This window comes from Onychostoma macrolepis, chromosome 22, assembly GCF_012432095.1.
Source record: "Onychostoma macrolepis isolate SWU-2019 chromosome 22, ASM1243209v1, whole genome shotgun sequence".
NCBI classification, from domain to species: domain Eukaryota; kingdom Metazoa; phylum Chordata; class Actinopteri; order Cypriniformes; family Cyprinidae; genus Onychostoma; species Onychostoma macrolepis.
The window spans coordinates 31051913-31196091 of record NC_081176.1 but is presented as its reverse complement, the minus strand read 5'-3'; the positions used below and the strand labels follow the sequence as shown (position 1 = coordinate 31196091).

The 144179-nt window shown below is 34.7% G+C and overlaps 1 protein-coding gene across 1 annotated transcript; it reads left to right on the top strand.

Annotated features, from left to right (window-relative positions):
- The first annotated feature begins 47508 nt into the window (after positions 1–47508).
- LOC131531060 (uncharacterized) lies at positions 47509–129928 on the top strand. Its single transcript, XM_058761611.1, has 3 exons — positions 47509–48131; positions 48246–48388; positions 129777–129928. Exons 1-3 carry the CDS (start codon positions 47788–47790, stop codon positions 129926–129928), a joined length of 639 nt encoding a protein of 212 aa, XP_058617594.1. The 5' UTR covers positions 47509–47787.
- Positions 129929–144179: the final 14251 nt, after the last annotated feature.

Here is a 144179-nt window from a genome sequence, read left to right as displayed (position 1 = left end):
AAGTTCCCCTTTCTCCAGCATCCATGGAAAAGACAGCTTTTGCTACCCCAGATGGGCTATTCCATTATGTTTGTCTACCGTTTGGCCTGCACGGGGCACCAGTGACTTTTCAGAGGTTGATGGACCGCATCCTCCGACCTCACCAAAGGTATGCTGCGGCATATTTAGATGATGTGGTGGTGTATAGCCAGGATTGGGAGACCCACTTAATGCAAGTTCAGAAAGTGTTGGATTCACTAAGGGAAGCTGGCCTTACTGCTAACCCTAAAAAGTGCAAACTAGCCTTTAGTGAAACAAACTACCTGGGATACACCATAGGACGAGGTCTGGTTAAACCACAAGAGGCCAAAATTAATGCCATACAAGATTGGCCTAAGCCATCTACAAAGACCCAAGTTAGGTCTTTCCTGGGTCTTGCCAATTATTATAGAAAGTCTGTCCCTAACTTTGCTAGTCTGGTTGCTCCCCTTACAGAAATGACCACAAAACAACATTCCAGGATGGTAAAGTGGTCTGAAATGTCAGAGGAATCATTTATACAACTAAAGAGGGCCCTGACTTCTCATCCTGTCCTGGTAGCACCCGATTTTAAGAAGTATTTTATAGTATACACGGATGCATCAGAGGTGGGTCTAGGGGCAGTATTATCACAAACGCAAAAGGGGGAAGAACATCCAGTTCTGTATATAAGCAGGAAGTTAGCGAAGCATGAGAAAAATTACTCCACATTAGAAAAGGAATGTTTAGGAGTGAAATGGGCATTGGAGACCCTTTGTTATTATCTTCTAGGACGGAAGTTTGTCCTAGTAATGGATCATGCCCCATGGCAAGCAATAAAGAGACCAATAGGAGGGTAACTCGATGGTTCCTAAGCCTCCAAGCATTTAATTTCTCTGTCATTCACAGACCCGGATCTTGCCATGGCAACGCTGATGCCCTCTCACGACGAGATGCCCTTTACACCTTCTTTCCACAACCACGAGCCACAGAGCAAGGGGGATGTGTGGCATCGTGAGAGGTTGTGTCATAGAGGGAAGGTATGTGCCATCTAGATGGCTGCAGCAATGGGAACTACAAACCAAGATGGCCACCTGGTCCCGAACTACAGTTACCATGTTCCTCAGCGGGGGAGGCACAGCTGTTGGGAATGAAGGTAAAGCTGATGATGAGCTGGGAAAAAAAGGGACTTGGATTCTTCTTGTGGGTGAATGTGGAGAGAGGCTGGACAATGTTTTTCTCTGTTGTAACTTTTGGCTTAAAAAGAAGAAACAACTTGTAACTTGACCTCAGCCTGGACTCAATTTGTGTAGCAACCCACACTTTGATGATACCCTACCTCTCACAATGCCACAGCAGCTATCCATCCAGTGAGAGGTAATCCTTAGTCGTATTTCGTCCATCTTATTGACGAGTGACCGAGAGTTTGTAAGAAAGAGACTCGGCAGTGTTGTTCTGTGTGGATTAGCCTGTAGCCTAGCTCGAACGCCAGCTCTCTTGCCCTGCTTCTGCTTCCTTTCTCTATACCGTCTCTGAGGCCTCACAGGCAGGGTGATGATTTTACCGCTACCGCTGAGCTTTTTAGGTTGCAGGATCTCCAGAGGGATAGAGTTTAGGTTTCCGATGGTATAATCCTGACATTGATTTCTGATTTTAAGCAGTTCGACTCGCCTGTAACGTAGACGATGACTGAGTGCTTGAGAAAGTAAACTTAACACAATTAAAAAAACAAAAACGCAGCTGTATGTCCGAGAGCTCCGAGCCACTGCGTCCGCAAGCGCCACCATTTTGCCAATTTGTATTATATATATACTGTAAACAAAACAAACAAACAAAAAGTTACTGGCTCTGTGTAGCACCAATAGCTCTGCAGATCCTTCTGAACAATGTTAACAATTACTATATAAATGACTATCTACTACAACCTGAATTCTGGAAATGTTGGATAACATTCAGTAAAACATTTCAAATCACATACGCCAATATTTTATCCACAATAGAACATAGATAACATAACAAATGTATAAACTGAGAAATTTTACAATTTTATGCACAAAATGAGCTAATTTCAAATTTGATGCCTGCTACAGGTCTCAAAATAGTTGGGACGGGGACATGTTTATCATGGTGTAGCATCTCCTCTTCCTTTCAAAACAGTTTGAAGACGTCTGGGCATCGATGTTATGTGTTTCTGGAGTTTTGGTGTTGGAATTTGGTCCCATTCTTGCCTGATATAGGTTTCCAGCTGCTGAAGAGTTTTGTGGTCATCTTTGATGTATTTTTCGTTTAATGATGCGCCAAATGTTCTCTATAGGTGAAAGATCTGGACTGCAGGCAGGCCAATTCAGCACCCGGACTCTTCTACTATGAAGACATGCTGTTGTAATAGCTGCAGCATGTGGTTTTGCATTGTCCTGCTGAAATATACGTCGTCTGGAGGGGAGCATATGTTGCTCTAAAACCTTTATATACCTTTCAGCATTCATAGTGCCTTCCAAAACATGCAAGCTGCCCATACCATCAGAGATGCTGGCTTTTGAACCGAACGCTGATAACACTCTGGAAGGTCTCCCTCCTCTTTAGCCCGGAAGACACGGCGTCTGTGATTTCCAACAAGAATGTCAAATTTGGACTTGTCTGACCATAGAACACTTTTCCACTTTGAAACAGTCCATTTTAAATTAGCCTTGGCCCACAGGACACGACGGTGCTTCTGGACCATGTTCACATATGGCTTCCTTTTTGCATGATAGAGATTTAGTTGGCATCTGCAGATGGCACGGCGGATTGTGTTTACAGACTGTGGTTTCTGGAAGTATTCCTGGGCCCATTTTGTAAAGTCAATGACAAAATCATGCCGATGACTGATGCAGTGTCGTCTGAGGGCCCAAATACCACGGGCATCCAACAAAGGTCTTCGGTCTTGTCCCTTACGCACAGAGATTTCTCCAGTTTCTCTGAATCTTTTGATGATGCTATGCACTGTAGATGATGAGATTTGCGAAGCCTTTGCAATTTGACGTTGAGGAACGTTGTTTTTAAGGTATTCCACAATCTTTTTATGCACTCTTTCACTGATTGGAGAGCCTCTGCCCATCTTTACTTCTGAGAGACTCTGCCTCTCTAAGACATCCCTTTTATAGCTAATCATGTTACAGACCTGATGTCAATTAACTTAATTAGTTGCTAGATGTTCTCCCAGCTGAATCTTTTTCAGCCCTTTGTTGCCCCCGTGCCAACTTTTTTTTTAGATCAGTAGCAGGCATCACATTTTAAATGAGCTAATTTAGCGGATACAAGTGTAACATTTATCTGTTTAAACATCTGTTATGTTCTATATGTTCTATTGTGAATAAAATATTGGCTCATGTGATTTGAAAGTATTTTAGTTTTAATTTTATTCAAATTCAAAAAATGTCCCAACATTTCCGTAATTCGGGTTGTAACTAACTAACTAGTTAATTAATTTTGTAAAAAGTATAAAGTAAAAAAAAAAAAGACCAGAAAGAAAGAAAAAAAAGGGTCTATTTATTTAATAAAGTATAATAATGAGCTTCTGAAATTTATTTTAACACAATCCAAATAGAACAAACAAATAAACATGAATGAATGAATGCATGCATACATATTATTATTATTATTATTATTATTATTATTATTATTATTGAAAACCATTTGTTAAAATTTGGTTTCATTATAAAAGAGGTATGGAGGCAAACACGATGCTGTTTACTGATTAAGTGCCAAAAAAGGATGACTGCTAATTGAATAACCTGTAATATGACAGAAAACATCCCACAGACATCAGTGTGAGTGAATCTCCAATTGGACCCAAACAAAGATGACTTACTGAAGCTGCTGCATGGAATAAAATACGATTAAAGATTTCAATTACAGCAGATCTGCTTACAGTGACTGAGGCTGCGGCGGTGGCTACGTAGCAGAATTCATCGACTTCCAAGGACTTTTATAACAGCAGTGATTCAGTGCTGCTGAGCTGATTGTACAGACGGAGAGAAAGTGCAGATCACTGTCTGCATCTTTCTGCTTTTTGTGCTATCTTTGCAGCCCATGGACCCCCCCCCCCCCACACACACACACACACAGAGGACTCTTGCCTCTGCAGTCCTAAGGCATTCTCTGTCTTCTGAATTTTCTGGGCTCAAAGGAGCTGCAGAGATGCAATAGTTGGGTTATATGTGGGCCTAGACTGGGAAAAAAGAATCTAGCAGACTTTTTACAGGCGTATTTGCTGATTGCATAGTATTCCTGCAACCCATTTAATGTACAGTACAAAATTTACTGAAGAGTTTGTATTTAAATGAAAGTGGCCACAAAATATGTGATAATATCGAAAAAAAGAGCACACATTTAAAAATCGATGAATTATTTTTTTTTTTCCTTTTTTGTAAGCATTATTTTCAGGACTATTAAACTTTTTTTTTTTTCGACCATGATTAAATTAAAATTCCTTAACTATTCCAGAATAAAATAAAATAAAAATATTTAAATTAAAATTCAAGCATTACATAAAGAGTTTTTATTTTTATTTTTTTTTATACAATATAAAATATAACTTTATTCCTAGAATAAAATGCACAAATCTGAAAAATAAGATAAAATAATAATTATTATTATTAAGATTTATATTTCAGAGAAAACTACTGTAATGATTTTTAATAAACTTTTAATAAAATTAGCTTAAAGGCAGTACAAAAAATACTATCACAATTTTTATGTACGTTACAATATTTAAATAATGTTTCATATTTTTATGAAATGTTTCATAATTTACAAGTAAATGTGTTTTTAGTAAACACAATTGGAAAGAAAAAAAAAAACATAACAAATCTAAGGAACAAAATCGGAAAACTAAATGTATTACATTTTAGGCCAGTAAACATAACAAAAAACGGCATTACTGCTGAGTATATTAAGACCAACAACAATAATAATAATACTGTGACAATTACTGTAATATTTTTTACACAATATTTACATATATTACAACTTAAATAATATTTCATAATACTGTATGTTTTGCATTGAAATATATGAAAATTGGCCTGAAATTTGCGTAATTGTCATGAAAATAATGTCACAAAGAAAATTGGCTTTGTTTTCTTTAAGCAAAACATACTTTAAACATTGTTTTGTATTTTAAGATGAAGTATGAGCCGCGCATGTCATTTCGAGATTTCATAAGATTGTGTTTTCCACATAGAAAATCGAACTGCTACTCCCTACATAAATTGTCTTTAGTTGCCAATAACGTACTTTCTTGGTGCCTCACTCTTTTGGGTCTGTTTGTATCCCTGTTCTTTCCAGCTAACTGCTTTCATATGTTCTGTCTGTTCTCAAACAGTGTGTGTTTCTCATTTGTGTTATTGAATGACTGCCTTTGTTACTCCGTGTGCTTTTAAGCAAAGGCTTTTTATTGTGTTACCTGCCAACTCCTCATCTGAGCACTTGTAGGATGACTAAGCATATTTGTATTGCTGAAGCACAAACCCAAAAGCAGGTTTGAAAAGATGCTATTGAACTTTAAAGTTCCTGACTGCAAAATAAATACTCGGCGGGTAACAGTAGTTTGCTTTGCTTTGATGGTTAGTCACTAAAACTAGCTAGATATCAGCCCTAGTAATAGTCGACTCGCCGACGCAACGCCTTCATGCTATCATTCAGCGGGGTTTTAAATGTGAACAATCATTACGGCTGAAAAGCAGGTGTCTCGTCTTCTGTCTTACTTCAAAGTCCGTAACCAGCCTTTGATGTGACGCCGCTTATGCTGCATGTTCAATTGTATATGATGTTTGTTCAAAACGAGAAAAAGCAAAAAAGAGCAGGTGCAAAATGGGGTAAGGTGGATTCTTTCGTTGTTTATAATCTTTCAAGCTAGCAGACTAAACAAAACCATTTGATCTGGAGTTGTTTTGTTTGCAGTGTTGTAAAATAGCTAATTACCTGATTATAGCTATAGGACTATTAACTAACAAAGCTCAAGTCAAGTCACTGACATATTTTGCCTTGTTTTTGTGCAGAAAGCCAATACATAAATAAATAAATAAATAAATAAATAAATAAATAATACTTAAGAAACAGTGATGTTATAATTAATAATAATTAACATTACTCAAATATATTAATTATGTGTATATAACACGACCAAATTATCTGCCAGTTTAAATGTAATTACCCTATTTTTTTCTGGATTAGAGCTTTATGTTTTTGTTTTTCATCATAACATTATTTCTGGACAAATCAAGCACATTTTCCCACCAAATGTGACATACATACATACACACACACACACACACACAGACATACACACATACACACACACACATACATACATACATACATACATACATACATGGATGGATAAATGAATGAATGAATATGTAAACACATAAACAAACACAAATAAATACTAATCCAATAATTTAGTTTGAACAATTCTAAGTGTTATTTTCTTTTAAATTGAATTGTCTTGTTAATATACAATTAATTATATTGGAGTGCGTGTGTGTGTGTGTGTGTGTGTGCGCGTGCATTTTTGTGACAAATGAGGACATAGATTTGTATAATGACAAGGGTATGACAGGTATCACAAGGAGAAGGGGACTTTTCAGGACATTACCCCATGTCCCCACTTTTCAAAACACTTATAAATCACACAGAATGGAGTGTATTGAAAATCTGAAATAGCACAAAGTCTCCTGTAAGGGGTATGTTTAGGTGTAGGGTTGGTGTAGGACAATAGCACATACAGTAAGTACACTATAAAAACCATTACGCCTATGGGATGTCCCCACTTTTCACAAAAACAAATGTGTGTGTGTGTGCCTAAAATCAGGTTAGGATTAGGGGTGGACTTTTTTTTTTTCTTAAATTTGCAAAAACATAAAATGGTTTACGTTTTTCTTGTGAGATCGAGTTGGCACTACTTTCAAAAAGACAGCTTGATTATTAAAATACAAAACTACTAATTAAGAAAATACATATTTTTTGCAGTATAGGATGCATAAAAAAAAAAAAAAAAAACAGAAAATGAAAAGCTGACGTTTCAAATTCCTGGCGGTATCTGTTTCTACTCTCGTCCAAGATCCACTGTCACTATTTTCCCACAAGCACTCAGCGGCTGTCAGAAGACAGAGTCGTCTGCTAAGCATCTGCTTTGAGCCGCAGCTCACGGTGTCCAAATCCAGCACAGCTCGCTCTCGGAGGAACGCTGAAGCAGATCATTGGGCTGCCGGCTTCACATACCGTCTTTGTTCCTCGTTTTGTTTCCCGAATCAAAGTTCCCCCACATTTATTGCATCTGAAATGACACATTGGCATTTCTGCTTATGAGAGCGACTGGATCAGACACAAGAAGAGACTGAGGCCTTTGTTTTCATCAAAATGTGGCAAACCAGTGTTGGGAAAACTACTTCAAAAGTTTACGTAGAAAATACAAGCTGCTTATAATGTAGTTAAATGAGACAAAACAAACTTGTGCAAGACAAAAAAAAAAAAAAAAAAAAAAAAAGCGTTATTATTGTCAATTTAAATGTATTAATCTAATAAAAAATATAATAATTTATTATTTTTAAACAATTTACCAGCAAGTAGTGGTAAGTAGTAGTAGTAGTAATAATAATAATAATAATAATAATAATAACAATGTATAAATGAGTAAAAAATGTAATTTATTTTATAAATAAATTATATAACTGATTAATTTATTTTGTAATTTACACAAAAGTTGATAAGCAATACATATTTGATATTATTATTATTATTATTAACTATTCATTCATTCATTCATTCACATATGTACAATGTTTATATTTTTAAACATTTTAAAAATTGTAGATTTATTATTATTAGTAGTAGTAGTAGTAGTAGTCGTAGTATATGGATATTTAAATTAATATAGACCAAAACAAAAGAAAAATTATTCAGAAAATACAGTGCAGTGTGAAACTGCATTAGTTTGCATAATCATCAATTAGCTGGGGCATGAACTCTCAATAACTGAATAGATAAAGCAAAAGAACTGAAACCTAGTGAAGCGTTTTCTTTCCACCAATCAGCAGTCAAAGTGAAAGAAGGATAAAGCATTTTCCTTTCAGGCCTGGATCCTTCTCCCTTTAGCCGGGAAAAACAAAAGAGCGGGAGGGAAAGGGGTGGAAAAGGCCATTCAGGGTTCGAAGAGTGTTGCTAAACAGGATTAAGAATTTACAGAATGAAATCAACAGCGTGTGTGTGAATGGTGAGCGGACGAGTGACGGAGACAAAGGCCAGATTAACCATCTGTGGGGTTCGGTGTGCTGTTGCGATTAACAGGCTTAGGATTCATCGGCGACTGTTTGCACAGAATCAGGCCACAGGGGAAGAATGGAGCGAGGCTGTGCTGGAGAAACTGACCCGACCAAAACACGACCCATCCAGCTCATTCCAACAGATGCACAAAACACACGCAAACATTCATATATAGACACACAGCTCACATATACATGACTTTGAAGCCATTCTTACTAAAAGAAAGAAAAGAAAAGAAAAGAAAAGAAAAGAAAAGAAAAGAAGAAAAGAACACTTTATTTCGGTAGTCCACTTTAGACATTCTACTAACATTAAGTAACTTTGCAACTACATGTCAACTAGCAGTCATTAGAGTATTAGTAGACTAATAATCTGTTTAATATCTTCTAACACTTTATTTTGATGGGTCCACAACATACAACATACTGACTATGAGAAACTTTGTAAGTATATGTCAACTTATTCTACTAACCCTAAACCTACCCTACTGAGAGTTAGTAGACATGTAGTTACAAATTAATGAGAATTGACATGTAGTTACAAAGTTACTTATAGTTAGTAGAATGTCTAAAGTGGACTATCAAAATAAAGTGGAAAAGAAAAGAAAAGAAAAGCTGCATTTCTTGAATCAAAAATATAGTAAAAATAGCAAAATTTTGAATTATTGTTCAAATGTTAAATAAATGCACACTCCATCCATCCATTCATTCATTTTAAAATCTCTTCTGCTCTCTGAGGATGCGTTTATTTGAGCACAAATACAGTAACAATATAAATATTGTTAAATATTATTACAATGATTTCTGAAGAATCAAGGGGCACTAAAGCCTGGAGTAATAATTGTTAAAAATGCAGAGTTGCATCACAGAAATAAATATACTAAAATATTGTATAAACTTATTAATATAGAAAACAGTTTTTAATTGTAATAATATTATTTCTGTATTTTTGATCAAATAAATGCATTACAACTTAATTATTTCAAAACGTACTTTAAACAAACAAACAAACAGATAAACAGATTAAATAAATTATTAATGTTGAAAATAGTTTTTGCGGAATGTGTAATGTGGTGTTTATTTATTTGTTTGTTTGTTTGTAAAATGTTTATGTTTTTAAACATCACACAATTGTAGATATTGTTTTGTATTATGATTATATTATATTATGATTATTTTATGGATATTTCAATTAATATAGACCAACACAGAAGATTTAAGCAGAAGGAAAAAAAAGAAGAAAAACAAACAAATAAAAAAAACACATTTATTAGGAAACAGATATGTTTTGCTTCACTGTCACTTTCAATCAATGTAATGCATCATTGCTGAATAAAAGTATTACTTTTATTTTATTAATATTAAAATCAACTCTTTAATACTAATAATACTTTCAATTAATAATTTTAATATTAATTATTAATTTTATTTAAAAGAAGACCAGACAATTACTGATTCCTTATTGATAATAGTTTTTAAAAATCTATCTATATATAAAAATGCTAAATAAATCAAAGAAAATGCAACACAGAATGCAGTCCTTTTAAATCCAAGCTCTGTACATATATACACAAAACGTCCTGCTAGTGGGTTGAAGGAAGAGCTGCCTAATACAGACTCTGACTGTAGCTAATCTAAAAATAATTCCTCCATCTGAAAGCATTTCCTGACACCCACGTATTGTGCTGAATGTCAGGTCCTATACTCCAACCATTCAATACACATTCCAGCAGAATCTGCCTCGTTAACTTAAACGAGTCACATAATGACTGAGCTAATTTCGGCATTTTGCAGTCAATTAACATTGTGCGGAAACAAAGTTTAGACCTAAGCGCCGGTCTCAAGGCTGTGTTCACTCAATATCACAAGTATAATTGTGATGGATGAAATCATGGCAAAACCATTTTCTTCTTCAGTGGATGTTAGAGGAGGAAAAACAGGTCACATCCTTGCCCTGCTTTTATTCAAAACGGATCACAATTCATCTGAAAATATGTGCTTGCTGTCTCACTTGTCACAATTCACTGACTGAATCGATTATAGTTTGGCAGATTTAACTTTGCTTTTTTTAATGTCCATTTCATGAAATTCAGTACTAAACTAGTTATTTTTGGCACTGCGCCTTTAAGACTTATATATGCAAATTAGCTCTGTTATGATCGGCTAATCTTGCTGCATGTAGTAGTGGCAGTGTAATGTGTGGGATTCTTCATTTAGTTGCTGATAATATCAGATTACTTTAACTTTCATGACAAGGCCAGATTAGTTTAGGCTGTTAGATGTCATGCGGTGCGACTCCCAACCCTATCTCATGACTAATTCGTACGAATTTTACGGGGGGCTAATTTGTACGAATTTGTATGACCTCACTCATACGATTTTGTGCATTTTCTGTGGGGGGTAGGTTTAAGGGCGGTCATTCGTACAAATTCCTAGGAATTTGCCACCTCGTAACATATGTACGATTTTTCACAAAACCTACGAATGCGTACAAGTAAGGTCGTATGAATTTGCTTCCTCGCAAAACATATACGAATCGTCATGAGATCAGGTTCTGACTCCCCAAAAACCCAATGATTTTTTTTTTTTCAATTAAAAATAAATAAATTTATAAATCAAATAAACAACAACAACAATAATAATAATGTGCATTTTAATGTCCATTTTTAATAAATAAATACAATTTATTTTGAAGATATTTGTGACATTATTATTATTATTTTTTTTTCATATTCCATCAATTAAGCACATTTCCTCCTAATTGCATTTACTTACTTTACTACAAGAATGTTTAATTTTCTTTACAATAAAAAGAGAAATGAAATAAAATCCAAAACATTCATATAACTTGGTCTTATTTAAGGTGTTGTTAACTAAAACTATGAAAAATTGATTGTTGAAAATAATAAATAAAAATAAAAATAAAAATAAAAATAAAAATAAAAATAAAAATAAAAATAAAAATAAAAATAAAAATAAAAATAAAAATAAAAATAAAAATAAAAATAAAAATAAAAATAAAAATAAAATAATAAAAATCTTGTGAAAACCTTAAAGTTAAAATCATAAATTAACATTAGAACTAGCTTAAGTGTGAGCTAAGTACTAAAGTTAAAACTGAAATAAAAATAAAATCATAGACAAATATACAGAGAAAAAAAAATTAAAAATCACATTAAAAAAAAAAAAAATGTATTTATTTATTTAGCTATTTATCCATCCTAAAAGTTAATGTCTATGAATTATCAGTCTTGAGGTAGAGCTATGTTTTGATGTTTTATATGATGTTTTGATGTTGCATATAATCTGATATTTACCGAATTTTACTGTATTACACGCTCATCACACTGAAATTTGGACAATACTTTGCAAAAACAATGTAGGCAAGTGATTCTACAACACTAGTCTCATATTACCACATATAATGTTCAAGTTTGTAGTTACATTTCATAAAACAAAAACTTAAGATACGTGTAAATAATTTAATCAGACAGGATTGAATATTTCAGACTGAGACAAACCAACACCTCAAGACACCCCAGAATCCACCAAATCATCCTCAGAAAGCATTTCTGTTCCTGAAGAGAGCTGAAGAAACACGTAGATGCAGCAATGACCCGTGAACTCGGCTGTTGTTTTCCAACACAATCTCGTTCCGTCTGCACTAATCCTCTCAGCCTGATCTTCGTCAAGCGGCGTTTGTGCGCGGGACTCAAATGAGGCCTTTGGCAACTTCTAGACTTCTTCTCATTAGTTTGCTGGGTTTGTAAATTTGCCAGCAGACTAAGTGTGGTTTGCTCAGGCTGATTAGTCTGCTGCTGCTGTGAGGAGGATCAGCGCTGGAGAAGATCCTCCCGACTGGCCATTAGTGGATGGCGTCTCATTTAATTAATCAGCCACGCAGCAAACACACGCTTTAACTCGGCTGTGAACACATTAAAGATTATTTTCAGAGTGCGATGTTAAATTGGCCCGCCACGAGCTTCTCAGATAGAGAGTCTCTGCCTGAGGTAAATATTTTACAATTGATTGCAGATGAAACTGCAAACTCTGCAATTCCTGTCCTGCAGTCTGCAGTGCTTCTATGCTGCTGTATATCACAGAAACAGCAGCACGTGCTCAGAACAAACATAACGCTGTCTGCTCAGTTATTAACAGCCGACATCATAGTGCGAGAAACAGTGCAGCCGAACAAGCGCTTGATTCGCTCACTTTCAATATTTATTTCCCATCGTTGCATATTCATGCATATGCTGTATGATGGTAAGTGTTACACAGCCTTAAGCGTGTTTTCCTCCCAATTCCAAGTACTGTAATACACACACAAAACAACAACAACAACTATTATTATTATTATTATTATTAACTAATTAAATTAATACATTTAAAAATATGTATATATCATACTACTGTATTGTAGCAGCGTTGTTAAAACTAAAATGATAAAGTGTTTTCGGAATGAATGAATGAATGAATGAATGAATGAATGAAAGTGGAAAATGTAAAGCTTAAACATTTTAAGAAATCTTGCCTTAGCAAACGACTGAAATAAATAAAAAGTTTATGTAAAATTAAAACTGAAATGTAATGTAAAATTATTATTATTATTATTATTATTATTTTTAATTTGTTTATTTAATTGAGGTCAGGTTTATTTTTTCATAGACTTTTTCCCCAAATTATTAATATTATAAATGTCTAATTATTATAGAATATAACACTATAATACTAATACTAATAATATAGTATATAATAATAAAATAAGCATACTAAATCAGACAATAGAGTAGTTGAAATAAAGCTGGAATTAAGTAAAAATACAAATATTAGATGAAAAACATCACCTTTAAAGGATATATATATATATATATATTAGTCAATTAATGTACTGTATTTATTTACCAATTACATAAATAAAATGAAAAAAAAAAAAAAATCTAACAGTAATTTTGAGAATTACCACTAAGAACAATTAATAATGTCGGTGCCGATAGCCTTGCAGCCGACATGCAGTGCTGTTGCGCTACATGCGTCCCGAGTTAGAATCCTGACTTGAGGACCTTTCCCGATCCTGGCCCCCTCTCTCTCCCACTTCACTTCCTGTCAACTCTAAACTCTAAACTCTCTCTCTCTCTCTCTCTCTCTATATATATATATATAGAGAGAGAGAAAGAAACAAAAAAATAATTAATTAATTAAAAATAATTAGAATGCTAAATCACCATGTAAATAATTATGAAAAATCCTTAAAGCGGGCTTGCCTGTAGAAGAGATCTCAGTAATGGTTGCCCCACATATTTATTCATACACAGCAATGAAATAAAATGAGAGCAAACGGAAACTGGGTTCTCAGATCTATTTATTTATTTATTGATTGATGTATGTATGTATGTATGTATGTATGTATTTATTTATTTTCTCTAGAGTTTCACAAGAACCGCCAACAACAATATTACAGGATTAACAGGAAAAAAAACAAAAAACATCTAGGGCATAATTAAAACGTTAGTAATGTACAAAGTAACTGGTGACCAATTAACATTCAGGACCAGAAATATCCATTTTATGAGTGTTTCTGTTAGTTTCAGCCAAGGGTTTTTGGTCGCAGCTTTCTCTCAAGCCATAATGAGGACCTTCTTTGAAGCCACGTTGTGATATTCGTCTCTCTTTATTGTAGTGCCCTGCAGTCGAGCAGCAACAGGCTCCTTGGGCTGTTTGTTTACTCTGTGTTTTGGACTCCACAGGTGGCTAATGTGGCCTTAACAGCAGCCTTTCGGCTCCCAGAGAGACAGACTTATCTCTCAAACACCAGGGGCCTATCGCAGATTCCCACACAATTACTTCCCCCACTCCTCGCACTCTTGAAAAGCCTCTCTAGCACGCACACACACTCAATGTCCTGTGTAACTTATAGAGCGTGTCGCACTTAAATGTCAGGGGAAGAACTCGACGCAAATCATCCCCTGTCGGGAATCTTTAGAGCAGGAACAAAACTCAGAATTTTCCTTTTATAAAACTAGCTAAGTAGCAAAAACAACAAACGTTATAAAATTTGCATACAGGTGCATCTCAATAAATTAGAATGTCGTGGAAAAGTTGATTTATTTCAGTAATTCAACTCAAATTGTGAAACTTGTGTATTAAATAAATTCAATGCACACAGACTAAAGTAGTTTAAGTCTTTGGTTCTTTTAATTGTGATGATTTTGGCTCACATTTAACAAAAGCCCTCAACAAATTAGAATATGGTGACATGTCAATCATCTAATCAACTTAAAACACCTGCAAAGGTTTCCTGAGCCTTCAAAATGGTCTCTCAGTTTGGTTCACTAGGCTACACAATCATGGGGAAGACTGCTGATCTGACAGTTGTCCAGAAGACAATCATTAACACCCTTCACAAGGAGGGTAAGCCACAAACATTCATTGCCAAAGAAGCTTGCTGTTCACAGAGTGCTGTATCCAAGCATGTTAACAGAAAGTTGAGTGGAAGGAAAAAGTGTGGAAGAAAAAGATGCACAACCAACCGAGAGAAACGCAGCCTTATGAGGATTGTCAAGCAAAATCGATTCAAGAATTTGGGTGAACTTCACAAGGAATGGACTGAGGCTGGGGTCAAGGCATCAAGAGCCACCACACACAGACGTGTCAAGGAATTTGGCTACAGTTGTCGTATTCCTCTTGTTAACCACAGACAACGTCAGAGGCGTCTTACCTGGGCTAAGGAGAAGAATAACTGCATTGTTGCCCAGTGGTCCAAAGTCCTCTTTTCAGATGAGAGCAAGTTTTGTATTTCATTTGGAAACCAAGGTCCTAGAGTCTGGAGGAAGGGTGGAGAAGCCCAAGTTGCTTGAAGTCCAGTGTTAAGTTTCCACAATCTGTGATGATTTGGGGTGCAATATCATCTGCTGGTGTTGGTCCATTGTGTTTTTTGAAAACCAAAGTCACTGCACCTGTTTACCAATAAATTTTGGAACACTTCATGCTTCCTTCTGCTGACCAGCTTTTTAAAGATGCTGATTTCGTTTTCCAGCAGGATTTGGCACCTGCCCACACTGCCAAAAGCACCAAAAGTTGGTTAAATGGCCATGGTGTTGGTGTGCTTGACTGGCCAGCAAACTCACCAGACCTGAACCCCATAGAGAATCTATGGGGTATTGTCAAAAGGAAAATGAGAAACAAGAGACCAAAAAATGCAGATGAGCTGAAGGCCACTGTCAAAGAAACCTGGGCTTCCATACCACCTCAGCAGTGCCACAAGTTGATCACCTCCATTCCACGCCGAATTGAGGCAGTAATTAAAGCAAAAGGAGCCCCTACCAAGTATTGAGTACATATACAGTAAATGAACATACTTTCCAGAAGGCCAACAATTCACTAAAAATGTTTTTTTTTTTTTTATTGGTCTTATGAAGTATTCTAATTTGTTGAGATAGTGAATTGGTGGGTTTTTGTTAAATGTGAGCCAAAATCATCACAGTTAAAAGAACCAAAGCCTTAAACTATGTCAGTCTGTGTGCATTGAATTTATTTAATACTCACGTTTCACAATTTGAGTTAAATTAATGAAATAAATTAACTTTTCCATGACATTCTAATTTATTGAGATGCACCTGTATACGTAATGCAATAGTATTAGATAATTATGATTCAGTTTTTAAGCACCTTCACAAATTGAATTAAGAATAAGCATTGGCTGTGTCTTTGCTTTTATTCGCATATCACTATGTTTTTATTCAATTTAATAAATCTAGTTTTAAAATGTTATAAAATGTTTAAAACGTTTTGAGAAATGCTCTTGTTGTGTTTATATCGGAGCATATGGATTTATCAATAAAATAAAAAATAAAATATAATATTTAATACATATATTATAATAAAATAAAATATAAAATAAATGTAGAAAGCATTTTTGCTGCCCTGCTTTGTAAGTTGTAATGGTGTGTTCAAGTCACAATCGTCAAGATCGTAATTATGAGTTTACATAAATAGCACCACAAAGAGTTGTTTACACAATGTTTTTAACTAAAAACTGAAAACTATTTATGTGTTTTGGCCGTTAATTGAAAATTGCGTTTTGGGGGCCTGAAAACAAACTTTTGAAAACGAGTTGAAGATGAGACCATTATTGTCTGAGTTTGTGTCTCAGCAAAATTGTGAAAACGCATTTATAATATGCATGCGTATTACATGTTCAATCTATAGGTATTTGTGTGCAGATGTGTAGTCTTTCTTTACAAAGTGACATCGCCAACTACTGGCATGTAAAATACAGTGTTTTAGTTGTTTTTGGTGATCCAAGTGAACAGGGGTCATTTTGACAACGTCTGTCGTGTAAATTTTCAAAAATGCAGCTTTTAAATTTTTAGTACATAGTTGTCATGTAAAAGTTGTTATTAGATCACATGCCTTAAGTCCTCCTGACAAGTTCTTGCGTTTTAAGTTGTAATTAATGGTGAGTTGAAGCCATGTAAGAAAGAACGGATTTATGAATGCACATGAATGGAACAACAAAGTCCGAATTACAAGGAAATTACTCTGGATTTCTGATGAGTTACTGAGTTGAAGACGTTTCAGTATGTGAATAGGGTGGGTGCAATGGATACAGCATCTATATTGGCGGAAATAAAGTTTTATAGTTAAACGCACATGAAGGCCACCCCAAAGTTTTAATAAGTGGAAAACTCTAGATTTTCTTTTAGCCATGAGTTTCCAAGTTGGGGGCATGTTATTCAAAATATGGTGGAAACAATGAATACAACATCTGTGATGATGGCAAATTTGTAAATAAATAAATAAATATTTTATTTATTTACTTATTTATTTTTCAGAAAAATCCTTTGGAATTCTTATGGAATTTATATTCAAGTTAGCATGAATTGCATACATTTTATTTAATTTTTAAATAAAGACTTGTTAATAATTACATTGTCAGGTCTAGTACACAATAAAGTGTATAGTCAAAAATCATGGTATTAAATATTAATTATGGTCAATACCAGTTTAATTTTCATTAAAGTATTTTTTTTTTTTAAATTGACAAGCCTTCAAAGAAAATTAGGGCTCACAGAAAATCCGTCTGCAAACACAATGTGTGCTCATCTCGTAAACATGATCATTGTGACTGCAACTGAAGATTCCTTTAGTGAACTCCTGATAAGATAAAACTAAAGTAAATATTCTCCTTTAAAACAATGATTGACAGATCGTTCGGATATTGCTTGGGGATGTCTGTGGAAAAGTGATTTCACATGGATCTACATTGTTTTGCAACATCAATCTCTCATAACTAATTTCGTTATCAGTGTTTATTTCAAGTGCCAGGACTTGTAATTCACTAAACAGAATGACAGCGGTCTGTCTGACCATATCTCTGCCAAAAAAACAAAGCAAATTTAATAAAAAGCTAAATTTATAGCAAAAGTGATGAAAAGCTCTGTTTGGAATGAAAGAAAATGGAAATGCGCACAATGGGACGGATGCAGCGGTGGAATTCAGCACAGCTGTTTTTTGTTAACACCACTCTGGCTGTGTGAAGATATATTATATTTTGTTCTTCTGTTTCATACATCAAGCTGAAGGAGCCAATTAATTCAGAAAATGCTCAAAGACACTTTGGGATTTGGCCGTAATGACACTCTTAACAATAACCAACGTATTAAGCGTGCATTCATTCCCAAGAGTAATGCCATTTATCGAGGCGCGTAAACACATGAATGTAGACTGTCTTTCATGTTTAATTTTAAACCAACAATAAACACAACTACTACTGTTTAGAAATTCAAGCAGATCAAGTGAAAAGCATGATTCTTTTGTTCAGTGTCATTGGTGCTATAATTATTGTGAGATGTAAAAAAATAAAATAAATAAATCAGGCTATTTATGTTCTTAATTATGTTCATTATTATTTACGTTCTTAATTATTAGTTATAATTATGCAATTTTCAAGAAAGTTTTAAGTTTAACTGGTGGACAAATGTGTTAGTAACACTTTACAATAATGTCCCATCTGTTAACATTAGTTAACAGCATTAGTAAACATGACCTAACATAATCATGGAGTAAAGATAAATAAATATAAATATAAATATTTATTCATCTTAGTCAGTGTTGTTTTAGTATAATTGTGGTACTACTACAGTTCTTTGTTTGTATTTGGAATTAGATTTTCTATTTTGTTTTTTGTTTTTTTCAGCTTTCATGAAACATTTTATTCAAGTTTTAGTTTTAGTTATATTAGTACATCAAGGTATACTAAACACAAATGAGAAACGTTGCCTTGGATGTTGGCTGAAATAAAATAAACATATTTAAAATTAAATTAAATTAAATTCAAGTACAGCATTTTTTAAAAAAAATGGTATTAGCTTTAGTTAATTATAAGAACCCTGATCTTAGTTAATTTTAACATTTACTAATCCATTGTTAAAACCAAAAGTTGTATCTGTTAATACTGTATTATTTAATGAACCTGAGCTAACATAAACTAACAATAAACAGTTTTATTTTTATATTATAGAAAGTAATATTATGTATTATGGACTTTGTTTTAGCCAGAAGTGACACTTCGAAGTTATAAACACCTTAATTATGGATTTGTTTCTTACAAACACAGTTTATCACCGGAGTGGTGTGGATTACTTGTGGATTATTGTGATGTTTTTATCATCTGTTTGGACTCTTATTATGATGGCACCCATTCACTGCAGAGCATCCATTGGTGAGCAAGTGATGCAATGCTACATATCTCCAAATCTGATGAAGAAACAAACTCATCCTAATCTTGAATGACCTAAAGGTCAGCAAGTTTTCAGCAAATTGTATTTTTTTGCGTGAACCATGCCTTTAATTCTTGACTTAAGATTTTGAAAGTTCTATTTCCCAAATGAAACCGGTTACTAAACAGAATTTCGGTAATTAAAATGACTAATACTTTCATGAGTTACTACAAAAATTCTTGGAGAAATACTTTTTCCCCTTCCTCAAGCAGAGCAGCTTCTCATCTACCCACACACACACACACACACACACACACAGAGAAAGCAGCATATCTGCCAGACGATCAGTGAGAACTGTCGAGTGTGTGCTTCTCTACGCCTGCACACCTGCCAGAACTCAAGGAGAAGTGCAAAGCTCTCCAGGAACAAACGTGCAGTTCACCATCCTCCTGGATAGCTTGCAGTACCGCTGTGAAGCCAATATCAAACGTGTGCAGATCTTTTTATAGAGATATTTGTTTTGCGACCAACAGGGTTTCCTGGCAGAGGCTAGCAGTCAGCAGTCCCAGCGCTGCTACAGTCTGCTCTCGGCCAGGAACCCGCTACAACACACAACAGATGCAAGCATCCCAGCTTTATTGGTTAAACAGCATTGTGTTGTCTTGGAGTTTTTCCCCCATGTTCCTGGTGCTAAAAATAGTTTTGCAAAGCAGAATTTTGCAGAAGCATCCCTGGACAGATGTATGAGTGGATATTATTTAGTTGTCTCACACCGATTGAAGTGCTGAGGAATGGTTAGATCAAAGAGGGTTTTGTTAATGCCATGAAATGATAATCATAACTGCTGGAGAGATCATTATTAAAGAAGCATGACTGGAATTGTAGCAATCCACCGAGTGACCCCTTGTGAAAAAGAAATGCACTTAACTCTACTGAACGTGCACTTAAACTGCACTTCAAATCCTAAAAGCATGTTAAAAAAAACAAAAAAAAACAAAAAAAAACAATACTATACTATACTTGAAGATATTATTTTATTAATGCAATAAAATGTCGTTAATTTCATTACTGTTTTTTAACACTTAAAAATTGCACAATGTAATAATATCAGATTAAAAGTCTCATTGTTTTAATAGTATTTTGCCTTGCTTTAAAGAAGTAGACTTATTCTGATGTGCAAATTGCAACTTCATTATAAATGTGTAATTACGAATATATTTAAATGACATATATACGTTTCAATAGAAACAACATTAACGTATATTTTAGCTTACCATAAATGTTTGTCAGTAGTTGTCAGCAGTGCTTTTTAGCAAACCAATAGAATTAACTTACTTAACGTACTTAATTTAGGATTATTATAGTTAACTAAAACTAAAACCATTAAAAAGTTACTTGAAATAAAATGTCAATAAATATTTTTTAAAATGACATATTTTTTTCAGCTAGTTTCCAAGGCAATATTTCTTATTTTCATTAAGCATAGCTTAATGTACTAAAATAACTAAAACTGAAATAAAACTTAATAAAATATCATAACTAATGAAAACAACAAAACACAAAAAAATTACAAAAACTTTACCTAAAAATCAACATGAAAGTAGAAAATAAAGAAAATTTAAAATCTGATTCAAAATATGAACAAAAACTACAATAGTATCTCGGTGATGCTTAAATCTTGCTTAGTTACACTAAAATTCAGATACAATTCAAATTCAGATACATTTATTTATCACATTTATTGCCATTCATGTATGACTTCTGAGAAACACAAAAAGTGATCTTTCCATGCAATGAAGACTAAAGTGGTCAAGCTCCAAAAACAACAAAAAATAGAATTAATTAATAATAAATGAAATGAAAGGAAATATTCTAAACTATTTTCCAAGTCAATCATATGATGAGTAAATCAAAATGATTGTCTTTATTCACTTTCAAATCAAATCAAATCAAAGCATTGATCAACCCCGAATATGGCGATGTGAACCTTAAAAAAAAAAATAAAATAAAAATAAAAAAAAAAATTAAAAAAAAAGCAACGTCAAACTTTTTGGTTCTCCCACAGCATGTGACCAAACGTCTTGACCAATGATATTTGACTCTGGAATATAAAGTACCAGTCAAATCGCATGAATTATTTACACTCTTTTGGAGTTTTGGACCCCATTGACTCCAACAGCTTATATTTCGCGAGTGAAATGTTCAAGAGTTCACACGTTTTCTATCTGTTTTTGCTCAATGTCTAGTTGTCGTTGGGTGATCCATCAATCTGTCGCCCCAAAAGCCTTTGTTTCACCTTCCTCTTCAACCCTAACTTCCTTTCATCCTTCTTTAAGTGATTCTCTTTTATCTTCTTTGCCTCTCTCTCTCTTTTTGTCACCTTTCATACCCTAACGTCATCCGAGCTTGCTTCTTGGCCGTCAGATGTCCCGTGAATACATCCGGCCAATTTCGTTACATTTTCCCAGCTAGAAACGAACTTGAAAAGTTCAGAGCACTTGATGTCGATGTTTATTTGCCTCAAGAAACTTCTTCCTCAGCCAAATTCCAACGAGTCCATACATCATTCATTAGAGATCAAAAAGGGGTGTCTTGGCACCCTCAGCACCCTTCAGCTTGTTCACTGTCCCTCAACATTACTGCTTGGCTTGCACTTTTAACACTTCCACAACTCGGAACTGTTTGTTAATGCACTGCAAATGAACACGAGCCCCGTGTGACTGAAGCGCTGTGATGCTCGTATCGACTGTTAAACACTGGTCATCAGAAGCTTGCTCAAGTAAGATGAATACTAATGAACACTCCAAAGTACAAGACCACTCTGTGTTGTAATGATGGGAATAAGCTCTAAAATGAACACTTTCCAGGGCCAAACCCAAGTAAAAACAGGCTTTTGTGAGGAAATGAAATGGAATGACCTTAATTTGTCAAAAAAGTCAGGGTGGTACAACTGTCCTTTTATATATATTATAATGAAGAAAAAAACTCAAAAGGATAAAATTATTTAAAAGAAGACTTATGTATAATCTCTTGATATTATTTTTTAGTTGATTAAGCTTTTTGTCTGCCAGGTCATGTGGTGCAACCAATGGTCAAATAAGAAAATAAGCCATAAGAAACCCTTGAGGAAAAACGGAAAGGCATTTATTTTCCAAAAAAAAAAAAAATGAAGGAAATAATCGAAAAGTTGAAAATAAAGTATAGGGTAGTGTTAGGGTATAGGTGTAAAGTGGCATCCATTTAATAATTAGAATTAAAATTATTATTATTATCATTTACACTCAATACGTTATTATTGCATACTCTTTTATAATGTACTACAATAGCCTACCGAGGTGGAGATAATTGCCACTCTTTGCATTAAGTAGTATAAATAACAGAAAATCCTGCTATTTTAACAGTGTAAATAAAATACATTGTCATTTGCACTTAGTGTAGTGTAGTGTACTTATATATTGCATACACACATACACCATATATATATATATATATATATATATATATATATATATATATATATATATAAACTGTACTTGCACAGAACATTAATGAAGTGAAAGGCCACTTAAGTACACATTCATACCATTTCTTAACATATGACATATAACTTTTAAAAAGTGCACTTTGTAATTTGTAACTTTAATTGTTTCAATTATCTTTTTTTTTTTTTTCACATTTTAAATATACATGTATTTTGTTGTGTTGACTAACACACTAGAGCAAAAGTAAAATACTTTATAATTGTACCTGTGGTGTGTTAATATATTTTAAATGTACTAAAATACAACTTCATTGTTGTAAATGTGTAATTACAAATGTATTTGCATACACAACAAGTTTCAAATGACATAGCATGTTTTTAGTTTATTATAAATGATTGTCAGTACATTCAATAGTAAACTTCAACCATATTTAAGAGAACAGAAGTAATTATGAAAAGATGTACTTAAGTCCTACTTAAGTGGGTCAAAAAAGCACTCTAAATTCCAGCTAAATGCATTTGATATAACTTTAAACTATAATACATTTTCATTTAATTGCAATTAACATGCAATTAAGTGTTCAAAAGCATTGCATTCAGTTCATACTTAAGTATATTGTTTTATTATTGTATAATAAGCACTCTTTTTAAAAGTATGCTGCTAATTTTACAAAATCAAAATGTGTTGGTTTACACAACAACTTGCACGGTTTGCTGCAACTACAGTATGCGCTAATATGAAACATTTGTCATCTCAAGTCGACAAGCTAATGGACGCATGACAAGTAAAGTGGTTTTATGTTTTAGGTCCAAAATTGGTATGAAGAAATATTGCATTTTGAAATCAGTGTAGTTTTGCACATCGGTGTTAAATAAGGAATATGGTAGTTAATGTAGCTAAGAGTCCTAGACTCTTACTGGTAGCTGAAAGAATAATCAATTGAACTAGATTGTTTAATAAAAGAACACGCAAGGGGAAGGAATGTGTGGAACGTGATTTGTGGATGACAGGGGTTGTAATTCAGCAGAAATCCACAGGGCTTTTCTGTAGACTTCTGCAGTTTCACTTGGATCTGTTAATGAATGGACACATCATGTCGCAGTGCCACCACATCACTTTCCATTCTGGAATAATGAGTTTGTCTTCAGTGGAGTCCCTCTGCTGGAAAACCCAGATAAGTAGCTAGTCAAAGCTGGATTAGGAAGTTAACCAGTCAGGCATCCAGCTGAGACAGTGGTCGATACATTAGACTATCTTGGTCAGCTTGGTTTGAATTGACCACCGTGTGTCAATCTGGTTTAGATGGCTAATGTATCTTAGCTGGTTGACCTGTTTGTATAACCTGAATTATTCAGCAGGATTTAGGTGTTTCTTCGATTTAGACACTGTATATATACATTTGTTTTGGTGAAATTTTCACATGAAAGGTTTACATTTGAATATCATGGTTATTATCTGGTTTAAATTGCTTGAACTGTAACAATTTATTATACTAAGTTATCCATTTCAGAAATTGCTAACTATGTATTTCATTAGAATCTGTATAGATTTACTGAATGTTGCACTGATTAACCATTAAGATCAGTTGGATTAAATCATAGACAAACTTGTTAAACTGAATGAGAAGAGAGGTAAATGAAAAGTTGATAGATAGTAAAACTATTATTAAAGGAAGTTACTAATGCAACGTTTACATAGAAGAAATGCTTAATTTGTATTGTGAAAGGGATGCTTTGTGATTTTGTACTAATGCAGTTGAAAAAAAAAAATAAATCACTGAAATATTTAAAAAGGTGATCTGATGTTTTTGATGATCTGCTGTGAGATGTTTTATACTTATATAAAATAAGACTTTTAATTTTAAGCTAGATACATCCACTGTAAAATATAAATTATATATGTTATATACATATATGTGTATAAATAAAGAAAAAAATAATCAAATATCAAAATATCAAATAATCAAAATGCATAAAGTATTTTTTTCATTTATTGCATATTTTTAAAGTAATTTTGTAAAGTTAAGCAAAGAGTGTGATATTATGTTATATTATATGTGTGTATAGTTTTCATGCTATGATTGTCAGGGTGTCGTTTAGGCCAGGGAAACGCGGAGACGTGTAACAACAGACTTTATTAATGATAACTATCATACACAAAATGACAACCTAGACAATTCAAGACGGAACACTGAGGTGAGGGAACACAGGACTTAAGAATACTAGGAGAATAGGAAATTAACTACACAGGGCTGGGGACTAATTAACCAAAACAAGGACAGGAACACCAAATATGGTCACAAGGGGGAGGGGAAAAACACAAGACGCGAAGACACAGACTGACAATGATACTTTTGAATCAAACATTTATTGCATATTATTTTTAAAGTAATTTTGTAAAATTAAGCAAAGAGAGTGATATATTATATTATATTACATGTGTTTATAGTCTCATGCTACTTTTGAATCAATACACTTATTACATATTTTATTTGCATTTATTGCAGATTTTTAAGAAGTAATTATGTAAAATTAAACTAACAATGTCCAATGTCCATTAACACTCTTTGTGGACAAATAAAACTAGGGCGAGTGTGAAAAATGTGTTTCAAAAAGGTAAAAAAAGTCCACAGATATGGCCAAATGTCTCCATAGTTGAAGCAATGCTGGGAAAGATTTTGTTCATCTGGAATTCCTTGAATCCCTCAAGTCCCAAACTACAGGAGCGAGGGCTGATGAAATGCTCCATTAACACATGGGATGGTAAACTTTCCGATTGTTCCCCAGTTGTGTTCAGCTCATTAGTGAATCTGAGGCATAGATGAGGTCGCGGTGTCATGCGCCGTGGCTGTTTGATCACATGACAGTTCCTCAACATTATCTTCATGGTCTTGGCAACAAACCAGGCAGGGAACGACAGTAGGCAGCCTTCCCATTCTCTTTTATCATCTCTCTTTCAGCCAGCCTCTGTAAAATTATGAGCAGGAAATAATGAAGCCAGAATGCACACACAACAGTCAAGTTCAGCGAATCTGAAAGGTGCTGGAGTTTCCCTTCACTTCCTCTTCCTTCATTTCCCAGTTTGCTGCATTGCCTTCATCTCCAGCTTTGATCACTGCCCCTTTTCTAGGAGACATCCTCTGTCTTTCGCTCTATCTCTCCTTCCCTTCCTCATCTTTGATCAGTATCAGGCAGTCTTTCTCATCTCTGGCCTCATTCACTGGCTCCCATCTCAGAGGCTTTTACAGTGAGAATCTCTGCTGCTTATGTTTACGTAATGCTCAATATGTGTCTTTTTGGCAGGTGCTTGCTCATCCAAACTGAAAAAGTTAATGTTTTTATAGATTATTTCAATCATTTATTCGGCTGAAGATGTCTGCTAAATTTATTTTGAAGAAGAGAAATCTGAGAAATCATGTTGGATGATAAAAAAAATAAATAGTACAAAAGTAAAACGACTATATATATATATATATATATATATATATATATATATATATATATATATATATATATATATAGCATTTTAAAAGTTCAGACACCGGCAGGTAAACTTATAGCAGGAGTCCGCATCTCTCTTGCCTCCCCTGAGCCCATTGAGTTTTAAAAGACCTCCTAAAGGTCTGAGACGAGGCAATGCCTCCATCGTGATATGATTGGACATGACTGGTTTTGGTTGACTGTGATTGGTTCATGCAATAAATCCCACCTCCCAAGTTCTGAATGGATAATACAAAGGCGTTAATGTGAAGACTAATAAAAAATTACGTAAACAACTCACACTACGATCTAACCACTTTGTTATGTCAAAATAAGACTTGAAATGACATGAAAACATTATATTTGAAATGCTTAAATGCACTTAAATTGTACTTTTTCTTCAGTGTTTCTTAACACAATTAAATAGATTTTGCATCAAAAATTGCACTTTGTAATAATTTGTAATAATGTTTTAAAAATATTTTGTTGTGCTTTAAAGATGTATGTTTATTTTAATGTGTTGGATAACACACTAAATCAATGTAATTTTGACGCCAGTGTGTTATTTAATATTATGTTAAGGTAATACATTTTCAATTTTACTAAGTGGCAACTTCATCATTATTGCAAATGTATAATTACAAGTACTCTTCAATACATTAGTGTACAAATTTTGATAATACTTTATTTTAAGGTATCCTTGATACACGTTACATATGTACTTACTATTATAATAACAATAAATTATAAATAATTACATGCAAGTAACCCTAGACCAAAACCTAATCCTAACCCTAACCATATAGTAAATACATGCACTTAATTAATATTACTCAGTACTTAAATGTATAATTACACTGTAACAAGGACACCTTAAAATAATGTGTGACCCAAATTTCAATATAATTATATATTTATATTAATGTAAATGCACATTTTGAAATTGCATATACAAGTGGGTAAGTACATCGAAAGTAAAGTGGGCAAAAAAAACCCAAACAAACAAACAAAAAACCTCTTAAGTTAAACTAATTGCATTTAATATAATCTTAAATGATTGTATACTTTTATTTAATTGCAAACAAACATGCAATCAAATGTCTGAAAGCATTAGATACATACTTAAGTAGCCTATATTCTTTTAAAGTATATTATTTCTGTAATAAATTCTAAAGTAGTGTCCTTTTTCACAAGGGTTTACATATTAACGCCAAAATGAATCTGTACAATCTGAGTAATCAACAGACAAAACCAGAATACAACAAGAGTTGCTATGCAAAAAAATATTATAAATAAACATTCAATAGTGTGACATTCAATAGTTAATCAACTTGCTAGTATGTCTGTCATTAATGTTCAAATATTCTTGCATTATTAAGACATTAACAGTCAATTCTAGGAATTATTAAACAAACACATTACAAAATAACTACATTTTACAGCTGAAGCTGCTGCCATTTTATGTGTTTCAACATGACATTGCAATGGTCAGGTAGTACAAGTACTCTGAACATTTTAATTATGAGCTCTGCAAGGAGAGTTTTTTAAAAGTCAGAATATATAAATTATGACCTGGCATAGACTCACATTTATACTATTATTAGGTTGCGATACTGATTTAAAATATATGATTAAACTCAAAGCTTAGCTACCATTCATAATATACATGTCGAGTCCTTAAATGCCAGGAAAATGTTAATTTCTAAATGGTAACCGCTATGCTGACAATCTATTACAGCTGAAATTATAACTTTATTCCTCTTAGCAGCAGCAAATGCACTTTTGTTTACAAGTTTACACAGCAAATATTTGAAAATAGATGGCTTGAGGAATTACTAAGTGGGTGCTGAGTAAAATTGCCTTCTTAAAGGAACAAAAGATCACTCTAAGGATGATATTTAGCATTAATTTAATTGCATTAGCATGCTAAATACTATATATCTTATATTGCTGTGACCACACTGTCCATTTGTGGTGATTGTAAAGCAAAGGATAAAGTTTTTTTTTTTTTTGCAAATATGTGAACACGCTTGCAAACAGGCGCTAATGTGAAGGTACCTCAGCTCCGAGAAGGCGGTAGTCATAGAAACGGCAAGAAAAGAAGAGAGAAGGTAGGTAGACATTGAACAACGGTGGCAGGTCATTTCTTTGCAGGGCTAACCCTTAGTAAATGACAGCTCCATTCTGTTGAGTAAAGACATTGCTACTGTGGAGAGAGGGACATTTTCAGGAGCTAACTCTATGAAGGAGCCATTTCTGGTAATGTGCAATGTCGTGAGGGCTTTTATTGGTTAAATTTGCTTGAAGCACGTCTCTCTTGTTTCTTTTTATCCATATCTCTAACTGCGTAGGGACTTAAATCTCAAAAATTGCTTTCATTGGGACTTAGTAACTGTAACATCGCAAACAACAAGCTACTCAACATTTGAAGTAGCTAAACTAGCTTATCTAACTACATAGTGAAAAATAAGCTAAGAGATCAACAATGAATTGCAAGATGTTATCTCAAAATTCTGAGATGAAAAGTCTGAATTGTGAGATAAAAAGTCATAGTTACCTTTATTTATTATATTTTTGTATTATTCCGTGGTGTAAATGAGATGTAAACTCTCAGTCTGAATTGCAAATAAAAAGTCGCAATTACATTTTTTTATTCACGGAAGCAGTTTTCCTGCTTAACTGTCGAGGGACTTAACTGATGAGTTGCCATCACTTTTACCATTGCTTGGTAAAATTTCTAGTGTGAAATCTGGTCATTCCAACATATATCGGTACAAAGGGGAGTTTTGCATGGTGGCGAAAGATTTCTCCACACAGACTTCACTCATTTGCATGTCACATGAATTTCCTGCATTGACCATCAGAAATCCGGTTTGAAATTGACTTCCTTGTGAGTACTACACTATTGACTACGGCAGCAACAAATGATTATTTTGATAATCGACTAATCTATTGATCATTACAATGATTAATCGACTAATAATCAAATATGTCACCAATTAATCAGTAGGCTTTGTTCTATTATTCAGCTTTTACAATAAGTTAAAATATTGAGTTACACAAATTCTAACTAATAAAAAAAAACAAGGTAATCACTTCAGCTTTGAAGTGGATGTCAAATGTCAAACAATTATATTACAATTGCACAATTACAATTATTTTACAATACAAATAAATATATTTGGCACACTAAATGAGATTACAGACAAAGAGATCTCCAAGCATCTGACTGACTGATGCATCATTCTGCCTAACATCTCCTTTTTAAAGGTCCCATGGCATGAAAATTTCACTTTATGAGGTTTTTTAACATTAATATGAGTTCCCCTAGCCTGCCTATGGTCCCCCAGTGGCTAGAAATGGCGATAGGTGTAAACCGAGTCCTGGGTATCCTGCTTCGCCTTTGAGAAAATGAAAGCTCAGATGCCCCAACCTGGAATCTTCCCTTTATGTCGTCATATGGGGAAAGGTTACCTCCCCTTTCTCTGCTTTGCCCGCCCATGAGAAAATGAGCTACTACCGTGCGAGGCGAGCACAATATTTTTTTCCCTCGAGAGACATCATGGCTTGCAAACGAGCGAAGCATGGCAGTTGCTCAGTGTTTGGATGTACAAATGAACACCAAAGTATTTTTTTAGTTCCTTCATCCGAACCTATGGCTAGCATTAGCTACATGATAATAACTGAAACAGCATACATAAACAAACCAACTAAAGTACCGTATCCAGACACAATATTTTAAACGAACCATTCGGAGACGTCCTGCTGTAGCTGCTGAGTTGCAATTTCTTCATCCCGTGCTTCTCCATCCGGATCAGATTCTGGGTCAAACTGAAAAGCTTGAACAACTGCGTGTCTACGAGCCAATGCGATACATCCACTGTCAACATTACAGCATGATAGCGCAAGCTGGTTAAGGCCACACACCCACCCTCCACGTTGCCCTGCCTCTCTCCTCCTCATTAGCATTTAAAGATACAGACACAGAAATGGCACGTCCTAAGGAAAGCTCATTGTGGGACTGGCTCATAGTGGCTGAAATTCTGCACCAAGGCTGAATTCCGGGAAACAGACTTCAGATACAGTATTAGGGACCACTTAGGCCTATATAAAAGCATCCAAAGAGCAGCATGTCGTGGGACCTTTAAGTCACGGATATGGAACAAAATAAACTAATAAGACATTTTAGTTTTGGATAAATTATTTTATTTACAACATTAGCTCACTTAGTTAATTCTAACTGAAAGCATTTTTTTTCTATTGTAAAAATCACTATATAAATAAACACGACATGACTGGAGTGCAAAGCTGATGCAAACTTATCCACATGGCTACGATCAGATGCTTTCTGAACTGCTGTTTTCTCACCGCTGTCATTCTTGCTGTTAATTTATTTTTGTTATTGAGAGGAAAACATGCAACATATTTACATATTCATCTAAACGCTGCTCTCAGCAGCATCTCTCATAAGCACCGTGCATCATTTTCTCTTGAATTGCACCCGGTAGAGCTGAATTACCGTCTTGTCCTTTGACACTGGTCAAAACGTGTTATTGCATGCCCTAAAATTAGGTAATGTGAGATCAAATGGCTACTCGACAACAAAAATATATTCTATTGGGGGATGGGGGCTATTACACATCTTCTGAAAGAGTGCAGAATCTCCGGATCCAAATACAAGTGAAGAAACAGAACAAGCATCTCTTACACACATAAGCTAAAGCGATTATCAAATATCCAACAGCATTTAAATCAAAACAGTTACCGAATGAAATGTTGAACCCACAAAAAGGTAAATTACTATGTTTTGATCATCATTCTCCATCCAAAATAGACATAGTCTTTGACAAAAATGCAATTTTCTCATCTTTTGACTCAAAATGTTGCTTGTGTTTATGTTGGTGATGGCTGGCAACTTAATAAATAAATAAATAAAAATGCTGGTGGGGAAAGAGTTAAGTTAGCATCACTGTTACTAACTTTTTTTTTTTTCCCTCCATACTTTGAAATGGCATTGCTTTTTAGGAAAAATCTGAATTGTCTCCTTACCTACCTAAATGGCTTCAAACATACTTATTATAAGTGATACATTTAATTATTTTATAATATCTCTCAAATTATATAATATTTTACACTGTGATGTGAATTGTTTAAGTGTCTAAAGACAAATGACATGAAAGCACATCAAACATCTCGGTATGACAGAGAAAATTTGGCCACTCAACCAGTTCTCAGATCTTTTACTAATTAGTAATTATCGACTCTGCTTTTAACAACTTGTAATTAGCTGTGCAAGATGTAATTAAGAGTTTAACTACAGGAGGCAGCCCTGTGGAAAGATCTGAAGAGAAAAGGATTACATTCTAATCTCAGCAGAATTCGCAAACTTGAACTCTAAATTGCACGACTAATTCTAAAACTTCAAACTTCATCTAGCCTAGCATGTGACTAAAAGAGGGAAAAGTCGTTTTTCTGTTTACTTCAATAACAAAGGAGCAAAGTTCAATAGAAAAGCAGAGAATAGAAAAGTTGTAGTTTACGGAAGAGGAAACTTCCCAACAGAGGAACACAGTAAGCCATAAATGAGCTCTGAGTGTTGCAGGGCAGCTAACTAGCTGTCAGCTGAGAGCTGCTTTGTGGTTTGCTGTCCAAATCCAGGCTGAAGCTGGAGAGGGTGGAAAAGCTTAGCGCATGGCCTTCATTATTTTCGGGTTTACCTGAGCACCAGGGATTTAAAGTAAACAGCAGAATACTCACTTTGTTGACACCAATTAGTCGAAAATCTTTCAAAAGCCTGAAGTGAAAACTCTTTTGCTAAATAATGATCATCAGCACACCTGAATTCACATTTCAGTGTAATTGTAATCTTATGGAGTAAATATTCACTACATAATGTTACATAAAAAGAAGGATGCATGCTGGTTTCTTACGTTTCTTTAGAACAAATTGCTGAGGGGAAAAAAAGAGAGAAAGAACAAGGAAAAAGTAAGCTTCTGGGGATGTACATGTCAAGAAAAAGAAAACTATCTCTAAGAATGTTTGAGGAAAGGCTAAGGTTAACAATTTGAGTTATTTTAATTTATAAAAATGTGTTACTTAGAAAGACTTAGAACATTTTTTTAATAATAAAATTGTCGATAATTTAAGCTAAAGACTTTTTTCTTTAAAATTTTATCTTAACAATAATGCCTTCATAAGGTGTTTCTTTTTTATGCACAGTAAAAACAATATATATATATTTAATTATTAAAAAATATATTTTATAAAAATTATATATATTCCAAATGTGTATATAAAACTAAGGTTATTGGACTATATTTGTAAGTCAAATCTTAAGTCATAATTAAATGCGTTGCTTGCCATTTCTTTGTGATTATTTGTGAAATTTACTAGCAATTTTTAATTGAAAAACATATTCAAGATACGTTTAGTGTAAATATCATTACAAATAAATAAATATATAGATGTTTACCAACAAAAAAAATTAAATTTTCATTTTGAAATTAAAACCAGCACAGTGCTTGCTTATTTATTTATTTGTTTGTTTGTTTGTTTACTCATTAATTATTATTATTTTAAAAATGATTTGGGACCAAACGAGTTATTTGATTGAAGAACAGCTGGCACAGAACCTGTTGTTATACATCGGCATCTATTTTTCTAGACTCTTGTTGTGAGTCTGAAATTGATGGCTCTTGACAGATTGCATATCTGCGTTTGCGTGCCTTACCTGTATGCTTTGGCTCGAGTCTCAGTGGCTACGCCTACCTAGAGCTGCCAGTCGTGCTCGATCTGTCAGAAGCGCTATCATAAACTGCCATTATTCACTCATCTGCCTCAGGTTATGACAGCATGGCTAATCACCAGATACACAACATTAAACATCAAGCGGGTTTCGGATCTGTTAATACATGACTATGACCGGTTGTGAACAGTCAGCCATAACAGGAAATGAACTCTCTGAGCTCATCGGCTCTGTTAGCATTCGGTTTAACATCCATCTCATGAGAATGAGATCCGAACATAAACGCTTACCTGGAATTACCAAGCAAATGGAGAGTTTCAAACAGTTTCGTTAGTGTTTTAATTGAGTACCTGTCTTAAATTTGAATGAATACTGGATATTATATTATCAGATGTTGGATTTCATTATCATTATTATTATTAAATAATAACAAGCTATATTGGATATAAATGGGTCAATATTTGATTTTTTTATTTTGATTTTTACATTTAGATTAGTGTTTTGTTATATAACTATGGATGCCCATTTCCGCCACTGCATAAAAAAAGATAATTGCAACATTTTATCTCACAATTATGACTTTTTTCTCACAATTTTGAGAAAAAAAAAGTCAGAATTGGCTTTCATTGTGAGTAATAAAGTCAGAATTGCGAGATATAAACTCGCAATTCTGAAAACATATCGGTCTTTTTTTTCTCCTTAGAAATGGACTTTACAAACTTGCAATTGCGAGAAAAAAAGTCAGAATAGTGAGTTTATATCCCACATTTCTGACTTTATTTCTCGAAATTGTGAGATATATCCCGCAATTCTGACTATATATCTCGCAATGCTGACTTTATATCACGCAATTCTAACTTTATAACTAAAAATTCTGACTTTATAACTCGCAATTGTGAAAATTGAGAAAAAGTCAGAATTGCGAGTTTATATGACACAATTCTGAAATGAAAACTTGCAATTGTGAGAAAAATGTCAGAATTGTGAGATAAAAAAGTCGCAACTACCTTTTTTATTTTTTATTCAGTGGCGGAAACGGGCTTCCATACTGTATATACAGTGGTGTGAAAAAGTGTTGGCCCCCTTCCTGATTATTTATTTTTTTGCATGTTTGTCACACTTTAATGTTTCAGATCATCAAACTAATTTAAATATTAATCAAATATAACACAAGTAAACACAACATACAGTTTTTAAATGAAGTTTTTTATTATGAAGGGAAAACAAAATCCAAACCCACATGGCCCTGTGTGAAAAAGTGCTTGCCCCCTAAATCTAATAACTGGTTGTGCCACCCTTTGCAGCAACAACTGCAATCAAGCATTTGCGATAACTGGCAATGAGTCTGTCGCATCGCTGTGGAGGAATTTTGGCCCACTCTTCTTTGCAGAATGGTTTTAATTCAGCCACATTGGAGGGTTTTCGAGCATGAATGGACTATTTAAGGTCATGCCACAACATTTCAATTGGATTTAAGTCCAGACTTTGATTTGTCCACTCCAAAACCTTAATTTTGTTTTTCTTGAGACATTCAGAGGTGGACTTGCTGCTGTGTTTGGAATCATTGTTCTGCTGCATAACCCAAGTGCACTTGAGCTTGAGGTCACAAACTGATGGCCGGACATTCTCCTTCAGGATTTTATGACAGAGTGCAGAATTCATGTTCCATCAGTTATGGCAAGTCAGTTATGCCATGCAGCCTCAGACCATCACACTACCACCACCATGTTTGACTGTTGGTATGATGTTCTTTTTATGAAATGCTGTGTTGGTTTTACGTCAGATGTAACGGGACACACACCTTCCAAAAAGTTAAACTTCTGTCGCATCAGTCCACAGAATATTTGCCCAAAAGTCTTGGGGATAATCAAAATATTTTTTGGCAAATGTGAGACGAGCCTTCTGTTCTTTTTGGTCAGCAGTGGCTTTTGCCTTGGAACTCTACCATGGATGCTGTTTTTGCCCAGTCTCTTTCTTATTGTTGAATCATGAACACTGACCTTAATTGAGGCAAGTGAGGCCTGCAGTTCTTTAGATGTTGTTCTGGGTTATTTTATGACCTCCTGGATGAGTCGTCTTTGTGCTCTTGGAGTAATTTTGGTAGGCCGGCCACTCCTGGGAAGGTTCACCACTGTTCCAAGTTTTCTCCATTTGTGGATAATGGCTCTGACCATGGTTTGCTGGAGTCCCAAAGCCTTAGAAATGGCTTTATAAATGGCTTTCCAGACTGATACATGTAAACTATTTTGTTTCTCATATATTTATGCATTTCTTAAGATCGCAGAATGATGTGTTGCTCTTTAAGCATTCTTCACTTTGTCAGACAGGTTCTATTTAAGTGATTTCTTGATTCAGCAGGTCTGGCAGTAATCAGGCCTGGGTTCGGCTAGTGAAATTTAACTCAGCTTTCTAAAATAATGTGGCTAATCACAATTCTTTTATGATTTAATAGGAGGGGGCAATTAATTTTTCACGTAGGGCCAGGTAGGTTTGGACAGCTTTTTTCCCTTAATAAATTCAATCATCATTTAAAAACTGCATTTTGCATTCACTTGCATTATTACTTTGTGTAATATTAAAATTAGTTTGATGATCTGAATCTTTTAAGTGTGACAAATATGCAAAAAATTAAAAAACCAGGAAGGGGGCAACACTTTCTCACACCACTGTAACACTCAATTAAAGTTAATATAAAAAAAAAAAAATAAAAAAAAAAATATATATATATATATATATATATACACACACACACATTTTAATATAGTGTGTACACATTTCCATTATTTTTCTGTGTAAAACTTGCTTTCACTGTTATGCACAAATTTTACTTGTACTTGTACATTTACTTGTGCATTTCATAACCAAACAATATCTCAAAACTAGTGGGATGATTTACATCAAATATCTTGATGTAGCCTTGTCATTTTTTGAGCTCAACATAATTTGTAAAATTCTGCTGTATGAAAAAAAGAGCAGTGTGAACATTCAGCAAAATGTCTCCTTTTGTGTTCCACATAAGAAAGTTAGTCATACGGGTTTGGAATAATTTGAGGGTGAATAATTAACAACAGAACTTTAATTTCTAATTCAAAACGTTTAACATCAGTTTGAAGTCCACAAGCTGTTTGACTCATCACACACTGTCACATTCACCGCCAATCTCACATTCCCAGAGGTCTTCACTGAAGTGCCATACAATTAAGTGACAAACTAGCATACATTGCGAATGTAGTCACAAGCATCCAGACGTAGTTTATCGGTTAAAAGGTTTCTGTTCATAAAGTCATTGAGGTAAGAGGTGAATCACCATTGAGCTATTCAGCTGCAGACAAACAAAAGCCTGAATCAATGATTCATTCTACATTGTATTGTTAGAGAAATGCCGAGTAAATGACCCCAGAAGTCACTGGACAGGCCGGTATTTCAAAGAACTTACAATTTGTATATGATATCAAATTTATGATTCCCCGTAAATCTTTCTACAAGTAACAATACAGTACACGGCCGCTTTTTTTCCCCTAGAAAGTCTAGACCTTTCCGGTATGTGATTACTTTTCAACTACTTCTCCCAACCTCTTTTTCCTCATCGTTTCTGTTGTCAGTCTAGCAGGAGAGACGGGTCTCGGGGGAGATGTATGGCTTTAGGCTGTACAACAGCAAATTTACTCATTCTTCCCGTTTCTCTCTCTCTCTCTCTCTCTCAGGCCGTTCCTGTCTTTCTTTACCAGTTCCTTTCATCTCGTCACCTGTCTGTTTGACTGACACACTTTCAAGTTTATTTCTGGCCTGTAGTGTGCAGTCACGCACAGAAAGTCCCAGAGTTAATATTTGATCAATTCGCTCACCCACATGCCTGTAATTCTTCACTTATTACTTTGTCTGTCTCTGTTATTATGCAAACAGCCTTTGTCATCATAACAGTAAGTGTATGAGTTTGGCGGCTATGACAGTAACATGTTTAGCGATGACACTAATGTACTAAAAATAGAACTGCGTTACTTCAGTTGGAAGACCTTTTCATGAATATTATGATCTTAGAGATTCACTTCAAAACAGCCGGATGGCAGCCATATTCTTTTCCTTTTAAAGTCCTGTCAACATTTACTCACTCTCATGTTGTTTTCAAAAGGGTATATGCAATAAAAAAAGAATTTAAGCAGAATATCCAGTGTTTTTTTTTTTTTTTCATACAATCAAATTGAATGCAGACAGAGCTGTCAAGTTAATAATAATAATAAAAAACGAGTTGTACACTTAATCCAAAGTTTTCTAAAGTCTTGTGATAGTATTGTTTGAGGAACAATAATTACTAAAACTCTTCACCGTTGCTCTCAAATCTCATTCCAGCTTGAATATATTCAAATTTAGTTCATATTTCAGTAACTTGTCAGAAAATTAATGAATAACAACTTACATTTTGCTTGAGTCATGAAGGTGAGTAAATGATGACCAGCACTTTTCTTTAATACACTTTCAAAAAGATAAAATATTTAGTTTACTACTCAAATGTTTTACATAATACACGGCCCACTTTATATTAGGTGGCCTTAACTACTATGTATTTAAATTGTATTTAATAATTTGATACAATGCACTTATTGTGTACATACATGTTTTTACATTGTACTTATATATTTAAAAATGCATATATGTAATTACATCTGTAATTCATTTCTGTAATTCAATTTATAATTACACTGTTGACTCATCCCTTACACCTTAACCCACCCTTAAATCTACCCAAACCACCAAACCTGTCCCTAACCTTACCCGTATCCCAGCTCAATAGCAGCAAAAGTCTTTTGCAATACAATATGAACACAATAAATACATTGTACTTATTTTTGATGTAATTACATAGTAGTTAAGGCCATCTAATATAAAGTGTGACCTAATACACTTTATAAATGCACAAATCTGATGTTTTCACAGATACATGTCACATACGCATATTTGTGAATATATGCAACATGTTTGAAAATAGCAAAAAAAAAAAAAAGATTTACTGTAATAAACAATATTATAATTTCAAATATGGACACATGTGTGGCTATTTATTCACATATAGGCCTAATAAATGCAATATTTGTGACTTTGTGTTCAATAAAATATACAATATATGTCATTTTCAATAAAAACTGTTAAAGCTGAAAATTGACTGTTAAAGCTTTACATCACAGGAATAAATTACATTTTACAAGATATTCAAATAGAGAGGAAAAAAAAGTTTTTTAAAATGATATTTTGTATCAACCATACATATTCTAAATATTTATGTATGGAGTTTCTTAAAGGGGTCATATGATGCAATTTCAAGTTGTGCTTTGTCTTTGGAGTGTTACAAGCTGTTCTTGTATATATAAGGTTTGTAAAGTTGCAAAGGCTAAAGTGTCAAACCCAAATAGATATTCTTTCTAAAAGTTATGACTCATCCACGCCTTCCTGAAACGCCTCATTCAAACATGCCCCCACAAATCTACATCACTGTGTTGGGAGATTTGCATAACACCGCCCCAAATGTTTACGAAACTTTTATTCTCGCTGTAGTATTGTTGCCGCCGCCATGACGTGGAGACACTGTGGGTTTCCAAATATGGTAAGGGGTGTAACATTTCCGTCACACAATTGAGGTATTTGGCCAATCACAACGCACTGGAAAGCTGGCCAATCAGAGCACACCGCACTTTTCAGAATGATGTTATTTTAGCATTGTCATATGACGCCTTTAACAACTTCAAGAAAATTTAAACAGGAAAGAAAATTATTCAGTTCATTTCATGGGGTCTTTAATAAAATATTATTTAAGTTACTGTAAAATATTATCAAAATGTCATTAAACAATGTTGCTGTCATTTTCTTTTAGTTGAAGTAGTGTGTAGAGTGCACAGTAGAAGTACACTGTAAAAAAAAAAAAAAAGTTGAGCGAACTTAATTTTCTTTTTTTTTTTTTTTACCAGCTTCAGCAGATTTTTGAGTTTGCTCAACTTATTTTTGTAGGAGATTCTCAATTTTTTTGTTGTATAAACTTAAAATGAGAAGTTGAGAAGCTTGTTGCCTTAAAATTTTAAGTTGGCTCTTTTTTTTACAGTGTATAAAACATTACAACACACATTAAATAAACATTTAAAGTATTTTTTATTTTCTTCTCATTGAACTTTTTTTTTTTTAGCTTAGGTGAAGAACAAAAAAATGATAGAAGAAAAAACACTTCTTCAAAACAACCTGCAGCAGCAGGTGGAAATTAGACCTCATGCCTGCATAACAGATAAAACATTACACTGCATGTGACATTTACTGGCCATATAGAAAGAAACAGAGAGAAATTTGTGGGCTGATATGAATCTGAAACAGACGTAATGCAGGCATGTTTCATATCAGCTCGAATCAAACAAACAAGTCTGAGTTGTAGAGAAGACGTTCTGATGAAAGCAACTACGGGTGGCATTTCGACATCTTGCAACAGCCAGTTTACCACCATAATCTACAGCCATTCATCTAAAATGAAAACATCTCAGCGCTGGACAACACTCATTTCCAACTATCTCAGATGGTGATAAACACTGCTTTGGCTTCTTTGTTGTTCTGTAGTGATTATTGTATTTGGACAAAGTTTGAGTTAAGATAAAACTTCGAACTATCATAAAATACAAAGATGTAGTACTGAACGTTTTCAAAACATGTATCCAAACACTTCCCAAGCAGAGACAATAATCTCAAAATTTCTCAAAGCTTTAAAATCACATTGAAATTTACTATTTGTTTCCAAAAATAAATAAATAATTGGCTTTCATTTTATTAATGCAATAAGGCCAAAGCAAATTATTACAATATTATCTGAAGCATTTTCCCCCTGTACCATAAAAAAATGTTTGGTCTTGATTTCTCATGGTCAATAACAAGGGATGTCAATAGAATAAAATAACTTATGAATCTCATGACTCCCAACCAGTTTTTAGAAAGCAAATAAAAAAAAAAATAAAAAAAAAAAAAATTGAATAAAACTCTACTGGTGGAGGTGTAAAACTGCAAGTTATTGTTTTGGCAACGACGTGCGTTGGGATTCGGATTAGATCTTTAGCGCGGATTAATATAATCGTTTTGAGGCATACTATCCCCTAACAACGCTACATATCCGTAAATAATGTCTTTCAAGCAGGTAAGTGTCTTCCACTAAAGTTTTGACTCATTAAAACAGTCGTGTTGAAATAAATAACGCTACAATAGAAATAACGCTGACATTCGACATAAATATTGGCAGATTTTCTTACCTGTCAAACAAGAAAACGGCCATCTCTGGGTCGGTCTCAAATCCTTTGAAGTGTCCACGTCGGAGTTGTCGCCATATTTGCCCCTTTGCTTGCAAGTTCTTCTCTGAATGAGATTTCGGATTATTCCTCAGATGGTCGCGTTTTTGAACAACTCATTGTGTTAGTTATATAAACTATAAGAACTAACACCACACCGCACATGCGCGGTAATAACAGGACTGTATTTTCGTTGCTTAGAACGTGACATAAGGACGCAAAGACGAATTACCTGAAATTGACACTGCGCGCGAAAACCGACCAGGCAGCTCAATGTAAAAATCATTATTAGAAGCTTCCATTGTGAATCAGATTATTAACAAGATTATTAGAGTATGCTTTACAAGAAAATTTCAAGTTTAATTAAAGGTTACTTGCCATTTCTTTCTTTATTTATGAAAATTACAAATTGCCAACCGTTTCTGAGTGAAATAGTTTAATACTAATTTAATTTGGTTTAATTTTAACAAACAAACAAAACTCAGTTTTTAAGCTTTAATTATACATTGATATGAACAAAAATCATTTTCCCTCCAAAAATCCTGTTCCATATCCTCAAACTTTTGCAAAAGCGTTGGAGAGATTATGGTTGTGTTAAATTTAATGGTTTTCTTGAAGCTCTGCGCTTAAAGTCAACATGAAATCATCACCTCCAACCACTTTTCACCATCCGAAGGATACGATTAAATTAGATTACTGAAGCAAAATGGGTTGCAAACAACATTTCACGCTGAGTTTTAAGTCCCAGTAAATGATAATGATCTAAACAGCCAGAAAATAAAAAGTTTTTGTGCAACTCAAAAGAGCTGTTTGGTTCAGATCACAACCTTTTTATATGTTCAAACATGTGGAACCTGCCATATTATTATTGGTGCCGTGAATGAATAATGCACTTGGTATTCCAATGACAGAAGCCTCGTCCAAACACAACACGTAAATTGTTCCGGCTCTAACTTTTGGAGTACTAGATAGCTATCTGTCACCGCGTGAAAGGACACAGTCATTCTCATGGCTCTAGAGCTATACCTCTTTACAAGGTAACCTTTCTCTGAGTAGGAAAATGTGCAGACATGATGGGCATAGTTTAGCTTTTGCGGTATAAATTGCTTTTCATCCTTGTTTAGGTGGAAAAGCGGACTTAAAATGCCAGGCTGCCTTCGCTTAGACCCCATCAAATGCTATACAAACATAAGTCAGATTACTTTCCTCTCAAAAGGATGGATTGCTCGGCGTAGCAACTGAGTGTTATGCGCTAAGTGAACAACAAGGCATTTGGAATGGTGTCAGCGAAAGGACATGGTGTGATTAATACTTGATGTTGTTCTGGCACCATTTCTTCCAAAGAAGGCAACTCCAGCTGGTAATGTTACGGATGCAAAAGGGAGCATCGCTTTATTCGCCAGCAGGGACACATAAATTACTCTCGTAAGAGACGTTTTGATTTATTTTCCATCGAGGAAAGATAAACTCCGTGCAACCTTTTACAAATTTGACCTATACATTATATTCCACCGTGAACGTATGCACTGTATGAGCATTCAGTTAAAGCCATTTTACAGTTTTGATCCGTTTTTGCAAATTATATTAACGTGAATAAAAACGGACCCTGTTGACTTAATTCATGGTCCTGGTGTTATAGTAAACAGTTTATTGGTGTACAAGAAAAAAAAAAAAAAAATAGTAGTAGTTAATAGTAGTTAATGATTGAGTATTTAGCCATTATTTTAATGTGAAGTCAAAATTTTACCTATTAATTACATTTTTATCAATATTTTCATTAATTAAAAACTTGTTAACATGTAATAATAATAATAATAAATGATTAAATAATACAAATAATTAATATTATGTTACGTTAGTCTTCAGAAACAACTTTCCGTCTTATTTCACTGTCTGTTGTTTTGTTAGAATATTTATAATATAATAATAAATAATTTTAACATGAAGTCAAAACTGTACCTAATAATGCATAGTAAAATAATAATAATAATAATAACAGCAACTGTTAATACTTGATTTACTTTTAATACTGGTTTTCAAAGTATGATGTGTGTATATATACTGCTGTTTATAATAATACATATAATATATTATCATATGCATATAATAACAGTACTTTAACTTTAAATTATGATCGGCATGTATTTTAACAAACTATAGGCTCATAACAGCTTCCCCAACACTGGCCAAACTCTGTGTATATACCGTATATAAAACCTGACTTTCGAGAGTTTATTCGTCTTCAAATTTGTACAGAATTTAAGACAGCTCCCTTTTTGAAGCTCACGATTTGTGACGACTCTCTAATGGATAGTGTGCGATGTTTTCGACAGGTACGGGGAGGTGCGGTTCGCAGATGTACTTGTTGGCTTGAGAAACTGAACTTAAAACAGAGCCAAGCCAAACAGCTTCTAATAGGAATGAACCCTGTCTTTGGCAATACTTAAGAACTCCTCCCTTGAATGATAGGACACTCAATATCCCTCCTTATTTGGCTCTGAGAGGACTGGATGGGGTTATCAATTTTAAACAAGGAGATAAACTCAAAACATACCAGACACCTTCTGGTCAGCATCTGTCAAGTAGTTTTCCAACAACCTTTTTCATTAATGGACTTGTGTTTGGGAGGTTGTTTCAGGACTACTTCTTCTTCCAGACCCCAAAATACAAAGACCTCGTTATATCCGTCTCTTATTTCTAGCACATCTATCAATCAGTCATAAAGACGATCCGGTTCTGACAGCTGTGCCAGCAGGCTGTGGGCTGAAGATGAATATGGCTTTTTGACAAGCCGCAGGTCATTACAGTGAAAAGATAAGGTGAAGAACGCACCTTTGAAGACCGATGAGCTGCTTAAGAGTGATTAATTGTCCGTGTAGGAGAAATGTACACAGAAAGAACAACAGCTGTTTTCATTTACATATCTGAGGCAGGAATGTGTGCTTAATCTGACAGCTAGAATCTCTACAGAACTGCAAAAAAAAAAAAAAACGAAAAAAAAAAAAATACTTTCATTTGTTTAAACCATTTTTATTTATTTTTTTATCTTGAGTTGCTACTATGACATTTATTAATGAATAAAATAATAAAATAAAACAACATGATAAAATAATTATATTTCCATTTATCCAGGTGTATTTTTCCAAAGTGTCATATACAATAATGCAATGTGCTTTATTTTAAATGTTACTTCGAAGCAGGTGTGGAGATGCCTTGTTAATCTTAAAAAAAAAAAAAACAGACTTTCAGATTCGGTATCTCAGTAGGGCAAAGATAATTCCAGGCTGTCTGTTTTGGTTTTAAAAATCCCTTATTATTTCATTAACTTGGAACATTCAGTATCTATTCTCATGAGAACTTTCAAAGACTGGGAAACTTACAAATATGCATCCCATGATAAACACATTCCTTGTTTATTGGTGCAGTTCTGATGCACGTAATGGAAATCTGTTAGTGTCAATGGTGTAAACCACTATTCCTATAGCAAAAATCCATTAAATCAATCAATCAATCAATCAATCAATCAAAATTAATTTAGAATTATTATTATTTTTTTCTTAACCTTAATATGTTTGTGAGGCTTAGTCAAAAATGTGAAAATATCTGGCAATTGCAATCAAAAATATGAAGATTAAATTATTCAGCAGAAAATAATAATACAAAAAAAAAAACAGTTTTATTAATTATATTTTCAAAAACAAGCAGTAAAATATTGGGTTTCACTTTATTTTGATGGTCCCTTTAACACATTCTATTGACTATAAGTAATGTTGCACCTACATTTCTACTTACTCTCATTATAGTGTTAGTAGTGTATTAGTTGACTGGTAGGTTTAGGGTTATATTAAGTTGACACGTTCTTGCAAAGTTACTTATGGTCAGTAGAATATCTTTTGGGAAACCAACACAATAAGGAGTTAGTAGATATGAAGTAGATAGTCTACTAATACTCTTATGAGAGTTTGTTGACATGTAGTTGCAAGATTACTTAGTGTCAACAGAATGTTCAAAAGGGACCATCAAAATAAAGTGTTACCAAATATTGTAATTTTTATTTTTTTTTTATTACAAAAAATTATAAAAGTAATTAGAACAAATAAATCAGTATCAGTGTGTGTGTGTGTGTATATATATATATATATATATATAGTGGTGTGAAAAAGTGTTGGCCCCCTTCCTGATTCTTTTTTTTTTTTGCATGTTTGTCACACTTTAATGTTTCAGATCATCAAACAAATTTAAATATTAATCAAAGACAACAAAAGTAAACACAACACTCCTTCAGGATTTTCTGATAGAGTGCAGAGTTCATGGTTCCATCAATTATGGCAAGTCATCCAGGTTCTGAAGCTGCAAAGAAGCCTCAGACCATCACACTACCACCACCATGTTTGACTGTTGGTATGATGTTCTTTTTATGAAATTCTGTGTTGGTTTTATGTCAGATGTAACGGGACACACACCTTCCAAAAAGTTCAACTTTTGTCACATCAGTCCACAGAATATTTGCCCAAAAGTCTTGGGGATAATCAAGATATGTTTTGGCAAATGTGAGACGAGCCTTTGTGTTCTTTTTGGTCAGCAATGGCTTTTGCCTTGGAACTCTCCCATGGATGCTGTTTTTGCCCAGTCTCTTTCTTATTGTTGAATCATGAACACTGACCTTAATTGAGGCAAGTGAGGCCTGCAGTTCTTTAGATGTTGTTCTGGGTTATTTATGACTCCTGGGAAGGTTCACCACTGTTCCAAGTTTCCTCCATTTGTGGATAATGGCTCTGACCATGGTTTGCTGGAGTCCCAAAGCCTTAGAAATGGCTTTATAACCCTTTCCAGACCGATACATGTAAACTGTTTTGTTTCTCATCTGTTTATGAATTTCTTAAGATCGCAGAATGATGTTGCTCTTTAAACATGCTTCATTTTGTCAGACAGGTTCTATTTAAGTGATTTCTTGATTCATCAGGTCTGGCAGTAATCAGGCCTGGGTTTGGCTAGTGAAATTTAACTCCGCTTTCTAAAATAATGTGGTTAATCACAGTTCTTTTATGATTTAATAGGAGGGGGAAATTAATTTTTCACGTAGGGCCAGGTAGGTTTGGACAGTTTTTTTCCCTTAATAAATGAAATCATCATTTAAAAACTACATTTTGTATTTACTTGCATTATCTTTGTGTAATATTAAAATTAGTTTGATGATCTGAATCTTTTAAGTGTGACAATTATGCAAAACAATTAAACAATCAGGAAGGGGCCAACACTTTATATATATATATATATATATATATATATATATATATATATATATATATATATATATATATTATTAGGTGCCGACCAGGAAATAATTAAATAAAAATCTGAATATATAGTTATAAGTCTGAACATTTAAATATAAATTGTGAATATATAGTTATAAGCCTGAATATATAAATGTAAATTGTAATTATAGAGTTATAAGTCTGAATATATAGCAGTAAATCTGAATATATAGTTATAAATCTGAATATATAAATGTAAATTGTGAATATATAGAAGTAAATCTGAATATATAGTTATAATTCTGAATATATAGAAACACATCTGAATATATTGTTATAAGTCTGAATATATAAATGTAAATTGTGAATATATAGAAGTAAATCTGAATATATAGTTATAATTCTGAATATATAGAAACACATCTGAATATATTGTTATAAGTCTGAATATATAAATGTAAATTGTGAATATATAGAAGTAAATCTGAATATATAGTTATAATTCTGAATATATAGAAATAAATCTGAATATATAGTTCTAAATCTGAATATATAAATGTAAGTTGTGAATATACAGAAGTAAATCTGAATATGTGGTTATAAGCCTAAATATATAGAAGCAAATCTGAATATATAGTTATAAGCCTGAATGTATAAATGTAAATTGTGAATATATAGAAGTGAATCTGAATATATAGTTAGAATTTGTAAATAATTAATTATATAAGTCTGAATATATAAATGTAAATCATTGATATAAATGCATATCATGAAATCTGAAAATATGTATAAATCCTTAATATACTGTATAAATGCAAATATGGATATATATTTTCTATATATAACTATATGTTTATTATAAGGCATATCAATATACTTTGTATTAAGCCTGCACATACTGTATATAGTTATCGATTTAAATATTTCACTATATTAATTGTTGTAAGTGCATCTCACTAATCTAAACCAAAATTATTATTTTCCATATACTTTCAAAAAGGCTGGCTGTGGTGTCAAAAGGTCCTCACAGTCAGTGACAATGCTAATACCCATCTTTTCTACACAGTTCAACATGGCTGAGAGGGCTAGGGAAATTGCCAACACCATCATATGTTTACAAATAGTGATTGGAGTGAATTGCAGCATCATGGGATAGACAGTAATAATTAAAATAATTAATATAGTACAATATCTGCATTGATACATGTACAGGATACATAGGCATACCGTTTTCATTAAAAAAGCAAGAACATCTGCCTATTGACATGCCTAATAGTACAGATATATTTATGTTGAAATGTAGACTATATATATTCAGATTTGCATTTATATACTCAACATTTATAAACATTCATTGTGATTTACTATTATTGTCAGAGAGTCACAGTCACCGCCGCCAGCAGCAATCACCAGATCACAATCACCTGAGTTCTAATCACCCGCACCTGCCAACCCTCATCAGCACTCCCATAAAAAAACACTCTCTCTGACACTCATCGTCCGGTCTATGGAGTAACCTGACTCTATTTCTACTTACCAAAATCTACTTACCTGTTGTTTTGCTGAGTTTCTCCCTAGTTCCACCGACGATTCTCCGTGACGAATTCCCAAGTCTCCTAGTTCCCGATCTCCAGTCAACCTGTATACAGAGGACGCTGTTAACTCTCCGCCAAGGCCTTTGGAAATTCACTTATATCAAGATACTCACCCACATCACTCTCATCCATATCCTGTCACCCGTTCTGTCAATAAACCTCATTGTCATTCACTCACCTGACAATTATATAATTAGAATAATAAATATGAATTCACAATTTACATTTTTATATTCAAACTTTACAACTATATTTTCAGATTTACCTATATTCATTCAGACTTTAACTGTATATTCAGATTTAGAACTATATATTCAGATTTACTCCTATATATACGGACTTAACTATATATTCAGATTTGCTTCTATATATTCAGACTTATTACTATATATTCAGATTTGCATTTATATATTCAGAGTTATAACTATATATTCATATTTACTTCTATATATTCAGACTTATTAGCATATATTCAGATGTACATTTATATATTCAGACTTATAACTATATATTCAAAATTTACATTTATATATTCAGGCTTATAACTACATATTCACAATTTACATTTAAATGTTCAGACTTATAACTATATATTCAGATTTTTATATAATTAATTCCTGTTTGTCACCTCATAAATATGTATGTGTGTGTGTATATATATATATATATATATATATATTGTCACGTGTTTCGTTCCTGTATGTCCATATTTGGTTCTTCCTGTCCCTGTCCTCATTGTGTTAATTTGATTCCAGGTGTGTCTTGTCATCCCCTCGTTAGTATTTATAGTGTGTTCTGCCTATTGTTTCGTGTCCGCTGCTATATGTCTTCCCGTGTTCCTGCATTGGATTACTTGTCATTAAAAGATTGTTTATCCTGACCTACTCCTCGTCTCCTCGCTCCATGCTCCTACGAATTGTGACAGAACAGCGGACCTTATCAAAAAGGGCCCTGGCCTGCCGAGATCTCCCGCTGATGGAGTATGCGCAGGAGTTCTGCGGGATCACGAGTACGGTGTTGGATGACGCCACTATGAACTCCTTGTTCTGGATCGGGGCCAATTATCATCACCCCGTGGACCTCCCAGACACCATATGCCTGTGGCCGTGGTGGAGGATACGCCAGGGCCTCCCGAGTCCCCTGATCCGCTATGGCTTACTGATCTGCCCCTGGAGGTTATCCTTGTCTTCACCCTGTTCCAGTCTTGCACCAGCCTCCAGGGCTCCCGCCTCCCCCCCTCCTCGATGGTACGGCGCGGGACGCACCTTCCGGGAGGGGAGCGATCTGTCACGTGTTTAGTTCCTGTTTGTCCATATTTGGTTATTCTTGTCCCTGTCCTCATCATGTTAATTTGATTTCAGGTGTGCCTTGTTCTTCCCCTCATTTGCTGTCCGCTGTTATATGTCTATATGTCTTCCCGTTTTCCTGCATTGGATTACTTGTCATGAAAAGACTGTTTATTCTGACCTACTCCTCGTCTCCTCACTCCTTGCTCCTACAAATTGTGATATATATATATATATATATATATATATATATATATATATATATACGTGTGTGTATATGAATGACATTTTTACAACATGACAAGTTTAGTTCAGGTTGGCAAATTGTAGAAAAAAAAAAAAAAAAAAAAAATACTAAATTACTGAATACTAAATAAAAAGCTAATGAAAACTTTTTTTTTTTTAATAACTAAAACTTAAAATTTAAAGTGAAATCAGAAAAAAAAAATCTAAATACTCCAATACTATAATAGAATATCAAAGATACTAAAATAACATTGGTAAATGTATTAATATTCATGATCCAGAAATAATGCCATATATTTCCAAAATTTGTTTTGAAAATTATGAAGCAATGAAAAATTAAAATAAAAGCAATTTTAAGGTATAAAAAATGTTACCACTCATTAAATTAGAACTTGTGTCCAATTTTAGAGATGCCAAACATCTACATATTAAAAAAGAAAGAAAGAACTTTAAATATGTAAATATGTAAAACGGTAAATATGCAAATAAATGCTATGTTGCAATTTGCAGCTATTGCTGAATTCATACCTCCATTATTTTGTATAAAAAATGCTCCATTTTGTTTTTCAAACTTATCCTTTTTACAAGAAAAGACCATCATTTTGTCTCAGCATGCAGCATGCACTCGCAACAGACAGCGCCATCCATTCCTGTGTCATCCTGAGAAAAAATATTGACTTAGTGCCCGAATATAAGACAAAGACTGTGGTGAGAATTGATCTTATGTCATCCAGTGAGGATCAAGCTTTAGACTGGTACCATCTTTAGCATTTGGAGAACACTTACATCGTTAACGGCAGAGGAAGCACTCGACTCAAAGTTTAGTATGCGAGTACCTACAAAGATCCTGCATTAGTGAGAGATTAAGAAGATTAGAGGCATCAGTTTGATTTTGATATGCGTGGTCGGCGTAATTGTGTCGTTGTTTCCTGGGTGAGTTATTCACAGATGATAGTTGCCTGCCTCAGTGTTGTTTTTCTCCCAAATGTCTTAGTCATAGAGCCAGATTCACTTGAAAGATTTAGTACACAGCTTTAGGCATTGTTCTTCACTAGACAGGAGCAGATAATGCAAATTAAAACTAAAGATGTTTTGGAAACAATGCAGCATTTCAGAAAAGAGTTGCTTCACTCCTGAATCCCATGTGAGCAGAACTTTTAATGTAATCCTAAAAAACTCTGAGATACGAGTTTTCAAAAACTAAACTGTTGTTTGGATTATATCACACTTTTGTGTATCAAGCAATTCTGCATGATATTATGTATTTATAATGAATCTTTACACTTTTGTGACATTGCAAGCAGGACAATTATGCAATTAGACTGAATACATTATTATGAAATCCATTTTTGTTCTCATACCGAATGCGCAGACAGATGCTACGGTGAGTGTTCTTCACTTGACTTTGCTGTGAGTCTGGACAGCTCCAGTGAGCTTGTAATCAACTTAAAAATCAAAAAAATAAATGGAATTGAAAAGCATTTAATATGTGGAATTATAAGTAGCTTTTAGTGATGACAATGATGATTGTTTACAAAACTAAAGCAAGTCAGTGTGGTATAACCAACTTACAGGAAGCTATTTTGTTGTAAATTTGGGAAGAAAATCATAATACATGACCTGATTTCACAAATATGGCCTCTACAACACCATGGAACAGTATGCAAAGTTCAGTAATTCTTATTATATATTTGGATCTTGTTACAATGAAAATGCAAGGTTAGGTCAAATTTTCGAATGGCGCAACCCTATGAAAAAATAATGATGTTCATAAATAAAAGTATTCGCTGAGTTTCAGTTCATTTTAATGACTCGTTTCTAAAAGCAGTTTGCATGAACGTATGGTGAGCATACACAAATAAAAGTAGACCCTTTACAGATTCAAGTGATGTATTAATTTTATGTGTCCAATCAAAAGTGAAAGAGCATTTTAAGTTATTTTATCTGTCATCTGGAAAATATGCAAGTGCTCCCATCGGCACCTTTGCCGACCTCAGGCGGTTAAACAAACAAACAAAATAAATACATAATACATTTGGATTTTTTTTTAATGAAAATTCAAGACTAGTTCAGATTGTCAAATGGTACAACCCTTGAAAAAACACAGTATTCTTGAACTGACTGACTGAATGATTAAGAAAGAAAGAAATAAAGAAAAATAATAATACAAATAAATAAATTTATATATATATATATATATATATAGGGGAAAGAAGATATTCTTAATAAAAATCATAATAAAATATATAAATAAATCTGTATTAATATATATATATATATATATATATATATATATATATATATATATATATATTTTTTTTTTTTAAATATAATTTATTCCAAGCCTTCTACCATTGATGCTTGGCAGTGCTTTCTCTTTTGATATATACGTGACTGCATAAAGGAGTGACTTTTATGTTTTTCTTGAGATATTGAGTATATGTCTGATGTGTTTTTTTTTTATTTAGTTTTGTTTTTGTTTTGTTTTTCTTTTTGGATGTTATGTATGGAAAAAATAAATAAAAATGTTGATAACAAAAAAGAAAGCAGCGATTATTCCAGTTTTCAGTTTCACATGATCCTTCAAAAATCATTCTGTGCTGATTTGCTGCTCAAGAAACATTTCTTATTATTTTCTTATTATTATCAATGTTGAAAACAGTTGTGCTGTTATCAATACATTTAATTCCCTACTTTTTCTGATGCTTCGCTTCTTTTATCTCAGAGTTTGATGTATTTCCTCACCTGTAATCTTCCTCCTGCCTCCCACCTGCAAAAAAACAGCACAAAGCAGAAAGTACCACAATCATAATGAATAAGCTGCAGAGGACAAACAATGCCGATTAAGGCGAGATGAGGTGAGAGGTGCGGTAAACTAGTTTATCCTGTGGCTGGTTGTTTTGTCACTTGGTGCTGATAGATGACAGCACAACTGAAGCAAAATATTCATTAAGTCTGTGCGAGAGTCAAAAAGAGTGGACAGATATGCAGATCAAAGCTGTGCCTTCCACGCCGCACTGTCACACGCAAAAAAGACTTTAATCTCGCAGTTGCAATATTGAATTAATTAGTCTCACAGTCTAGCGTGAGAACCGTGGACTTGCATGTCTTGGCACGTCTGAGTTTGAGGGAGCGTTTATGAATTCTCTATAATTACAGGCATGTGGTGGTGTTGTCTGGTTATGTCAGGAACCTCCGAATTGATGCACGTCCAAGTTTTGTTGAAGCAAATATGGATTATGTTAAAAGTGCTGTAAACAACTTTTTTTAACAAGCACAAAATGTCTCTATTACCTGACAGATATGACCGAAATAGCTGTTGTGAGAAATCACAGCTGTATCTGTGACGGCCCATGCCTCTGTAAACACAAAAAAGCATCAGGTTCTTTTTAGCCAATCAGAAAAAGTAGTCATTTAGAAATGGGCTCTGCCCATCAATTATTTTGAGTGTCTGGGCCGAGGGATCTGAGTTTGGCGGGATACAGGGCGTGCGCTTGAAATCTGTAAAATGGCAGAAGTTAGCAAGACTGAGGTTTGGCTGATTAGCATTGTGTAGTAAACCCTGCTGGTGGATACGGGAACTACACCATCTGACCACTTTTCTTTTTTTTTTCTTTTTTTCCCCAAGCAAGATATGAGTTACATAATTTTTCTTTTTTTAATTTATTTATATTATAGTGTATTTTTTACCAGTTTTGGTATTTCTTTTAAATTTTAATTTATAATGTCAGAAATCTATTTCTAACATAAAACCAAAGGTTATATAAAGAAGTTATGGGGAAAAGGAGTGAGTGAGCACCAGATCACAACAGAAGTCATTTAAAGTTACCTTTCCTATAGAACCTTGTTCTTTTATTAAACAAATTAAATAGCCTTATGTTAACTTATTTATCTTATTTACACGACGGCATGTCATTTCTGTCTCTATATTGTCACACGTTTACAATTCTCCTCTGCTCTCTGTAAGAACGGTGGAGTTCCGCCCCGATGTGCACGCATACACACTCTCACACACGTGCGCACACACACAGGTGAACACACTCTCACTCCCATTAGTACATGTAAATATAAAGCTGCAAAAAGAGACAGACTGACTGACTGACTGATTGACTGATTGATTGATTGATTGATTGATTGATTGTCAGCTTTGGAAAAAAAATATATATATTCTATTAAGTTTCTGACAATATGGCTCAAATCAATTTCACACACATCTAATATAGAATAGAATATATTTCAGTCCCACAAATTCTTGATTTTTGGTGTATGATTTTCATTAGAATCTGCACACATTATGTCTATGCCTGGAAGCCAACTCATTCAACGCAGCTATAACATGTTGAAACCATCACAAACAACACTAAATTATTCCTCATTTGAGCCTTTATGAGCTTGTTTACTCGTGTTTGCGCTCTGATCCAGTAATAAATTCAGAACATGAAATGAGTCTGTATACCTGTAAGCAGTTTATGAAGCACTTATGGCTTACAACGCTCACGTGTGCTAGTTTGAGGTTAGACGCCAATCTAGCCAACCACTAAAGCGGATCTCACCATCAGATCGCTAAACAGCGAAATGCCAGAGTTTGTAAATGCCGCTGGCATGACAGCAGTTTACAGAGGCAGTCTTTCTGGTATGACTGCAAGTTTGACATTTTACACATTGCACAACAACCTATTTGGATGTTTTGGGGCAAAGCTAATTAAGTCTGTAATTACTGCAAAACAGCGCTGGGGAAGCTACTTTAAAATAGTTGCATCCCAAACTACAAGCTACGCATAAATGAAAACAGTTATAGCTACAGTCAAGATTGAAATGTTGTTAATTACATTACATTATTTTTAATTGCATAAATATAAGGTAACACTGTTTCACATTAAGATATTTACACAAGTCACTTTACTTCCATGATGTGAGTATTTGAAACAGAATTTGCAATGAGGAGAAAAAAGAAAAGAAAAGAAAAGAAAAATGAAAAGAAAAATAAGCAGGAATAAGATTTTGAACGGTAAGAGAGTGAAAAAAGGATGGCATTTCAGAGGTGAAAAACTGAAGCAAGACCTACAGTATCAAGGGCTGGATTAATTAAAACTAAAAAATAAATAATAAAAGCTTAAAAAAGACTAACTTTCGGTGCAATAAAATCGCAAGTGTCTTGTGGAAGAACATTGCAGCCAGAGCTTCTTCGCTCTGTTTATAGATATGTGGAGTCATTTAGGTTCAGCATCGGCTGCCATCCCGACAGGTCTACAATAGTCTGAATATAAACACTTATCATGTACCACAGTGATTCAGGATAAGACAAAAACATGGGTTGGAAGGTGGATTCATGATCATATAAATTATATCAATTTGGTAAATTTAGAAATAAAAAAAATAAATAAATGAATTGAATAATGTACCTTTAAGATCAATTCTTCTTTAAAAATGTCTCAAGAACAGGTATAATCTGCTTGTAAGAAGAAACTTGCTGATCATCTCAATGAAAAACACGAAAGGCGGTTTTTATGCTGTCTGCAGATTATCATAATTATCAAAAATGTACACTCTAAAAAATGCTGGGTTAAATACAATCCAGTGCTGGGTACAATATGGACAAACCCAGCAATTGGGTTGTTTTGACCCAGCGGTTGGGTTAAATGTTTAACCCAACATTCTGGGTAGTAACCCAACCGCTGGGTCAAAACAACCCAATTGTTTGTAAACGTTATTTTTGTTGTGACTGACTTTACGGGAGTTTTTAATGTGTTTAATGTATGCTAAATAGTTATTTTAAAAACCTCAAGAGTAGAGAGGTCCATTGCATGCATTTACACATTGTCTTTTATTGTTTTTTTTTTTGTTTGTTTTTTTTTTTGTTTTGTTTAACTTGAGGTATGTATGTGCTTTATTAATATGTGCTTTATAAGTACTAATAAACAGGCAATGTGTTAATAATAAGCATGCTAATAAGCAACAAGTTAATAGTGAGAATTGGTCCCTAAACTAAAGTGTTACCCATGAAAGTTTTTTTTTTACAAAAGTTCCGTTAGAAGTATTTTTGGGAGTACAGCATATTCTTAATTTTATTCTTAATTTAGTTTTACAAATTGTAATGGAAATTGTTGTTAGTAACATGATAGAGGTTACTTATTTTAGGTAATGTAATCTGACAAATTTTTTGTTTAATTTATTATTATTTTTTTTTTAAAAGAACATTTTGTGAATCCAGTAAAATGTTTCATCTGCTAAATAAGTGGTTGTAAGTACCATTTCTTTAAAAAATGTTTAACATTTCGTCACCTTGGAATTATAAGGCTCTAACATTTGTGTCAAAATTAAGTTATTCACATATTCTTATTCTGTGACAGATTTATTTATTTTTATGTATTTATTTATTTTTAAGTTGTGTACATTTTGGGACTTTTTACAAAACATTTAGAAAGAGGTTCTATCTACAAAGTATATGGAATGCAAAAACTTTGAAGCTCAATATTTTCTCGAAGTCTCGTAATCCTGAACAACTGCAAAAGTCATCCTTGAGAAGATGTGGGAACTTTTGTATTACAAAATTTCATGACAGACAGCAAGTTAAGTCAGTTCTAAATCTTATGGGAGCTTCCAAGCGCACAAGATCCTAAAAGATTTCTCTACCTCCCTTGTGTGGGAGTGGACAACACTGCTGATCTGTAAGTTATAAATGAGTGATTATGGGAATGATTAGAGGAGTATAAAAGAAATAAAGGCACATGAACATACGCCGTGGTTGAATCCAACGCCTGTGGCGTTATGCGTCACGATGAGCTAAACGATGGGTTAAACAAATAAACAAACCAAACTCACACTATTAAAACTTAATCAAACAATGATTTGTACGCTTTCTCTTTGGACGGAAACTGGCAGATATTAAGAAGCAACAGCTGGCAGTGAGTTTGAGAACCGTCACAAACAGTATTCACTGAGATCATCCAAAATGTTTGTTTAATGTTGTAGGTTTACATGGAAGCGAGTGAACAAAACATTTCAATCCCAGGTCAAAGTGATTATTTGAGGGTCCATCAGCCAAACAAAGCAACGACTTTATTCTTTAAACTTTATTAAAAAGACAAAAACAAGCAAAAAATGTATTCATTGTTGGGATTGATGTTCTTTTCTTTTCGCTGGAGATAATCACTTGATTAAATTCCTGGAAAATAAAGCCTGATTCAATTACAGTTAAGACACACTCACTCAGAGCCAAAACTGGCTCCTAAACTATTATTGTACAGAAAAGAAAATAGACAAACTGTGAGACAAATGACTCATTTATGAGAAGCATAAAATGGGATATCATTATGCCCTGCAAGTAAAAGGACGTTGAGTCAAATTATAGATTTCAAAACACCAACTATAAGTTTTAGAGCAGAATTAAAAATAAACGGTGATCAATCATCGCTGATATGATCATCACTGATAAGCTCTTTTGAGTGAATGTTTGTTTGTCTCCCGCCGCACTTTCCAAAAGCTTTGGTTTTCAAACACGATACCTCAGAAAAATCTCCATAAAGCCCAGCTGAAAACATTGTTCTCTTCACAACTGGTTTCAAAGGCTAACAGAGAAAATGATTGTTTGCTCTCATCCACTCGACGATTCAAGCTCATTTTCCGGTTTAACTCCCGCTGCGAGTCGCCCCGATCTTTTATCGCACTCTCGCTGTTCTTACAAATGGAAATTTTACCAATGAAACCCTCAACTCGGTGGGCCAAACATGAAGTATGTATAAATTGTAGTGTTTTTCATGTGTAAAATAGTGCATGGCATTTCAGCTTGTGGCTTTTGTCCAGATGAATAACAAAAATGAATAAGCCAACAAAAAAAAGAAAAGAAACTGAGAGTCTAGTTTAATGTGAAAGGTGAACCATGTGATTTCCGTGACAGAAGTGGCACCCAACGTAGGGACAAAAATATCAATACAAGACTTCAATACAACATTTAATAACCAAATCATGAAAATGTAAGATAGATAGATAAAATTGTAAGCTCGTTTATGTTACTTTTTTTTTTCTTCAGTGCAGAACATTTCTATAACAGTAGACCAAAAATTAAAATAAGCACAAACGCATGCTTTATGAACGGCCCCTTAAAGATATTAATCCTGGGGCTTTTTGGATTGTATGAAAGCAGATTAGTCAGTCGACATTCTTTCATGTGTTTTATGTGTGCAAAATCTACATACCTCAAAGACTGTAATACACATAGCAGATGATCACCGGTTGTTCATCTACGGCCAACACGGCTCCTTCAACACTGTGAATATGAGCAATGGAGGACTTTGAACATGAAACTGGGGCGACGCTTCCAAGACACACTCGCTGCAGTGAAACATGGAGCATGGAGTCATGGAAAGATCAACATTGATGATGATAATGAAAGAGAGAGAGAAAGAATCAAATCAAAAAGATCAACAAAAGGATCTGGCAGAGCATTAGGAATTAAACGTAACCTCTTTTGAACTCTTGCAACGCCCAATTTAGGGAAAGTACACAGTCATCTTCAGAGATGTACATAGTCAGCAAAATATTTTTGATGTGTAGCTCAAACAAAATTTTCCATGATTTCCCATAACTCTAATAATCTTGGTGTCTAGGAATGGCTGGGAACGCCATGTGTGACAAGTCGCCACCCTGTTGTTGTATGTCTGTGGACCTTTTCCCCTCGGTTTTATCGTCCAATAGACAAAAAAGTAAATCTGTACTTTTAGATGTTTAACCTTATGATTGCCAATAGATTAAAATAAAACACAATAAAAAATGAATGAATGAATGTCAAATTTACTTGAAGACAAGTAAACAATCAGTGATTAAATAAAAATAAGAAACTAATTACAAGCAATATGACAAAAAACTACAGCGGAACAAATAACTAAGAAATTCTACATACATTGTATAAAGTAATTAAATATATAAAAACACTGCATGTTCTTCACTGAATTTTTATTTATTTTTTTCTTAATGAAGTTACAAAGGTGTTTTAGTCAAGAGCAGTGAGTTTAGTTTTTTTTTTTTTTTTGGTCCACTTTACATTAGGTGGCCTTAACTACTATGTACTTACATCAAAAAATAAGTACAATGTACGTATTGTGTTCATACTGTATTTCAAAACACTTCTGCTGCTATTGAGGTGGGATACGGGTAAGGTTAGGGACAGGTTTGGTGGTATGGGTAGGTTTAAGGGTGGGTTAAGGTGTAAGTGATGGGTCAACAGTGTAATTATAAATGTAATTACAGAAATCAATTACAGATGCAATTACATATAGGTATTTTTAAAAATATAAGTACAATGTAAAAAACATGTATGTACACAATAAGTGCATTGTACCAAATGATTAATTCAAATGTAAGTGCATATTAGTTAAGGCCACCTAATATAAAGTGGGACCTTTTATTTTATTTTTTTTCTTCTCTATTGTTGTTTCATTAACATAAACGACAGAAAGCATGCATATTAGACTGCTATCACTTTAAGAGCTGCCCGGATCCAATATGCTGTTACACTTGTGTTTTCTTTTTTAGCTGTTTGCTTTCATTTAAGACTTAAATTACTGTTTTTAAAAGGATACTTGCAAAGACGGGCATTTTGACACATACAAATGTGTGTATTCAACCATTCAAGGCCTATAAAGCTGCAAAAATAACTCAATACTCCCATGCTCTATGAGTAGCGTTATCAGATGAAGCCCAAAATCTCTACCGGTTTACAAATTTCTACTGGTTAATCGTGCCTACCAGTATATCACCCAACCCTATTCATGACATTCTGGTTTTTACATAAAACAGTCTCATGGAAATTTGGAACTATTTTATGTTTTAACGAATTGGTTGCTATTCATTTGTATGTTTTTGTACAATCTGTTTATGTCTCTGTGACATTATATTTAGGGACGGTGTTAGGGGTAGGCCTTCATGTTTACATAAAAAATAAAATAAAATGTTTGATTCAAATAGTACGAATTCATACGAAATCACAACTAGGGTTGCAAAGGAGTGGAAAATTTGTAGTCAATTTCCGGAAACTTTACAGAACTTTCTGGAAACCCTTGCAACCCTAATCACTACCTTGTAAAATAGTTTTTTTTTTTTTTTTTCCCGTGAGACTGGGTTGATATGACTTGGGTTCCTCCATCAGTGTAAGTCTACTGGAATTTTTCAGCTGATTTATCATTCAGCAAACAAAAATCCAGTCCAATGACTTTCAGAAGTATTCAGATAAACAAAGATGCACGCACACACACCCATTTGTGCAACTACACAAAAACGCATATGCTGACTGGGCCGGGCTCAGTGGTTGTTAATGAGAGAGCAGAGAAAGTATCCAGGTGCTGTGAAACTCTGTTTCTTTCTGTTTCTCACACAAACAGCGCACAGACTTGCAGAGCATTGTGGGAAAATGCCAGGCCATGTAGACTGACCCCCCACCTAGAGCTCCAGCCTCAAGCTAAACATTAATTAAAGCGTAATTCCACTTCCCCGGCAGTCAGGCATGTTTCTCAAGCCAACGTACAAGTCAGTGGAAACAGAGAGCTTCCTGTAGAAAAAAGAGTTTTCCAGAGAAAAAAAAAAAAAAAGTGGTTTTGCTCACTTTTACTTGGGTTAGTGATACGACTTGATCGAACGATTTGATTGGTACAAATCGTATGAATTTTAGAGAGAGAAAAATAAACAAAAAAGTAAGGTCCACCCCTAAACCTATGCCTCAATGAGAGCATAAGAAGATCATAAAAAAAATATATATATATATTGTATGAATTAATAAAAATTTGCGTGAATTGTGTACAATTAAAATAAATAAATAAATAAAACTTAACAGTGTGTTGGTCATAATTACCCCCCTGTGGGCAGGTAAACCTTACATTTTTTATTAACATTAGTATCACAAAACAAGATAACACTGTCATGTGCGTGAGATGATATGAACATTCCTTAATAGGAAACATTTTTATCTGTTGAATAGAATTCCAACTAAGTCATCTGCCATTTAATCTGGTCACTGACATTTTTATCAGTTTTCTTCCTGATTTATTGTTTTGTTTACTGCATAAATCATCATTAACATATCCCGTCACATACTTTAGGTTCAACCCTTATTTGAATAGGATTTCTTATATTGAGCTCATTAATAGGAAAGACAGGGATCCTGTAGAACAATACAATAGTACCCAAAAAAAACAAAAAAAAACAAAAAAATGTTAATCCCAAAATGCACCACAGTACAAAATGGACAGTCATCAGCGTGTGCGCCATATGATCAGATTAATCAGCAGATGAGGTAGCATGACGACAAACCCTCTTAGATAAGTGCTTTACGATAGTCTCGGACTGTGTTGTGCCTTCAGGTGTAAGCTGGTGCGAAGCAGGATACTTTGCATTCCTCCAGCATTGATCTTATCCTGTCTCACCTTATCTCTTCTTCTCAAACCCCTCCCTCAGAGAAAGACACGACCGAAAGATCACTGATTCTAACATGTCTGTACCTGCTGTGTGCTCTGTAATGAATGGATTGTGGTACAGCCAACACCGTACTAACATCAAAGTTGTTTTGAATGCAATATCGCAACGTCTCGAGGTCTGGAGACTGTTTTGCACCCAAACAGAATACCCCAACAATGATAAACAGGGATGAGTGATGAATGGAAGGAAACGCACATCAGTTTGGCCGATCACCGCTCGTCTCACGTGTCTAAGGCAGGATGGCTGTTTTCATAACCTAGTAAACTGCCTACGTAGGCAGCATGTACTGTATTACCAACAATAAAATGTTATAGGTGTGATCCAAACAGAAAAACTGTACCACAAGTTGGATATCTTCCTTTTTATTAAATCAAACAACGAGGGCAATCTCAGGATGAACAGTAATATAAAATCATTTTTAAGTACTTAATTAACAATGATGGGCAAGGCAACAAATAACTTAATTCTCAGTAAACATATATTTAATTCAATCCTGAAAATGATCAGAAAAAGGCATTGATAATGGATGTGTAATCCAGAAAAAAGCAAACAAAACAAAACAAATGTCTGGATAATCCAGCCAAACAAAGCAAAGCAAACAAATGCACATGTAATAAAAAAGGCCTGGATAAAACAGACAAAATAAAACAAATGTATATGCAATCCAGAAAAAAAGGCCTAGATAATCCAGATAAATCAAAACCAAACAAACAAAACAAAACACATGCATATGTAATCCAGAAAAAAAAAGAAAAAAGGCCTGGATTAACCAGGCAAAACAAAACCAAACAAACAAATGTCTGGATAATCCAGCCAGACAAAATAAAACAAATATCTGAACAATCCAGGTAAAACAAAACAAACATCAAAGAAAGAAAGAAAGAAAGAAAGAAAGAAAGAAAGAAAGAAAGCCTGGATAGTCCAGAAAATCAATCAATAAATAAATACATACATACATTCTTTAAGACTTTAGATCAAGTGATGTCTGATTTTATTTGGAAGGTAGAACCCAAAAAACTAGGTGTTTTTGCACTTCCTTATTTCTTATTCTATTACTGGGCAAACAAATATTCATAGTATTTTATATTGGAGCCAGTCACACTATGGACTTTGCCAGTGGGTCCCGGCATGGGTTGAAATGGAATGTGGTTCCTGTACTCAAGTGTCCCTGCATGCTTTATTATGCTCTTCGTTAGCATTAAAGACATCCAATTATTCTTTCAACCCCTTAGTACTACACAGCCTTAAAATTTGGAAACAATTTAGGAAACATTTTTGGTTTGCAGGCAATGTCAGGCCTGTCTCCTATATATAAAAATCCTTCCTTTTTACCCTCTATTTTAGAAGGATCTTTAGAAGGGGCATTATAAACATTAATGGTCTTTTTTTCAGGAGAATACATTTGTCTCTTTTTCTTATTTGTTAGAAAAATGTAATCTTCCCAAAACCTTTTATTTATTTATATATATTTTCTTTTATATATATATCTTTTCATAAGATAAGACATTCATAGAAATTCATAAGAAATATATTTTCTCATTTCCCTCAAGCACCCCCTAAACAAGAGATTAATCAAATTTTAGAAACTAAACTCTGTAAAGGTACTGTCTCCAATATTTATAAAAAAAAAATTTTCATTAATTATGCAGTCCGGCTCTTCACCCCTCTCTAAAATAAAACAGAAATGGGAGTCAGATCTTAATCATGTTTTTACAGACGAGGAATGGTCCAAAGCCCTTTGTCGTGTACATACTTCCTCTATATGTGCTCGTCATTGTCTTATACAGTTTAAATTGTTGCATATAGTGTATTGGACAAAGGCCAAATTGTCTAAAATTAATCCTGGTTTTGATCCAACTTGTGATCGGTGTTGACAAGCTCCAGCTACTCTTTATCATACTTTTTGGTTTTGCCCAGCATTGGCTTCTTTCTGGTCATCAATTTTCAAATCAGTTTCCGAATGTTTTAGTTTAGATATTAAACCATGCCCCCTAGTAGCATTATTTGGACTCAACCCCATAAATGTTTCCTTGTCAGCCTTACAGTCAAACGCACTCGCTTTTTGCTTGATAATTGCTAAAAGACTTGTATTACTGTACTGGAAAAATCCTTCCCCACCCAGTTTCTTTCACTGGATGCATGACCTGATGCAGTTTATTCAAATAGAAAAGATCAGATATACAATACTTGGTAATACAGAAAAAAGGAAGAGGTAAGAAAATAAGAAAAAAACCCTTTCTCTATATCCGGCCTTTACGGTTTCCTTCCCTTGCCCCTGATTTCCTAATAAATGGAAATATATATACATATATTGTTGGAAGTGTGTATGTATGTTGGTGCAAGCTATTTCCCCACCCTTTTTATTTTTTTTATAATTTTTTTTTCATATGTCCTCAGAATTGTATGGAAGCCCGCTTCCGCCACTGAATAAAACATAAAAATAGGTTATTGCGACTTTTTATCTCACAATTCAGATTTTTTTTCCCACATAATTGTGAGATATAAACTCGCAATTGCCAGTTATAAAGTCAGAATTGCGAGATATAAACTCACTATTCTGACTTTTTTTCTCGCAATCGCGAGTTTATATCTCACAATTCTGACTTTTTTTTTTCTCCGAACTGTGATATAAACTTGCAATTGCGAGTTATAAAGTCAGAATTGCATGATATAAACTCGCAATTGCGAGGTAAAGTCCAGTCCAGAAGACTGGTGTTCTCAGAATTACGAGTTTAAATCTCACTATTCTGAGAAAAAAAGTCAGAATTGTGAGTTTATATCTCGCAGTTCTGACTTTATTTCTCAGAATTGCAAGTTTATATCTCAGAATTATGACATTTTAACTCGCAATTGCGAGTTTATATCACGCAATTATGAGAAAAAAAGTCAGAATTGTGAGATAAAAAGTCGCAATAACCTTTTATATTTTTTATTCAGTGGCGGAAACGGGCTTCCATAGATTTGTTCTAACTACTTGTATTTACTTATTTATTTGTATTGCCATTTTATGTTATGTTATGTTATTTTATTTTTATTATTTATTATTATTGTTCTTGGTTCTAGCATTCATAATTGTATTTTGTGTTTGACTCAGAGAGTAAGGACCTTTTGATTAATTTATTTTTGACCTTTGTTAACAGATTGAAACTATTATATTGGCCTTTCATTTTTATTTTTATTTTTTTGGTATCGCTCTGATTGAATGGCATCGATAAAAAAGAGTTAAACCTGAAATACATACATACATAAATCCATCCATGGAAAAGCCAGACAAAAAAAAAACAAAAAACAATTAGAATACAGACAAAACCAAACAATTATCTGCGTAATACAGACAAAACAAAAATGCCTGGTTAATCCAAACAAACAATAATAAAACAACACAAAAACAAAACAAAAAATCTAAACAAAAATGTCTGGAATAAAAAATTTTTTAAAAAGTGCTGGATAATGCAAATGACACAAATACTGTATCAAATACTGTGTCACCTTATTTCTAATTTCTCATTTGATCGATTCTCATTTGATCGATTATTACTTTATTTGGAATTTCAGTCTGTTTGTTGCCTTATAAGGGAGTTGTAGTAGACAGCCAGTCAGCCTACTAAGTTTTACACAATAAGTTTTCAGCCTATGACTCATATTACCAGAGTCATTTTTACCTGCTTTGCCCCAGGATAGCCTACTCAGCTACAGCTAACAGGAAGTGCATCAGACGGATACCTATTGCGTGACCGACCTAACAATACACTCCCTTTTGGGGCTTTTTACATCTTGTTTTGCTGCATAAAAAAACAAATTTGTGTAAACTTTCAAGCTTCCTACCAAAACTCACAAGGAAATGGGGACTTCAGAATCCAGCATTTGCATGGTTTATCAGTTTGATCTCATCAGTCACTTGTTAATGTAAGGGATAGACAGAGATCTCTCAAACAAAGACTTCCTGGTTTGGGTGGATGCCTACCACAGGTCTGGGGTCAGTGATCCATCACGGTTTCTGAGAAGGGATCATTACTCAGGATGTGTTGACTCAGGGCAGTCCTGATAGTGGGGGTTAAACTCACCCTAACACTTCTTATCAATCACCGTCTCGGCCCCTGGAAGACCCTCAGGGTAAAGCAACTGCTCACTTTCCTGCTAACCCAAACGACACTTTTGCCCGACTGGAGGGACTGAAAATTGTACATCTTATCAAAGCACATGAACACTGTATAAAAAAGGTCAGAAGCCTTGAAAAATGTACTGTGGTGTCATGGTACAGTGATATATCAGATGGTATTTACATGGTACTTTTATATGTAGGGTATTTCTAAGATCATGTCCAAAGTTATAATTTTATATTTGTGTATGTACGTATATACATATATATATATATATATATATATATATACACACAGGTGCATCTCAATAAATTAGAATATCGTGGAAAAGTTCATTTATTTCAGTAATTCAACTCAAATTGTGAAACTCGTGTATTAAATAAATTCAGTGCACACAGACTGAAGTAGTTTGGTTCTTTTACTTGTGATGATTTTGGCTCACATTTAACAAAAACCCACCAATTCACTATCTCAACAAATTAGAATACTTTATAAGACCAATAAAAAAAATAAAATAAAAAAAATAAACATTTTTAGTGAATTGTTGGCCTTCTGGAAAGTATGTTAATTTACTGTATATGTACTCAATACTTGGTAGGGGCTCCTTTTGCTTTAATTACTGCCTCAATTCGGTGTGGCATGGAGGTGATCAGTTTGTGGCACTGCTGAGGTGGTATGGGGCCCAGGTTTCTTTGACAGTGGCCTTCAGCTCATCTGCATTTTTTGGTCTCTTGTTTCTCATTTTCCTCTTGACAATACCCCATAGATTCTCTATGGGGTTCAGGTCTGGTGAGTTTGCTGGCCAGTCAAGCACACCAACACCATGGCCATTTAACCAACTTTTGGTGCTTTTGGCAGTGTGGGCAGGTGCCAAATCCTGCTGGAAAATGAAATCAGCATCTTCAAAAAGCTGGTCAGCAGAAGGAAGCATGAAGTGTTCCAAAATTTCTTGGTAAACAGGTGCAGTGACTTTGGTTTTCAAAAAACACAATGGACCAACACCAGCAGATGATATTGCACCACAAATCATCACAGACTGTGGAAACTTAACACTGGACTTCAAGGAACTTGGGCTATGAGCTTCTTCACCCTTCCTCCAGACTCCAGGACCTTGGTTTCCAAATGAAATACAAAACTTGCTCTCATCTGAAAAGAGGACTTTGGACCACTGGGCAACAGTCCAGTTCTTCTTCTCCTTAGCCCAGGTAAGACGCCTCTGACGTTGTCTGTGGATCAGGAGTGGCTTAACAAGAGGAATACGACAACTGTAGCCAAATTCCTCGACACGTCTGTGTGTGGTGGCTCTTGATGCCTTGACCCCAGCCTCAGTCCATTCTTTGTGAAGTTCACCCAAATTCTTGAATCGATTTTGCTTGACAATCCTCATAAGGCTGCGGTTCTCTCGGTTGGTTGTGCATCTTTTTCTTCCACACTTTTTCCTTCCACTCAACTTTCTGTTAACATGCTTGGATACAGCACTCTGTGAACAGCAAGCTTCTTTGGCAATGAATGTTTGTGGCTTACCCTCCTTGTGAAGGGTGTCAATGATTGTCTTCTGGACAACTGTCAGATCAGCAGTCTTCCCCGTGATTGTGTAGCCTAGTGAACCAAATTGAGAGACCATTTTGAAGGCTCAGGAAACCTTTGCAGGTATTTTGAGTTGATTAGATGATTGGCATGTCACCATATTCTAATTTGTTGAGATAGTGAATTGGTGGGTTTTTGTTAAATGTGAGCCAAAATCATCACAATTAAAAGAACCAAAGACTTAAACTACTTCAGTCTGTGTGCATTGAATTTATTTAATACACAGGTTTCACAATTTGAGTTTAATTACTTAAATTACTTTTCCACGACATTCTAATTTATTGAGATGCACCTGTATGTATATATATATTCAGAAAAAGTCATTCTCCTAATCTTGACAAAATTTTATTATTGTTTTATTATTATTTTATCATTTTATTATTTTTTAATCACCAAAATTACTTAGTTTCTTTAAAAAAAATGAAATGAATTAAATATTTAAATTAATAATGATATTCATGACTTTGCATTCTAACTGATTCTACCAAGACACAAGTCATTCTCCTAAGTTTGACAAAAAATGTTTATTTTATTTAACTTTTTCATCAGCAAAATTATTTTTAATTAATAAATAATAATAATAATAATAATTTGTGTACAATAGTGGGAAATGATGGTGTTAAAAAACTATATATATATATTACTAAATTATTAATGATTCTAGCAAGGCTATAACAAGTAATTTTCCAAATTTTGACAAGATTGTATCTGTATTGGTCAGCTAGACAAGATTTATTTTTGTATTCAGTGGATATATTCCTTTATTTATTTATATATTAGGCCAGTTTGTTTTTGTATAAACCCATGATGGGAAAAGGCTATAAACAGGAAAAGAAATTGGAACAGAAGATATGATGATCCCATGGAAGACATTGCAATTCCACTGAGCAGAAGCCTCTAACATCTGGCCTGGAGACTGAATTGGTAATGAGTGATATGGCAGCACTTCCTGTCTCCCAGGGATGTGATATATGTGTACAGGTGCACTAAAAGTCCACTGCATGACTAACTTGAGGAAACAAAGGTTTGCTATCTCTTTGTCATTAGAAAGGTTATTCCGCTTCTTTCTTTTTTCTCTTTAAATTACCTTCAAATTTATGGCCAACACAGAGAACATATTAACTTGTATCAAATGGCCCCAGGTAGGCATGTCTACTCTAATAAATACCAGACTACAACCAGCAATAGATGCATTCTTCTCGCCGGCTGTAACAGCCTCATCATTCACAGCCTTACTGCGAGGAATGAATCATTTCTCTCTCTCTGGTATAATACTTGATTTTTTTTTTTTTTTTTTGTCAGTTCCATATCTGCAATATTGCTTGTGTGTTATTTGGGATTTGGAAAAAATAAAACACCTTTCTATCACACTTGCTGGTTAGACTTCAAAATGAATCCACTGCCCCAGATAACGCTGCAACTTCTGTATTGATCCGACAGTATTTTTAAATTACAAGGAGGCAGATACTCCAAAATAATGCCTTTAGAATCCACATAAAACAACAAATGCAAACCATTTTATATTCAACATGATAAAAATAGGTAGGGTGGGACTTGATTTTATCCATCAGGAATTGACTGGGTTGCAAAAAGGTGTTTTGAAACAAAAATGACGACAGATATTTTCAAATTAAATTTACAATGAAACTGAAAAAAAAAAAAAATGTAGGATGGCATTTGGTTCAATCCATTGGCTGCTGATTAGATGGAGGCAGATTTGAGAGTGCAACATTGCACTAAAAATGGAATTTTTAAAATTAATTAATTAATTAATTTTTTAAGTAAAGTTTTGAGTATAGACGGCAACGTTGTCAAAACGATCACCGTTCACATGGATCTGCGAAAACAATACAAAATGCTGTATTATTCATTCCAGGCCAGTAGTTGGCGATGTTACTTTGTAATGAAACAATACACATCTATGCACATACCTATAGACTGGATGTGCAATACGCATGCACAGGACATCACCGTTTTCACAAATACGTGTTTTTTTTTTTATAGTTTACACAGAGATGCTAACAGTATCATTTTCAACAACTTGCACTTTGAACCCCTTTTTTTTTTTTTACTTTTCGTTTGAAGGCCTCCTAAACACGATTATGGTGTAAATTAATGACCAAAATGCACAAAAAAGTTCTCAATTTTTTGTTCAAAACTGTTATAAACTTCCCCCATGAATATTTCTTAGAGAAGTTCAGCAATGTGTTAAAAGACAGAGGTAGTTTAGCCGGAAGTGACATTTGAATTAAGTGTCCATTGGCTTCAGAACTGTGGCAGAAGTAGTAGGTCATTGGGTACTTTTTGTGTACTCTTTCGATTACTGAATGAATTTGGACATGCTACTCTTTTTGCGCACTATTTCTTGCCTGCTATATAGTATGGAAGTTGGACGCAGCGCATGTCTTAGAGGTACTTTGTAATTTCCACACCTTAAAGGGATAGTTCACCCAAAAATGAAAATTTTATTAATTACTCACCCTCATGTCGTTTCAAACCTTTGTTCATCTTCGAAACACAAATTAAGATATTTCGGATGAAATGCGAGAGCTCTCTGACCCTCCATAGATAGCAATGCAACTGAAATGTTCCCAGATCCAGAAAACGTAGTAAGAACATCGCTAGAACAGTCTATATTACATCAGTGGCTTAACCGCTATTTTACGAAGCTACGAGAATACTTATTGTGTGCAAAGAAAACAAAAATAACGACTTTATTCAACAATTCTTCTCCTCCAAATCGTCTTCTGCCATTATGGAGAGTACCTCATGTAAACAATGCATGCGCGTGCTACTACTGACGTAGAACATGCAGTTCTACGCAAGTCATTATCTTATTTTTTGCACACAAAAAGTATTCTCGTAGCTTTGTAAAATTGCGGTTGAACTACTGATGTCACACGGGCTATTTTAACAATGTCCTTACTACTTTTCAGGGTCTGGAAACATTTCCGTTGCATTGCTCTCTATGGAGGTTTAGAAAGCCCTCGGATTACATCAAAAATATCTTAATTTGAGTTTCAGAGATGAATGAAGGTCTTACGGTTTTGGAACAACATTAGGGTGAGTAATTAATAACAGGATTTTCATTTTTGGGTGAACTATCCCTTTAAAGAGTTAAAATGGGATGCCTGACACCCTATCAGTTCCCGCCCTGAGGGTTGGTGGATATCAGAACTGAGATCACTAGACGTGGAGGTTCTTGGAACGCATCCAGTCATGTGCCTGGGGGTCTTTCACCCTGATACTGCAGCTCTCTACTACTCAAGCCGTACTTGTTTAATTGGACCCAGGTAAGATCTGTGCTCAGATGTGGTGCAACACTGCTGTCGGGAATGTTTTTGGAAAATTAGGCATCCTTTTTGGCTCCTCCATAATGATTTCAAGATGCATTTCACACCATTTGATTCGTTTTCATTTGCTTCCTCTGTCTTCATGTGTGTTTATGGTTTGGCTGCTGGTTGAGTCTGAACTACGTCATTCTGGGCATAAAAAAACAAAATACACTTTTCTTCAAAAGTAACTATTTTATGGTCTAGCAACCACCCAGAACACCTTTGTTACCTTAGCACTGACTAATGCAACCACGTGCCGTACCTTTGACCACATATCAAAACCCTACAAAACCACACTGAATACTATATAGCAACCATCTTCTCTCTAATAACGTATGCCAAACTTCTCCAATCATTTAGATTGCACAAAACCGCGCCCCTTTGTTACAATCGACTGCAAACTCAATTTCATTCAATCAACAGCTGATGGATAGAACCAAGTCCAGCCCTACATATTATTATTATTATTTTTTTTAATAATACGCTATGTTTAGATGTACATCATAATAAAAAATATGGCCATTTTCGTTTCATCGCAATTTCATCTAAACTTTCATTTAATAACAACAATCAACTTTCGCTGAATAATAACATTTTTCATTGCAACATTTGTTTAATTACAACTTTTGTGTAATAACGTTTGTTTAATCACAACATTTGTTTTTCATTGCAACTTCATCACATCTTTTAAAAATATATTTTTTATTCACAACTTTAATAATATGTTTAATCACAATCACAACTTCACAACTGGTTTAATAACATTTAATCACAACTATATTTTCATTGCAACATCATCGTAACTTTTGTTTAATAACATTTGTTTAATCACAGCTTTTGTGTAATAGCAACATTGGTTTAATCACAACTTTCGTTTAATTGCAACTATAGTGTAATAGCAACATTTGTTTAATCACAGCTTTTGTTTATTAACAAGTTTCATTGCAACATCACACATAAAAAAAAAAAAAAAAGTTTAATCACAACTTTTGTTTCATCACAACTTTCATTTAATAATAACATGTTTAACAACTTTCACGTATAACAACTTTCGTTCCATTGCAACTTCATCAATGAACTTTCATCACAACTTTTATTTAATAACAATATTTGTTTATTCACAACTTACATTTAATGTTTAATCGCAACTTCACAATTTTAATAACATTTGTAATGAACAACTTTGGTTTCATCAACTTCATCGCAACTCGTTTAAATAACATTTCTTCAATTGCAACTTTTCTTTAATAGCAACATTTGTTTTAATAAATGAATGAATAAATTAATTAATTAATTAATTAAAAGAGAAAACTGATCAATTAAATCGAAGGCATATTCAAAACTGATTGTTTTGGAATGTGTTTATGTTTGAATGGCAAGACTGGAAGTAGTTTATTTAACATTCAACACATGTAACATCATGCAATGTAGGTAATACTAATATTTTAAATTGTGACCAAAACACTTATTCATAATCGATATTTCCTCATATTCAAACTATTCAAGTACACTTGAAGTGACCTTTTATTTAATTAATTTTAAGTTATTTGCAAAAACAGTTTCTCAATATACTTGTAATTTGAAGTATATTATTTGAAGTACACTATAAGTGCACATTCAGTACAATTAAGCATTTATGCAGTTGTTTTTCCACAAAGGATAACTAAGTATCATAAGTATAAATGTCCTCTGAGAATCAAACCCATGACTAGCAACATGCGCTAGCAGTTGAGCTAACATGTGATTGTGTTGTAGACCAGAATCCCATTTACATCTACAGAGTATCAAAGAGACAGTATTTGACATCTGTGTCATAAAGCCCACAGACGAAGAGTCATCTTTTCTTTTGAACACAAATGGAATGTTTTTCTTCTCCTTTGTTTTGGTCGTTCACAGATCCATGAAAGAATTCGCCGGTGCCAGACAAAGCAATCTTCTTTCTGCGCTTGTTTTCGTACAAATGCCAGACGCTACCATAGATTAAGAAGCTGAAATATGAACTCATTAACGTAACTTCAAAGGAATACAGTATGTCTTTGGCCAATAAAATATCTGCTTTGCAGACGCATTCCTGGTATATCTTTCAAATCGTATCAATTAGCGTCATCCTGGTAATGAAGTTTCTTCCTGTGTGGTATCTGGTTTGTATTATTAGCATGAACCATACTGCTAATTCTGCATTAGCAATGAAAACAAGTCGATTTAAAGGGCCAGTACACCCAAAACTTAAAACTCTGGCAATGTTTATCACACAATTGATTTGTCAAACAAACATGAGTATATTAGCTCTCGTCTGGCCAGTTTATGCTAGTGGTCAAATGTAAAAGGTCAGCCAGACATCCTCGCTGGCTTTGTTGTTCTTCATTTAAATCCAACTCTAACTGCTAATAAACTGTCAAAGAGCCATTTTGTTTAGGAGCTACATATGAGGCCCGATCTGAACTATGGAAATGAAAGTCATAAGAAAGACTTCCTAAATTGAATTACCATGTGATGCTTGTTGATTACGGTCTCTTTAATTTGATTTCTCCTTCCCATCTCCCCCTCTCTCTCTTTTTTCATTATCTCTTCCCATCATTTGCTAGTACAAAGCAGCAGATTGGAGAATGAATAGAAATCAACGTATTCAATCATGAATGTACGACATGGTGAAAGCAATGAGTGACATCAGCAAAATGCAGAGAAGGACGGTGCAGCCACAGTTCACTTCAAGGTTAGCGTAAATTTAGTTCCTAACTTTGGAAAGATTCAAATCTTTGCCATTATGTTTTTGCATGTGTCAGTCAAAATGAGGATTTCGAGGGCACCGAAGATTTCTGCGTTAAACTTTTTTGGGAGCTTGTCTTTGTATAATTGCCAGTGAGAGAGTGACTGCCAAAAGTTGTTTTTAGAGGACTTGAGTTTCTTTCTCAATTCTGGAGCCAGAGAATAACTAAAATAAGGAGATCATGGGAAAAGCATTAAAACCATTGCTTGGCCAATGAAAGCATTTTCCTTTATTCTTCACTTGAAACTCAATTTCGCTCTGAGTGAGACTGTTGCGCTTTATGATGAGATAGATAGAGGAGAAATGGACACATTTTCAAACAGCAGTAAACATCTGTTCATTGTCCATCACCTAACTCTGTTAGGGCTGAAGTGAAGGGAGCAACTTTTCCAAAAAACTAAGTAAAATGATTTAAGTTATTTTTCAGTAAGAACCACCCCCAAAAGATTGTCAGTAGCGTAACTCAAAGTTGAGAAGTAACATTGTAAGTATCTAAATCATGGTAGTATTTGTTGTACTCCATTTAGTTTACGCTGGGTTCAACTTGCATTTTTATTTATTTTTCCCTCCACATTATAAATATATGAAATTCAAGGTTAAATATGACCTAGCCATTTATCTATTAGATAAGGTTACTCATAATAAGGTAAAATTGGAAAAATCTGGGATTGATTGATTGATTGATTGATTGAGTCATTCATTCATTCATTCATTCTGTTTGGACTTATTGGCGAATAATATTATTTTGAAATATTATTTTGAAATGAAATATAATAATTTGTTAAATTTGGGATAGATAGATAGATAGATAGATAGATAGATAGATAGATAGATAGATAGATAGATTTACAGGCTTAAATAAATAAATACATAAATAAATAAAACAAAGAAAACAAAAAAAAAATAAATAAATAAATAACTCGATAGAGATTTTTCCTTTGAATATCAAATTTATTTATTTTATTTACTTATTTATTTATTTTGTTTCTGTTCTAAAATATTTAATTGGACATTACTCTTCATGTGATCATTCTTTACAGAGAGAGAGAGAGAGAGAGAGAGAGAGAGAGGATTTACCAATATAATAAAATCAGAAATGGCTGCAATAGTCATTGAAGTTCATCGGTCAAAAAGCTTCCCTTTGAGACTCACTCTTTGATACTTTCGACAGCTCGCACACAATAAATGTGTAATACCTGACATGAAGTGAACCCTTGACACTATAAGGTTACCCAGTGCACATGCAACCATAAATCCAACGGGCCCTTCATGCCACGGGATAGGTGCCGCGGATGAGTAAATCTCTGATAACTGAGGCCAAGCACAAAGCCCCGGTGAAACCAGAGCATCTGCTCGCCTAAGGACTAAGGCATGATGGGAGTACCAACTTCTGATGTGTTTTTGTACTCCAAGATCTTAGATGAAAAATGCCAATTATGCGACCTCTCAGAGGGTTTTGGCAAGGCCGGGAAAACTCAATACACTCCTTCCCTCGTCTCTTGGATCTCCTTGTCTTTTTGGGGAATGTGAAAGAGATACGCTAGGTGTCCGACCGAGGGGTCGCTTTACTGTCAAGGTGTCAAACAAAGGCCTGTTTTGTCGAGGAACCGCAGGACAACCTGTAATTCTTATCCTCCTCCTTGGCACCAAAGCTATCGGTGAAATAGGAAACAAAGCAATAACTCGACACCGCCGGCATTAACAAATTGCTTTCTTGTTTTCTCCCGTGTCCAGTGGGGAGGACGAGGTGACGGGGGAACGGGGAAGTGTAGAGAGTGACGGGATATCTTCTTCTAGACGGCTTTTCAACATCTTTTGTGCTTCTGTCTGGCCTTGGTTTTTTGGGTTCGCGACTCTACCGGAGAGCATCCATCATTCCTGCATTGTAAACAAGGAGCGACGTATCGGTACATGAAAGATATTTTCCTGTAAAGGAGGTTTCGGATGTACACTGTTATTAGCGTCTGGCATTCCCTTTGAATTGCGCTTATCGTTTTATTCACGCTTTTAGCCACACCTGCGAAGTTCAGTCCAAGTGTCGATCCATCAGCGATGGAGAATGCGAGGTTGGCTGCACTCGCTGACAACTCAAGTCACACCTTCCTCACAAAATCTGGCTCATTGGTCGAAGCGTCCAGAAAAAGAACGATTGGATAAATTAAACTGTGCTTGAAGACCATATTGACCCTATTTTCAGTTTCTTAATTATTGTTCTAATCGTTCATCTTTCATTAAGTGTAGTCATTCGCTCGGCTTCTGAAACCATTTTTGGCTTGTGTAACCCATGCCACGTGAGTGAGGAGTAGGAATATAAGGAATAGTATTTGAAAAATGTAGCATGAAAGAAGTAAGGTTAATGGATTATGTTCGATTTTAAACTTCAAAAGAAAGTTTCAATTTAATGCCTCTAAAAACAGTGTAAGCATATGGTGTAAGCCTCAAGTAGTAACATTTTTAATAACATTTTTCATATACATCTTGAACACTTTAATAATTAATGTAAAAAAAAAAAAAAAAAGTTTGAGTTTCTTCAAATATCATAAATTGCATAAATGTGTATAACCATTTTTCAGCTTGCGTAACCAATACCACAGAAGTGGAAAATAGCAAATGAAATATAAGGGGAAAAATAATAAAATAATATTAAAATAATAATAATTATTTTTATTATTTATTTATATTTTTCCCCTTATATTTCATTTGCTATTTTCCACTTCCGTAGGATTGGTTACGTAAGCTGAAATTGTTTTATATATACAGTGTATATATATATATATATATATATATATACATATATACACACACACACACACACACACACATTTTAAGCAGAAATTTATACGTGTTGGTTTTGTATGTTTTTTATTTTTTATTGTTTGGTAACACTTTATTTCGATAGTTCACTTTAGATATTCTACTAACATTAAGTAACTTTGCAACTACATGTCAACTAGCAGTCATTAGAGTATTAGTAGACTGTCTGCTTAATATCTTCTAACACTTTATTTTGATGGGTCCACAACATACAACATACTGACTATGAGAAACTTTCCAAGTATGTCAACTTATTCTACTAACCCTAAACCTACCCTACTGAGAGTTAGTAGACATTTAGTTGCAACTTAATGAGAATTAGTTGACATGTAGTTGACATGTAGTTACAAAGTTACTTATAGTTAGCAGAATGTCTAAAGTGGACTATCGAAATAAAGTGTAACCTTTTTTTTTTTTTTGTGAACCAATTTTTAGAAGTTTGTTTAATAACTGTGCATAAAAGCCATGCAAATAATGTCACACACATGAAAAAAAAAGTCACTTTTTCTTTGTGCAAAATATATTTTTATTTATATTTATTCTTCAAGTTTTTCTCTGTTATAAAATATCTATCTGATAGGAAATTATTATCTGTGACAGCAACCTTAATAATAACAATAATAATAATCACAAATGGTTTTAACAGCTTTTGAAAACCTTTTAAACCATTTTAAAGGGAAAAAAAGTTATTTATTTATTTATTTATGTAAAAATGCCATTGAGCACCTTGAACACATCAATCATATTGTCAACACAAAAGTATATAAACAAGTATTTTTTCATGGTCAATGTGTTTTCAAGAGGCTCGTTTACTTAGACTTTATTATACACTATATGACATTTCCTGTTTTATTTTTTATTTTTATTCTGAATGTTGGTCACACCAAATGACTTGGACAAATTATTAATAAGCATTATAGTTTCAAATTCTAAGCAGTAATAATAATAATAATAATAATAATAAAGAAATTATGTATTTATATGAATAGCATATGCACAATACAGTCAAATCTAGTATGAAGTCTTTCAGTTTATTTCATAGACTGTATTCACAATATTGTGACGCCTCTCGTACCTTATATGTGTCCATGTGTTGATTCTCAGAGAACTGAACCCACAGCCTTGGCGTTGCTAGTGTTTACACACTTGTGTAAATATGTCAGATTATGGAAGTCGAATGTGTTGAAATGCTGTTTTTGTTCAAACCAAACGCTGCAGCTGAAAAAGTCCAAGAAATCATTGAAAGCTGCATTTCTTTGAATAGCCATTTTGATTCTGCTGGTTTTGAATGAGCGTCACTGTGAGCTGCTTTTGGTTGTGAGAGATTCAGCAGAAGATCAGGGCCACGGCCTGTCCGAAAACATAAGTCATCCCTTCCAGCGAGTGTATTCATGTCTCTGAAAGAGGCCAGGCTCATGCAACACAACAGATGGGTGTGATGAATTAATAAAGGTTGGGTTATGAGGGGGTGAGATGTTCCCTGAATCACTGCACGCCGACGGACTGCTTTCCACATAAAAGATTCAATCAGATCTGCAGATCAAACTGTTAAAATCATTCAACTTCTCTTTTCCACTGAGTCTTGTGAGTCCTTGTGCTGTGATACTGGTTATAGGTAAAAGAAAGATGATTTGTGTACTTCAGTATAGTATTATATATATATAAAACCTTTTTTTTTTTTTCATGGACAGAAGCTTGTATTAGAAATATCCAAAAACTCTTAGTTTTGATTTTGTAAAATTTAATAATAAATTATTTTTAAATTGTATTATTATTAAAATTAGCATTAAAATTCAATAACAACAACAACAATAATAATAATAATAATAATAATAATAATACATTTAATTTTTTAAGTTTGCACATTATTTACTGAAATAAAAATCTACGAGAATCACCACTGAGAATAATAATATGATACAACTAAAAAGTTGAAATGTTAAATGTATTAATAATAATAATAATAATAATTATTATTATTATTATTATTTGTACTAGTAGTAGTATCGTTTATTTATGTATTTATTTATTTGTTTGTTTGTTTGTTTATCCAACTCCAACTTTATTTATAAAGCACATAATAAAACAATTATTATGTGGTGTAAAATGAAATCCATTAAACATAATAATATTTAAATTTATTAATTTACTTATTTATTTAAACAAGGAAATCACTTGGTTTGAATCTTTCTGAAATGTACTCAACATGCATTGAGAGTTAAAGAAAGTGCTTGGTTTGCAGTGGTGTTGTAATGCGGGCCGGCTGATGGGAATGGGGCGGCCGGGTTTCTTGGAGGCAGTAGGTGGATTACTGGAGTGTGTGAGGAGACCAGGAAGATTAACATTCCTCTGGGATTTTTAACACTCTGGGTGACAAATTTGCAACACTGGCCCTCTGTATTCCCCGAGGGAGCCCAGAACTAATCTGCCAGCTAGTTTGGGAGAGGTCAGCCGGAAAAGAAGTGGAAAAAAACCCTGTCCGAATGAGTGGAGCGGAGAGGAACAGCAGCTTTCTCATTAACAGCACATGAACCTGAAGTTACCAGGACATGTGTTTGATTTATCTCAAACCTTGATAAAGGCCAGTGTGTGAATGGACTGTAATAACTCCTCCTAATGATAATGTTCTTCTCAACATCATTGGATTAAGATAAAAACAACTTCTTCGTTTGGCCTTGAGGCACTTTCATTACCCGACGGCTGAAATCGTAAGGGACATGACACTCATTATTAGGCTAAAAAACCTGAATAACCCAGTCCATGTAGGGCTGCTGAGTTCACACTAACTAATAAGATGAATAAGTCAACATGTAATGGCACTCGCAAGCCATTTTATTTCCATTCAGTGACCTATTTCTGAGTGAAAAAGGATTAAAAAGGTTTGAAAAAAGGTGCTTAATTTTATCCATCTGAATTTATACGGATTGAAGAGTCAGGTGGTTGAAAAACGAGCAGACTTGGTGACGTTGGCCATAAAGGAAAGTCATTTCAGATATGGAGCAAGTTATTACGTTTGGATGAACCTGAAAATGTAATAACGGCTGATGGGAACGATAATTGTGTGTTTAAAGGTGAACTCGATTATTTAAAAACTTTACACAGAAAGAAATGAATGGTACTTTTGAAAAGCATGTTCATCATCTACACTTAAGTCATATTAGTAATCTAATAAAAGCTGTTTATCATACATGGAGGACATGTTCATGAGGATATACATGTTGGAATCACATGAACAAATGAATACTAGTCACTCAGAAACCCTCCAAATATTGGTCACTGTTGTTTCCAGAAGAAATCGTTCACTGGTAATGGGATTGTTAAATTTTTACTGTCTACATTTATTGAAAACCATTGCTTTGCGTGATAATACATCCAGACCACTAGGTGGCAGTAAATCTGAGACTGGTATAACAGCTAAAATTGATAAATATAAAATAAAAAATAAATAACAATAACAAAAGAACATAAAATTACTAAATCTTAAAATTAAAATGACAACTCAAAACATGAAATTAAAATACAATAATAATACTAAAATAGCACTGATAAATATCAGGCTACTACTGATTAGAGCAGTCAAATAAGGCTGATATAAAATAAATATTAAATGATTGAAATAATAATTAAATATGTATTTGTACATTATATATATATGCACAAATTACAATTTAAAATAAAATACTATAAATAAAGTACTATAAATAATACTAAAAAAACACTGATACATATCAGGGCGACAGTCATCTAAAACTAAAACTATTAAAACATTTCTGTTCATTAGAATAAAGAATGAATTAAATAAATATAAATATAAGATGGAAAAACGTCAAACAAAAATGAGAAATGTTGTCTTAAAAAGTAACTAAAATAAGTTTAAGTCAAAGCACTACAATTACTTTTTTATTACAAATATAAGTTTCATAGCTTACAAAAGTTTTATAACTTTGGGTTTTATATAAAACTAAAATGACTTTGTTTATTAAAAATATATTATATAAATTGCACATTTTTCAGGTTTTATATAAATAATCACCGTTGAATTCATTTAACAATAATAAATAAGATGTACACAATGACTGAATATTAAATGATTATTCAATTATTTTACAGTTCATTTATTGATAAAAACAAATAAATACATAAATAAACATCACAGACTGTAAAGTACGATAAATTTCAAACATTTTTTTAGAAATTCAGATATTCTGACACTAAGTAGAACGAACCACTTCTGCTAATCCACCACACAGTTATCATTATTGAATAAAAATAGCAAATGTTGGCCACGTTGATTAATTAACCATGATTAACAATTTAAACCTTTTCATAGTTTTCACACATGCTAGTATTCATACAGTAAACCTCACTAGTAGCCACAGCTAAGCTAGCAACATATATATATCCTACTTGAAGTCAAAACACACCTACTCCACGTTCCTCTTGGTTTTACCGTGGTACACGTGTCGAGCTGTTGTTAACACGACACAGAGCCTGAACGCTGTCTCCTGAGGCAGCTATGACATGTTGTCCGCTCAGGGGTGTTAGCAGCAGGAGGTTTTGTTTAGCGCCAGAGTCTGCTTTTTGTTGCAGTCGGCCCTCCATGTGTGCTTGAAGAAAGCCAGCATATTAAGCCTTTTATACATCGATTTTAGCCGTGAAATGAGATATAAAGGTCATTCCATTGGAGTCAATACGCAACTGCTTTTCACCTGATTAGCCGTTAGCTTGATTGGTCAAACACGTGAACAGAAAACCACTGATGATGGCTTTTAAAGGGAGAACTATAGCTGACGGATGAACTCCTTTGACTTACCTTTTTAAAAGGGCAAAAGGACAAGGTTCAAACACAAACACACCTGTCCAAACACGGGCTGAGAGCACTTTGCATTGAGATGCATTGCGTTGGCCGCGCTGAGAGAAACGCTGTCGGATAATTCATTCTCATTTCCTCTTCTGTCCACACACATCGTTGAGAAGCGCCACAGCCGTGTGTGTGTGTGTGACAATACAAGGGTGGAGGCAGAGTAAAAAGAACAAAAGTAAGCATAAAACATCCATAAACAAAACACTAAACCCCTGCAAACATTTAAAGGTGGTTTGCTGATACAAGGCCAGTTTCCACTGACTGGCTAATGAATTTTGATCGCTTACCTGAAGTATACTTCAAATCTTCAGAGTATTTTTATTTATTTATTTTTTTTTAACTGTACTTGCAGATAATATGACTGAAATAAAGTGTCAACATAAGTGACTTAAAGAGAAATGTGTCATGTTTCTTAACACACTTAAGTAGACTTTTTTAAAAGTGCACTTTGTAAATGTCAAATTTTTTACTTCAAAATGTATAATAGTTATCTTTTGTTTGTTTGTCACTTATTTTGATGTGTACTACAGCACAAGTAAAGTAACCTACTTGATTACAATTTTAACTGTAGTGTGTTATTCAGTATTACATTTTAGGTTAATATATTTTACATGTACTTAATTGCAACTTAATCATTACAAACGTGTAATTACAAATGTTTTTCAATACATAAAACCTGCAGGTTTCAATAGAAATTGCTTTATATTTTTAGTATATGTTAGTATACTTTTACTGTATTTTTGTTAAGCATATATTCTCGTAAATTTAAACCATAATACAGACAATAAAAGTAATTATAAAATAATCATAAAATGTAAGATATAGTAACTCTAAAGTTCACCTAAGTGCCTTTGAAATAAATTTAAACTATAATACATTTACATTTAATTGAAGTTAACATGCAGTTAATTTTCTGAAAATATTACATTCAGTTTTCACTTAAGTATAGGGTCATTGCGGCTCAATTTTTGATTTTGCTAATATTTTTTTTCTGAAGAAATATAAACATCTATAGTAATAAAAGCCAAAATATTAAATGTCATGGATAAATATTTACTGAGTAATCCACTATTATACTACTATTCACGTGAGATTCAAAGCCAAATTACAAGGGGGTAAAAATAACTTCAGAAAGATGGCAGTATCATAATGTTACTTTTACTCAGAGATTACTAGGTCTGTTAGTAAAATCTGTTGACTTTAGCAATCTTTGTTGCATTATATGCTAATGGTGACCATTCAAAAATGGGGAAAGAGCACTTTTTAAGTTTTTTCTCCAAAGTTTGCAGGCCTGTAACTCAAAAAGTATTAAAGATATCTTAATGCCCTTTTAGATAATGGATCTTGCCATCTTCATTTTTAAGTCCCTATATGGTTCGGTTCCAGAGATAATGATAAAATACACATTTTCAGTGGTCAAAAACCAAATGTGGGTCACTTTGCAAAAATATGTTTGTTTGTTTTTGTTTTCATTTACAGGGAAATAATAGACCTATCTCCGTGTAAAAATAACATTATGATGCTGCCATCTTTCTAAAGTCTATAATTTGACTCTGAATCTCAGGTGAAAGTCACCATTTTGACCCCCCTCTACAAAATAGTGGATTACTCAGTAAATATTAATTCATGACATTTAATATTTTGGTTTTCATCACTATACATGTTTATATTTCTTTAGAAAAAATAAAATAAAACAAAATAAAATAAATAGCAAAATCAAAAATTTGAACCAGGGACCTTTCTGAAATTTGGTTGATTTGACACGGAATTAACCTATATTCTTTTAAAATGTATTAACTCTGTAATAAGTGCTTTAAAATGTCATTGTTATAATTGTAAAGTGGTTTAAAATGTCACAAGGTGCAGCTCCCCAGAACTTTGATATCACAATTTTTAAATGTAACTTCATTTATTTATTTCAGTTTACTCATGTTTTATTCAAAGTATTTCATGTAATATTTCAATTTTCTTGTATTTCAGCTTTATTTCAATTACCCAGGATCAATTTTAATAGTAGAATTCATAGTTAAAAGTAACTACTTCATTCATTCATTATCCCACCACCCTGTGTAAAAGTTATTTAATGTTTTAATGTTTACTGACTTACCTTATGTACTTCCTTACTGTACCTTACTGTAACAATGAGTTTTATTTGTATTTATTTATTTATTTATTTATGTAAGTATTTAAGGACAGCCAAGCATTATTTTACAGCAATTATGATGCTGTAGAGCTTAATCTGTAGTGAACTTTAACTGAAAAACACTGCTTTCAGTCATAGAAAGTATGTGTGCCAATTTATTCAGCGTCACTGTTTTGTCTCATCGCTGACATTCTAGAGGAGTGACGCAGAGAGTCTGCAGGCCTGATTCATGAGCGCAAAATGAAAACAACTTGAGCAGCAAAAGACTTTATTAAGTGCTTACCTGAATGGAAAGAAAAAAAAAATAAAAACGGAAAAATCCTGCTGCACAGCAAGCATAATAACTCAGCTTTCAGTGTCAGCAAAATGTGCGTCTGCATTGTGCAAATATAAACAGAGAGTTTGTGCAGTGGCCTTCAGAGCAGACGGACATGCGGGAGAAAATGGGAAGCGCTTCCTAGAATTGCAGGAGTAATTAGTCTGCAGTGGGATCACATTTCTGATCTAGTTATTGAGTCATCCATAATGTTTGGATGAGCCGTCATTATCTAAGCACTTATGCGGTAATTAATTAATCTTTCCTGTTACTCTCAATTCATCAATGCCTTTTTGCTCTGACAAATCACACCTCATATATGGAGGAGGAGGAGGAGGAGGAGGAGGAGAAAATTCAAATCGTGATGGATTCGCACCGTCAACTCCTCTTCATCACAGATGCTGTAGCTGGAAATACATGTTTTCAATAAAATAATGGGGATATTAGAAACATTTTAATTTTATCCTCCAAACTAATTTTAATGTTGTCTGTCTGTCTGTCTGTCTATCTATCTATATATCTATCTATGTATTGTGTTTTTTTTATATGTTGTAATTTTATACATTGAATGTCCTGTTGGATAGAACTTCATACATTTTTAAGTTAATATGTCTGTATGTTATGTTTTTTTTTTGTTTGTTTGTTTGTTTTTTTCTTCTTGGTTAATTGTTTTGCAGTTTTAATTTTGCATAAAACACATCACATATATTATAATGGATATGTACGACATGGTAAAAAAAAAGTTTTTTTTTTTTCTTGATTTCTTAAAAGAAAATGTATATAATTGTAATAATAAATATATATACATAAATAAATAAATATAATAATATAACATGAAAAATAATGAAATTATGATAAAGCTCTTCTTTTAACTTATTGATATTATATTAGTATGTAATATATATTGTGTACATGTATTTATAAATATATGATAAATATATTTAAAAATTCAAATATTTAGTTGAACATTAATTATAGTCATGTAAATAACATTGCTTTATATTACATTTTCAAAACACTTACATACACATACAACTTTTAATGCTATAATTTTATATATTACTAAATATGTAGGTTAGGGTTAGTTAGAAGATATTGTAAATGTTCAATTAAATACAACTTATGATAATGTAAATAATATTATATTATACATATTACATTATACAATTTATTTTTAAGATAAAATAAGTATAATAAATAAAACAATAACAATAACAATACAATATATATATATATATATATATATATATATATATATATATATATGTATTTTGTTTTATTTTTTGTTAGTTTTTTTTATTATTATTATTTTTTTTAATAGTTGGCAATGTTATATTATAATACTTTTATGTAACCCCACTTCTGACAACCAACACTCCTATGATTCAAGCCTGCAGTTATAATACTCAGAATTATTTGTGCAAATTTTGAAATTTGTCATCTCAAAGCTCACAAAAGAAAACCCAATCCACTTTGATGCATTACAATAAGAGGTTTGATCAAACACAAAAACCAGATAACAAATACAAAAACTAAAAGAAACCAATTAGTTTGTTGAAATCCAGCATCTCTGGACCTCCCATGATGAAGTCATGATATATTACACTGACAGACTTATTAAAGCAGCACTGGGCTTCACTTATACAGCATTTGATCAAACTGTGATCGTATCTGGAGGCGCGCAGCAATACCTTGCTCTTGTTCTGCTTTTGTTGGCAAACACCAAAGAACAAAACAGCGATTATTTTGAGCGTTTGGATACATTCATATACATTAACCACTGTCCTTCCCAGCCATGGCAGTTATATTGCATTCTGCATAGGAATATATCAATGCAAAACAAGGTTTACATGCAAAAGTTATTATCCCGTCCCTGCTGTGGGACCTAAAACTCTTCCAAAGCCTGTAACTGTGAAATGTGACCCACCTTTGCCACCAAGTGGCTAAACACCAGCGGGACTTACATGGCAAATGCTGCTGAAAGACAGAAATGCAGTCAATAAGCTTCCCTGAACAATCATGCTCTGTGTAAAATGACAAACAAACTACATAAAGACATTGTAAATAGAATTTAACTTGGATGACGTAGGCTGTAATTCACTTTTATGGAAACACTCAAACCATCCAACGAGATAATAAACTAGAGCTCAACCATCTTGGCCCAAATTGTAAACTGTGAATCTTTCTCACAGGTTCATTGAGACGGCATCAGGGTTCAAATGCGGTGCTGCTGGAAAATAAAAATTCCTTAGTCACTAAGTTTAATACAGGACACGATGTGTTTTGCCAGGTGCAGAGTTGATTTAGCATAGCCGAGGTAGAGATATGACGAGGATATAAGCACTTCGCTGTGAAACATGATTTTAGGATGCTATACAGCAAATCAATTACAAATTCATTTAGTGGTATTTGCTAAGGCACAATATACAATAAAGTATATTTTAGTTTCCCAGAAATGCTTGTCAGTGCATTCGACAGTAGACTTCAACCATATTTCATTAAAAGTAATCACATAAAAAGCAAAAGAAAAAAAGACACACTTAAAGGGACAGTTCAACCAAAAAAAAAAAAAAAAAAAGTTAATTTACTGACCCTGACCCTGATCCATCCGAGATGTAGGTGACTTTTTTCTTCAGTAGAACAGTAAAGAAAAAAATTAGCTGAAACATGGTGATTCATAAAATGCAAGTCAGTGGCTACCGGCACTTTGAGAGTCAAAAAAGCACATACAGGCAACATAAAATTAGTCCCCGTGGCTCGTGATGATATATTGAGGTCTTATGAAGTGAAACAATCGGTCTGTGCAAGACACTGAACATTATTTACAACATTGTAATCCAGAGCCTCTTTAAGAGATTTCCAGTTCATAAATGAATCGATCTTTGAATCAGTTATTTTTAGCGAACTAGTTGAAGCAGTTCATCAAATCGGACTAAAGCGTCTAAACAGGTTTTGGTCGAGCAGCACAGATCTACAAGTAGTTACTCAATTAAAACTCACTTTTGGATGCCTGATAGTCATTCTGACTCGAAATGAACCAAAATAGCGGTAGTCACTAAACTGAGGAAACAGTTCGACTCGGACCGAAGACCGATGAGCAGGTAATAATGTTGTAAATAATGTTCAGTTTCTTGCACAGACTGATTGTTTCGCTTCATAAGACCTATATATATTGTCAGAAGTCACAGATTGTTTTTTTTTTTTTCTTCTTCTTCTTCTTTTTTTTTTTTTGTGTTGCCTCTATTTGCTTTTTTGATCCTTAAAGTTATGGTAGCCATTGACTTGCATTTTATGAATCTCAAAAGAGCACGGTTTCAGCTAAAAAATATTCTTTACTGTTCTAATGAAGAAGAAAGTCACCTACATTAGGGATGACCTGAGGGTGAGTAAATTATCAGTCAGTTTTCATTTTGGGGTCAACTATTATTGACTAATATAAACTATTTTTTATTTATTTATTTATTTGTTCTATCAGTGCACTTTATCATTTAGGTGGCAAGTTTGCACTGGCAAACCCCACTTGCAGTTTTATCATATCTGATTTCTATTTTTATTTTTTATTTATTTATTTATTTTTAAATTTTTTTGTGGTGTGTAACTCTCTCAACTGACTTAGTCCATTACTATCCACTCTCAAGCACTTAGTTGTATTTAAAAGCTCAAATGGAACATGCTTCCTGCGCTGTAATAAAACTGTAAAATGGTAGAAAGCATGTGGTTTACCTTTCTTGAGTTTTATAGTGCCTTAAAACATGTTTACATGTCCTTTGATGCTTGGGCCCCCAAGGCCAGTGAGGTGGAAAGGTTATCAAGGACATCACATCGGCAAAACTTTCAAAGAGTAATTTCAAAGAAGTCAGCAAACTTTTATAGTCTTAAGGGTTATTCAAAACTACACAGCCATTAAAAACAACATAAACCAGAATTATATCAAAGTATATTTTAGTTTATCATAAATGTTTGTCAGTGCATTCAGCAGTACATTTTAAGTACATATAAAGCTGTACTTAAGTGGGTAAAAACAAACAAATAAATAAATAAATAACTCAACTATACATTCCCATTTAACATGAAATGATATGTGCTTGTAGTACTTTGTCATTTTCTGTAATATTTTGTCAATGACTTAAATGCCCACATACTTGTTATCTACTCTAGCCCATGATTTCTCAGTGGTATCTTTTGGTCAGGTGTGCACAGTAAGTCTTGCAGTTATGGTCTCTTTAGCAGGGTTCATGGTCAAATGTCCATCTGAGAGGAGCACAAGGGTCCCTCTGCTTGACTGGCCCCATCTGTGGTGCAGCATAATGATTTTTTCACGCTGCATTAAGTTAACACTGCACTGCCAGCAAGACAGGCCAAGACCTGGCCTTTAATTGGGGATTTGTGTGTGTGTGTCTGTGTGTGTGTGTGCTGTTGTTGTGTTTGGTGGTGTGAACCAAAAACTGTATTTATAGCTTCAATTTTTCAATCTTTTTGGAGTATATCAGCTTTAATCCACCTTTTGTTGCTGTCTGAATCACATAATTTGTTGTATACAGTAAGTTGTCAGGAAGAGAATAAATGGTTGTTCTTGGTTTGTTTGTTTAAAAAACAGATGATGATACTGAAGTTCAGGGTTAGAGTTAGGTCAGTCAATGTATAATTTCAAGATCATTTATAATAATAACGCTAAACAAAAAACAGCATTTATTTGAAATAGAAATGTTTTGTAACATTGAAAAACAGGACAAAAGTAATGTCGACATCCTGACAAACCCTCACATTTTTCCATGCGTGCATGCAGTTGTCCGTGACTCCCCAATGTGTTCCCAATTTCAATGTGTTTAACGCTGGTTTAGGCCTAAATGGCTCTTAGGCCTGATCCATCCAATTGGAGACAATTGCCGCAGACACATTCTCCCACGATGCTTTTCACATTCGACAGGCACTGAGCAAAGAATCAGAGCTATAACTGAATAGAAATGAATCTAATCCCAATGGGATTTAACATCATCTGCTTGCAAAGAAATGGATCACATGTCTAGGAATAGTGCGGGTCACACAAGAATCCAAAGGGTAAAACCAAGACCGAATTTGGCATACAAATTCCCAATGTGCATTTGGTACATGTCACAAGACTCTGGATATATTGAGACCTTGTAGATGTAAAAAGTGGGTGACGGAATATGATATTCATCAGCTCTGCTCAAGAATATTAATTATATGATGTAACATTCATCCAGCAGGCATTTCTGATTTGAGGATTGGTGAATGTTGGAAAATATGCACCATTGCATGTTGTTTTGTTTGGTTTCTTCCAAACACTGGAGAAAATGTTCTAAATTTTTTAAAGAAATGTGACGGTTGCTACATCCTTTAAAATTGGATTGGCATATGTGGTTCTATGAAGAACCTTTAACATCTATGGAACCATTCCAATGCAGACTCTTTAGAGTGGAAAAGGTTCTTTAGATAGTTTGGATTTCTTCACACTAAGAATAAGAAGAAGAAAAAAAAAGGTACCTTATTGGCATTTGTGATTTCACGAAGAACCTTTAACATCCATATAACCTTCCCATTGCACAAGCGGTTCTACACTCTTAAAATATAGTTTCTAGAAGGGATGCTTTGAAACAACGCAATAAAAACATTTTTGGTTCCCCAAAAACCAAAGAACCAGGTTCTTTATTGGCACTGATGGTTCCATGAATGGCCTTTAACATCCATGGGATCTTTCCTCCTTCTTAAGCTTATTAAAATGCTATTTTAATAACTGTTCACTGAAAGTTACTTTGTGGAACCCAAAACATTTCTTCTAAAGCATTGCTCTGAAAACTTGGTTTCTTCTGGAACTTAGTTCCTTTTAGAACTTTAAGAGTAATAGAAGAACCATTTTCGGTTCCTCATAAAACCTTTATGTGATCAGTTCTTAAAAGGACCATTTTTATCTTCGTGTCAAAAACATTATAATAACATAAAGAACATTTTTTCTACTATAAAGAACCTTTTGTATATTGGAACATTTCCATGGATGATAAAGGTTCTTCATGAAACCACTGATGCCAATAAAGAATATTTATTTTTACTGGTGTATATGGTTTCGTGAAGAACCTTTAACATCAATGGCATCTTTCCATTGGACAAAAGGTCCTTTATAGTGAAAATAAAAAAAAAAAGATTTTTTAGATCATTTGAATGTTCTTCAGACTAATAAAAATGGTTCTTATAAGAACTGACCCTTAACTAAAGGTTCTTTGTGGAACCAAATATGGTTCTCCTATGACATCTCTGCAAAAACACCTTTTTGGAACCTTTATTTTTAAAAATGGTTCACTGAAAGGTTCTTTTGGGAAAATCCAAAACATTTCTTCTACTTTCTTCTATAACTGCAAAAACACGTTTATTTTTAAGAACATTTGGTTGTAGATACATTGCATGGCCACTGTTTACATTGGAAACCACATCTCAAAGGCGATAAGCTCAACGTCCCTCTCGAAAGCCCTTTTGGGATAAAGGAGTCTCTGCTAAAGCAATGCCTGCATCATCAACTCTTGGAAAACAGCTGTTTTTGGTTCCCACACATCGGCCAGACATAGATCTCATTCGCACATCACCCATCTTAAAAACGCAAAAGCCAGAGACGCTCGTGTGTACACGCACCATGACAATCTCCCATTACTCCACCTGGGATACTCATCCTTCTTACCCAAGCAGCACCAATGTCTTGTCCAGGTGATAAATGTGTCTTTTTCTCGCCGAAGTCTGGCCATGAATTACTAAAGCCTGTGGAAGCACGAGGGCTTTTTAGGGAAATGGTTCCCCCTCCTCCCCTGAAGTTCTTCTCACATCCATCGACAACACCGTCCACCCACCTTTTACTCTCTGTCTTTAAGCAGGTTATTGATGATTATTCTACAGACCCCTGTAGCCCCTTTGCATCTCTCAATGCCTCTAGGCTCTTCTTTGACAAATGCAAAGGTAGAGTCAGAATGAGGTCAGGAGACAAACAGAGGGACATCGCATACAGTTGAGCTCTGCGGCTGGAGAACGTGACATCAATAAAACATCTTAAGTGTGAGGGGTTAAGCTACTTGGTGGGAATAGATAAAAGGATTGATTGCGTTGACAACAAGGGCCTTGTTGAAGACCACAACCATAATCCAAAAACTGACATAATTCAACATGAAATCCAACATTATTCCATTGAATTTAACATTCTTGATTCATCAGTTAATCTTATTTAAAAAAAAAAAAAAAACTCAGTCTTTGTTTCATAAAAATTAGCAACTTGTTTGGTGAGTGGAACACCTACTTTTCACACTCCAATTCCTGATTGTTTGTTTGCTTGTTTACATTAAATTACATTAAAATTAATTAAAAATCATTGTATAATGATTGTATTGTATATATATATATATATATATATATATATATATATATATACTTTTTGGCCACACAGGAAACCAAGATGAATAAAAAGAATACATTCCTAAGAATCTGGTTAGTATGTTTAGTACATTTTTTAAAAATAATTTAACTTTTTTATTCTCTTCAACACATATTTTTCATTGAACCTAAAGGTTCCTCCTTACTTTCACCCTCTTTTTTGCCTTGAATATCTTGGAAATACATCACATGAGGGATGCAAAATGACTTGCAAACTAAAGTACAGATCTGTCATTATTTTAAGGATTAACATTTCCAATTGAACAGTTTTGGTACAGTATTTCTTTAATTAAAGAAATGGGAAACTCTCTTGCTTTCCTGTCCACCATCTGACCTCCTCATTTTTCTTTGTTTTTTCAGTACACAAGCTTTAAAACTTGTCGTCAAAGTTCCATTCATTCAACAGAGCGGCAGTTAACCTCTGACCCCTCACCCACTCTGCCCTTTCGGAAGTGCTCTCCCTTATTTTTTAGAGACTGACAGCTTTTTGTAAAGGAAGTCCTTCAGAGGGACTGGTACGGAAGGAGGCAAAGCCATCGTGAAGAGAAAAGGGTGATCTGAAAGAGCTTTAATTTGCAGCATCCCCCTTAAAGCACTCCTATCAGTCTTCCACTGGTCAGTCCTTCAATATTTGCCAACAATTCATTCGGAGGCCGTTGTTTGCACACTGCTCACTTGCTGGTAATTAGAACCCAAAAATCCTCCCCCGCACTTCATCTCAGCATCATGCTCACCCACCACTGGTCCAAATCACCTTGTCCAATACAGCATGCCAAATCTCTGTCGTGGCCAAGCTATTTTTCATGTGCCATTTAATGCCCTATAATCAGACATTTTCTGCATTTCCTGCACTAATACTAGAGGAATCAACCCTCAAAATTGGAACTTTTGGGCATTAGTATCCATCAGACGCTCAGACGTAAAAGTGTAAGAGCCTTTTGTAAGTGTAAATGAGTCAGAGCTATCAGAGTTTATCTACTAAAAACATTTCTCGTCTATGTACATTTTATGCCACTGAAAGCTTTAGTGAAAAGAAGCAGACTTTATCATACCTTTCACTTTCAAACTGAGGACACATATGCGCATATGTAAGCAACTGAGCACTTGAATAAAAATGAACTTTTTATGGTTTTTCATGGTTTTTGTAAAAACATGAGCTGATGCTTTAGACATCCACATTTAACATCAATATCAGGTGCTTTAATAATATAATTGTGCATTTGTGACATCATTGCATGATTAAAGCAACGAATCGGTTATTTGAACCAGATTGTTAACACACTCTGGATTGTCTAACACTCTGTCTGAAATAACCAGTTCATGTACAAGAATTGGTTCTGTTTGCCTGAGGCTCTGGATTACAGGTAATAGTGTTGTAAATGTTCAGTTTCTTGCACAGACCAATCATTTCACTTCATAAGACCTCAATATATCATCAGAGCCACAGGTATTATTAATTTGGTGCTGCCTGTATATGCTTTTTTGACTTTAAAAATATTAAATAGCACTACAGTTCAAGAATTATACATATGTTTAGAATGTTAGTCAACAGATAAAAAAAAAAAAAGTATGACACATGTAAAGTACTTTTAAGTACGACACATGATTATCACAACACACAATTCTGACAGTGCACAAGTGTGTTTTAAAAAAAAAAAACAAAAAAAAAAAAAACAGCCATAGAAGTGGCTATCATTGATATTATATTTTCGGTAACACTTTACAATAAGGTTCATTAGTTAAACATTAGTTAATGTATTAACTAACATGAACTAACCATGAGCAATACATTTGTTACTGGATTTACTAATCTTCGCTAACGTTAGTTAATAAAAATACAGATGTTCATTGTTAGTTCATGTTAGTTCACAGTGCATTACCTAATGTTAACAAGATTTTAATAATGTATTAGTAAATGTTGAAATTAACATTAACAAAGATTAATAAACGCTGTATAAGTGCAGTTCATTATTAGTTCATGTTAACTAATGTAGTTAACTAATGAACCTTATTGTAAAGTGTTACCATATTTTCTGCAAGCATAGTTTTTACTCTATTTTTAAGATATGAAGTACACTACAAGTGCACATTCAATACTATTAAGCAAACTTCTTTTTCACAAGGGAGGTCAAACGCTTCCGTTTATCTCCTTGTGGTATTAAGTATCATGGATTTAATGCATTTTCGAATGATAATTAATTAAATGTAAGATCCTAGAGTGTGTCTGCTTGGTTGAAGTGAGTGTTTACCTCAAAATGAAGCTCTGGTAATCAAAGAGGTTTTGAGCAATCAATAAAATTATCTGACTGCTACTGGCTGCCAGACACCGGTGTTTAAGTGCTGACTTGCTTCTGAATACCCTCAACGGTCTTTATCCATTAATCATGGCAGAGAGATCACTACCACTTATGCACGGTTATCTAGAAGTGAATAAATCAACAGGAACGGGGATGGTTTCCTGCGGTCCATGTGCGGCACAAAGTCAAGTGTTTTATACAACCCTTCCACTTCCATTTTGCAGTGTTAATGCAGCTAAAACATTGCATAAAACAATATATGAAATTGAGATATTTAATCGTTTGTAAGAAAAAGGAAAAAAAAAAAAGCATGGTTTTCTGAGCTATAAGTTATTTTTTTCATGCAACGAGGGTTGAAGGTAACCAAGCATAAGGACAGATGGTGCTCACTGGCCATGTGGTCTCAATTTTCGTTGCTCTGACATTATTTACTGGCTTTGGAGTCAGGAAATAATGGAGTCAAGAAAAGACGAAACTCCTTTCTGTTGACATGCTGCACTTTTAATGATGCTAAGAGGTAAAGCTCACAATGGATGTTGCCAGCAGCACCTTCTTTATTCTTGACAGGATTATTACCTCCTGGTGCTCCACCTCATCAAAAGGAAAACATTGCAGTTAGATGGATTCCCTCCCTTGAAGACTTAAAGGTGTACTAACAGAGTCTGTGCTGACCTTTTTGAGTCATGTTATTTGCTCTTTTATTCCTTTAAGCCCCAGGAAAGTCTTATTAGCTGGAGCATTCAGGTTTTTTTTTTTTTAGGGAGGATAATGTTGTTTTTTGTCTTCTTGTAGCAATATACAAGATACTATTGTTATCTTTCTCACAATAATTATTTTTTCTTTGAATTCTGAGTTCATCTTGCAACTTTTTTCTTGCAAATCTGATTCATCTTGTGACTTTTTTTCTCCCAATTCTGATTCATCTCGCAACTTTTTTCTTGCAATTCTGATTCATCTCGTGACATTTCTTTTTCAATTCTGAGTTTATCTCGCAACTTTTTCTTGCAATTCTGATTAATCTCGTAACTTTTTCTCGAAATTGTGAGTTTATCTCACCAATTTTACTCGCAATATTGATTCATCTCATAACTTGTGATTTTGTTCTCGCAGTTATAACTTCATCTCGCAACTTTTTTTTTTTTCACGGTTCTTACTTAATCTCATGACTTTTTTCTCGTAGTTTTTAGTTTATCTTGCAACTTTTTCTCATGATTCTGATTCATCTTGCAACTTTTTTCTTTCAATTTTTTTTTATTAATCTTGTGACTTTTTCTTGCAAATCTGAGTTTGTCTCGCAACTTTTTTTCTCGCAGTTCTGACTTCATCTCATGACTTTTTTTCCCAATTCTGAGTTTATCTCACAACTTTTTTCTCACGATTCTGATTAATCTCGCAACTTTTTTCTTGCAATTCAAATTCATCTTATGACTTGTTTCTCACTATTCTGAGTTTACCTAGAAACTTTTTTTCACAATTCTGATCCATCTCATGACTTTTTTCTTGCAATTCTGAGATTTTCACTTTTTTTTCTAGCAGATCCAACTTAATCTTCTGACATTTTTCTTGCAATTTAGAGTTTATCTCAATTTTTTTTCTTGCAGTTCTGACTTCATCTTGTAACTTTTTCTCTGTCAGAGATTTATTCATGGAAATATTGCAGAGCACAATATTATGTTGCTGTATTCAAATAAAGGTTTTTAAAATGCAGGATAAGCGTTACTAATTAAACAAGTAAATGTTCAGCTTATTGTCAGCCTCTTACGTATATGCTTCTCAAAAACAATTAGCAGAAATGCATATAAACAACCTTTTAATTAACAGAGTAGAATAATCATAGCTGATGGTAATACATGCAAACATAAAAAAAAATTAAAAATTAAAAACTGGATGCAAGAACAGCTGCTACTTCTTGCCCAACTGGTTAACGAAAACAAGGATATAATCAAAGGAAAATTTGGAGTTGGGGTAACCTCCAAAACCAAAGGTGATACCTTTTTTAAAAAGTCATTATCATCAAATGTTTCTAAAATGTTTACATTCAGAGGCAGATTGCCGGCAATAGCCATTTTAGGAATAGTTTGTGACTTGGTCTTACAGTGACTTAGGAGTCCTCTTCACTACTCCTAACCTTTCACAGATTTAGGAGCTAGTTTTAACACTAAAATGCTTTGTGAAATACTCCTTAGGACTAGAGTCCTCAATTTAGGATTGACACGTCCATTGTTGTTAAGGTTTTCTCCTAAATCGGTGAGTTATGAGCTACTTTTAGCCTTAAGATGTTTTGTGAATATGGGCCCAGATGACTCAATATGTGCAATTTGCCTTTATTCCTCGAGGTGGCACTGTTTGATAGACAATGATGACATGACATTTCACTCATAATTACTGCATGCATAAAACAAAAGAATGTCATTAGCAAAAATTGAACTGGTTTCAATAGCTTTACTGCAGCGCAATTACTAAACACAATAAAATATAATTGTCACTGTCATTTGATGGTGGGTGTGGTGAATGAACTGCCAGCAATTGTACCTTCTAAGGTACTGTAACCTTCTAAGTTTCAAAAGGTAACAAAGTGTACTTTATTTAATTCTTCTTTAATTGTTCTTAAAATATCAGAATAGTTTTTTTTTTTTTTGCTGTCGCACCACTTAGAGATCCATCTGTTGTGGATATATAGGTCCGGGTCGCTAAAGACCCGAATATGTAATAATGATTGGCGAAACATTCATGCATTTAAGGGTTAATATAATTTATTAAAATTCATGTTTGTACAAATACACATATAGATTTCTAAGTATTTAAGAATCCTGCACATAACAAATCAAATCTAAATATTTTCTGTCAGCTGTCATTCACAACTGTTTACTCAAAAAAACAAACAAACAAACAAAAAAATTGTGTGAAAACACTGACTCATTCTTTGTGCTTATCTAATAAATCAATGAAACAGTTTTTCCTCTTATTCCATAGAATTGCTTATTTAACCATTATTAGTGTTTTTTACAAATAAAGCTTTGGATGCATCAGATTGAATGTAGCGTAACTAATTTAATTTATCTTATAGCTAGACTAGCTAGTTTCAAATAAGCCTTCCCAACTCAGATGCTAACCAAGGTATAACGAGACCGTAACAAGCTTGATTTTACATGTTTAGAAATTTAGAAAAGCAGTTTACAAGTATGCATTGCATTATCAGTGTCACCACTATGGGCGCTATACTAGGCATTAGCATAAATTGTCTTCTATTGTCCCTGTGGACATTTTCTTTTTATTTTATGGTGGTACTAATTATTTAAATAATAACGCATCTGGCACAGTAACTCTATTGCCCCCTTGAGTATAGAGGTTTGTGTGCTTGCAACATACTGGCCAATAATTTGCATCCGCTTTATAAATAATATTTTCCTGGCATGGGCTATTTTGTTGTTTTTCCTCAAAATGTCACACTTTATGTTTGGTCCACACCTCCCCTTCTTTATTTACATTCTTCTCACTACATTTCTCAGAATAGCCTACCTCCGTGATGAAATGCATCCTATAATAGGAGGCTGCTGTTTTTTTCCTATTTCACATATGAGGGCAATTCTTCGTGACCTTTGTTTTAGAGAATTCCTTTTTATAGAGGTTTCCATATCCATCAGTGGTGCTTCTATTTTTGCTGCAGGTTCTGATAATGGGATTTGAAATTTAGCAGGATGGTTACTTTTCTGGATTCTCCACATATGCACAACCTGCAACTGAAAACAAAACTGACTCGATAAGAAAACATCTGCTGCATGTTTCACAGCATGTTACCAAGTAACACTTGCTATAATTTCATCCATGTTCCAAATGTAATAAATAATAATAATAATGAATTAATGAATGATGCATTTAATATAGCGCTTTATTGTATATTGCTGTACACCCAAAGTGCTTTACAATCATGTGGGGGGTCTCTCCTCAACCACCACCAGTGTAATTAATAATACCACCATTTAATATTAGTAATAATAGTAGTAGTAGTAGTAGTAGTAGTAGTACTACTTGCGCTTCTATTCATTCATTCAAAAAAATGCAACCTTAGTGAACACCAGCAAACAATGAATGAATGAATGAATGAATGAATGAATGAATGAATGAATGAATGAAATACTAATATAGCATATTATACATATTATGATATTGTTTTTATACCGAATATTATATTGCAGTTTTATAATAAATAAACAAACAAATAAAAAATAAAAAAATCGGAACTTTTATTTACATTATGACATTCCTTCATGCTAGAGAAAATACAAAGGTGACTGTTTAAAATAAGAAAGCCACTTTGCGAAATAGTCGCAATTGCAAAATAAACTTACAATTGTGAGATATACAGTCTCGGCTATGATTAATAAAATTGCAGTTGCGAGATAAATTCACATTGTGAAATATGAAATCATAATTTTCAGATTTACCTTTTTTACTGTTCAACAGCCTTTTTAGTGCAAAATAAGACAATATGCATGTAAATAAATAAATTAATAATGATATTACTACATTAATCATTTTAGTATTTATTTATTTACATGTCAAATAAGATAATATATGAAGAATTTTATTACAACAATTACTGAAATATTAATACATATTACATTACTAATATTTCAGTATATTTATTTATTTATGAAGTCATAATTTGGAGATATAATTACCATTTTACTGTTCAAAGCAAAGCTGAATGCAAAGTAATGCAAAGTCTCATTTCTGATATCTGATATCACACGACACTAATATACATGCAGCATTGAAGGCAGCATCACTGGCATAGCCTCGGCTGATTATTAAAGGGCCAGCAAACAGATCCGGGCCCCGTCTCTCCAACTGCGTCTGGCATAGACAGCAGGGTACGTCCCAGCGGCCCTGCCAGCCAAAAACAGACAATCCCATCCAGCACTTGCTCGGCACAGAACAGCAGAAGTGCCATTGTGACTTAATGGCGTTGATGGCGGCGGCCCCTCGATCCCAACACCGGCCCCTGACATGGGCTCTCAGGTACTTACAGCCCACAGCACAGATGGGGAGCCGTACGTGACAGAGACACCGTTTCCAAGTCAATTATCGCAGCGCTAGTCCCGAGCGAGACACCAATGTCGTTTATGCCAAACGCCGTCTTCCCCGTTTCACCCGACGCAATTACAGACATGTATTGGAGGGGGCAGGAATGAGAAGAAGACCATTAAAAACAGGACTGTGTGAATCTGCGCTCTTTATATCTAAACGACTTGAAGCTTTTAGCCCTGACAGCCAGATTCAGGAGCTTTTCAAGGGCCTCGCTGGGTTCAGGGCTTTAGACGAAGCCTGGCTTTTATATGCATTCAGTGAGCAGTCAGGAACGGGGCGCGAAAGCCAGCTTAGATTACACAGATAAAAGGTCACGGAGCCACTCAATCGCTGTCAAAGTCCTCCGTTTGTTTAAAGTGTTCTTTCTTCACTTCATTACTCTTCATTGATTTACTTTCTTTGTGTGCTGGCGTTCTGACACGCACCAATTTGCTGTCATTTTTCCTGCAGACGTATTTGCGCTGCCCACTTTTTCCCCTGGATCTTCTTAAGCGTTGAGTAATTAGAAATGAAAGAAGTATCTTGAAACGTCCAGGTGGATTGTTGGACAGCTTTGAAGGTTAAGAAGGGACTATTTTCTTTTATAAAGAGCCGTTTAATTGCACTTTTTGAATGTACAGTATGTATACTAACGAGTCGACTCAGTTCAGAGAAAGAGAGAGCGGTTGGTGGTCAGTATAATGTCATATACATGAGCTGGCAAATGTTTGAAGATAGTGAAACTAAAATAGTTACTCTAGATCGTTAAAAAAAAAAAAATGCAAAAGTGTGGAGTGATTTGGATTTTTTTTTTTTTTATTATTGTTTGAAATAAGTGTCTTATGCTCACAAAGCCTGCATTTATTTAATCAAATTGCAGTAAAAATCAGTTTATTACAATGATTTCCGAAGGATCATGTGACACTGAAGACTGGAGTAATGAAGCTGAAAATTCAGATTTGATCACAGGAATAAATTAAATTTTAAATAATAATAGTAAAGTAAATAATATTTTGCAACATTGCTCTTATTGCTGTGTGTGTGTGTGTGTGTGTGTGTATATATATATATATATATATATATATATATATATATATGTATATATATAATTTACATATATTAATATAATATTATAAATATAAATAATATAACATTATTAATATAAAATATATATATATTTATATTTAAGTAGATATAAATATTTCATAATAATATCACAATGTATAATTACAATTATTCAAATTTATACTAATAATCATACTATATGAATTCTATACGTATTTTCTTTAGACATTTCTGTCCTCTGTATATGTGACAGTGCCAAACGCACTACTGCCCTGTACATCTCATCCTGCATAAATCCATGGCAAATAAAGATTAAATGCATCTATAATGCACTTAAGTACAGTTAGCAAGATTACATCAAATCCAATTTTTCATGGAGACATTGAAAAGGCAATTGAGATGACACCATAATGGTGGGTTCTGGTGCCCGGCAGGATACGGGGCAGCCAACTGCTCCCACTGATGGAGTCCCTGTTCTGCCGCCATAACATGACAGAAAACTCAATTACCCCTCCTCCCCACCCAACAGAACGGCCTTGTTTACTAGAGATTGATTCTGGCCGGCCCGAGCCAGGGACCAGCTGTCCATCCTTCATAATAGCTTCCGAGGGACCCAGCGCTCCACATCCAGTTAGGCCAATTGTGTCAATATTCATGGCGCCAATAGTTTTATCAAATTAGCGATTTAAAAAAAATGGTAAATAGAAAATGGATTAATGTTGGAGTGGGATAATTACACACGCTTAACCATGCACCTTTGCTTGTTATTTATTCTCTCCTGGATGTTAATACATCTGCGATGAGACTGTTTCGGCTGTAATAGCTTTCATTCGACTCATTGAAATTGATCATTAGACTGCCCTCATAAACCAACATCATAATCTTGTGTCAGACGGCCGTTATTTGCACCATATCATTTCTTTCTGCCTCATTTTCTATCGCCCACACAACTTTATCAGTCATTTTCCCCAATTAAAATCTCTTTACAGCTCCAAGTATTTCGGAGAGCACCAAGATATTTCCAATTAAATAAGAGTATATGAAAATAAATTAGATTTTTTTTTATCAGGAAAATACTTTTCGTGATACATGATTACCTTTTGTACATTCACTGTGTAATACAAATTAATTGTTCAACCCCCAAATATGTTTGTTTTTGTTTTGTTTTATTATTTATTCCCCCTCATGTCGTTCCAAACCCATAAGCTGTTATTTTTAATGCAGTTGAATCTTTAGCCAACAGAAGTCGAATATTTACGCAACTCTTTCCAGTTTGTCGAATGCCATAAGATTGTGGTGTTAGCAAAATGTTGGCTTTTTGTAGCAAAAAAAGGTCCATTTTTATCATCACTAGTGTATTGATGTATGAAACACAGCTTTCTGTTGGTAAACAGTGAATTCACGTGAACAACTGCGAGCATGTTTGTGTGGTAAAATCTTTCGCCTTTGCATGAAATTTTTAATTGCATCAATTTCAGTTTAAACAAACATTTGCCAAGCAACAGTAAATGTGTTTAAATGTTTACTTACTTACTTACACAACTTCTACAAAAGTTACAGTATATACAGTAAGTACTTATACAAAGTAGAACTTTCTGTTGGTCAACACAGCAAATTTGCGTAGACAACTCATACATGTTGCGAAATCTGAATGGGAAAATCTTACCAATTGCATTGATTTCAATTGAAATGACTGGATTTCACCCACAACAATTCACCAAACCATGGTAAATGTGACCACACTTTTTAGACTTTTCATACGCAAATACTATTTTTTCATACACTTTTTTTCACTTTTCACACGCAAAATGACCATTGCATTGATTTTAATTGAAATGACTGGATTTCGCCCCCAAATAATTCACAGAACAATGGAAAATGTGACCACACTTTTTATACTTTTCATACATTTTTCACAAAAAAAAAAGAAAAAACCTCTTAATAAAATTCATGAATTAATAATAGATGATATTTGTTTAAAATTTATGTTTTTATTAATTTAAATTATTATTATTATGATTATTATTATTATTTTAAGATAATGATTGAAATAATCACATCATGTACAGCTTTCTGTTGGTCAACACTGCGAATTTGCATGAACGCCTGAACATGTTGAACACGTCAAGAAAAACTGGGAAATTCTTGCACTTTCTTGCAAAATTCCTAATCACGTCGATTCCATTTGAAAAGACTGCATTTTGTCTACAAAATTTACTGAACAACAATAAATGTGACCACTTTTTTTTTTTTTTTCATAATGCTTACTAAGTTGCACATTATTTCTCTGTAAGAGACAATAAAAAGTTGCCATCTTCATTCACCAGAAATCTTCTTACTCAAGTTCATATAGAGAATTGAAAATTAGATTGAAAATGCAAATTCATCTTAAGCCTAAACTATACTTCATTTTTTACGTGAATAGTCTTTCAAAGCGTAATCCATTTGATATTGTGTTTGAATACTGACACTCAAAGTGGCAGCTGCAATGTTTCATCCTTTTACAGTGTTTGTGTTTTTTCTCTCCACAAGTTATGACCAATGAAAATATTTTGTACTATTTTAAACTAACGTTGCTAGTATTTCTTAGTCCACTAGCACACAAGTCCACGAGCTTGTAAAGTGTCTGTTGCGTCTCCAGCAGTTTGTTGTTGTTGTTCTGTCGACAAATTAGTGCAACAAAAATGTGAGCCAAGTATACCTAAAGTTAGAATTACAATTTTACAATACAATATGCCATACTTATAGACCATATTTATGTCATGCATACTGTATGCATATCCTAGTGTATGCTTAAAAAATGAAACATACTTGCTTTGTATGTACTTTGTATAAATCTGGATGCAAATGCAGGCTAGCTGCTTGCTTTTTTACTTTTAAACCTCCCCTATATTGGAACTTTATTAAGATTAAACAATGATTGTGTGCAGGCATTCTTTTTTTCTGGGCATAACATGCTTCATCTTATTTGCTGTTTTAAGTCATTCTGAAGTCTTGCAAGGAAACAGAGTGATCTCGCTTTGCAACCTGAAGAGTTTCACTCAACAGGACTGGATGCACCTCATTTACCGCTATCGGCTCTTTGATGTTTCGAAAGTTTAAACAGTCGGAAGTCTGTGCAATGTGGGCCTGACAGCCTAATTATCCGAGCAAAAAACAACCACTTGCAAAACATCTGAATCCAGTAAGCCTGTCTGAACATGTTGCTATGCTCAGGAGGTGTTGAGGGCAAATTTTACGTTTTATGATAAAGTCCTGTGCGTGTCTTCAGGACATACAAGAGAGAAGGATTCATTATTTTGTAGCACACATAGTTTAACATAACAATAGAAACATGTAACCTTGTTTGGTAGATGGTTGTTTTGGAAACTGTATCTTACCAAGATGTAAGTTTTTATATAAGATTGTATAAGATTGAAAACAAATCAATTAAAGTACAGACTATCTAACTTTTTTAAATACTCTTTTACATAGCTTAGCTACATAGCTACACTGAATTTTAACAGAATAAAGGTACTAACACTACTGACACTTTATGTAATACCAAACTCTAAATATGAATAAGATCAAAAAAAAAAAAAATTTAAATAGTTTGACACATGGCAAATTCTTATAAATTAACTTTTTTATTTATTTTTTTTTTTTTATCTTTTGCCATTTTATATTCTGATTAAATTCCATGACTCTAAACATGTCATGTGGTGTAACCATTAAGTTAAAATGAATATATTTCTTCTTAACATTGACTACATGTAAATGTTTCAATCATTAGGCAAGGCAAGGCAAAAATGTATATCAATAAAATAATTTTCAAGGCAAATATCATATATACATAATTCATAAATATTTATATAGTTGTCCCATATGACATTTTACAACCTGTCAAAAAAAAAAAAAAAAAAAAATAGGTAAAATATTTTAGGTTATTGTTGTTTCTTGAATTTCCCTGACATAAGTCATTAAAACATTTATAATTTATACAAAACAGATGAAAAAATCTCTCTCTCTCTCTCTCTCTCTCTCTCTCTATATATATATATATATGTATGTGTGTGTGTGTGTGTGTGTGTGTGTTATAAAACTCAAGACTCGATAACTCATGTCATATGGGACAACTATATAAACATTTATCAATTATGAATATGTGATATTTGTTTTGAAAATTAATTTAACTTTATTGATATGTAATAGGCTGGCACAAAATTCTTAAAAAAAAAATACTTTTTGTATTAATGTTGCTGAAAAGTTTGAAAATTCAGTTTTAAATTCAGATCAGATTAATCTTTAAAAATGTCATGTGGTGTAACCATCAATTAAAACAACAACAATAATAATAATTTCCTTTTTATTTTATTTTTCTCTCCATGGAACAATATACTAATCAAAACTACTTAATACGGTTATTTTCATCCTTGTAAATATATATAATGTATATAATGTATATATTTTTCATTTTGATATCAGAACAGATGAACCACCCTGAGACTTTTGACATTATGCAAGTTTTTTTTGATTTGTTTTTGTTTATCATACAGAAAGTGTATTCATATATGTACTGTATAAAGTGCATATTGATTGATTGATTGAGTGAGTGAGTGAGTGAGTGAGTGAGTGAGTGAGTGAGTGAGTGAGTGAGTGAGTGAGTGAGTGATTGAACGGATTTGCACCGAGAGAGAGAGAGAGAGAGAGAGAGAGAGAGAAAAGGAATTTGTGTTTACACTTTTGAGGGAAATCAACCTACAAATGATCTAGTTATATATAATTATATACTTACAGTTATCTCTGCCTATATTCAACAATAATAAAGTGGGCAGAACTGGACCCCTTCGGCTGGACAGAGGAGATGATAAAGATGCAAACAGGGGCGATGTCAGGGACAGTTGGTGGAGGTCACTCGCTCTCACCTTGGGAGTTCTTGGCGGAAAATCTCTGACAGGTTTACACATATCCAGCCTCTCATGCACAAATAAACATGCAGACGTCGGACAGCTTGGGGGTTTGGATGCGCTCTGTGGGGAATTCCAGGCTAATGCTAATGCCAGTTCATCACTTTAGCAATAGCCCAAACAGCCACAAATCTGCAGAGGCTGCATATGGTCCAAGGTTAAAGAGTTATTGGCCTGAGAATGCATATGAATAGACTCTGGCTGAGATTTCATGTTTGCTGTACATATTTGAGCACCATGGCAGTGACCTTAACAGTCAGCTGGACACATGCATGATACACACTGCTCAGAGATGATATATTTATCTTTACTGACAGAGACTGTGTTCAGGTAAAATCAAACAGTCAGATATATTGTTCCATATACAGTCCAAAAATATCAAAACTTTTATCTAAAAATAAATAATAAAATACTAAAACCAGGCTTATTACTATTAACTAAAATTAAAAACATAAAACAAACTAAATAAATAAATACAACAACAACAACAATAATAATAATGATAATAATAATAATCAGTATTATTTTTACTCAAATAAATAGTAAAAAAATATATATATATATATATATATATATATATATATATATATAAACATTATTAAATAAATAGAAAATAATACTAATAAAAGTAAGTAAATAATTATTTAAGCTAACCCTTAATTTAATATTTTAAAATCACAAGAGTGGCATATTAGATTAAAAAAATATGTACATTTCTACATCAGTTTTGTATAATGACAAGATCTAAAATTCAAGTTTTTACTAAATGTTGACTGATGTTTATTCTATGATTGTAAACATGGCATTCACCACATAAATATATATAAACAGACTCAGCTTTGATTTCATATTGACATTTAAACTGATCATTTTAATGAACCTTTTTGTACCAGTGACTGTTTTCACTGCATCTCATTCATCTTTCCCAGATGACAAAAACTTCAAAAGAAAAGAAAAGCCTAGCACTCTGTTCACATGCGTCACAAACTGTTTAAAGAACAGAATTTGGCAGTGGAGGTGGAAACATGAGTCTGTGAAACACGTGTCATTGTCATTTCAGTATCGTGATTTTTGTTTTCTCGCAGAGTAACATGAATAGTAATCAGGTGGGTTGCAAAGATGCACAATTTATTTACTGTCAAAAAAGTGCATTTCACATTGCTCAGTGAAGCAAAAAACATCCTCTATTCCAAGACTTACAGATCACATGTGCAAGATAACAGATCATTTATAGTAGCAGTTCCAGCATTGGACAGAGAACAAGCATGATTATAAATGTACGTGTTTACTAAATTAGCATTTGCAGTGGAAGTGGAAGTGAATGAAGCCAACCCATAAATGTTTCGATATTATATGATTAACATGATTTATTCAGATTTTTGTGATGCTTTAAAAAAGTACACTTATTTCGATGTGTTGAGTAACATATTAAGGGCTAGATTTACTAACAGCTTGCGCCAGCGCAAACCGTCTTTTGGCGTTAAAACAGTACTGTCAGGATTTACTAAAGACACGCAGTGAAGAATTAGTGCTGAAAAGGTGTGGACACAGTTATTTTTGTGCTTGACCTTATTGAATATACATTTCTAGGAGTTTCTCTTTCAAACGCAAAATGTATGGGAGGAGAGAATTCAAATGAATCGCACAACGTGATTTACTAACATTTGCGCTCGTCAAATTACTGGTATTTGCGCCATTATTTAACGCCCCCCCAAAAAAGCATGTCTTAAAGCAGGCGGTGATTTGCGCTGTTCTTGGTAGATTGTGCTAGTCATTACGGAAATGATCTGGCTGCGTCTGTGTTCTTTAATGTGTGCATTGTCAGTAATTCACACGCAGAATTTTCCCTCCCATTGGTGCTTTTATGGAATTGTGCTCTAACGCTAATTTGCCTTGTTTAGTCAATCTGGTCCTAAAACAAATGCAATTATTTACTTGTTTAATTTAATTGTAGTATGTTGTTCAATATTACAAGAGTGCTGTAGATTGAGCTCAACTTGTATTGAACCCAGAATACCTTTCCTAACGTTTCAAACAAGTCAAAACAAGCAGTTTCCTCATGTTCACCACATTAAAGCCAGGTGTAAACGTATCCATTATAATCGGATCATTGAAGATGTTTCTTGTCTATTTGACAAAAGCCGTGAGGATATTGTGTTGTTGGAAGATCAGAAAAATTATTGGCTTTAAAACGCAATGTCAGACAATAAAAAACCTAACGAGTAAGGTGATGAATAACTTACAAAACCGCAGACTTAATATTGATATAATCCGACAGTTTGCTGGAATTCACCTCTCCCTCTTAACCTCCAATCGGAAGAGGAGATCCCGCTTGTTGAAGGAGCAAAGGCTAAATGTAAGAACATGAATCCAGACGCTACGCTAATGGCATTGAGCAGTGTGAACTTGAGATCGCTGGCAGATGTTTTCGGTGGTACGGCGCGCAAGCCGAGAGACTGTCAAGGTAATGAGTATTGATTGGGATTTGTCACGCTGGAGCTCTGGGAGGCAAGCGTGGGCTTGATCAGAGGAGCGAGCGGAACCGGGAAACGTTTGGACGACAGATTCTCATAGCCATCTGAGCTCCTCTGCATAAATCTCTTCAATGAGTTTGTGGGTTGTGGATATAAAACCCTGGCATGACTCAGCATTATCTGTCATTGGGCTGGTGGAAGAAACTGACCCTTCATTTGAGGCCTACCACATGGTTTAATCAATAACATACATCTTTTTTTGGGAACCTTATGCCACTACTGGCTTATAGAAGTATTATATTAGCTTGTTTTTGGTAATATTTCAATGCTATCTCATGGCCAATTCATGCATATTTTAGGAGGTAGCCAATCTGTACGAATTCTGTGAGGGGTAGGTTTAGCCTCCTGAAACCCTGCATCCTCATATGAGGACATTATATTTTAATGAATTTCTTTGAGACTATACATGCCACAGATGTAAGTCTGGATGTCCTGCACAGAGATACTAAATGTTTGTTTCATGTTTCACTATGACCACTCCCTCTCCTTGGTCTTCAAATATGTCTGATATTAATTTAGTGACACTCTTATCGAAATATGATAATATTTTGTAATTATCATTTAAATCTGTCTAATTTTTTAATTGTGTGTCATAAATCAACATCTCAGGAAAATGTTATGGGGTTTCAAATCAAAATATGACTTTCTGTTATGAAACAGTACATTGATTTCATACATGTCCTCATATGAGGACACCGGGACTAAAAGCATGTTTATTACGCATTTTGGGAGACATAACAAATGGATAGGGAAAGAAATTTCAATATTCTATTAAATATTCTATATTATTATGAAAATCTTGTCAATTATTACTCCCATTATTACACTTCTTTTTTCATTACGTGTTGCACCAAAAACACATTAATATGCAAATTAGATTTAGTTTATATATACATTGTATATAATGAGAAAACCCCTTTTTGGCCATTTTACACACATTTTGCAGAAAGAAAAATGGTATATCGAATCATTCTGTTATAAGATAGTTGAGAATCATCTTTATACAAAGTTGCCTATGCATGTTCATTCAAGTCTTTTTTTTATTTTTATTTTTTATTGAGTCCCGATGTTCTCTATCGAGGACATAGCATAACTTATGATTGAAATATCATTTTTATTTATTTATTTTTATTTGTAATTTTTTTTTAATGCTCTAAACACTGTAAAGACATGAAAAAAAAAATAATCATATTTTTTCCTAAAACTTTTTTTCTCGGGTCTCAGGAGGTTAGGGACGGGGTAAGGTGTGGTCCATCATACGAATTTGCCACCTCGTAAAATACGTATGATTTTTCACAAATCTTATGAATTTGTACAAGTGAGGTCGTGCAGATTTGTACGAATTAGCCATGTTGTCAGACATATACAGACTGCTCTGAGATCGGATTGAATATTTAGGTTCAGAGTCGCACCACTTGACATTTTACAATTTGAATTGTCAAGAAAAGGGAGAATTACATATAGATTTATGTTTTCTTTTGTGTATTGGTTTGACCACATTATTTTGTTGGTCACACCACATGACAGTGAATACACTTTACTAAGTAATAGCAACCTAGTTAATCTATTTGAAACGGTTCTTGCTCAGAATAAGTTGTAATGTGCACCAGACTTTATTCCGATAATCAAAAGTCTCATCTGTGAGACAAAAAGTGGGTATTTTGTTGGAGAATGTGGGCGGGCTAACTAGTAAACATGGGAGAGAAAGATACATGCCTGAGAAATGGTTGGCCTGCCAGCTGGTTGGGTAATGACAAGAAATGCTGGCAAGCAAACAAGGTGTTCCTCCCTAAGGGAGAAAGATGTGTTTAATTCATCACCTGGATCGCTGAGATGCAACCGATGTCAAGTGGAACTGCAACGGTTCTAGTTTGTATTAATAGCGACCAAAATTATGCGTGTGAATGAGATGAAGAGAAAAAGAGTTTATCTATATAAAATCTTATTTTAAAGATGTTTTACTGTTTTACTGTTAAAAACATTTGATTTGAGTACTGAAGTTTGTTACTTGTAGAACAGTGTAAATGTGCATGTTAATTTGTTCATTTAAAAATGTATTTGACCTTACAGTATATTAATGTAAATATGAATATATTCAAATATTTTTTTCTTAATAAATATTATATTAAACATGTATTTTATTATACAATATTGTATATGAGATTTTATTAAAAATACTAATATTCGATGCAATATTTTAAATATTAATCATTAATTACCAACCTCTGAAGGTCAAAGGCCTGCTTTACAATATAATTTTTGAGCAATATACTGTTGAATAATAATGAAGTCAACTTTATTATTGCTATATATATATATATATATATATATATATATATATATATTAACCGCATTAATGTAGACAAATGCAGACTAAGCACCAGTCAAAGTCATTTGTGGTAATCGCTTTACAGATACTTTGAATAAGATAAGGTTGAAAGGAGTAATTTTTAATGTCTGATTGTTTTCCAAGGAATCGCATTATGAAAATAAGCCAGATAAATAGAGATAAAAGCGAACCCTGAAACCCTTATTATTTCTCCGCCCTGCGATGTAATGATAATTCAGACTGTGACAGGTATTTGCATCTGACACATTCCGCAACGGACTGTGAAAGCAGCTACAGTACTATGCATGTTGCACAGGATGGTTTTTTGACATAACATGTTCCCACGTACTTGTTCACTACAAATCAAAGGTGACTCAGAGCATTTTTTGCTACAACTATCAACATTCATCTCAGATCATGCACCTTTCTTCTGTGCGTGGTGTACTTGACCTGTTAAGATGCAATTGTGCATTTCAACAGGGTGTAATTAAGTAAGCTAAGGTGTAAATATTTATGCTGTGTGTTTTATTGCGATATTAAACCTGCATACGCAAACAGGAATGTGCAGTCAAACCACGTACACAGGCAAGTGATAAGAAAACTAAATAGATCACTTAATAGACAATGCTTTATTAAATGCTGTAGAAATGCGGTTGGAATGATTAATGTTCTCAATTGCTTTATCAGAAATATTTAGTCAACTCTACATTCTCAGTGTCATTTTTTTGTGTGTATAATAAGGCAATTATGTTAATTCAGGCAAAGTACCTCTGTTAACATACAATACAATTTAAAGATATAATGCAATTGTATAAAATCCTTTGTGCCATCCTTCGCAAAATGGTTCCTTTTTTTTTCCACACTAGTTTTGGCAGACCACCCATGGTGCTTTTTCGAAGAACAATGCAGTGATTTTGTGAGGAATAAAAGAGAAATCTGTAAATAAATAAATAAGCTTGCACTATTGGAACTTTTGTCTGGGCGGTCTTTGAAGCGGCTGTGAGAAACAAAGGCGAATGGAAATTCAAGTCTGTCTTTCAGCTGACGTTCTTCTCTGGATTTTACCAAAGAGACAGAAAGACCCTGTTTGTGAACTCTGCTAACTGTTTGTGAAAACCATTTGAGTCGAAAGTCTTGTTGTATTCTCTCTATTCTTGTATTTTTTACATTCTTTAAAAACGCTTTCATCTTCCCGCCTCAACTCCTTCTCTTGATCGAACGTGTGATTGATTATTCTTTCCGCGTCAGGGTCAAACTGGCTGGATGTGTGTTGTTTCTCATTTAGCAGCTCCAGTAGTGTGCTGCATAATCAAAAAACAATGCAAATCAAATAAGAACAATACTGTAGCCTACATATTTGAATTGTGAATTGGATGATAGGCAGTATTGGTCTAATATCCCAACTATGAAAAATAACTATATACAATAATAATAGTTGTCTTGTATTATCCTGTTTCATTCAGAAGAATAAGTAAAATTGTTGTAATGGATTTTTATGTTATTATTTTTTTTTTAAGGAAAAATCAAGGTCAGCAATGTTTAATGCTGAACTATTTCACAGGCACTTGCCTCAACAAGTCCAAAGGATTGTAAAATAGAAGACTGGATTATATCTATTCAAAAGTGGGTTTACATTTAGTAAATTTGGAAAGAAGAAAAATTAACTGATAATACTGTATAACAGTTCAAATAGTCCCTCCATAGCTCTAATGTAACATTTTAAATCCTTTATTGACTCCTTGACTCTTACCAGTGATTTTTCAGTGACTTTTTCAACCCAGTATGCTGTAACATCCCAGCAGCTTTTGTGAAAATGCCCACATGCCAACCAACCAATGAGAATGCAGAACAATGGCATGGATTGATAGCAATAGAGACTAGGGCAAAATGGTTGTGTATCAGCTCACCCAAACTCTTCTGTATCTGGAGCAGGTTGAAGAAATGTAATAATTTAAAGATATCGAAAAATACATTTCAGACATTATACATTAATAAGCTTTATGTCAGTATTGTAATTGAGACCAGCTCATTCAAATCTGGGTCAAGGTCTGACTTGGTGGAATGTGTGCCAAGGCCGAAACCAAAAAGAGGGTGGCGTTCGAGTCCAACTATTCCCATTGAAAACATAGTCTTGGACTCAGACTCAGGATTGTCTTGAGTACTATGACACTGCTTTATGTTAAACCTAAAACAACAAGGAAATTAATATTAATAAACAAATCCCTACACACAATCTATTGAATAGCACAGGGCAGTAGATAAGCTTTATGTTAGTGTTGTAGTTGAAACCAGCTCAGTTGAGCCTGGGTAAAGACGGAGACATAAAGAGGGTCAAGTCTAAGTCAAGAGAAATACCAGAAGATGGTCAAGTCCTAGTTAAGTAAATGTGCTTGATTGTATGTCAGCATTATAGTTGAGACCCACTCAATCGAGTCCAAGACCTGTCTAGGTTGAGTCTGAGTCAAGACAGAACATGAAGTCCAAGTGCACCAGAGTCAAGTGTCGTGGACTCAAACTGGAGATGGACTTGAGACTAACTGTGCGTTCACACCGCCGCTGGCGAGAGAGTCAAAATTCGCTCTGGCCGCCCTGCCAACGACGCTGTAGAAAGATTCGTTGACGCTCTGACGATCGAATGCTTGGTCTTGTATTTAAAGGAGCCGAAAAGGAAACAAGGATGTTGATCTTGTGCAGACTGACCACAAGTAGGGTATAAATTAACCTCATGAAATATTTTAATTGTGAAAGTAAGAAATTGATCAATTGAAAGAACTTTATAGTTACAACAATTATAGTTACATGTTTACTAACGAAATAAACCAATAAATGGCAATTGGTCAAATCGGTGTTGTTTTGAGCAAATTAATTGCATTCCCGCTGAAAAACAAGCGTTCTAGCGTGAAAATGCTTGGGAACTAATGTGGTCAGAACCAAAGTTTACAGGACCGCGTTCTCTGGACTCCTCTCAACTTCTACATTCCGATTGGTTGCCGCCCAACCGCTTCATAGCTCATTACCATAAAGTTGAACGCACAGTAAGTCTCATATTGAGTGCTAGTGCTGTATGTTACACCCAAAACAACAAGTAAGCTAATCCACAGATTCAGTATTTTCTGTATTTTCCCAGAGAAGCTTTTGCAGCTGTTAACGTCTCAAGTGGTCTTCTCACAAGATCGTCAAGTGAAGTGATCGGATCACATGAAACATCTTGATAACAAAAATAAAAGTCTGAAGCTCATCTTTTTTGTCTTCTTGCTAATGCTATTGGATCATGATGGCTCCAGACATTCAGTGGAGAATACTTGGAGTCTAAGCATTGTGGTAACCAAAAATATTGACTATTCAGCCCCAGGTAAAGCTTTTTGATGTTAACTTGGGATGGAAAATGTGAACTAGCTGTATATCTTGCAGACGACCACCAAGCAGCAGACCGCAGGCGTTTTGAGCGATACCATGCAGGTTTCTTTCACGCCAGGGTAAAATCCCTTTTTAACAAGACAACCATCAGAATCGTTGGGGTTAGGCAAGAAATCAAGATAGATGTAGTAGAATAGAACACATTGTCTGAGTCTGAGCTCTGCGTTAGCTAAATTCTCCACTCCCAGGTAGACAGTCCTCAGGGCTCCAGGATTCCCACTTTGGGTTCATCTTGTCAAAAGATTAGCTAGTGTCTGTGATCACAGAGAGTACAGGACATTTCCCTACCCAGCACCACCACACGTTGTATTTCTTTGTAGTCATTTCATGCTCAAATAAATAACTCCAAATATGGGGCAGTGCCCCACAATCCTTCCTCCCTCATCCTCCACACATCCTCTGTTTTCCGTCTCTGTGTGGATGAGCACAAGCACTGTCTTTTTGGGGGGTGGGGTGAGGGATTACGTTAAGCCTAAACTCGGAGAGACCAGCCCTTATCTTGCCGGCAGCAGCTCAGTGCACCAGAGAGAGTGAAAGATAGAGAGAAAGAGAGAGAGAGGGGGCTTGGAAGAGACAGTTTCAGGCGAAAAGAAAAAGCCAGTAACCATGGCTAACGGGAATACACAATATATCCATTCACTTCACACTTCTCCCTTTGGCAGATTTGCTCATCTTTGTGTTTCGGCACAGATGTACAGCCTGTTTTCTTAGATATTTAAGCAGTTTTTGATCTGAGTAGAATAGATACTTTTTTTAATAGTATGGACATCAGTTTGGGTAGACGTATTTAATTAGACGTGAGTGAAAAATCTGAAAACACATCTTTCAAAGACAGTGCACCCTAATGAAAGGACTTTCCTTTTCTTTATCAAGGATATCAGTAGCTGCATTTCCATTTCAGATTTTCACAAAAATTTTGCGATATTTTATACATTTCAATAAAAATACTATTGCGAAATGACGGCGTTTCCATTAACCAATGTTAAAAATGCATGTGCTTCCATTGGGCATATTGTCAATTTGCAATTTACATTTGCACAATTTGAAGGGTAATGGAAACGCAGCTACCGACCCTCTCCAAGAATATTCTTGGAGACTCGATTGTTAAGAAGAAAGGCATGACATCATTATTACTGGCGCCAACAAAGGGTTCAGTCAACCCTATTCCTGGGACATATGGCCACTGTGTCCTTTCTCCAATCGATTCTACCAATTGCCAAATCTTCTGTTATGTCTACATTATTCATATGTATGGCCCACCCTCTTCCTATCTATTTCCTGGATGAAATCCACCCAGACAATAGGTGGACAGCAGCGGGAACAAGGCCCCACTATATCAGGCTGCCACCCCATTCACCTGGCCTAATTACCGTGGCCCTTTGGGGGCTGCAATCCTGAGAGAGGCCCAGGCCCCTGGGGTCCTCAAGGAACTCAGATTTCTGCACTGCCGTTACACAAGTAACTGCTTTTCGAGGGAAAACAGCAGAGCGTACCTTAATATGTCTTAACAAATCCAACACAAGCACTTTTGGGACCAGTTAGCGGTTAGCAAGTGGTCATGCATTTCTTACTATATATAAGAGGTCTTATCCAGTACAGAAACAAGTGATTTATGATTTCATAAACTTGTTAAAAATAACATCTCACAGGGAGGTCAGTTCAGTGTGGCAGAGTGTACAGTTACAGGATTGTTAGTATTTGTTGTTAAGCCTCATTAACTTCAATGTTGCTTAAAGCTCAACTATGAACTATAAAATATGAGCCGTGATTTATGGGGCACTAACTGCGGCAAAAATAAGCCACAGTCATCAAACATTGGGAAGCTTTTTTCAGTGACTTGGCCGAACACAGGGGTTTGGAAGTATTAATCATAGAAGCTTTACGCCGGCCTTTTTGTCTTTTGGAGAAGCAACAGTCTCAGAGATAAAAATGCTTACACAGTCCCAGACCCCTCTGTCAAACAATACAACTCCTCCAAAGAGTGAGTTACTCTGAGGAAAAATAAATAGGACAAGTTTTAACAGCTCATTTCTCAAATCGTTTTTGTTGTACCAGGAAACGGCGGGTTCTAATCGAGTGTATCCACATTGTCCTACAAAAAGTTGTGTGAAACCTCAACTTCTCCAAAAATTCCTAGTTTGTGCAGTAACACAGTAAATCAACAAGGATATGTACACTGGAATATGGCTATCTGAGGCTTTTCCTTCTGGGTTCATGACAGAATGACAGAATTTTCATGTTTGGATAAACTATTCCTTTAAAACTGGGCTAAAACAGGGAGGTGGTATGAGGACTGTGAAAGATGGACAAGACAATGGCTCTTTCTTCAACTATCCTGATCCTATCAGTTCATTCCTGAGCGTACAGATGAAAGCGTGTCCATAATTGGAGGCAGGAGGGGGGCTGGCGGACGTAATGAAAGCAAAGAAAAGAGAAAGTAAGAAAGGAGTGGAACAGAAATGGCTTTAATTTCTTTAAATAAGGCTGATGAAAACAGCGGTTTGGTAAGCCAGACTCTCCTATTCATTCAGCCAAAGTATGACTTGACTGACAACAGTGACACTAGACTCCCACGCTAATAACCTCTTCTTGTGCACAGGTTCTTTGTCCTAAATATAGTGTTTCTTAGGCTGAACTCTTCCTGGTCGTAACCTTGAGACATCACATCAGTCAATCATAAAAGAAGTATCCCTTTTCAAAGTCAACAAAGCATTTGCTAGTCAATTCTATTTCCAATCCGAAGAAGTTAAAAGATCCAAAGGAACCCATGGGTACATGTTTTTGGAGGCATGCTGCCCTTAGTGCAACCCCTTATCCTGTGGTAAATTTGGCCAAAGGTTCACGAGTTCGCGTGTCCATCCAGTCCTGATGGTTAACGGGAAAAAAAAAAAATTGGATTGCTGTCCTCAAAGGAGACTTGAACCTGAGGCTAAGCTTGAGCTTCGAGTTCAACCCCTCCTTTGCTGTACTATATAAAGGGAGAATAACAGAAATAGAGGAGGAGAGGAGGAGATGGGGAGGTGAAGGGATGCCGGAAGAATTGTCGCTGGGATGGTGCATTGACTGCTGAAAATGTGGATTTGGATGCCGAGATTCTAGCTTTTGGAAGTGCCTAGCCAGTCTCCTTAGGTTTTAGAGATTCCTAGAAGTCAGAGGCCCCCGGGACACTGGGACAATCCATAATCCAGCCCTCGGGGGTATACGAGAGATGGACACAAAGACACACTTTGTCAACATGACATGCCATTCACAACCCATTTTACTTCTGTAATGTGATGCTTTTCTAGCTGAATACCAAAGTTTTCCTTGTAAGTTTTCCAAAGTTTTGCATGTAAACTGGGATTTGATTTTATCTATCAGGAATTGACTAGATCATTGGATCATTTTAAAATATATTTTAGATTTATGCCATGGTCTGTCTGAATACTCGATTCTGATTGGCTGGCAGGTGTTGATTAAATTCGTTGAACCGCACAGGTAGTTCCAGGTCAGTTTAATCACATTCTATATTAATGCGCTTCCTATAAACATTGGTAACCATAGTAACATATAGTTACAGTTAAATAGTAATACAGATGAAAATAACCGTCATTTTTATCGTTCCGGTCAAATATTGCAGAGCAAATATTATTAACATATTTAATATGTGAATGCTGGCAAATGACCATGGCATAAACGGGATAATCAACGGCTAGCTGTGCATTAAACGATTTGAATGCACTTCGTGGAGGCAATCACCCTCCGCTGCGCGTCGGGCGGTTCCTCGCCTCTACATCGTGCATTCAAATCGTTTAATGCACAGCTAGCCGTTGATTATCCCTTACATATATTACCATTTAGGATGCACAACACACAGTAAGATACAAGTTGATTCAAGTTGACTTCAAGTTGACAAGTATACTTTTTTACTTTGTTTGTGAAAATTTGTTCGTAAATTTGCACGTGAAATGTGTGTACGAAGGATTTTAAGAACAAATCACGATTAACCGAAAATTTCGTAATAAAATTTATTCTAAATTTACGAAAAAATTATAATAACAACTGAAACCATATGCATACAAAAAAGTACTTACTCTGTATCGTGTTAAGTTATATTTCATCCTAACATGACTATAATTAGCCTATATTGAAGTATGTTGCATTAATTGTATTATATAATCCATATATAAATTATATAATAGAATGATTAAATGATACAATTTAATTGTAAATACATTCCATCATATACAGTGAAAGAGTGAGAAAAGGTGTGTTATAGCTTCAACTGTGAGGTTTCTCTGAATAACACAGATATACGCATATGTACAGCTGGCTAATGAGAGGTCTGTAACCTGGGTCTGTATAAAATATATCTGTTGCGAGAATGATGGACTTGGCATTGCTATGGCAAGTATGAAAGATTGTTTCTGCCACAAGATAAAACATTTTAAAATATAACTGTGACATTTTATTATTATATATATATATATATATATATATATATATATATATATTCTGAGAAAAAGTCAGAATTGTGAGATGTAAACTCGCAATTGTTAAATAAAAAGTCGCAATTCTTTTTTTCAAATGCTTTATTCTGTGACGGAAATAAGCTTCCATTTGCGAGAGCGTGTCTGCAAACAGCGGCAATTTTGATGATAGTGAAGAAAGGCTATAAGGAAAGTATGTGTGGAAAGCCATTATATGGAGATGGATTGTCGTTTGTTTTATGCAAATGACTAACCTCGTGCACACGGTGCTCATTCAGAATACTCTAGGCAGCATGCTGACATACAGCACCGCTGAGCTTCGGGCGTCCCGAATTCGAATCCCAATTTGAGGATCTTTCCCAATCGCGCCCCCCTCTCTCTCTCTCCCACTATGACCTGACCTATCGTAATAAAGGCAAAAATGCCAAAAATAAAAAAAGTGCTTTCAAATAATTAATCGCGATTAATCACATCCAAAATTAAAGTTTTTGTTTACATAATAGATGTGTGTGTACTATGTATATTTATTATGTATATATAAATATACACACATGCATGTATAGATTTAAGAAAAATATGTTATGTTTATATATGAAATATATTTGTATATGCTGTAATTTATATTAATATAAATATATACATGTAAATACATGTAAATATTTTCAAAATATATGCTGTATGTGTGTGCCTTTATATATACATAATAAATAAACACAGTACACACACATATATTATGCAAAAACATTATAATATTTTGGATGCGATTAATCAGCACTAAAAAAAAAAAAAAAAGAATACTCCAAATTCACTAACATAATGATTATAAGGACAACTTAATGTGTGTACGAATGTGTGAATTAGGAGGCGATTTTTCATAAGATGTTCTCCTGTGTGTACAAACATTAAATAATCCACAAAATTATCGGGAATGAGACCCATTATTTTTGTTCTCAAAGAACCTTCAAGGAAGAACACAGCAGCAATTTAATATTTCTCTTGTAAAGCCACAGTCTCTCAATCTTGCAGCTTTCCCTCTCTCGCTCATGTCAAGCTCCTAACCCAGGACACAATCTCTCACAAGATCCAAACTCCTGCGGGGGAAGATGTTCATATATCCTATTTTCTTCCTCTGGAGTCCATAAAGCGAATGTCCTCCATTATCCCCTGGAATTTCAAGGAGGAATACAAACAGTTATCTCCTTCTCTAATCTCCAAAACTCAGTTTCTTGTTTCCTCGTCCTGGTTTCATAAAACTGTGCAATAAAAGGGCTTTTAACCCCAGTTCCAAGTGCTACACCTGGCTCTGACTGAGCTATAAATCTAAAAGAGACGGTGCATCAAAGAAGCCATGAGAATACGGCTAGTTTAAATGCCGCAGAGCAAAGCGAGGGAGAGAGGGAGTTGAGGAAGGCCTGCCAGGTTGAAAATGAAGGATCTTTTACACTGACATTCAGCTTGAGTGCTTGTGGACGTATCGCATGTCTTGTCTTCAAATGTTACATTGTGCCCACTAGAGAAATCGTCCTTGTCTTGCTACAAACATTTACTACACAGATAACAGGTGTGTCAGCTCTATCTCTGTCTGTTTGCTTTTTCTGGATCCTGTCTGATTTTAATAAACTTTGGTAGCTTATTAAAATGATAGGGTGTTGTGCGTGGTTACCAGGGTGATGCTATGCAGTTCCTAAGGTGTTTTGGATGGTTGTTAAGGCATTGTTAGCTGTTTGCTAAGGCATTTTTACAAAGGTGTTCTTATTGTGTTTATAATCCATCGCTATGCAATTGAGAGGGTGTTCTGGATAGTTGCTAGTGTGTTGCTAAGGTGTTCTGGATGGTTGTTAGGGTGTTTCTAGGTGGTTGCTAAGGCATTGCTCTGCAGCAACTAAGGTGTTCTTATTGCGCTTACAATACATCACTATGTAGTTGAGAGGGTGTTCTGAATAGTTGCTAGCGTATTGTTAAGGTGTTTTGGACGGTTGTTAGGGCATTGTTAGGTGGTTGCTAGTGTTTTGCTAGGTGGTTACTAAGGCATTGCTATGCAGTTACTAAGGTGTTCTTATTGTGTTTATAAGACATCACTATGTGGTTGCTAGGGTGTTCTGGATAGTTGTTAGTGTGTTGCTAATGTGTTCTGGATGGTTATTAGTGATTGTTAGATGGTTGTTAGGGTGTTTTGAGGTGGTTGTTAAGGCATTTCTATGCAGTTATTACAGTGTTCTTATTGTGTGTATTATACATCACTATGCAGTTGAGAGGGTGTTCTGGATAGTTGCTAACATGTTGCTAAAGTGTTATGTATGGTTGCTAGGGCATTGTTAGGTGGTTTCTAGGGTATTGCTAGGTAGTTACTAAGGCACTGCTATGCAGTTACTAAGGTGTTCTTATTGTTTTTATAATGCATCGCTATGCAGTTGTGAGGGTGTTCTAGAGAGTTGCTAGTGTGTTGCTAAGGTGTTCTGGGTGGTTGTTAGGTGGTTGCCAAGGCATTGCATGCAGTTACTAAAATGTTTTTTTTTTTTTTAGTAATACATCGCTGTGAGGGTGTTCTGGGTAGTTGCTAGTGTGTTGCTAAGGTGTTCTGGAATGGTTATTAGGGCATTGTTATGTGGTTGCTAGGGCATTGCTATGCAGTTACTGCCATGTTCTTATTGTGTTTATAATGCATTGCTATGCAGTTGTGAGGGTGTTCTGGGTAGTTGCTAACAAGTTGCTATGGTGTTCAGTATGATTGTTAAGGATTGTTAGATGGCTGCTAGGGTGATTGTACATAGGGTGTTGCTAGATCAATGCAAAGGCGTTGCGATTTTCATGGGGTTTCAATTTGATTGTTAAGGTTTTCTGAGCATTTATTGTACATTGTTAAGTGGTTGCTAAGGTGTTCTAGATGGTTGCTAGAGCATTGCTAGGTGGTTGCTGGGGCATTTCTATACAGTTGATAAGATGTTCTGATTTTTTTGTGTGCAGTGTTATACAGTTGCTAGGCTGTTCTGAATGGTTGCTAAGGCATTGCCATGTTGTTGATAAAGTGCTGTAATTCATTGTTCACTGTTAGAGTATCCTGCATGATTGCCCAAACATTGTTATGTAGTTGCTAGGACATTGCTATTGTGTTCTGGGTAGTTTCTAGGGTGTTGTTGGGGCATTGTTAGGTCATTGACAGGACATTGTTTCACAGTTGCTGAGGTGTTTTGAATGTTTTCAGTGAATATTTAAGTGCAGTTGATTTTCATGGATCATTTTTCTCCATGCAATCTTTAATGTTTTTTTTTGTTTGTTTTTTTGCCAGGAGAAATGTATAAGTGTGACCAGTTTTAAAAGTTATAGCACTCTTCAAATGGTAAACACACCATTTAAAGTATCACACAACTAAGTTTTAAACTTACAGTAATGGTAAATAATGTTCATGTACCTTAGTGTTAGTTAGTTAAACCAGTAACCATCAAGAGTAATATTTGTCTTAGCATGCACCTCTAATTAATAGAAGGAAATTCCTATGCAGAGATATAGAAGTGTCAGTAGAAAATACATCTAAAAAAGGAAAGGTTCCAAGTGTCATGTCCATTTATTGTTATCTCCTATAATCAAATCCCATAGCAAACATAGAGGTAATTTATTTCACAGCTACAGAATCCTTACAGCGTCAAAGCAAGACAGACTGTGATAATTATTCTGAGACTCCTTCACCTGTGACAGGCAGCTTAAGAGGGCCCCAGATATCCGCAAAGCAATCGCCTCGAATTGCTCGCTGCCTCTCGGTTACCATAACGGCTGCCTCGCTACAATCTGCCCCCTAATCCCCAGCCCTGTTCGCTTCAGAGACCTCTGACAGTTGCAGCTGATGCCTTGGCAAGAGGCTTCATTTCCATCCCTGCAAATAACTAGCAAACACCCTCCATCCAAATGAACTCCTTTTTCATGGGTGTAGGAATCCAACCCGCCCCCTTCCTCCCAAAAACGAATATTCCTTGTTCACTCAAGGGTGAAAATTAAACTCCTATTGTACACTACTTATTACAAATTGTATAAGCCCCTTCAATCTTCTGGGTAAGTCAGGTGCCAGTGACTGCATTTGCATTTTCTCAAGCGTTGGAGAATGGGGAGGCTTTTTAGGAACCTGTCAAAGGTCTGTCAGGCTTTGGTAGAACGCATCCATTACCAGCATGGCTCATTTTAAAAGCTGGCTATCAAGTCCTAAGATGATTTACAGCATCAAGGATCATATTTATTGAGGAATGTCTTGAAGATGTCTCTCGAGGGCTAAGAGGTATCTCCTTTCAATGTCACGGTCTCCATTGAAACATTCAACGGTCTCAGCAAGGATAAGTCCTCTGGGACGTATTCAGTGGTAGTGCAAGGTGCACTGGGATATGGATTTTTCCATCGAAATCCATATCTACACTGACAATCACTACAATTAACCATATCGACAGAAGTTCAAGTGAGCCCACAAGTTCAAGGACACCTGATCCTGATGTGTGGTGACGGTAGCCATGCTGATATACAACAGCGCCAAGTATATAATACTTCAGCCGGCGGTCAGTGCAGAAATATTAACCAGGACTCACGCAGGCAGACAACAAGTGATTGAATGTCCACCGCCATCCAAGAGAACCTCCGAAAGTAGGACAGATGAAACCCAAACCCTGACTAAAAGACAACGGCGCTTGTTAGTTTAGGAAGAAAATACGATCACATAAAATGAGAGCGCCACTGCTACTCTAAGTCATACTTTTTTTCCCTGCTATTCTTGGAGAAGGTTCCAGGAAGCAGTGAGTTTCATCCTGAACAAGCCCTTTTTTGTGTTCACGGTGCCCTGAATTCCAATAAAGGTCAATGGGAGAGCGAGCCAGATATACTGGAGTTTAGCTCCTCTGTTTTTTTTTGGTTTTTTTTGCTTTAACAGTCACAAAGAGGCTCTACAGTTTCAGACGGTGAGTATGATTGGTTCGCCAAGGCTAGGTTTGATATGATGTAAGCCATGTTTGGAAATCAAACAAATTGTTCGGCTTCTGTTGCAACCTAGATTGATTATTTTATTGAATGCACACGTATTCAGAGTCCCGATGGCGTGTAAATTGGAGCAGCGCACTGAGAGATTTCTCGACAACTGAGCAAGTGGGCGTACATGTGAGTGCTTTATGTGTCTGCAAACCTAAGCCACCGTGAGTGTGGGCACATGCGCTCTAAAGGTGATGGACACTTCTTTTTACACCGGGCGAAAAGGCTCCTTAATGAACCTCCTGTATCCAACTGAAATTTCAAACAGCCTTGAACTGCACAAAAGGCTGCCTGGCAACCTCTCCTCCAGCCCACCGCCATGTGGCAGAGTAGAGACAACAGTCCCCTCTCTTTTTCTCTCCCACCAACCCTTGTCCACCCCCATGTAACGCTGCCTCACAACACTTTCGCACTGAGAGCTTTAGTATAGTGCACTTAATCCACTGTCTACACTCTGGCTCGCCAACACATTCAGCCCTCTCTTTCTTTCACTGTGGATTCGCCAGATGTGTGCAGTGTACTCCACAAAACTAGTTCGCTCCCATTATATAATCAATGAGGCTGTCTACACTGCAAGAGCGATAAAATCAGCAGACGGATGCCTCGTTTCAATGCACTACACAGCTATTCTGTTCACGATTTTTATTGTGATTGAAATTGAATGATTTTGTTTGTAAATACCATGACGTGATTCCTATGAATTTGATTCATTATACATTAAAACTCTAAAATGCAAAAACATTTGCATTAATTAGTTCTTTCATCTGACATTCCTTGACTTCCTCACTTAAAGTGTCTTTGATCATGTGAAATAAGAGTTTTCTCTTTTAGTTTGCCTTGTTTGAATTCAAGGGGAGGTTTACTAAAAGTTAAATCTAAATCTATCTATCTACCTACCTACCTATCTGTCTGTCTATCTATCTATCTATCTATCTATCTATCTATCTATCTGTCTGTCTGTCTGTCTGTCTGTCTGTCCATCCGTCCATCCATCCATACATCCATCTATCATATATCTATCTGTCTGTCTGTCTATCTATCTACCATCTGCTTTTCTGTCTCTCTCTCTCTCTCTCTCTCTCTATCTATCTATATGTCTATCTGTCTGTCTGTCTGTGTGTCCGTGCGTCCATCCATCCATACATCCATCTATCGTATATCTGTCTGTCTGTCTGTCTGTCTGTCTATCAATCTACCATCTACTTGTCTCTCTCTCTCTCTCTCTCTCTCTCTCTATCTATCTATCTATCTATCTGTCTGTCTGTCTGTCTGTCTATCTATCTATCTATCTATCATTCTGTCTGTCTGTCTGTCTGTCTGTCCATCCATCCATACATCCATCTATCATATATCTATCTGTCTGTCTGTCTGTCTATCTATCTACCATCTGCTTTTCTGTCTGTCTGTCTCTCTCTCTATCTATCTATCAATTAAATTCAATTCAATTCAATTCAATTCAATTCAATTCAATTCAATATTGCTTTATTGGCATGACTGTAAAAAATACAATATTGCCAAAGCTTGAAATATATGTGGAGAAATATAATAACAATGAAAAGATCAATCTATCTATCTGTCTATCTGTCTGTCTGTCTGTGTGTCCGTCCGTCCATCCATCCATACATCCATCTATGGTATATCTATCTGTCTGTCTATCTATCTACCATCTGCTTGTCTCTCTCTCTCTCTCTCTCTCTATCTATCTATCTGTCTGTCTGTCTATCTATCTATCTATCTATCCATAATCTATCTGTCTGTCTGTCCGTCCTTCCATCCATACATTAGTGCTGGGCGGTATGACCAAAAATTTATATCACGGTATTTTTCAAAATTATACTGGTTTCACGGTATATGACGGTATTTTTTTTTTCATGCATGACCCCGGTGTTAACCATATTTTCTACTGATTGAGAGGAATAACTGCAGTAGATTAACTTAGAATGCCCTATTTTACTGTCATGATGAGCGAATATTGTAGAAAAATTCCACACTAAATAGTGACTAAACACAACCCCATTAATACGTTAACCAGGAGTCACTCTCATTTATAATCGCGACATCGTCTGATAAAATCAACGTGCATCTAACGTTACACTAAAGAGCAGCTATGCAGCGCACTGCTTGCGTCTGAGTAACAAACTAAAGAATAAACAAACAAAAAAAAGTGCATAATATTAGCAGATGAACTATGCTCATATTTATAATCCCAAACAGTCAGTTAGCGGCAAGTGCTTGGAAACGCTGTTTTGTACTCATTTACTGACGAGTCTGCTGCGGTACGGCCAGCTGAATGCGGTGCTTCTCTGCCGCTCGCTGCACAGAACAGACGCAGAGAGACGCGACACTGCGCCGGGAGAGTCAAGGTGCGTTCACACCAGACGCGAATGAAGCGTTAAGCGCGAGTGATTTACATGTTAAGTCAATGCAAAGACGCGAATAGACATCTTGCGGCGCGGTTGGCGCGAATGACGCGATTAACCAATCAGGAGCTTGCTCTAGTAGTGACGTGATTACTACGTAGCGAGGGAGGCAGAAATCCGCAAAATGTTCAAGCGTCCACCTACGCGCGAACAGCGCGATTTATTCGCGCAAGTCGCGTCTGGTGTGAATGCACAGTCAGACCTCGCGCTCACGGGGCAGCACTGGCGACATCTTCCAACTGAACCATAGCTAAGGTGTATCCAAAAATGTAGCTAGGTTTGTCAGTTTGTATATTCTATGGAAAAAAGCCGCTAAAAGGGTCTGAAAGTTGCTAAATATAGTGCTAAAGTCGCGCTCGTGTGTGTGAGACGCGGGAGCTGATGGCAGCGGGCGGTGGATATTGTGGATGAGTTCTTCTGTGTCATCACGTTCTACAGCTTCAGAACTTTCACGCTTAGTAACACATACAGCTGTGTTCTTGCCACAATGCAATAGTGAAAAGAGACCCCTCTCAAACAGTGTCGCGTTCCGAAGGTTATTTAAATAACACCGGTATTGCCGTATTTTAAAAATTCATATCATAAGAAAAATAAACACCGGTATTCGGTATGAACCGGTATACCGCCCAGCACTACCATACATCCATCTATCGTATATCTGTCTGTCTGTCTGTCTATCTATCTATTACCTATCTGTCTGTCTGTCCGTCCTTCCATCCATACATCCATCTATCATATATCTGTCTGTCTGTCTATCTACCATCTGCTTTTCTGTATGTCTCTCTCTCTCTCTCTCTCTATCTATCTATCTATCTATCTATCTATCTGTCTATCTGTCTGTCTGTGTGTGTGTGTGTCCGTCCGTCCGTCCATCCATCTATTGTATATCTGTCTGTCTGTCTGTCTATCTATCTACCATCTGCTTGTCTGTCTCTCTCTCTCTCTCTCTCTCTATCTATCTATCTATCTATCTATATATCTGTCTATCTGTCTGTCTGTGTGTGTGTCTGTCCGTCCGTCCATCCATCCATACATCCATCTATCGTATATCTGTCTGTCTGTCTGTCTGTCTATCTATCTACCATCTGCTTGTCTGTCTGTCTATCTGTCTATCTGTCTGTCTGCCTGTCCACATCTATCAGTGATGCATTTTACATCTAACACTATCCTGAACATCTTTCTGTAAGGCATATATAACCTTCAAACTTAAATTTTTTTAACCGGTTAACCTTTCAGACAAGGCTTTTTCTTAACAAATTTTCTTTATTTTTAGTCTTCATTGTACTATTGCCAGAGTCCAGTCTTGAGCTCACAGTTTATCCATTGTTTCTAAGCATCCATACACTACGTGTCATGCTGTCTCCACAGTCTTGTCGCAGACATACTCAAGCTTGCAACGAGACACAATGTCGGGCGCTCAGTGAAGACACTTTGCTTCTCTATTCATTTATACTGCTTGCACACAGGTGCATAAATCAGGCCTGTCTGGCTCCATTAATCGCCAGCTATCCATCTAACCCTGCTCACCAATTTGATATCATAACATTGGCATGCAGAAATAGCTTGTTTCCTTCGCTCATCTGTACGCCCTAACGATTCAATTACAATTATATTCACCATATTAGCAGATTAGCATACAAGCTGACCCCTGGAGTCTGGCCAAATCAGAGCCCGGCATTTGCCTGTTTCCTTTCGCAGTCGCCAAGGCAGGTGTTCCTCCATTGGTTTGCACACAGTCGGGCTGCGTAAAGAGTACCCAGTGATTAATAACACAGGCCCCATCAACCAGCACCATCCATATTTAATTTTGATTTACTGCAAATGAGAAAATATTTCAAAGATCTTTCTGAGAAATGAGCGCGAGCAGAGACGGCACATTTCACCCAGCTGTAGCGGCCGTGATTCGTGTGGGAGGAGTGTGTGTGTGAGTGTGTGTAATTGTACGCCAGGCAGATTACTCTATATGCTACGGAGAGGTCTGGTTTATGTCCTTATGTCTTTTATCTCTTGCTAGCCCTTTTTTCTCTACATATGAATATGTGCAATTTTTTCACAGGTCATCTATCAGGCTGTTGTGAATATGTGAGAACAGAGATGATGTTGAACATGACACAAAAGCGTGCCAAGTCGCTTAAGATGTGGAAAACGTGCAAGATATGAAACGTGAAACGTGAAACATAAATAATTGGTTGTTAGTCGAGCCAAAGGATAAACATTATCGAGACATACTGTAGATTAAATGCATTTTTTTATAATCTGAACAAACAAACATAATTATCAGAAAGATTTGTTACAGCACAGACCTCAGTCTGCAATATGTTCAATATTTTGGCACATTTCATTTAATACATATAGTAATTGATTTATCTTATATATATAGAGAGAGAGAGAGAGAGACTAATTTGATTTTAGTTCATGTTAATGATTGTCATTGGAATCAATTATTATTATGTTATTGGAATTTATCTATTTACAGTTGATATTTAAAAAAAGCTGTATTAAGCATTTATATATATATATATATATATATATATATATATATATATATATAATGATATTCATGATTCATATATTTATTTGTATATTTAAATATTTATTTCATATTAAAAATGTCAAAAAGTGTTTTAAAAATGTTAATAATAATAATTTAAAGAACTTTTCATGACATACATGACATTATAGGTATACCTTAACTATGAGAGACAAAATGAGGGAAAAATCCAGAAAATCACATTGTAGGATTTTTAAAGAATTAATTGGTAAATTCCTTGGTAAAATAAGTATTTGGTCACCTACAAACAAGCAAGATTTCTGGCTCTCACAGACCTGTAACTTCTTCTCTGTCCTCCACTCGTTACCTGTATTAATGGCATCTGTTTGAACTCGTTATCAGTATAAAAGAGACCTGTCCACAACCTCAAACAGTCCAACTCCAAACTCCACCATGGCCAAGACCAAAGAGCTGTCAAAGGACACCAGAATCAAAATTGATGATCCAGAAGAGGATTGGGAGATTCAGATGAAACCAAAATATAACTTTTTTGGTAAAAACTCAACTTGTCGTGTTTGGAGGAGAAAGAATGCTGAGTTGCATCCAAAGAACACCATACCTACTGTGAAGCATGGGGGTGGAAACATCATGCTTTGGGGCTGTTTTTCTGCAAAAGGACCAGGACGACTGATCCGTGTAAACGAAAGAATGAATGGGGCCATGTATCGTGAGATTTTGAGTGAAAACCTCCTTCCATCAGCAAGGGCATTGAAGATGAAACGTGGCTGGGTCTTTCAGCATGACAATGATCCCAAACACACCGCCCGGGCAACGAAGGAGTGGCTTCGTAAGAAGCATTTCAAGGTCCTGGAGTGGCCTAGACAGTCTCCAGATCTCAACCCCATCGAAAATCTTTGGAGGGAGTTGAAAGTCCGTGTTGCCCAGCGACAGCCCCAAAACATTACTGCTCTAGAGGAGATCTGCATGGAGGAATGAGCCAAAGTACCAGCAACAGTGTGTGAAGACTTACAGAAAACGTTTGACCTCATATAAGGGTATATAACAAAGTATTGAGATGAAATTTTGTTATTGACCAAATACTTATTTTCCACCATAATTTGCAAATAAATTCTTTAAAAATCCTACAATGTGATTTTCTGGATTTGTTTTCCTCATTTTGTCTCTCATAGTCAAGGTATACATATGATGAAAATTACAAGCCTCTCTCATCTTTTTAAGTGGGAGAACTTGCACAATTGGTGGCTGACTAAATACTTTTTTGCCCCACTGTACATACATACTTGAATGAATGAATAAATAAATAAATAAATAAAAATGTTTTATAGAATAAAGATTTAACAGCTTCTTTGATTATGTGAATATCCACCATACATTTTTTTTGCACAAACAAGATTTTCATTTGAATTCATTTGAAACACCAGGAATGAACTCACACACACACATGTTCAAGGTCTATGAAAGACTTGATTTTTTTTTTTTTTTTTGAAAAGTACATTGTACATTTCTCAGAACATGGTTCATGGTTCATGTTTTTTTGGGTTTTTTTTTTTTTCAAACCAGACTTCAAAACTTTTTCTTTTCATAATTTTGAACATCCTTTATCATCGACCCATATTCAACAAAAAAGTCCAACAGCCCATGACACAAACTCTTCTGAAGAATTTCTTACCAAGACAAAGCTCAGACGCAAGCGAATGTTTTCACACAGAGCTGTGTTTTACCCCAGCAATCTGTCACTGATAACCGATGTCAGATGTGTTTTAGCACAGCTCGAGGAGTCTGTCGAGTTATGGAATGTATCTGAGGGTCAGACAGAGTGGACGCTTGGCTATCAGCATCACATTGAGTGTGGGGCCGTTTCCACAGAACCGACGCTTTGTTAGTACAGTTTGTCAGAGGGTGTGAGACATTGTGTCTCTAAGAGAGAGCCAGCCGTCTGGCCACACTCAACCACACAACGATTTCTGAAGTGCACAGAGAAAGCGGGCCAGTGACCTTGTTATCTATCTAGGAGGGACACTCATTAATGGGCCCAGGAATTCATAGACATTTCGAGTGGGTGATATTGTCTGACACTGAACGACTTGAAGTCAGTCAAGTACAAAACTCACAAGCACAATGGATGTGCACGTCCTTTGAAAAGCTCGCTTCGCCATTTGGCGCGGTTCAGTTGCGGTGAATAAAACATGAAGCTCCTTATTTGCCTTTTCTCCTCTGTTTTCGTATTGAGCTGTAAATGACTGTAATTAAGCAATTAAGAAGTCTGAGATTAATTAGAAGACAATCTATTTTCATTTTCCAAAGGAAATGTAGCACAATGTGCAGAGATTCCCAAAGTGCGCTCCTGATAAAAACTAATGAATGAGAGCAATTTATCGGAGGAGTGTCGGTGGAAACAGAAAATGTGATTGTTTCAAAACGTTTCTCTTCCTCCAATCATATCCGTTGCATTCTCATTAAGACTTAATTAACCTGATTTTACTCATAACTAATGGCATCGTTAGATTCACAATGGTAACAAAGAAATTCAGATGCGCTATTCAAAGTACAAATGTCACAGTTTCATAAAAGCCATCTAATATTTTGTGTGTGTGTTCAATTTGTTTATTGAAGGGAAGGTTTTTGGTTTAATGCAGTTTTTATTTATTTTATTTTATTTATTTATTTATTTTTTTGTATTTTCTAATAATAAGAAAAAGTACATTTTCTAAAGTACACACTGGGAGTTGTGTAGTCACTGAAATAACCCATCCTCGAGTCTCTAAGATATTCTGTTCTCAAGATATGGCTCGGCTCCATCTTTCATTGAAAGTCTATGGGATGCCAAGTAAAAATCATACGTCTGATTGCTTGCAAAAGTAATAGCACATTTCTCCTCAACAAGCTGTGTGATTTGAGGCATGATTCATGTCTCCTAAACAAATGGTGCGGGACGAGTTGGCTAAGTATGAGCAATAGTCAGCGATGCTTGTCTTAGCAAACCTAAGACAGACCTAACAAAATCTCTTATCGTAATGCAAAATAATAATAGTGATAATATGGTATAGTGATTTTTGTAACATGTTTTGGAAACCAAATATAGCACGTCATGGCATTTATTTTTTTTATTTTTTTATTTTTTTATTTTTTGAGTATATGGAGCAGTTTATTTCATTATTTCTGGACTCTAAGTTGTGTAACTGTTTTTGTAGTTTGAATGAAATTGTCACGACTTCTTTTTATGAGAAAGGGTCATATTTTTCTCTCATCTCATATTGTCTATTAGGTCTGTCCATATAAAATTACCTGGAGTTTTCCCATACAAAAGGACTACGTACAGTAAGTTATAAAATGCATGCACTAAAAATACAGAGAAACAAAACAAGTAAAAAAACAAAACTAACTAAAAGACAATATGCAAGCACAGAAAACAATACAAAGCAAAACAAAACAAAAAACAGCTGTATAAGTGAAAGCAAAGAACACCATTTGGGGTAGGTTGTGATAGCACTATATATAAAGAGCTCATGAATATTAATTAGGTGGCTAATGTCCAGCCAAGTTACCTAATTAATATTCATGAGCGAAACCTTCACCTTGGTACTGTTTATAAATTGATGATCTGTGCAGATGTGCTGGATTCGCATGGTTTTGTGAATGACTTTTCATGGTTTTGACATTAAGATTAGCTTTTATCCAGTTTTGTGGCTCAGATATTTCTAAAAGTACGTTTTTAATATTGATTTACAATAAAAATTAAAAAACAAATCTGGTGGTCAAGTCTGTAAATTTGTAAGGAGTCAAAACGGAAGTGTCAACAATTTAAACATCAAGATGAATGTTATTATAATTACCTAAACTAAACAAACAAACAAATAAATAAATAAATAAAAAATACTACTAATAGTAATAATAATAACAAAAAATAATTTTGTTTGAACTGCACATACAATTTCCATTCATTTGGATTACACATTTTAATAAACATAATGTGATACATGACATATTTGACATATCATGCATTAATGAAATAAGTAAGATTACTGCACTAACATATACAACATTTCTTGTTTTCATGTATATTACTTTAAGAACGTAGCACTTTTAAAACTAACAACAGTGACAAAACATACTAATAAATAAATCAATCTTAATAAAATACAATGAAAATAGAAAATCTAATTCAAACTATAAATTAAAAACTGTATCACCTCAATGATACTTAAATAACACTGAGCAAAATATGTTTAGAAATTAAATATATAACCATGTAAAAAGTTCTACAACGAATCCAAAATTTCAAAATATCTTCTTTAGTGTTTCACAGAAAGTAAGTCATACAGGTTTGGAACAGCGTGAGTAATTGTCCTTTTTGCATGAACTGTCCCTTTAACGCTCAAGTGCATGACAGCAAACATTCACTGGAAGTATTGAAAATTGTAACTCCAAAGAGCACAAAGGAAGCAGAAATGTCGGCCCGTTGGTCATTTATTTGGCCTGACAGGTTCTGACATGGTCTGGCTGCTGACCACAGGCTCTTTGAACTTCCCTCAGCGTATAACTGGAGGGGTGGACACTTCTGGAACAAACCCGAGGCCTGGCAGTACAGCGCTGGGCTTTGTCCAGCAGTCTATAGGAGAGGCCGTGTTGGACTAGCCAAACTCCCAGGTGACAAGCAAGCATGACAAGCTCGCCGCGGTACGCTAATGAAAAGTCGGAGACATTTTGTTATTCTGTGCCCCGGGATGTGTGCATAGTGTAATTTGAAGACAGCGGAGAGGTCAGGACATTGTGTTTGAGTGTCAGCTCAAGTTAATGCGGCGTAATGATCGTTTGAACCGAGTAGCGTCTCCTGCTGTTTCATAGAAAGTCGGTTTGGAGTGGCATAGCTAATTATGCGGTGCATATGAGTCATATGTTTGATTCGCATCCAGTTAGCGTAACCATCCTGTTGATATCACAACATCAAAACACCAGCGAGCCTCCCACGGTTTGCTGTCGGCCCCACCGCCTCAGTCATTGTATTGTAAGCAAGCTGAGCAAATATATAAAGTGGGCTTAGGGTTTCCAGCAGAGCTAACGAAGATCCCAACGGATTCCACGACTGAACTACTGATTAAAACGGTGTTTCTCATAAGCTGTCGTCAACTTTCCCCTGTTGTGAACAGTGTGACCACCAATAACCAGCTGTATACTCTCTCAGACGCTTTCAGTGGTTCAGTCTCCCCGAGTGACTAGCTTTAACGTCTTCCCAAGGCTATATTGAATTATGTGTCTGTCAGATCTATAAGCCGCGCCGTATTTCCTTTTCACTGCGAGACCCCGGAGTTCGGTATCAGATTCCCTGCATGCTGGCATTTAACGCATCCTTTTGCCCTGGCCTCATCCTGCGTGCAGTCCACCGGCCGAATTCCCCGGACTGCGGACGACATAAATTGAGTGTCAAATGTTTTCGCTTCCCCTCTTTGTTTTATCAACAGAGCGTACTGATGTCCACGTTACAATCAATCAAGTGCTTAGTGCTGGGAACAGAATCTCTCAGCCATTTCTAAACAAAGCCACTGAATCTCCCCTGAGGGACAACTAAACAATGACTGTCTGTCTGTTTATCTATGATAGATAGATAGATAGATAGATAGATAGATCTGTCCATCTATCTATATCTGTTTGTCCATCCATCATCCACTCATCTATATTCATCCATCCATCTATCTATCTATCTATCTATCTATCTATCTATCTATAATGCATCTATGTATGTCCATCCATCCATCTATCTATATCTGCCAGCTCATCCATCTGTCCATCCATCCATATATGTCCATCTGTCCGTCCATCCATCCATACATCTATCCGTCTGTCTGTCTGTCTAACTATCTATCTATCATCCACCCATCCATCTATATACAGTACATCTATCTGTCTGTCTGTCCATCCGTCCGTCTATCTATCTATCTATATATATATATCTATATATCTATCTATCTATCTATCTATAATACGTCTATGTCTGTCCTTCCATCCATCTATCTATATCTGCCAGCTCATCCATCCATATATGTCCATCTGTCTGTCCATCCATCTATCCTGCCATCCATCCATCCATCCATATATGTATATCTGTCCGTCTATCAATCCATCCTTCCATTTATATCAGTCCATTCGTCCATCTGTCCATCCAACATTTATCAATTGATCTATGTGGTCCATTCGTCTGTTTGTCCATCCGTCCGTCAGTATATCCCTCTGTCCATCAATCCATTCATCCATTCATATCGATCCGTTTGTCCATGCATCTATCCATCTGTCCATCTGTCTATCCATCCATCCATGCATCTATCTATATCTGTCCATCCATCTGTGTGTCTATCAATCCTGCAATCTCTCAATGAAATCTGTGCAATTAGGAAAGGTTCAAACAAATTCCAAATCCATGTTACTTCACTCTCATGGCAGCTGATCATTAGACTGGACGGGTTTGTCTCTTCAAAAGCTCAAATAAGTGGTGTGCATTTTCCCTCCACCACCCCTGCACGCCTCATAGATTTCTGTTTGAGTCATCAGCGCTTAAAGACCAGTGAAAATCGGGACTATTTTATAAATGAGGCAATTATAAGTGAGGCCTGAACTGAGATCAGACTCGGTATCGGCATGCCAATGATATTGAGAGAAACTAGCAGATGAAAGAATGGCTCTGTGAATCACACAGTCGATTCAGTTCCCTACAGTTTCTCACGTCGAAGCCTTCTGGCCTCCTGTGGTAATTGATTAAGTATTGGAGCCAAGTCTGATTCTGGCGAAACAAAACTCCTACCTCCCTTGATGCAAAATAATGATACAGAGGATGCCTAAAACTGTTGCCATCACTGAAATCTACACATTTACATCAAGATGACAACTCCGAAAAGATGTTCCACAGCTTATGGACTTGTCCAAAGTGGAAGAATAAAGATAATTTGCCTTGTTATTAAAACATGAAGACTAATGCATTTATTAGAGCTAAGAATGATGAAATAATATATTCTCCATTCTGTCAAATGTACGTGATGGACGCTATTCATGGAAGCTTAACTTGGCTTTTCTAGTCAGGTGGTTTAATTAATGACACAGAGGACATCGATGTGATATAAATATTTATGTGACTGTTTATATTAGGATTAAAGGCTTTAAATGTAATATAGAGTTGTGAAACTGTAAGGGTTTAACTTCTGATTTAAATTATAGCCATGATAAGAGGAATATGAAGCTGGCCTTGATGTTACTGACTTTCTTGACGCTTTTCAACTGAGAGTTCACCAGATTGTGAAATGCCAATGCTGAATGAAATTTTCATAATAATAATTAAAACAATACATGTAAATTGAAGGGAAATAATTTAATGAAAGGGAACAATTGCTGTAGATTATCTCTGCAGTCATCTAAAAAGACATTATTCATTTAGTTTCACATTTACTGTTTTAATTAGACTCACGTTTAGTAGTTATATCTTGTCCATCAACAGATGTTAATCTGGCTCACATCTGGAGTCTACTAGACCCCACCACGCTTCATCAAACACTGACCCCTAACTCAACACATGCCTTTAAACAGACATCAACTACATGGGCCTGAACTAAAAGGCTGGAACAAGTATTGTCATTATTATTACTATTATAAAAAAATAAAACATAAAATAAAAAAATAAATTACTAATTAAAATATTCTAAATAATGTTGACATTATAGCCTTATGGGCAGTGCTTTGACAAAGTGTTTCTTTGACTGTCCTATCTGAATAATAGCAATGCCAATGATAGACACACACAGACAGACATAGAGTAGATGGATGGATAGATAGATAGATAGATAGATAGATAGATAGATAGATAGATAGATAGATAGATAGATAGATAGATAGATAGATAGATAGATAGATAGATAGACACACACAGACAGACAGACAGAGTAGATAGACAGATTGACAGACATATATAAATAGATGGGTAGATTAATGGATTGATGATGGATAGGTGGGTGGATGGATGAATGGATGGATGGACAGATATCTGAACAGTAGCAAGGCGATAGATTAGATAGATAGATAGATAGATAGATAGATATAGACACACAGACAGACATTTAGTAGATAGATAGATAGATAGATAGATAGATAGACATAAATAGATGGGTAGATTAATGGATTGATGATGGATAGGTAGGTGGATGGATGAATGGATGGATGGACAGATATCTGAACAGTAGCAAGGCGATAGATAGATAGATAGATAGATAGATAGATAGATAGATAGATAGATAGATAGATAGATAGATAGATAGATAGATAGATAGATAGATAGATAGATAGATAGTTCCCACCGTGAGCCATATTTTAACGATGTTCATAATTCTTAACTGAATAAATTTAATTGCTTCCTCAATATGCAGGTTTATGCTGATTCTAAGCAATCTGAATAAATATCATTATTTAAAATTCATTAATTCATATAAATCTGACTTGTTTCATTAATGTATGACTGTCAAATAAGTATCACATTATTTTATTTATCTTAAAACATTTTTATGTTAAAAATGTGTAATCCAAATCCATGGAAATTGTATATGCATTTCAAATACTTAAATCTTAAACTTAGGTCTAAATATTTTGAGTTTATTAATAATATTTGATTAATTATATTTGAGTTTATTTCATTATATTCAATAAATTCTTAAATAGACAGAAACATAAAAATACCCTGTACATCTTATTTATCCTCAGCTTTAAGTACCAAGTGGCTCAGTTTACCCCACTCTCTTCATAAGCAAAAATCCCATATTTAAAAGACCTGCAGTTTGGTTTTATATGACACCACATATGCATCACAACCCCTGTCAGCTTTACTAATGTAAAAAAAAAAAAATGAAAACACTGAAAGTTGATACATGATTGAAAAGCTTTCTGGGAACTGTATTAAAAGTGTAGACATTCCAATCTATATTAAGTGCATGTTGCCATTTCCTGAACAATAAATCGCAATAAAAAGGCCTCGGCGAGTAGTATAACATGGGTGATGGAAACGCCGTTATGGCCAAGTCAGTGTTGGCGATTGTCTCGGACGTATTAAGAGAGTTCAGTCTCCTCTGCGTTTGTGTCAGACCGTTCCTCTTTGTCTTCACAGCTCACCTTTCTTACGCCCGCGGTGACACACATATGCATCTACGCTAAAGGTTTCAGCAGCAAATAAATCTCTATTCCTTTGTCCTGGGGAGTCGTTTATTATCGGACTAGCATGTTGCCGCTCTGTGGGAATTTTTAACAGCTACTTGAGGCCAAAGGTTACAGCTTCACAGCGTTGCCACTTCTAAAGGACATGCTAGCAATGCTATCCTAAAAGGAAAGTTAAAATTGTGTTGTACTTTCAAACCAAACAACTTTTGGAACATCTTCCAACATGTAAGTTTAAGCCTGGAATACACTACATGACTTTTGCCAAGATTTTTGCCCTAATTTACAGTCTGGACGAGTCGACACTAGTTGCTGGAAGTCAGAGCCAGTCTGCAGATTTGAGTTGACACAGAAAGTCGCCTAGTGTATGATAGTCACAGAATCCCATTTTATTAGCTTCATACTATTCTGCATAATGCAAATCCAGGCAAGACAAAATTAATACCTGTGGCTCCTGACGATATATTGAGGTCTTATGAAGTGAAATAATCAGTCTGTGTAAGAAACTGAATATTATTTATAATATTATTACCTGTAATCCAGAGTGAATTATTCAAATGACCATTCATAAATACAAAGTTATGTCATGAAACTTTAGATGGTGCAGGCCGATAGGTTCAAACTCAATCTGATATAATCACATCATTATTCTCACGGCACAGTCAACTGGTTTCTTTTCACATCAGCAGCCAATGAGCTTCTCAACATTCAAATACTCAGATAGTGCTCACTGTAGCAGTACTGCATGCTTCAGAAACCATCCACCTCCCCAGCTCCACCTGTGAAGATCTGCTACGGGGTGATTTCTCGTATGCTATATATATGTTTTTTTGTTGTTGTTGTTGTTGTTTTTCCATATGTGTTATATGTGCAGCAGCAGTATTTCCTACATCCTCACATGAGTATGCATCTGGATGTATTGGCAGTGGTGAGTCTTGGTACTCGGTACCAAATCTATTTTACCAAAACCAAACACATGAACATTGCCATGTATATTACCATGCTAAACTCTTTGAGAGATGTTATGATATAAATATACTTAAATACATGGCACAAAAGTTTCAATAGAAATGTCATAAAAGTATATTTTAGTTTACTATAAATATGCATTAATACATTGAGCAGTACACATTAGTTATATTTCAAAAACAATATAATTAATTATGAAATTATACATAAAGACGTACTGAAATCCTACTTAAGTTGGTTAAAAATAATTTCAACTAAATGCATTTAATATATATTTAAACTATGGTCAATTTTAATTTAAGTGTAAGAAAGACATGCAATTAAGGGCAAATTAGCACGAGAGCACAATTACAAAACAGCGCTGATGAGCGTAGAAATTTCTGCAGGTTATTTACTGACAACGTGCAAATTAAAGAACACAGAGGCAACATCATGTTTTCATAACGACCAACACAATCTAATAAGCACAGCGCAAATTAGCATAAGGATACATTTGGATTCTAATAATGTGTTCTTTCCAAATAAATTAATACGTGTGGAAAATAACCTCTCCCTTCTACCACATATTCTCTGTTCTCCTAGCAACAACAAATGCACCCATTTCAAGCGCAAAATAGTTTAAGACATGAATTTTGTTGTGTTAAATAATGGCGCAAATACTAGTAATTTGATGAGCAGATACGTTAATAAATCTCTCCTCCCATAAATTTTGCGACTGAAAGGGAAACTCCTACAAATGTATATTCAATAAGGTCAGGCGCAAAAATAACTGTCCATGCCTTTTCCACACTAGTTCTTCACTGCGCGTCTTTAGTAAATCCTGACAGTACTATTTTAACGCCAAAAGATGGTTTGCGCTGACAAGTGTTTGAAAACATTGCATCCAGTTCACACTTTTAAAGTAAACTGTTTCCATAGTAAGTACTATTTTTTTGTATTATGCTAAAGTCTACTTCTTTTTCACAAGGGCTAGGGGTCCAAATGAAGAGATAAACAAATTGAACAATGAGCTGAAATAAGTGTCAGCAATAGAACAAAATGCACTTGTGCATTCAAGCGTGGATCGTGAGCTGACGATGCTTCTCTTCAAAAATGTTCTTTCATCACGCTTTCCCAGCACAAGTTCTGCTTGAGTTTCTTCTTTACTGCAGCTGTAATGACTGATGCTACTTATTTCAGTGGAAAATTTGGAGTCAGTAATAATTTATTCTGTTGAGCAGCATTTAAATCTTGCTCATCCAAGCACAGCAATGCAACTTAAACAAGCTCGAGCGCATCCACCTCGGGGAGGGGAGGGTATCGCTGGCGTTCCGCAGCGGGACGGCCTTTGATATGGCCTTGGTGATGGTTTTGAGGCCTGGTGGAGGGAAGCGCGGACGGCATGCAGTGCTTTCTCACACCCCAGGGCCTCCGGGGGCCTCTCTGGCCCAGAGCTCTTGGCAGGCGGAGCGGCTCCAGTGGTGGTGTCTCCTTGTGGCGCTGTCTGTAGTGCATCCAGAGCTGGAGCTGTGCTCTGTCAGGGATCAAGCTGGCTGCAGTTTGATGAGAGGCAGAAAACGAGGCGGCCGAGGTTTTATGTGTGTGTGGGAGGCTGGGGACTCTCACACATATCAAACGCTTTTGTATAGTGTGGCATAGGCATCCAAAAAGTACACTATTGGACAGTTAAGAAACACACGAGAATGTCTGAATGTCTTTGCTTTATATAACAACTTATCAAACCGTGTGGAGTTTATTGTTTGGTTAGAAATGATAAAACAATAGAAATACTGAATAAAATGAGAAGCAAAATATTGCGTATTAACTGAGAATCTTATTTAGAACTGTCTTTAAAAAAAACAATAAATCCAGTTGTAAACCAAGTAGTGTTTATGCAACTTAAATAGCACATGCTCACTCTTTAAGCAAAACATTTGACATTTATTTGGTTTGAAATGATAAAACAATAGAAATACTGATTAACTGATTAATGAGAAAAGTACTGTGGACAAGACTGAAAAGTGAGGATCTTATTTAGAACCATCTTTAAAAAACAAACAAAAAAATACCATTGTTCTATATTTAAAAAATAAAAAAAATAAAAAGGTAAACCAAATAGCCTTTATCTTAAAGGAATAGCATTGACAATAACAACACACACACACACACACACACACACACACACACACACACACACACACACACACACACAAACTATTTTTCTTTAGTTTGAAATAAAACAATATAAATAGTGGATAAAAACAAACACAAAATTAATAAAACAGAGAACTGGGAATTTATGGAGAACCACCAAATAAATAAATGGCCTACATACATACATAAATACATATATACATAAGAATATGTTTGGTTAAAATAAATATATATATATATATATATATATATGTAAAATAATATTATGTAAAATGTATGTAAGTTATGCATGTATGGCATTTATGTCAAATAAATAGCAAAGGTGCACTTTTCCACCAAACCATTATTACAGATAAAAAGCGTTTTGGTTTAAAACAATAAAACAATAGAAATACTGAAAAAAAAAAAAAAAAAAATTGTTAATAAGACTGATAACTGGGAATCCTATTTAATAATAATAATAATAATAAGAAGAAGAAGAAGAAGAAATATAATTCTTAAAAACATTAAATAGCATTCTGTTTTATACTATAAAAATATTTAGTTAGTTGTAAATAAAACAAAGCTTATTAGTATGTTTGATAAGAAAACTTATAGAAAACTTTCTACTTCAAAATTAGTTTGATGAATATTTGATTCAATGTATAAATTGACATTTATTTGTAATCATTTGTGAAATTTACTAGCAATCCGCTGAGTAAAAATTGTTTAAAAATCTATCCTACAACTTCATCCGTACATTTTTGTGCCATTCTGCTTACATCAAGTTTTTGTTCAGGTTTTTTTTTTTTTTTTTTTTTATATTAATTATTAATTTTAATATGTTTCTTGTCAAACCTGACATGAAACACGAAAAACCTGACAAGACAACAAACCTGACTTTGTGTTTCTTGTTGAAACACAAGTCAAATGAGATAATTTACGATACTATTTCTGAATATCAGGTATATTCACTGCAATTATACAAACAAGCACTACAGGATTTTTTTTTTTTTTTTTTAATTCTCCTTTTGTGTTCCAAAAAAGAAGGTCAGATCAAAACAACACCAGGGTGAGTAAATAATTACTGAACTATCCAAAGTGATTCCAGCAAATTCACGATTTTACAGAAACTCTGGGTCTCTCACAATCCAGTGATAATTTCGATGCTATGATATGATGCATAATAAGGTGCTGAATTGTAACAACTATTGCGATGTTTATCACTTTGCACATTCCATCTATGAGAGAGAAAGAATAAAAAATTCAAGGGTTGTTGGACTGGCAGAGCAATGCCAAGGTCATGGCTTTGATTGCTAAAACACACTGATAAATAATGTACACGCTGAATGCACTGTAAGTTGTTTTGATAAAAACACCTGCAAAATGCATAAAATATATATAAGTTAAATGTTTAATGTTTGACATATAGAAATAAAAGTATTTAAGTTGATAGATAAGTAGTCAGAAATTTAGTAAAAGTTTATCCAAGCGACTCAAAGTACACTTCTGAAGGTATGTCTTACTCGTGTGATAATAGGGGTGCATTTCATGAAAATATGTCCACCACAAATATGTTCACCGAAAAATATGTTGACTTTTCATTGTTGTTAAGTATAAAACCCAAACTACTAAAAATCACTTTCGGTAATTGAATACTTAATTGTTTGAATGTGGACCTGTAGTGGATTTAAGATTTTATAGATTAACAATTTTACAGTAAATTTCATTTAAACTATTATGTTTTAATAAACTTTTGTCAAGCTTTAAATAAATACACTCTTTTTGATGTGTTGACTAACATACTAAGGCACATGTAAAGTACTTGATTATATTTATTCAATATTATATTTAACCTTAATATATTTTAAACATACTACATTTTAACTTCATCATCACAAATGTGCAATTTCAAATATTTAAATATCCCTTTATTTAGATTTAAATGACAATAGAATTCATGTTCTGCATAAACATACTATGTACTTATTATAGCAATTACAATAACTGGGTAATAACCAGGTACTAAACCCGAACCTACCCCTAAACCTAACCTTAGTTACCTTATGCTACTCAATACTTTCTTTGGTAAGTAAACTGTAAGTACATATACTGTAAAATAAAGTGTAACCATATTTTTACCATAGATGATTCTCAGTACATTCAGTAGTACACTTTAATTATATTAAGACAGTAGAAGTAATTTTTAAATTATAGATAAAGATGTAACCAAGTACTACTAAAGTGTTTTAAACAAAGCACTCCTAGGCCTGGTTTCACAAACAGGGCTTAGCTTAAGCCAGGACTAACTTTTACAAAAATGCCTTAGAAGAAAACATTAAGATGTGCATCTTGACACAGAACAATGACACTAACATATTTTAAGATATGTCAGAGCAAGATATTTTCCGTTGAGACAGCTCAAACATGCACTTTAGTCTGGGACTAGCTTAAGCCTTGTCTGTGAAACCGGGGGCTAATTTCTTATTACAACTAAATACATCTAACTTAATTGAATATAAATTTAAATTATGATAAATTGTCTTTTAATTGTAAATAACATGCAATTAATTGATCAAAAATGACATCCAATTATATTCCTTTAAAGTATATTACTTCTCTAATAAATATTCATTTTTTAAAAGTTTGCTAACATGTTCTTCTTTTTCACAAGGGAAAGCTTAAGTAAAATGAAATATAAACGTTAGATGGAAAACATAAACTTGCAAAACCTCAGAAATGAATAGAAATACTTTAAGATAAAGTAGTAAAATTACTAAACAGAGTGTCTATTTACACTAAGTGCAAATGTCTTGTTGTGTAGATGTTAAAGTGCGAACCAAGGTTTTTTGACGCAACAAACAACCTGGGTTCGAACCCGCCTTTTGCCAAACTTTTTTCTCTCTCTCTCTTTTCAAATCTCATATCACATCGCTAAGGCAGTTTTTTTTTTTTTTTTGTTTATTTGTTTATTTGTTTCAATAAAAATAAAGGAAATAATCAAAAAGTTGAAAATAAAGTATCGGGTAGAGTTAGGGTAAGTGTAGGGAGGAGTTTATTGTACCAATAAGGTGGCATCCATTTAATAATTTGAATTCAAATTATAATTTACACTCAATACGTTATTATTGCATAATGTTTTATAACGTACTACAATACTGAGGTGCAGATAATAGCCAATATTTGCGTTAAGTATTATAATTAGCAGCAAGTCCTGATACTTTAAAATAGTGTAAATAGACGCTATTTGCACTGTGTAAACAGCATCTATCGCTAAGAATATATGCTATTTTCACTTAGCGTAAATAGCCGCTGCTGTTACTAAAACTAACACTGAAATAAAATTGAATATAAAAATACATGGTAAAAAAAAAAAAAATAGTATACAATGCAATATAATAAATGTTTTATATAGTTGTTTTACCTGTATTTCGAAATGTGCACATAATTTCATTGTTTTAGGGTTAACAGAAATGTCAACAGGACAATGTCCTGTCAGAAAATTACTTTTTCGATAAATTGTGAAATGTGACCTGACCTGAACAGCCCAAAAAGGCCTAGGTTTCTCGCTAGTATACAGCAGAATACATTAGCATGATCTTAGCTGAGCATTTAAATAATGTCTGGACAGCGGTAATCCTTTGCTGCCATTTTTGACTTTCTGATCAGAGGCGCTTGAGCTTTGCCCTTCTCATTTGTTTTCGCCAGCTTTCCGACCGTCTGCCCAGCGTGTCTTCCACCTCTCCCATCCTCGCTCTCATCTCCATTCCACTCACACGCGGCGTGAAGGCAAGGACAGAGACCGCGGCTGCACGAGGACGAACCTCACTCATTCATATTCACCCTCATCTGGTGGGGGCCGGCGGGGCCGCACACAGATTTTAATCAAGCCCCAGCCGTGTGTGAGAGCCGCTTTTAGAGTCGCGGCCAAGCAGTGGGCAGAATTAGCATTTAAGAGTACATTAGCCATGCTGAATTTCCAACCTCATTACCGGCGGACTGGACACGTTCCTGCTTTCCTGCAATATGCCGAAATATTCCCACCGTCTAAGCTTGTGCATATTCATCCCTATACTTCATCTTAATACCAATTAGTGCTTCAGTTCGCTATCAGATGAATGAAATAGATATGGGGTGTGTAAGTATATTAAATTGGGCTGTTGAAAGAGACACGCAAAGGACAGTAATTATTCACTTAGACTGTCCTCTTCAAACATCTAACACACCTACATTTGCATTGCATACATAAATAAAAGTAGCTGTTCCAATATTGCCAGTTTCTGACGAAAGCTTTTTGCATAAAACATGAATAACTTTGAATTTTCCAACTCGGACAGGCTGCCAGTATTACATATTTTGTCCTGAAGATGTGTAACAACCAAAACAGTGCTTTTTGGGGAATTATTTCTCAAGGGTGTGGCCTACTAGCTCAACCACATTGTAATAAACCTTTTTTAACTTATGTTTTCAAGTGGTTAAAATGTAATAACTACCTTTTTGCAGCATTACAGAAATGTTGTTATGGTGTGGTTAGCTCACTTGTAAAGTTTTAAGAACGTCAGAACCATGGAGTGTTCTTTTAGATTTATTCATATACATTTTACATTTATATTTATGCATTTAAGCAGACACTTTTATCCAAAAAAAAAAAACTAGAGCAGAGGTTCATGAACAATTCATAACAGAGCCAACAATATTTGCAGAATATAATGCCACTTTTAATAGAAACAATCTAAAGAAGGGGAGAAAGTCAAAGAAGAGAAGGGAAAATTATTTTATTTTATTTTATGTTGCAAGTGCATTTGTTTGGCTATTATAGAATTACTTTAGAATGTATTCATATTTTGATTTAGCTTTTATTACTATATTTTTGGTTTTAATTTAAATTTCAGTTTTAATATTTTTATGTGTTTTGGTCTTTTCTTAAGTTTTCTTTATAGCTTTCTTTTTTATTTCAGTTTCAGATATTGTGTTACTTCAACTGAAACTAATTTATGCTAGTTATAGGTCTTTCATGTTTGTGTATTATTTCAGATGTATTTCAATTGCTAAAGAAATATATAAAGAAATATACTAAAGTTACTGGTAATATTGGTGACCCTACTTTAAACATTTTCACAATGCTACTAAAATGTTGTATTTTTTTTTTTTTTTTTTTTTAATTTAGGTATGGTTTCTATCATGTTTTAAACATGTAGTGTGGTATAACCACAATACAGCACTGTAAAAAAAAAAAAACACTTTATGCCTGTTTAGACTTATATAAATACATATGTTTTAAAGCCACTGAATTTTTTGGCTTACAATGAGGAGGTCCATCTGTGTGCACAGTGTGTGACTATGGGAATATGTCACTTTAACAACAAGTGACAGAAACCCAATAGAAGTAAAAATGAATATATTTGAGCTGCTGTTTTTAAATTGTACCCTGTCGACTTTCAGAAGGGCGTCTCATATTGCGCTGTGAGTGAAACCATTTTGATGTACAGCCTTGATATCCAGCATTCTTCCAAAGTGACCCGCACATTAGTCACAGCTATCCAAGCGGAAATGAACCCGATAGTTGGTAGTTGGCTGACGTTGAGAGCCCAAAGCCAAGGGTGACAGTTATGAGAGTGGGTGCCATCCATCTTTGGGCTGAGGTTATGTCGGGCGCTGGTGAAGGGGCTTGTGGGATGGTCTCCTGTGTGTCCGGGGGCACTGCTGCTGGACCAAAGGGCAGCGGAACAGCCAGGTCCAGATGGCAGTCAGCCTTCACACCCACATGCTTTAGCCTGGCAACCCCAGCCCTGCATGCCATGACTGTGCCCACTGAATGCCAGCTGTCAGGCCAGGCATGTCGTCTCACTCTTAGCTTCCCTCACCAGAAGCAGCACACTGGCAAAAACTACCCAAAAACACAACCCGGTGAAATTTCATATATGTAATGTGATGTTACATCTTTATCATGCAATCAACATGTAATTAAATTATAAATGGAATGCAGTCATGAGTTGTTGTTTTTTTGTTTTGTTTTCTTGCACAGAACAGTTATATATGGGAAAAGAGATAGATAGATAGATAGATAGATAGATAGATAGATAGATAGATAGATAGATAGATAGATAGATAGATAGATAGATAGATAGACAGATGGATGGACAGACACAGACAGACAGACAGACAGACAGACAGACAGACAGACAGACAGACAGACAGACAGATAGATAGATAGATAGATAGATAGATAGATAGATAGATAGATAGATAGATAGATAGATAGATAGATAGATAGATAGGTGTATATATAGACAGATAGATGGATGGACAGACACAGACAGACAGACAGATAGATAGATAGATAGATAGATAGATAGATAGATAGATAGATAGATAGATAGATAGATAGATAGATAGATAGATAGATAGATAGTAGGGGTGTAAAACGGAAAGTTCGTCACGGTACGATATGGTATTGATCCTCATACAATATTTGCTGATACCTCAAACAATTCCAAGATACAATTTCAATACAATTTGATTCAGGAATATATTGATTGATTCATTGATAGTATGATGTACAACGTGAAATGTACAGTTGTACAAAAAAATACATTAATGTAGAAAAATAAATATAAAATAAATC

What these genes read in the sequence shown, in the direction of transcription:
- LOC131531060 (XM_058761611.1), top strand. Translation starts at nt 47,788, where the DNA reads ATGCTCCTACGAATTGTGACAGAACAGCGGACCTTATCAAAAAGGGCC. An exon ending in GCCTCCCCCCCTCCTCGATG is followed by an intron (nt 48,132 to 48,245) that starts GTACGGCGCGGG and finishes ATTTGATTTCAG; the next exon opens with GTGTGCCTTGTTCTTCCCCT. An exon ending in ACTCCTTGCTCCTACAAATT is followed by an intron (nt 48,389 to 129,776) that starts GTGATATATATA and finishes TTGGCCTGACAG; the next exon opens with GTTCTGACATGGTCTGGCTG.